This window comes from Chelonoidis abingdonii, chromosome 25, assembly GCF_003597395.2.
Source record: "Chelonoidis abingdonii isolate Lonesome George chromosome 25, CheloAbing_2.0, whole genome shotgun sequence".
Taxonomy (NCBI): domain Eukaryota; kingdom Metazoa; phylum Chordata; order Testudines; family Testudinidae; genus Chelonoidis; species Chelonoidis abingdonii.
In genome coordinates, this window is record NC_133793.1 from 9,472,192 (window position 1) to 9,613,531 (window position 141,340).

The window sequence follows — 141,340 nt, forward strand, 5'->3', positions numbered from 1 at the left end:
CACTTTCTGTGGTCTGGAATTTCTCCGTGTTGATAAAAAGCACCGGCTTGGTCACCTTGTGGTAGAAATCGTTCTTCAAAGGGAACATCCAGGCATCGAGAGCAACGGCGCAGCTGCAGCAGGACAGAAAACAACAGGTAACTCTGCTGCCACCTAAAGCCTTCTATTCCCATCTGGCTTGTTTCCAGAAATGCATCCCCAGCTCCCAAGCTGATGGTGAGTCCTTGCTGCAAGTTTTACTGCTTGTTTAAAAGCAGCATCTGTCTGATACTCACCTAAAATGGTCCTCTTTAGAAAGGGCAAGAATTGCGGTCGCTCCTCCGAAAGAGTGGCCCATTACAGCAACTTTAGTCAAATCCACACTCTCCTGCAAGGAGGAGGAAAACTGTAAAGAATCCAGTCCTCAAACCTCACTGCACAAAGGTCCTGCTGGGGAAGTAGTGACCTCAGGAAAAGCCAGCTTGCTACAGAGGCTCTGAGTTGCATTCACCAGGGGAGTAGATGTTAGAGGGAGTAAGGAAGTCTTAGGGGTGACCCATGAAGTTCCACATCTCTCTGAGGCAGGATGCATGAGGAAACTGAGGCACAGAGTGGGTAAGTGATTTCTCTAAGGTTACACAGTAAGTCAATGGCACTGCTAGTAACAGAACCCAGTTCTCAGCTCCCAGTCCCATGCTCAGTCCAGACCTACGCTTGAAATGCTGCAGTTGCAGACAATACCTATGCCAACAGGAGGGGCTGTCCCACCGGCGCAGGTAATCCACTTCCCCAAGGGGCAGTAGCTAGGCTGGTGGGAGGGAGACTTCGTATATCGACCTGAGCGACGAAGCTGCGTCGACCCAACTTTTTCATGTAGACCAGGCCTTAGAGTATGGCTACGCTTAAAACGCCACAGCAGCATGGGTGTAGAGACTCCACCTCCCTGAGAGAAGGTAGCTAGGTTGATGGAAGAATTCCACTCTCAACCCAGCATTGTCTACATTGGGGGTTAGCCTGGCAGAGCTACATCTCTCTGGGGTGTGGATTTTTCAAACCCTGGAGAGACGTAGCTATACCAATGTACATTTTCAGCACAGACAGGCTTATAGAATGGTACCCAATTCTGCAAGAAGGGGCACCACAGTGCAAGTCCCCAAGCAGCAGATGCAGTTAGTATTTACAAGGGGCTCCGTGCGAGTCCCTGGAATGGGAGGCTGAAGGGAAGAGAAGTACTTGATCCCTAAAGAATACATTATCTTGCCAATCCAGGAGCAGCACTATTTGGCCTTGGGGGGATCAGAGTCTCCTAAAATAGATATAAACAAACTATAAAGTGGGGGGAAGAAAGAAGATGCTGGTGAGAGGAAAGGAAGAAGAAAAAATGGGGAGGAGATGGAAGAGGTGCAATTAAAGGGGACAAAGAGAAAAGGGAGGATGGGTGAGAAGAACAAATAAGAGAGCAGAGCTGAGAGAGGAGATGAAAAGGAAATGAGGGGATGGACTGGTGGGACAGGACAAAAAGAAAAATGAATCAGGGGCTTAAAGGATTCTGGTTCTGCAAGTTCTGCCCCCCACGCCTCCAATTCCAGGAGGGCAATCTGCAAATTTCACAGAACCAGGCCTGTTCCTGTCAGTAACAACACCTGCAGGGCCAATGAAAGGAAGGTGTTGGGTGGAGGAGAGGCAGGTGCTATTGCCTTTATGAGATCAGGTTAAAATCACTGGCTAGCTCTGAAGGCCACCCTGCACGGGTTCCAGTGAATCCCTTCATAATCTGCATGGCACAAAAATGTCTCTCCGCTGCAACTGAAGAGTTGGCTGGAAATACCTTCAGTGCAGACAGATCAAATCCTTTGTGCAAGACATTGGTGACAGCTTTGCCGCTGCTGATGTCCTGCACCAGCCTGAGCCCTCGCACACACTCGTTTGCTCTTTGATGAACCTGTAACAAAAGTGTCCCTGGTTAATTCAACCCCTTTTTTCCTCCAGGCTGATCAAGCATCAACACAGGAATGATGATAATATAGCATAATAATGTGCTCTCCCAAAACGCCCTTTGTCTAGGCACATCACAGTGATTTGCAAAGATTAATAAGACTCATTACACCAAGTGAGGTCAGTAAGTATCATGCCCCCAGCATGCACACACGGAAAGTGACTTGCACCACTTTTACCTCTGTGTAACTCCACTGAGCTCAATAGGGTTACTCCTGATTTGTACTGCTTTAACTGAGCGTAAAATCAGGCCTTCAGAGACTTGCCCAAGGCCGCTCGGTGAGTTAGGGGCAGAAACAGAATCCAGGATACCTAAGTCCAGTTTCAGGCTTTAAACCACACTTCCTTTCTTGGATCACAGCAAATGTGCAGACAAAGAGGAAAATACAGACACTGCAAGAGGTTCCCAAGGGAAATCGCTATAAATGTATTGGAAAAGCTTCTTAAAATCCAGTTAATTTAATACCGTGAACTGCTGAAGATAAGCAAAATATTTCCACTGTATCAATAAGTAAGGAGAGTACTCAGAGGACAGATAATGTGTTTTGCTCAGTGGATCCACCATGGCCGAACCTACCAGCCAGAGGCCAATATAAAAGATGGAGACTCCCCAAAGAGGTCCAAACGCCTAATGAGAAACCCCATCCCCCCACCCCCGGCCTCCCCAGCAGCTGGGAAGATGATTGCAGGGATTCCTACTGAGGTGCTGTCCCTGGACCCTACTCAAGGACTCAATTTTTTGTAACAGCTGCAAAAGATATTCTTAAATAACCTCATGAGGTTTTAACACACTGGGTCACAGTGAAGATCTGGATCACATTCCCATAGATCCCAGTGTGCCACCAAAAATAGATGCATTGTGGAAAGTCTCTTCCCAAACCGCATTTGCTCCAATTCCTCAGACAGAGACAAACACCTACAAGATCTCTATCAACCATTCTTAAAACTACATACCCAACCTGCTGAAGTGAAAAAACAGATTGACAAGAGCCAGAAGAAGTACCCAGAAGTTACCTAACTATAGGACAGGCTCCAACAAGGAGAAATAACAGCAACACCACTAGCCCCCGCCAACCTTCAGCCCCCACCGACTAAAAACACTCTCCAGCGCCATCATCAAAGATTCTACAACCATATCCTGAAAGATGATCCTCACTCTCACACCAATCTTGGTGAGACACAGACCAAGTCCTTTGCTTACATGTTACAGACTGCCCCCCAATCTGAAGCAAATACTCACCAGCAACCACACACCACAGAACAAAAACACTAACCCAGGAACCTATCCTTGCAACAAAGCCTCGTCCACATATCTATTCAAGTGACACCATCATAGGACCTAATCACATCAGCCACGCCATCAGGGGCTCATTCACCTGCACACCTACCAATGTGATATATGTCATCATGTGCCAGCAATGCCCCGCTGCCATGTACATTGACCAAACCGGACAGTCTCTATGCAAAGGCTAAATGGACACAAATCTGACATCACTGTAAGAGCAACAAAACTGACCAGAGTCTTTGCCAATTTCACTCTGCCGCTGTTTGAGCTCCAGCAGCACTGGAGTGGTCTGTCTGCAGACTCAGGAAGAAAGCTCTGCTTTGGGGTCACATGTGGAAAGTGTTCTCCACTTGCAGAAGATCAAAGAATTTATTTAATGTGCACACTTAAAGGGCGATCATCAACTTTAAAACAAAATAAAACAAAAATCTGTCTAAGCTTAGATAAAAACTTGTTACAAGTAAAACAAAAGATTTTTATAACTGAGATGGAGAGGGGAAGCGGGGAGAGACCTACTGCAAGTTGTTTTTCCCCTAGTTTGTTTATTCTAGACATTGGACATCACAGCTCATAGTTTCCTGTGTATAGTCAGCCTGGTGCCCCTGTTTGTGTGGATTTTTCTAAAGTGACAAAGGACAGAAAAACATGATTTTAAACCCACAAAAACTGGCAGGGGTCTCAGGAACAGCACCAGAAACCACAATTAATCCAGTTTTTTAAAACCATGCTACATTTCAAGTTGCCACTGTCCTTTTAAACTCTGCAGAAATTGAGAGTTTGGGCCCCTTATTTACCACGGGACTTTCCTACTTGCCTGGGGTGAGCAGGCAACTGGATTTTTTATGCCCTGTCCAAAACAGCAATGAGAAAAACCTCATAAAAAGTTAGAACTCAGAGTGCTGATAAGCACCTGGAAGTTTGCAGGCTCATCTGAAGCTTAGCTCAGCCTCTCTAGGCTGCAGAACTGAGCTGGAAACAAGAACTGGTGCTCAAGAGTATTCAGGCAATTTTTTGTTTCCAGTGAGGCAGGAAATACAGCAAAACCAGCCAGGCTGCTTTCTGCCTTGCCCTGAACTCAGACACAAAGAGGTATGTAAAAGTGTGAAAGGCAAACAAGTTAACCGAACGGTTTGGCATCTACAAAACAGGTTCAACTTTAGGTTCAGTTCCAGAAATGGCGAAAGGTCTGGGCAAAGCAAGAAGAGTGAGGGTATCTAAAACCCTGGTGGAATCTCCATCGCTGGTGATATTTAAGAGTAGGTTAGATAAATGTCCGTCTGGGATGGTCTAGATAGTATATGGTCCTGCCATGAGGGCAGGGGACTGGACTCGATGACCTCTTGAAGTCCCTTCCAGTCCTAGAGTCTATGAATAGCCCTTCCCCCATACTGCCTTGTGCTGTGGCAGGCTCCTCCCAGCCTAGAGCAATGGTGTGGTTTGCTCTAGTGGTGGGTAAAAGGCCAGGCAACTTCCTCTCTGGTTCTCTTCCAAAGGGATGTGAACACAGAAAATGTTCAAAAACATAGTGCTCCTCCCTCAGCCGGAGACCGTCAGCAGACTTCACTGCCTCCATTGCTCTGACTTAGCATTTGCAAGCTTTTCTTTGCAACCGTGACTGCATTTCTTTTTTTAAATGAAAAGAGAGATTCTGGCATCATCATGTGACACTGGCAACTGAGGCCCTAGGCACATGCCCATTGCGCGTAGCCTTAAACTGGCGAGGAATTCAGGTGTGATGGATTTTGCCCCTCCCCAAATTGGTTCGGCCTCCTCCATCCTACACACAGCCTTTCCCTGCCTTCCAGTCATTACCTGTGGGTTTCGAAAATGAAATTCCTTCTGCCCTTCTTGGACCCTTCGAAACGGGATCCATTCCTCCGGCAGCGCAGCCTCCAGGGAATTGCACCCCCCAGCCTCTGCCTTGCAAAAGTAAGTTGCACAGGCAGAATGGTCTCTGCAGGAATAACAGGACAGTCAAGTTAAATCACTGAGCAGCAGCCACTCATCGGAAACACAAGGCATGCAAGGGAAAGGGGAATATTTAGCATTTGGTTCAGCTTCTGGATGCCCCCATTTCAAAGAGAAGATCAGAGACTGCACCTGAGTCCTCGGAGGATAATTCAGCAGATCACAAATCTGCTGAATTAATAATCAACCGGAAAAGAAAATCTACTAGGGGAGAGGGTGGGTGACCACCAGGAAACAGAGTGCATCATGCTGTTCCAAAGGGGCCGCCACCCACCTGTGCTCCAGCGCCATCACCAGAAAGCCACGGGAGGCCATTTCTGCACAGACAGCCGAGTAGACGGTTCTGAAAACACGAGGATGCAAAGGGAAAGCAGAATGAGGGCTCGATCCTCTGGCTCCCAGAGGTGCTGAGCACCCTCCATCCCCACTAGACTCAACAGAAATCCAAGGCACTCAGTACCTCCCGGACTTGCTCTGCTCCTACAAAGTTTTGCTGCAAGTCTCCCTGTTGAGAGAATGAGTCATAATCTGAGCCCAGGCATGGGAGCGAGGGACACCTCGGTTCTAATCCTGGCTCAGACACTGACGTCATCTCTGGGACTTGGCAAAGCCACAATCGCCCCGTTTTCAAAAGGTGCAGAGCACACACAGCTTCCATTGATCCCAGTGGGAGCTGCAGGTGCTCAGCACTTCTGATCATGGAGGCACAGAGAAGCGTGTGATTTGTTTTCCCCATCCATAAAGCAGGGAGCATACCACCTAGGGGTGTTGTGAGGAAGGGGTAACGTTTGTCAAGCGCTCTGAAGATGAAAAATGCCAAGTGTTGTTATTACAAATAAAGCCAGATGCAAAACCACTGTTTGTGCAGCGGCTGAATGCTCGGAAAAGCTGCTTAGCCAGATCTATTAAATTGTGAAACAGTCTCTTAAGGGAAGTGGTGGAAGCCCCATTGCTTGAATCATTTAAAACTAGATTGGACAAAGCACTAAGAAATACGCTGTAGAGAACCAGTTTCCATTGCCCAGCAAGACCTGTGAGATGATTGAATAGGATTTTGCTGCCCCTAGCATCCACGTTTATATATGCAGTAACTAGGGATGACTTTATACGTCTAGAGGAAGGTACTAAGCTATTGGCATGGTATTAAACACGGATTTACAGCAGACGTCAGTGGCTCTGACAGCCGGAGATCACAGGGTCTCAGCCTACAAGAGTGGAGTTTTTGCTGACAATACCTTTGCATATCCTCGTCCTTGGCTTTTATAAGGATTTGCTGGTGGGGAGGGAGGAGGGTTGTAATGGGACTGGGAGCCTTTCACTTTCACTAGGTCATCAATTTAAATCTGGAGAAATGGGCCAAAGGGGACTCTCATCTGCTGGCCGTCTAGTGTGAAACAAATTGGTGTGGGCCTCTGGCTAGCTCCCTGTGGGAGGTGTGTCCACGCCGCAAAAGCCATCATCACAACTGGCACCAACTGAATCCCACTATTGGGTGTCCCAGGACAGACACTGAAGATGGAATTGGCTGTAAAAACTAAGCTCTGCTCTTTGCCCTAGAAATGGTCCATCTAAAACAGAGGTAAGATACTTTGGCCCAGATTCTCCGCTAATGAAAATGGGCAGAGCTCCACTGCAAATGCTGATTTACACCAGCTGAGAATCTGGCCCATTGGCTGAGCAACATGGAGGCAGCTTGCTCTGCCCCTGCTCTGTGCACAGAACTCCAGTCTCCAGACCTGCAAGCCTAGCATCTTTCATCAGCATTCCAGTCACTTACTAAAACAATGACAAGAGACTTGCTGGGGATCGGATCTGGGCGAGTCTCCGCCTGGGAGCCTGACACTTTTTAGCCAATCCCTTGGCAGAAATGACTGAGACGTCCTAACCCCAGTCTGTTGGCTTGTGTGCATTTAAACCAGCCCCCTGCTGACACTGCAGCCCAGCCGAAAGTTCGATTAGCATTATAGGAGAGGCAGCCTCACACAGTGAATATGCCGGAGATCCCTCTCCTCTTTCACCCAGGACCGTGGGAAGTGAGGTCGAGACTCTTACCGAAAGGCTCCCAGGCCATGGGAGAATATGATCAGTGGGTACCTGCTGCCACATGGCTTAAAAGGCCCATTCCAGCTCACTGGAACTCTGTAGGACCCTGCGGGAAGAAGTGACAGATGTGAGTGGAGTGAGCCAAGTTGTCATAGGGCTACAGCTCTGACTCCTGCAGTCGCTCTCGTTTGTTCTGGGGTTCTTCAGAATCCTGACCCCCCCGTCCAGCCTCATGTAACCTTCTGTACCCAGGGAACAACAGGAGATTGACTGGGAGAGGAGTGAGCATCTTCCCAAGCCCTTGCAACTTTCTATACCTAGAGAACATTTCTAAGGCACCCTCCATCCCAAAGTGCGTTGTCACCCTGCTAAAATGCAGCTGCGTCTGAGGAACAGGACAGCAGCCAAGCAGTACATAGCCCAGAAGTGATGGGGGGAGGGCAATTTTGGATGGCACAGCAAATGTCCACACTAGGGGCTCTACTGTTCACATGGATCTTGCCTTTGGACGTCTCATCGGAAACTCTCTGCAGTCTGCATTTCACCTGCTGCAGAGACCTAGTGTCCCAGGGAGCCAGTTAGTTCAAGCCTGAGGCTGTGGACTCTAAGCCATCCTCTATGGTGTTATATTATCCAGTCCTCTCCCTTTCTTGCGACTAATCTGTAATCATGCTGCCTTATTAGCTTAGAACATAGAACAACCAGCTTCCTCTGACTCTGGAGCTAAGGTGGCAGCAGGGGGCCATTGTCCTATGACCCCACTAATAGCATGCTGTGATAACTGCCTCCATGCATGCTCCCAGGAGGCAGAGAGTCTGGGGCATCCCCCCAGGGGCTGAGATCTATCTGAAGCCATCAGTCCTCTCACCGAAAGTCACATTGAGCAGCGGGGTGCACCACTTCAGGTTGAGGTAGTCAGCCAGCCCATCGCAGTACTCAGGGCGTGGGATCCAGAGAGGTTGCTCTGCCCCCTCCTGGGGAAGGCAGGGGTAAAACAACCGGAAGAAAAGCCCCTAAAGAAAAGAAGGAAGGATTATGGCACACATATCACATGTGTGAAACACCTCATCCCACCTAGATCTGAACAGAGAATGTCACAGATTATAAAAGCACCGTGATCCTCTGCTCTGACCTCCAGCATCCACCCTTCATACCCTCAATACAGAGGTCAAACCAGGAGATCCTCATCTAGCATGTGGTTATCTCAGCACCCGGCTCTTTGGCTATATCTTGGCAACGCTGTCAGTGAATTAGGGGGTTTGATTCACACAGCTCCCCGACGGACGGATCCACTCCTCTCCTCACTCTGCCCATGCTACAGGCTGGAGCTGTGTGCACAGAGCCCCCACTGGGCGGAAGGCACATGGAAGGAACAGATGGCATGGAGAGGGGACATACAGGAGGAGTGTGGACACCAAATGGAGAAAGTGGATCGGAGTGGGTGAGTGGGAAGGAAAAAGAACAAATAATGGGAGGAGAAAAAGGGTATTCTTCCTCTCAGGAGTTAGTGCCCCATCCTATAGAACTAGGACCTAGAACACAGGCCTGCCCATTGACCGTCTGGCTCTAGGACCCCCCCAGACCAGACAACCCACCCTTCTCTGTGCGCCCTGATCATTTTCTGCCTACATTACTGCAGCCAAGGTACATATCCTTCTCCAGGACTGCTTCCATGTTGCACTTATGCATGGAACAACCTCCCCTGTTGGGTCATCAGGGAAACCCCCATGATTCAAATCCATCCTATTCCATGTTGTTATAGTGAGGCAGTCAAGGTTGAGAAGCTGACGGCTTGACAACTGATTTCTCTACATGCTCACAAATCCACGGGTATTTAATCGGGTTACATTGCCTGCCCTTCCTCAACTCCACTGGACATGTATTATCAGCAAAGGCAGGGGAGTTTTGTTATATATAAAAATCCTTAATGTTCAGCTGAATGTGACTCAAATTGTGCCCTCGATGGACTATGTCACCAGGCAATCTTCTCAATATTACCTTTGTTCTTCCTCCCCCGGTTGGTTAAACCAATTTGTGTACCGGATCTGAAAATTACACAATAAGCTGTCGAGGAAGAGACTATGTTGTAATGTAGCTATACAGGACTGATCACATGGGGGCCCTGACCCTTGACTGGTGCCTATGGGTGCTACTGTAATACAGGTAAACAATAATAATTCACTTCTGTGATACCAACAAGAAATAAGTTCATTATGGCAATTTAAATACATCTCAAACCAGCTCCGTCCCCAGGTTTCCCAGCACGTCCTGTCTACTCTGCATCTCAGGCCTTGTTGAACTGGGAAGGGGCCTTGATTCCAGCTGAGGTGCAAACCCCAAGCAGAGACTAGGAAAGCTCCGAAATGCAGCAGCTGAGCTCGTCCTCACCTTCCCCTATGTTCAAGCCGGGGTTAGCTGGTGCAAATCCTGGCTTCCCTTCTCTGTGCTTGGGCTTTGCACAGATGCTGCTACATCAGTGGCTGGCCAGCGACTGCTGGAACTGGGGCAAATTCTCAATGCACACAAGAATTCAGATGGAGGCAGGGACACTCTTTACTTCCACACCTTGTACAGCACCAAGCAGAGTCATGTTTAGTAAATAATAACTGGAGACAAGTGCAGTGTCAGCCTAACTAGTTTTAAGATGCAGCTTGGTCAGTTTACGAAGGGGAAGATATGACGAGATTGGCTTCTATAGCAGGAGACGAGACTCAGTGACCCAGGAGATCCCTTCCAGTCTTATATTCCTTTGTTCAAGTGTCCAGAGACAGAGTTCAGTTTAAGGAGAGACCAAGAATCCAGTCGAGTTAGCACGAAATGTGCAGCTGTAATCTTCTTGCTCACATGCCTCCCCCTCAGCCAGTCTTCAGAGTGACCATGAGTCACACAGCAGGCAATCTCAAGTACCCCACAGGCTGCATTTACAGGGCTTGCTGCAAGATCAGTTCCAGCAAAACAAATAATCAAATAGCTTGAAACACCATTGCCCTCCTACCTGCTGATCCTCTGTTTCACGCTGGCACAACTAATGAGAAGCGAAACCCCGAGCAGCTAGCAGTGCTCATTACTGTACCTTCCGGTTGGGGCCCACCATCACATCCGTGCAGCCCACTTGATGAGGCCCATTCCCATGGGGCAGCCTGAGGGACTGCGCTCCCCCCATGCCTTCCTGAGCTGGAGATAGGACCTAGAAAGGGAGAGAGGAGGTTGCAGGGCTAGAGCTGTGTCACCCAATGGCTGGTGAAACAGAGCCAGTTAATTTTACTTCCTTCATCTGTTTCCTGTTGAGCAAAATCCTCAACCAAAGCCTAACCTATTGGACTTTGAGAGCTGCATAACATTGGCTGGCGATCTTAGCCATCAGGCAGCAAGAGCAGAAGAGTGAATAAGATTTTATCAAGAACTCAGTGTGACCAGGCAGTGCAAGGAAGCTGGCCTTTTGACTCCCAGAATTATTATGGGCAGCAGAGGCAAAATGAACTAATTGTTCCAGCAGGGCACCAGGAGCCAGGACTCTGGGTTTCAGTCACTGACTCATGGTTTGACGGCAGCTAAATCATTTTTCTCCATGCTTCACTTCTGGAACATGCTTTGAGCTCCTCCAATGAAAGGAAATGCAAGTGCAAAGTATTATTTGATCCTAGCGCCACAGAGATTAGAGATGAAAAAGACTCCTATCCATCACTGTAGGGTCTAAAGAGCCAGGTTTTGAGAAGCTCCTAAAGTCCTCAAAAGTGTTTAGGAGCTTAACTCGTATTGATTTCCATGGGAGCTGGGCTCCTTTCAGGGTCTGAGCCATGGTGCCTAACTCCCACGCAGCACTGCATGACTGTTCCCTATAGTGTATTTTCTAGCACTCTGTCCAGTCTCCAAGCAAAGGGGCTTTCACCACTTTCCTTCAGAGTCTGCTGCACTGTCTTCACAGCTGCTTGTAACAATGGCTAACATTACAGCAGGATTTGACCTGCATCTAGGGCCAGGCAAAGCCCCGCTCTGCGCTGATCCCTCTTCTCTCAGCCGAGCACAGCTTGTGCATTCTGGTTCTCGGCAGGACAGCAGCTTTTTGTTGGGAGTATTAGCTCAGCTGCTTCTTGAAACCGAACTTAGAGAACACTTTACACCAACCAACGTCCTGCCCTGGCTGCTGTTTATTGTGGCAGTCACCTCTCGCATGCCTTCTAGAGATTAATCTCACACCATCTGGACATCTGTAAGATGCTTGGGACAATGGGGTTCTGGGATTCAGACTGCCGGAGCTGATCCAGGAGGCAAGGCATGACAAAGCGGGCTTGCTTTTTTCTTTTTCAATTGAGTGACGTTTTCAGATTCTGGGATAGGGGGACCAGACAGCAAATGTGAAAAATCAGGAATGGGGGTGAGTGGTAATAGGAGCCTATATAATAAAAAGACCCAAAAATCGGGACTGTCCTTATAAAGTCAGGACATCTAGTCACCCTATCTTGGGAGCTTTACAAGAACAATACCTGAGTGACAACACTTGATCTTATATAAAACCTTCTATGCTAGGATCTTAGGGGGCCGACACCAACCTACAAAGCAGGGAAATATTATCCCAAAAGGACAGGTGGGGAAACTGAGGCACCGAGCGGGACAGTGACTTGCCCAAGATCAGCCAGACAGCTGGAATCGGAACCCAGGCACGGCCACAGGCCACCCCTCAGCCCCGCTTCCTCTCTCTGCCCCACTCCCCCCAGTCTCGTGGGCCCTGCCCCACTGGCTCTCGCTGGCTGCCCCCCGTCACGCCCCCCCACCTGTGTCACCCTCCCGCCAGACCCCGGCCCCCAGCCCGGGGCCCTCTCTCCCCCCACAGCGCCCCCCGCGACAACCGGCCCCCACAGGCGGCGGGAAGGAGCTGGCGCTGCCCCCGCCCCTTACTGCGTCTGCCGCCCCCGGGAGCTCAGCGGAACCGGCAGGGGGCGCCTCCGGCCTGAGATGGTCGGTTCGGAGCGCGTGGGGGAGGAGGCCCCAGGGCCACCCAGGCCGGAACTACAGCGCCGGCACCTACCTGGGGTCCCGCCACCCCACGGAGAGAGAGGAGGCAGCGCCGCCCAGTGCATCCTGGGACACGTAGTGTCATTGCCACGCCCAGTGTGAGGGGTACCCAAGCTCAGCACTACAACTCCCAGAGCTCCCCACGGCCTGGACGGACTCCCACCGCCCCCAGAACTACAACTCCCAGAGATCCCCGCGGCTGGGACTGTGCTCCCACCTTCCCCAGCACTACAACTCCCAGAGTTCCTCGCGGCCTGGCCTCTCCCCTCCCCCCAGCACTACAACTCCCAGAACTCTCTACTCCAGGGAGCCTCTCTTTTTTAACTACCTCTCATATTATTTCTCTTGGAATCTCTCCAGGGGGCAGGGACAGTGAGTTAATGGGTTAGAGCAGAAGGCTGGGAAATAGGACTCCTGGGTATTGAAGGCGGGTTTGGAATCCCACAGCCCAGAAATATAGTTCTTAGCTCCAGGGGAGCTGCCTCACCCAACCCACAAGACTACAAACCCCAGCGTTCTCTACGGCACAGAGCCATCAGGACTGCGACTCCCAGAATTCATTGCTGCAGGCCATATTTATCTGCTGTCCTAAAACGATCAGAGTGGGTTGCATGGAGCCCTGTTCCCAATCAAGGCTACTACAGCCAGATGCATCTTGAGAAGTGAGATGTTTTACCTGCGAAAGCTTATGTCCAAATAAATCTGTTAGTCTTTAAGGTGCCACTGGTCTCCTTGTTGTTTTCGTGGCTACATACTAGCATAGCTACACCTGATACTTGACACCCAGATTTGCCAGCTGTTTATGTATTTCCCCCCTCTTCCTCGCCTCTTTTTACTACAACTCCCAGAGCTCTTTGGGTGCCAAAGTCTGGGCTAGTGAATAACGATACTAAGATGCCTGTCTGCTTTTCACCTGTGGATCTCTGCTGCCAGGGTTTCTAGGTGCCATGACACTAGCTGGAGGGAACAGGTCGTGTTCTCAAAGCACTTCCTAGCCAGACATGATATGAGCAAAGGCCTTTAGGCCAGGCAAAGGGTGTGCGAATTGGTTAGCTGAGCTTGAGTCCGTATTTTCACATGCTGTTACCAAATGGTCCTGTGCACTGAGACACTGAGGGTACAGGTGTGCAGACGTTTCCAAATATGGCCTGGTTAGGAGCATCTTTAAAAGATGTGGCCCACAATATGCTCTGTCAAGGAATTTCCCCCTAAACTCTAGTACTTGGGCCTTTTCCCCAGGCTTGGAACATGCTTTTCATGCATCAACTGCCCTTCCTCTCCCATCCTCGAAATCTCTTTTCAAGTCCCTTTCCATCACTGACTACCTGATCTCTCACTGTGTCTGCCTTAAGTAGACCATAAGCTCCTCAGTGCCTAGACTTTGCCTGTGTGTAAAGTTCACAGGACTTGAATGGTGCTACAGAAACGATCATAATCATAGTTCTAGCTGAGAGCTGAATAAAGGGATCAAAGCCAAGGTCAGAACTTTCAGCATCAGCCTATTGCATCGTTCATTCCGGAGCACAATTGCAAGAACAGTTACATTGCTTGTATATATAAGGGAGAACTCCCCCATCCACACCCCAACCTTCTCCTCTTCCTACTTTATGTTCCTAAATACAAATGATCTCTCTGGTCCCAAAATTGGGAAGCCACTGCTCTCTTTCTCAACTCTACCTGCTTTTGCTGCCTTCCTCCACAGCCTGGGCTCTTATCAAGTTACTATAGACTTGGCCAAACTGAGCTTGATCCTGTAATTCTACTTGGCAGGTGGATGAATCCCAGATCAGGCTCCTTGTCTGAAAGGGCTCTCCCCATAACTACAGACAGCATGTGGGATTGGAATGCCTGTATCCCCAGATTTATTGCATTGGTGTCTCTGAGGCTGAGAGTACAGCTGGAATTTCCTGGCCCCTTGGCTGGTTCTGGAGACCCAGTGACTGACAGGGAAGGTTTATATATGTTTACTCTGCTTAGCATTTTTGTCTTGACTGAGAAACTGTTCATTTGAGGGAACAGCAGAAAGAGGCTCAAGCCACAGCATCCATCTTCGGCTCCAGATTTTTGATTATCTTGGGCTTTTTGGGGGTGATGACCTAATCCCTTCATTTCCAGCTCTGATTTTTATGATCTGAGATAATATTTTGAGCCCACATCCCTCTTTTTGAACAGGCTGAGTGTGGCCAAACCCTGAGGGAGTGGAAGACACAAATAAAGGAAAATGCTCTTTGAAAACAAGCCCAGGTTTGCAGCTTCTAGCAGCGAGGAGCTGTGCAAAAGCCCAGCAAACTCATTCTGTGCATCTGGGATCCATTTTCTCTTTTGGCAGCCGCTGTTGGATTCATTTTTTTGTGTGTGTGCAGAAAATGCTTAGCTCCCTGTTAACTAGAGCCCGTAATAGAGTCATCATACGAAAGATGGGAAAACTAGTCAAGATAATTACATTTTGGACTTAATTAAAATCACGGCCACTGATGACAGCTTAGCCTGAACTGGAGAGCTGCTCTTCCCCGCTAATTAATACATTTCATTTTGCAGCTCGAATTGTGCCACAATAAACAGCATGAACACAGGCCAAGGCAGAGTTGTATAGTGCAGTGTGTAGGTTCGTTCTTGGTAGCGACCTTCATTGATTATCATTATTCTGATTATTTACTAGTAATGTTACTTATGGGCTCAGTCGGTGATTGTGCCCCATTATGTTAGATATCACCCCAAAGAGTATAGTACGGTCGCTTTGAAGAGGACATTTCGAACGTGTCACGTTTTAACCCTAAATGTTTGCGAATCTGGCCTTTTAAAAGGAAAAGGTACAGAAAACGCAACCACACACGACCGTTAATACAGTGATAGCACAGCATTATTATACATAGATTTTTAAGGCCAGAAAGGACCATTATGATCATCCTTTCTGATCTCTTGCATAACAAAGGCCATCAAACTTCACCTCATAAGTCCTGCACCAGGCCCGTATCTTGTAGCTGAGTTGAATCATGTTTTTTAGAAAGACGTCCAATCTTGATTTAAAGAATTACACTCGTAAAGCTCCCACCTTATCCTCTCTTAAATCCCTTCTTAAAACCTACTTGCGCTGCGCTATCTACAAATCACTCCCGTCTGGACTGGTTAGGCAAGCAGGGAGCTGCATCTTCTGCATTTCTGCAAAACTCTGTTTGTTTTATGGTTATCTTGGCCTCCGATCTCCCGCACCCTCACCCCGTTTGTCTGGTTCATCCATCTGTTGCATTCTAACTGAAATGTAGATTCGTGAGCTCTCTGGGGTCCCTGATTCTTGGCTGAGGTTCCTAATGCAAATCATTATCAACAACAATAGCAATGACCATAGTAACTGGTGCACAGAAAAGCTCATCAGGGAGTGGGAGAGTCTGAAAGAATGGGAAGGATGCAGATGCCAAGGTAGGAGGGGGATTGTTCAAGGTGGTACATGGGGGTGTGACTAGGAGTAATGGGATGAAACTGAGCAACCAGAAACTGAAGGGGAAATGTTCTGCTGTAAGAGGCTGAAATTAAGAGGAAGGAATTTAGGCTGATTACCTGGAAATATCTCCTGGCAATTGGAGGCCCTTGACTGCAGATTCATCTCCCATTGCATGGCTACATTTAAAACAGCTCTGGAGAGAACATACTTTGTGGGATCCCCTCCTAGGACCCCACACCCATCTACCGGGATCTTGCTGAGACCACCGCCCTATTTAGTAACATGGGAAGGGCAGGGAGTTGATGATCCCCTGCTGCCTGTTCACAGCCCTGCCTGGGTGTCACACCCCCACAATGAACCCATACCTTAGCACAATCCTGCTGAGGTACCAGGGGGGCTGAACCTACTCGGTCTTTTCCTTCTTTGGCTTTTATGGTGTCATTTCTACTTTGCCATTTGTGTAAACTCTGCCAGAGACAGCAAAGTGAGGATCAGATCAGTAGCTTGGTATTTGCCATGTGACTCGGGTATTGCATAAGCCCCTCTGGCCCTGCAGTGAATGGTGGTAGGGGTGGGAGCTTGTATTGCAGGGGATGATTTGATGAACCTGTACGGGGTCTGATAGCCAAAGCAAATGAAGAGAGAGACGTGCTAGACATAGAAAGAAGTGGAATTAGGACTATTATGGTAGTGGCTGATGAATGTAGCTACCATCTGACGGCTGGGTTGGAATTAACTGATTGGTCTGAGTCTACTTTCTGTGTGCCTCCCCCCCCCACCCCCAGCATGGGTCCAAGGGTGCCCTCAGTCCCCACAACTAGTCCTTTAAACACTCTCATTAGAAAGCAGTACCTGCCCCTGGCTGTGGGTTCAACAGGAGTTCAGGGTGTTCAGCACATCGCAGAATCGGGATCACAGAGATTAGAGATGGAGAAGGCCTGTTAGGTCCTTCTGGCCAATTCAGGATTGTTCACCACAGTCTGCTCTCCAGGGCTGTGTCCATTCTGGCTTTAAATGACTTAAGTGATGGGGCTCCCACCCCTTCCCTTGGGAGTTGGTGTCCCAGCTGCCTAACATTCATCTTAAATGTTCCCTTTCTTCATTTGAATCACTTACCCCTACTAATACCGCTCTGTGCCAGGCTCCATCACGCCTCTCTCTCCCTGGTGATGAATCCTTTCAGATGCATGTAGACGAGGGATTTCATATACCTGGATCCAGCCTGCCTGTCAGCAATTTGTCAGTCACAGTGTGTCTGTGACACTCTTATATTTGTATATCTGATTTTGTAAGCAAGTTGTTTTTAAGTGAGGTGAAACTTGGGGGTACAAAAGACAAAAATCAGACTCCTGAAGGAGTTGCAGTAGCCTGGAAAGGTTGAGAGCCACTGACAACCTAACCAGACATATGTAGCTTGCTGGCTTTAATCTTTCCTTGTTAATCCATTAAGCCTCCCCACCCCACTCAGATGTACACAAGAATTATTATAAACATAGGGGGAACCGAGGTGCAGAGGGAGGTTGAGTTCAGATTATACAGCCAGTTGGTGGCAGGACTGGGTGTTTCTTCTCCAAGTCCTCTCCTGCTCTAACTACTAGATCACACTCCCTCCCAGAAGAGAGTCCAGAACCCAGGACTGTTGGTCTTCAGTCCCTGTACTAAACTCTGGACCTGTCTCCCTGTGGAGGGAAGAGAATGCAGGATTCCTGTCTCCCACCCTGCCCCCTACTCTAGCCCTCCCGCTCACAGCCTTGGCAAGCGTCAGGAAGGGTTCCAGCTCCATACAGACGTGTCTGCTGTTTTTCCTGGAGCAGACAGGGTTCCAGAACGAATCGTTGCATGGGAACATGTACATAAAGGGCAGACTGAAATGAATGTTTACTAATGAGAGCTGCTTGGCTCTCGGGAGACCAGTTTATGAAAAATAAATCACAGTGCCCTTGCTCTGGAAAACAGGCTGTTAATTACAGGCAGCCTCCCTTTGGGATGTTCACACTAGGAGGTTGAGAATAAATTGCCACAGTGGTGAAAACAGTTACGGAGCCCCTCAGCGATTAACTGTTTAACCTCCACTTTGTCTAGGTTTTGTCTCTTCCTGGAAAAACCACGGGGGTCTTTGATCCTGGAGGTTGGCATTGGGGTCATGGGCAGCAGGCTACAGCATCAATAGTAAGTCGCTGTGCTTAGATACAGTGTTGCCTTTCATCTGAGAATCTTCTCAAAGCACGTGAGGAGCAGCATTGGTCCTGTTTTACAGGTAGGGAAACTGAGGCATGGGACGATTTGGCCCGGGTCAGACCGCACATCAGCCAGGAATAGAACCCAACAGCCGGATTCTCAGATCCCCTGTTTCTGCACTTGGGACATGGGCAGCGAGTTAAGGTGGCTTTAAGCCCCCTTTGCACTCCCTGGACCATGTCCTCAGCTGTGTGGTTGTAAGCACCACTTATTTCATTAGAGCAATGCTGATTTATATCTTCTGAGGATCTGGCCCCCTGTGCTCTGGGATCAAACAGGGGGCTGCTGGGCCCCTGCTGTAAGTTAGAGTAGCTTCAAGGCTGCTCTAACTTACGCTCTGCTTCACATGGTCCCTGGCTGTCGTGCAGTGTGCTCTGGACATGCCACCAGTCTGCCCCCTCTGCCGGGGGTGGGAGTAAGGCTGATGTTCTTGCAGTCCTACACCCTCTGTGTGGGGCTAGGAGGGTGCAACATGGCATAAAAGGGCCTCAGCTGAGACCCAGGCCCCCAGAATCCAGAGAGAGGGAACAGGGCTATTGTAGCCACATCAGACTGTGCTGACACCGGAGCCCGAGGGTAGTGATGCAGTGTGCATGGGGATGGGATTACTCTGGGTCTCCCAAGGGATGACAATGTGTTTCTCTAGCTGCTTAAGGGCCAGGTCACTGGTCTCTGGAGTAACCTATAAACACCGGACATGGGCTGTGGAGCCGGGTGGGTCCAGAATCCTAATCCCTCGGTGCCTGATAAATTGTGTAGTGGCCTAGGTGAACTGACTGGATGGGTCTCAGTCCAGTCCCCATCCTGACAAGTATTGTCTCATTGTTTCCTTGTGCTCTCCCGTCTCTCTGTCTGTAGCCACCTGCTGTCTCTCATCTTGTCCTTAGATTGTCGGCTCTTTGGGGCAGGGGCCATCTCTTTGTTCTGTGCCTGTACAACACCCAGCACCACAGATTCCTGGTCCAGGACAGCGGTTCTGAGGTGCTAACAGAATACAAATGGGAATAAATCGTTTCTCAAGGTTTTATATGGCTGCCCATCCCCATACAGTCTGAACATTCACCATGGGGCCTTCCCTGACAGTGCTCAGCCAATGTGCCTGAGGCCTGACCCCTGGGTAGCAGATCTAGGGGTGAAAGGGGAGTTGAGGTACCAAGGTTTATTCAGCTTCTCTGCTGAGGCTGCCAGGAGAAAGCGAGTAAAGACTAAGGGGGCGATGGGGTCACTTGACCCTGGCACCAGGCCTGAGATCCACCAGCTCACTGCAGGCCATCAGAGATGACAATAATCAGTCTTCTCCAGCCCAGGCTGGACTGCGATTGGCTTACAGGTGACAGATCTCCACAGCCCATTACCACCCATGTCCTGAGGCATCCAGTGCCTGCCCATAGGGCCTGCGAGTATGAAGCAGGCTCAGTCTCTGCTGCCTTAGAGGGCTCAGGAGCCAGTGCCTGCCAGTCTAGGAAGCCAGACCCTAAGGGCCTTATTCTGACTGAACCTGCTCCAGCACAGGTGGAGTTTCAGGCTAAGGCATGTTCAGGGTGGAGGGTGACTCTCCCATCTGATTCCTGCACCTCTGGTATGCAGCCAGCTGAAAGTCTGGGGAGGCGCCAGGGAAGGGCAGGGCACAGGAGTCACAAGGGGAGAAGCCAGCCCAAACCTGCAAAGCACACACAGCTCCTAGCATGATGTTTAGAGAAACCTGCCCAGAACACGCGACTGGCTTGTACGCGGCCAGAGAGTCCAGGCCTCCTTTACCATGGCAGTTCTAGAGTGGCACTCAGTGCCAGGTGCGAACACCTCCAGGCCTCTGGCCAGGGCGGAGCATGGGTGTCTGATGGGATGACAGCATCTGGCACTCCAACCTTTCCCTCTCGCTTTCCTTTCAATCTCCCCCCGACCCCCACCCCAGCTCAGCAACCTCCGACTGTGTCATTCTGCCTCCCAAAAGCCACCTCTGTTTCTGCGCCACGTGCAGCAGGTGCCTAGAGTCTCCCAGAATTCTTTGCAGCTGGGAAGCACAAAGGATTGTGAGGCTCAGGCAGAAATTGTGGGGAGGGAGCCAGAAACATACAGCCAGAGAAAGGCGGGTAGGGAGTGGCCTGGGAGGGTCTGGCACCCCACCATTGTTACTTACAAGGGACCCTGAGTCACTGAGCCCCTAAGCCTGTCCGTATCCCTCCTTTTTCCTGCTGGGGATGGGAAAGGATGGGACACCCCCAAAGCCCCATTTCTCACCATGTCAGAATGATTGCATCCCTGTGCTTCACACTCTGCTTAGTGACCTGGGAAGCATTGGCCTAGAGGCGTTGGCTTTCTATTCCCAGGGCTTTCTTGGTAGACACCCAGGGCTGACGAGGTGTGGAGGGGAGAAAGCCGGTACAAATTACTGGGGCCCGGCTTCCCTGGCCCTGTTTAGCCAGTCCGCCCTTGCTGCGGGGCCCGAAAAAAATTTTCACTGGGGCCCGAACCTGCTCTCAGCGGCCCTGTGGACACCCCTCAGCTCTGCCGTTCTCTTCCTCTTTAGCTCACGTGCAGGGGGAGGTGCAAGAGGCATTTGTGTGTGGGTTTGGGTTGGCATGATCGTGTGTGTGTTCAGGGCAGGGTGGGGTGCCTGGAGGACCACACACATTGTTATCTTTACCAGCTGCTGGGAACGGGATCTGAGCAGCACCAAACTTGTCAGTTTCGCCCAGCTCTTCCTCTGGGGCGGGTAATATTAAGGAGTGGTTGGTGTTGTGGGGGCCAGTTGATGGATAGCTGCAAGGGATAGGGCCTGATTGCGCCCCACCTCCTCCGGGTTTCTGCCTGTGTAATTATACTGACTTCAGGGGTTTTGCACGCAAGTGTAAGTGACGAGAGGCTGAAAGTCTTTGGGTTTCAATTTGTCAGGATGGTGCGTGAATACGTCTGTCCATGTGCGCACACACTTGTGCATTACGTGCACAGAACAAATGTTTAAATGGTCTAAATAAAACCAAACTTTCTAGCCATCCTAGAAGAATGTGTCTGTGCTTAGGGAGAAGATTTAATTAGGACACCTGTCAGCATACCCAGCTTCAAAGGGCTTCTCTCATCATTAATTCCTGAAGCCTCAAAACACCCTGTCCCCCTTCCCCCACAAGGAAGGAGAAAAGTTTTGTCTTCCCTTGTTTGGCAGATGGGGAAACCGAGGCAAGGTGAGAGGAAGTGATTTCGGGGCTGGGATTAGAACACACTCTGGGCACCCCAGGGCAGCCCCCCCATCCTTGGCCAGGATGGAAAAGCCTGTGTTTATGAATGCAAAGGCAGAGTCTTTCATACGACCTTCCTGCTCTGATAACAAGGCCAGAACGCAGAAGATGAAAGCTCAGCGTTGTGCACACAGGCGTGAGTGTTGGGAGTCACTTTGTAAACAGGCGGCGGCATTTATGCATTCAAGAATCCCTCCCACCCCCTGAATTCACCACTTGCCAGGGTGCCTCTCCAGGTCGCACCTTTGTTTATACATCTCCCGCATGGGGCTAAGAACAGGGTTCTGTCTGCTGGGCTTTGCCAGGCTGGGCCAAATTATTTTTGAAGACGGCTGCTTTTCGCCACAGTCTCTGATAGTTTCTGAAACAGGCTAAGCCTTCCAACAGAGCACAAGGCATCAGCTCTATACCCTTGTCAGTTGTCCCTGAGGAGGATCTGGGTGGCCCCAGCTATGGGGCAGGGGAGACTGAAGACGAGATCTGACCCAAAGCTGCAAGTACACCAGCCAGTTATGAATGAAGCCACACATGGCCTCAGTGAGGCAGGACAGTGCTATCATCCCTAGTTCCCAGACGGAGAAACCGAGGCACAGAGAGGGGAAGCAACTTGCCTAAGCTCAACCAGTGAACCAGAAGCAGATCTAAGAACAGAACCCAGGTGTCTGGATTCCCAGTTGAGAGCTCTAAACAATAGACAGCGATCCCTCTCCTCTGCGCGGGTGTTGCAAGGCAGGGGTGAGTGGGCCTGGCAGGCAAGGGTCCCCTGGCCGTAAGAACTAGGGAGGAGGTTGCAGTTACAATGCAGGGATAGAAGAAGGATAAATGAAGGAAACAGGCAGAATGTACAGAGCTTGGGGGTGGGGGTGGGAATAAAGAGCAGGAAGGGTGGGGATAGATGTGAAAGCTCTGGGGAGGGTCAGAGGGGAAGCAGAAAGCTGGGAGAGAGAGCAGGGGGATGGAAATCTCAGGGTGTGGAGACAATGAGGCATGGAGAGTTGAGGGGTGGGAGCAAAGAACTAGTGTGTGGAGCAGAGAGCTGGGGGTGCATGGCACGGTGTTGGGGTGCAGAGTGTTAGGGCTGGGGAAGGGAACGGCGGATTGGGGGAGAGGACAGCAGGTTGCTGAGGTGCCGGCCTTTGCAGTTTTGTAACATTCCCTGCTTTCTTCTCTTTCCCCAGCTGCTGATTTCCCCCTCCCCACAACCTTCCCTTTGCAGCGAGTATTTATGTGGCTGGTACACACCAAAGTAATGTGGTGTCGCTATAGATCATTCTCAGCACCATAAAGCTGGCAGGATGAAATGAGTTTAGTGCACAGGAGAGGAGAAATGATTGAAAATGTTGCAGATTTGTTCAAGGCCTCATCTCACTTTTGCTCAGAATGACTCCCCTCTCTAATCAACTAGTCCCAGGGCGGCTTCTCTTCTTGCTGCTCTTGATTAAATCGGCCTCTGCGGTTTTTTTACATATTTATTCCATGGCCTGGGGAGGGAATTTTGTGTTGCCTCTGGTTGGTTTCTAAGCACAAGGGCAATGGAATTGATCCTGTGTACGGGTACAGATAGAAGGGCGCTTGCTGGGTCAACCCGTGTACACTTTGGCTGGGGCAGCAGGTATTGAATCTTATCAGAGTTCAATCTGCAGCAAAATCTCCCATGAAGGAATCAATTGTGTGTGTGTGTGTGAGAGAGAGAGCGAGCCCCAGCTATGGACCAGCTCCCCATTGCGCTAGGTGCTGGACAAATACAGAACACGAAGATGCACCCCCCTTGTGTTCATGGCCCTTCTCCTTGTGCTGGGATTAATCCCCCCAGGCTTTACCAACACAGCCCTTGGGAGCTGGCTGGGAAATTATTATATTTTCCCCCTGCAATAGAAATAAATAAATAAATAAATAAAATCAATGAAAATTTTCCCCTTTTTTGTTGACTTTTTCCCCCCAGGTCTGCTTAAAAACAAAACAAGCCCCCAAACTGAAACATTTGGGGATTTCATTTTTTGGATGAAAACCTCGCTGAGGTCGCTGTTTGCTGAAACTCCATTTTTCATTGGAAAAAAAAAGAGTTGACCAAAAAATGTCAAGCAGCCCTAACTAATCTCCCTGAGTAAAGCTCTGGGATGGGGGAGCTGCCAGGATTGGCGCTGAAGGGAGTGAGGGGTTGGTGACTCACTTGGTGGCTCTCCTTGAAGTCAATGCTGAAACAATGTTCCCTGCCCAGCTCCTGGTCCCCGTGTCCGGCATTGAGTGTACTGGGGGGGACTTTCCTTGTGCTTATCTTGCGGCTTGCATTTCACCCCATAAGGGATCATTTGGCATTTACAAGAGCTTTCTTTAAAAGGATTAACTTCAACACATGCATTCTGGTCCCCTTACAGCATGTGATCTTTAGGTGCAATAATGAGATTTAAGAGCCAAGGCCCGATGCCAGTTTAAATTGGGCTACTAGCTGAGATTCATTGATTACAGAAGTCAGGCCAGCTTCTCATCTGATCTGCAGAGACACACAAGGGATAGTAAAATCTATGTGACTCTTTGACATCTATCTTCTTTCCCATGAGGCTTTTGGACATTAGCTGAAGGCCTGACCCATAGAGACACTCAGTGCTAATTGGGCTTCTGTCTGGGCCATGGAAACCCACCTTCAACTCAGCAGCTACATAGTTGGCCATGCTGAGTATGTAGCTGGAGGACATTTTGCCTTGCAGCTCCGGTGAGGAGACTCCTGGAAGCTGTTAGGTCCTGTTGCAGCGGGGCTGGAAACCTGCCAGCAAGGAGCTGAGGTGCTAAAGAAGGAAGAAGCTGCCCCTTCCTAAAGTGCAGGAGCTGAGAGGTTTCCTAGTTGTGGGTCTCCAGCTATAGACCCGCAGTTAGGAATGGATGAAAGCACGCAAACGGGAAATGAAAGCTGATTGTCAGGAAACATTTCCTGAGAAGTAACAAGATCTGCTAGAGTGTGGAATGGTCCCCCAAGTGGGAAACCTGCAGTTTCCCCCACTAAAAACTAGACAGGGCAAAGCTGGTCATTTTAAACCGGTTTCCAAAATATCACATTGATCTTACTTCTTCTATAGCTCAGCTGAGCTAACCGGTTGTCAGAAGGAGGAGAATCAGACCTCGGATATTGGTTTGATATCCTACACACATTGGAGCTTTGAAAAGCAGTTTAGCCTTTTTTGTTTTTAAGATGGCACTTAAAATATTGATAACAGTTTGATGACGGCATGGTGCCAACTGGCAAGGATACCAATGTAACTTCCCAACAAATCAGGTCAATTGCGTTGCCATGGTGAAGGCTGTGATCTCATAGAGAGCGGAATTATCAGATCATGAGCAGGACTAAGTGGGGCAGAGATTCCAGTCGGAGAAAGAGAGAAGAAGGGAGGGAGAAAGACCAGGTGATGGGCAACGCCTCAGATTCCCAATATCCCTGTCTGCTCATGTTCTAATGCAGGGGAAAGCAACCTATGGCATGAGTGCTGAAGGTGGCACGTGAGCTGATTTTCAGTGGCACTCACTGCCCGGGTCCTGGCCACCAGTCGGCGGGAGAGCGGGGGGCTCTGCATTTTAATTTATTTTTAAATGAAGCTTCTTAAACATTTTAAAAACCTTATTTTCTTTACATACAATATAGTTAAGTTATATATTATAGACTTAAATGAAAGAGACCTTCTAAGAACATTAAAATGTATGACTGGCACGCGAAACCTTAAATTAGAGTGAATGAATGAAGACTCGGCACAGCTCTACTGAAAGGTTGCCGACCTCTGTTCTAATGAAACCAAACCACCCCTCCCTTCTGTCTTCCATCTGAAACCCCATCTCTTTCCAGCAGATGTTAGAAACAAGCCTCCTTACAAATAAAACTGCCGCTGGGGATAGATAGATATTTGATCAGCATGGGGTTTGAAATCGATACATTAACACTAACCACACGTCACTTAAGTTTGTTAGGGGTGAAACAATGCTCAGGAGGACTTTGCTGCTTATCCAATATATATATATATATATTCCTTTCTAGAGCCCCCAGGCAAGGGGAACTAAAAGGGAGTTAACCCCAGTTCACCAGAGACCTGGTAATGTCCCCACATTTTGACACAATTAGCTGTATCTATCTAGGTATCTCTCTATAGGCTTGGGAGACAGAGGTGGGAGAATACTTTTGCGAAAGCTGGACCAAGCTTTGAGCGGAGCCCCCAGATATCCTCAGTTGGTGTAAATCAGCACAACTCCGTTGAAGTCAATACGTCAATTTACACCACCTGAGAATCTGGCCTTCCTTTTTCATGACTCCTTGTCTGCGAATGTGAAATGACTTTATATTCTTGCTATAATTAAACATTTTTCCTGCAGGGAAAGACCATGCTGACTGACTCCATCTCCTTCTGATGCCATTTCCCCCCACACCATCTTCTCTAATTAAATTCATTACAGTAATTAGTTGGGCTCCCGGCCTCCTTTTGCTTGAAGAGGCTATACAGAGTGCTACAGAAAGGAAGGAGAGTTTTGTGGCTAAGGCACTAACCTAGGACTCCAAAAAGGCGAGTTCAGTTCTTCAGGCTGCTTAGCCTGTGTAATCTTTGGCAAATCATTTATGTTCAGTGTTCAAGCCTAAGAAGCAGGGCCGGCTCCAGGGGTTTTGCCGCCCCAAGCAGCAAAAAAAAGTCGCGATCGCGATCTGCGGCAATTCAGCGGATGGTCCTTCGCTCCGAGCGGGAGTGAGGGACCCTCTGCCGAATTGCCGCCGAATACCTGAAAGTGCCACCCTGCTCCGGAGTTGCCGCCCCAAGCACCTGCTTGATAAGCTGTTGCCTGGAGCTGTCCCTGCTAAGAAGAGGCACTACGATGCAGCATTCGGCCTTTATTCCTTCCTCTACATATACAGGCTTCTACTTTCAGGAAGTGCTTGGTAAGAGAGGCCTCTGAGTTTCTAGACTTTACCCTATACATAAGCAAACTATCATCCTATATAATAGCCCGTCTTACAATTTAGGCCTTCTGTGAGACATGGCTAGAAAGTGTTAAACATCCTTCAAAATAAATAACCCTCAAAAGACATGTAGGGAGATAATGTTTGGGTTTTTGTGTATTTACATATGTATGAGTAGGATCCACAATCTAATCAACAGTCCCTGCCTTTGCTGTATTCTGATAATTCAGAGCTCAAAAGAACATCCTATCATTTAAATGAATTGTAAACATGGGATATCTCGGTATTCATCTCTCTTTGAAATGTACCGTGAATGGTGGAGGAACAAGCAAATAGCCTTATGTTAATTCGTATAGCTAAGTACCGGTGATGGACCTCCTCCACAGTAATCCTAATTACCTTGTGTTCCCGGAAGAAGTCCCAACTTGTCAAACAGGACATGAAATTGTATAAAAGATTCTTGGGTCTTGATTCTGTCATCTCAGATCTGCTTAGACTTCATCAAGAGAAGTTTGAGTAGCAAGACTGAGGTCCCAGTTATGCTGGTACGCCCTGAATGGGAGATTGGACTATGACCTATGAACTGAATTCTAAAGGAACTCTTCGCATCTACGAAGCTCACCATCTCTGCTGTGAATCTGAACCTCAATGACCCGAACTCACGTCTGTATGTATAATGATCTTTTAACCATACTCTCTTTTGTTTTTAATAAATTTTAATTTAGTTAATAAGAATTGGCTGTAGCACGGGTTTGGGTACAATCTGAAACATTCATTAACCTGGGAGGTAATGTGTCCAATCCTTTGGGATTGGTAGAACCTGTTATTTTATGTGACAAAGTAAGGCTACGTCTACACTGCCCACCGTATCGGCGGGTTACAATCGATTGCTCGGGGATCGATATATCGCGTCTCATCTAGATGTGATATATTGATCCCCAAGCACGCTTATATCAATTCCGGAACTCCACGAACCCCAACGGAGTTCCGGAATCGACGGGGGGAGCCGCGGACATCGATCACGCGCGGTGAGGACGGGTGAGTAATCCGATCTTAGATATTTGCGTATCTAAGATCGATTTTTCCCCGTAGTGTAGACCAGCCCTGAGATTTACAGAAATTTTCGTCATATTTGACGTGGGTACCTGGATGGAGGCCTGAGGCAGGATCACTTTAAGGGAACTGTGTTGTTTGGACTTCTGAGTAACCAGTAAGGTAATAAAGAAGCTGTTTTATGCTGGTTTGGTGAATCTAAGTATTGGAATATCCACCAGCTTTATGGGGATTGGCTGCCCTATTCTTTGCAGTTCACCCTAATTGAGTCACCACAGCTGGCTCCTCACTGGGAACTCGGTCACACCTTCACACACAAGTTGGACCGCTTTAACAATACTGGTCTATATAGTTACATAACCCTTCTGCAGGTGTTGTTAGCTGTACAAGGATCCAGGTTCAATTATCACTGAGGGGTTCTGAGACCTGGAATAACACTGGCTCAAACCCCCACTTAGAAACCTGGGAAAACGAAATTACCTTCCCTGACAATACTTCCCTGCTTGCAAGCACTGAGTCCAGGGGGTTCAAACAGAGAGAACTTGGGGGTGGGGGGAAAGGGACACAGAGTAACCTTGGGAAAGCCAGCAATTAACAAATCAACACTTGCTATTGGAGGGGGGGGGTCTGTCCTGCTCAAACACCCCAAGTCAGGTGCCTTGGCAATAGCCTTAACCTCAGGCTTCCTCTCACAGTTGCAAGGGAGTAAAGTGGCAAAACGATCCTTCCAGCAGTAGCCTCTGCCTTCCTCCAGACTGCTCCACTTACAGTTTGTCCTCCAGGCACGGTGGAATCCAAAATCCAGGCAGACCCATCTCCAGTCCCAAAGGGAAGCACTGCTTGGGCTGGCCACACCAGGGTTTGCTGTACCCTACCACCTACCCCAGCTGAAGTGATAGCAACTTTCATGCTAGATAGGGAAGCCAACACCAGAGTCCTCAACTGGGATATAGCTCTTTGAGATTTCCACCTAGGCCACCTCAGACTTATCCACTACACAATTCATTACACACACTGAAATACAGTCTTTGCTCCATTCCATGTATCTAGAGATAGACATCATACCACACAAAAAAAATCACTCCCTACAAAAAATAACCATTTTATTCCTTCCATCTTTTGTTAGCTTTAACCAGGCTCTGGTACCCAACCACACCTGACTGTGGTTTACATTAGAGTGACCCCTTCCTCATGCACTGTGGGTGCCATCCTCTTGCCCTTTTCCTCCTTGGCAGGGGTAACAACATTTAATTGCCCCCCCCCCCAAATTAAATCTTAATTGAAATTTGATCAAATTGTCACATAATAGAAATGCAAATGAGGCCTGGCCCATTCACTTGTTTCCCCTTGCTCGTCAACAGGTGATGGCAGTTCCTTCCATGACAGAGTTTCTGTCCCTCTGGAGTTCTCCAGAAGCTGTGGTCTGCTCAGCCTCCCATTCACTAAAGCAACCTGCTGCTCCAAAGATGCAGGCTCCTGACATTTGAGCCAGAAAGGAATCTCTTTCATACGTAACAGAGACATTGTTACTTAAAAGACAGATTTTGCTTTTTATTTTATTTATTTATTTGTTTATATTTTGGTGCAATGCACTCGCAGGAGAATAAAATTACCCAAGTACAAATTTGGCTTTGGATTCCTTTTAATATTTTATAGACATCAAACACAGCACTTCCAAAACACTGTTAATTAAAATCCTGATGGTGACATTTATAGCTAGTGCTTCAAAGGAAGCAATGATGTCAGATTCGTTGTATCTTTAAAACAGCTCAAATGTAGCAGGGGTATTAGGAGCAGCCCTGGCCTCTGGAGAGCAGAGGGGCTCCAGGATGTGGCTGTGATTAGCCAGGAGTTCAAGGGATGCACTTAATTACTTAGGGATTGATTTTCCAGGGATTTAGGAGCACAAGTCCCCCTGACTTTCAGTGGGATTTGTGCTTCTAAACCCCTTAAATGCTTCTGAAAATCCCACCCTTAATCTGCACAAAAGGCAGCAGATTGGACCTGCATTTATTTTTAATCCAGATGTTGGACTCCAAAGACTACTGATCCCAGCATGCAAAGCTTCAGATTAATCCAAGCGGCTGAAGCCAAGACGGAGCATTGCACGATGGGACCTGTAGTCTCTGGATGCTGCATCTCTGTATTAAAGATACAGTCTCAAGCTGCACTGTGGAAGTCTGTGGCCTACATTGTGGCCCCTAGAGGTGTAGACGTGGGCCAGATCCTATTCCCTTTGAATGGCAAAGACCAGATTCACTTCAAGGATCTAAGGTTTGGCCCTTGGGACACAGTTTCCAGATCTGGGCCACTAAGGTGGGTTACCTGGTTCCATATGTGGACAAACACATGGGGCCAGAGCTTGCCAGAGGAACTGACCCTGAGAACACCCAGCATCTCTCATGATCCCATAATCCCCAATGTCAAATGGGCCCCTGACTTACAGTCCTATGGGTGGAAGCTGGACTCACTGTACCTTAACACCAGCAGAGAGATCATACCTGCTGCCCTGTTCCGCATCACTCAACCCCCTGGACTATTGCCTTGCTTTCCAGTCCATTGTTTCCACCCCAGTCTTTCCTGTCCCACTTCTTTATTGCAGTGAGCCGTGATGCCCATTGTCCCAGCTGAGCCCAGATTTACTCTCATGCAAGTTGGTGTGTTGCAAGTCTGTGCCTGGTACTGCACTGGAGGTGCCATGGGGTCAGAGATCTGTGAATTCATTGGGGCAGGCAGGACTGACACACTCTTCCTATGTGTTGGTACAGATCCTAGCACAGCAGGCCTCATTCTCAGCTGGGGCCAGGTCTATTGTGATACAAACAACAGTAATAAAAATAATGAACGTTTTAGGCTAAACCAAGTGTTTGCTCAATAGTCCCTTCCTATTGTGTGGTTCATCTGTTCTCTCATACTTACCTAAAATGTGGGTTTAAACGCGATTGGACTAATAATAATCAGCATTCCTTTGTTACCTTCCCTTGGAGGATCTCAAAGCTTTTTGCAAACATTAATTAAGGCTCACAACTCCACTGTGAGGGACATATTATTCCCATTTGATAGATGGGGAAACTGAGTCACAGCGAGGTGAAGTAATTTGTTGAAGGTCACATGTATAGTCAGTGGCAGAGACAGGGAGAACTCCCAGGTTCTTTCCAGACCCTGGCTTAGACTGCTAGGCAACATGAAACATGCATTTCCAAACTGTTAGATTATTTCCCTTTAGTGCTTTTGTTAGGAGTTAAGGAAGTTGGTGGGTGATCAAAGCAGACTTTTCTTCGTACCATTACAAATAAGGGCTGCTTCACATGAACATCATTGTTCAGTGAATGCCAGGGTTTGACGTGTCATAGGCTCATTCTTGCACTGGAGGTGCCACACATTGAAATCAGCAGCAATTGTCCCACTGACTTCAAACGGAGCAGGAACAGCTTTTAGATGTACAACAGTCCTGCTCATTTTTTCTCCCCGACTCTGGAGACCTGCAGCTTCCCATGTGCTGAGCTCAGATCCAAAATACAGGGAGGGTTTGGTTTGGTTTTTTTAAAGGTGAACTTCAAAGGAGCAGTAAAGGGCATGAAGAAAAAAAATCATCTTTGCTCTGTGGTTTCTCTTTCAAGAGAATTTCATGCTCATGAAGGATGCTGGCTTCACAGTCCTGGAGACCACGGCCCTCATTTTATACCCCGGGTAGGTACAGCCTGGGCAGTGGCGGGGCAAGCTGCCCCCATGCCATGCTGCCAAGGTGCCTTCACCTGGTCCTGGAGTGACCCTACATCTCAGGGCAAGAGGGGAGTTGTTCTCCCTTGGCCGCTGCTGACGCCGCGAACAAGGGCAAGATGGGAAGGAGGGCAATTAATGCCAGTAGCAAAGTGAATCCTTCTCTCTTAGGAACCGGACTGAGACTTTCCACTTCATCTCACTCATGGCATGGAACAGCCTCAGCTGGTAGAGTGTATGGTCCCTGCTGGCACAGCCTGTGAAATCAAAAGTTTCAGTTGCCTACGACTGATACCCCAGCTCCCACAAGCTAGCCTGTGTGCCACTGAATCAGTGATGAAAGACCTCCCCATCCCCTGGTTATAACACAAGCCTTTTAACCCAGTTAGGTGGAGGCAGAAAGTCGCAGAGAGTGTGATCCTTGAATCATCTTGGTATCAACCTTTCTTCCTTACAAGGGAAAATCCCCACTGTGACAGGCCTGAACCTGGCAGCCATTCATAAGGGGACTTGCAAGGCAGGGAGGCTTGAGAAGAAAATGAGAATAAGGAGGATTAAGAAGGCAAATAGGAACAAAGAATGAGGATTAATGACATGGAAACAGACTGATGAGAGAGGCAGGAGCTGGGGATGGGAGCCAGGAGCTCACTCAGAGTGGGGGCAGCTAGGGAGTTGGATGGCAAAGATTTGATTGAATTAGCACCGGGGAAGGGGCATGGGACTATCGCTGGTTGAAAGGATAAGGAGGGACAGAGGACAGGAGAGGGAGGGAGTAGAGCCTGGGACCCAGCGAGGATGGCAGGGATCTGGAGCTAGAAACCAGGAGATGTAGTGACACTGGGATTGCAGAGATGCTCCACAATCTTTCGGAAGTACTGAGCTTTTGAAGAGTCGATGAGAGCTGCAGGGCACTGCTCAGCACCTTTGAAAACCAGGCCACTGTTGTTCAGTATATTGGTGTTTGGGATACCTGCGCAGTCCCTGCCCTCTCACTTTCCTGATAGGCCAGGGGCCAAATTCCGCCCCCTCCCCCGCAATAGAGAGGTAATCCCATTGGCTTCACAGACATGGCAGACAGCAGAATCTGGACCTGGGAAACTAACATCCAGGAAACTAGCCTACAGTCTGCAAAGACAATGGCAGATTGAATTCCAGAGCCTGTGAAGCTTTGCAAGGAGCTGGAAGGCTGGGAAGAGCGGGAGAAGGGAAGCAGTAAAAAGGACAGAAGGGCAGGGAGAGTGTGATCATCAGGGCCCAGGAAAGAGATGGGATGAAAGAGAATCCCCTCCCAGGATCTTGTTCCCTGATCTACTGACTGTGTATTGCCTAAGAAGTCCCAATTAAGACATGGAGATTTGATAGGCCCTTGTCCCAAGATCAGGCCCTGCTTTATTAGAATTACTGGTTAGTTGGGAACCGTGCTGTCCTGCACGGTTACCCCACTTACACTTAGGAAAAACCTTCTGAATCTGCAATTGTCTTATTCACACAATTAATAAAGTCCCAAACCCAGCAAGGCAGATAGAAATCACACAGCACGTGTGTCTGAGCATCCACATCCTTCCACCATCCAGTGCAAAAGGACCCGAAGTATCAGTCATCATCATCCTTAACATCATCACCACCAGTGGTCGTCATCCTGGCATCTCCCAAGGCACACAGGCCAGGACACAACTTTTATAACGTGTTACGCTGATGCCATTCTGCCGAAGGCACATTCAGCGGGGGGTCAGCTCTTTCCCCTAATTTGTCCTTCCATTCCCTAGTAGTGGTGGGGCACCCTTCTCCCTCAGGTTACTAGGCCTTTTCACTCAAGCTTTTCAGCACATACCTCAGTTAGTTACCACAGCACACTTGTGGTTAGGCATCTGCTCGTGTTCCTAATGGAAAATAGCCCAGGCTGGTATAAACTAGCATCTTGTGGTTACCTGTCAGCAGTTTAGTCATTACAGCATCCTATCTTGTGATATCTTATGAGCTAGGGTTAGTCCTGGTTAGCTGCTTATGCAAAGGGTTTTGAGCCTTATGCTTTGTTTAGCTAAGGTCTTGTAGGCTTATTCCATTACTGCCTTAACTTACACCCTTGTAAATACCCCTACCTGTAGGCTACACTCTTAAGGCACTTTACAAATATTAATTTTCACAACAGCCCTGTGAGGCAGAAGGCTACCATGGGTATTAAATATCAAGGCCACCCAGAGGATTCAGGGGGCCTGGGACAGGGCCAGGTCTTCGGCAGCAATTCAGTGTCTGGTCCCTCTCGGAGGGAAGGACCCACCGCTGAATTGCAGCCGAAGAATGAAGCGGCGGCAGTAGAGCTGTCGCCGGTCACGGCTTTTTTTTCCCCGCCCCGCCACTAGCAGTGCTTGTACTCACCAGGCGGCACCCTGAGGCTTCAGCAGCAGTTCAGCGGCGGGTCCTTCACTCGCTCCAAGTCTTCCACTGCACTGAAGGACCCGCCGCCGAAGACCTGGAGCGAGTGAAAGACCCGCTGCCGAAGTGCCGCCGAAAACCCGGAGCGGCTCGCGGGGCCCCTGCGGGGCCTGGGGCAAATTGCGCCACTTGCTCCCCGCCCCCCGGGCGGCCCTGTTAAATATATATTTAATGGAAACTGAGGTTAAGGTGGGTTAAAGGTTAAAGTGTCAGTGGCACAGCTGGGAAAATAGCCTGGGGTCCTGACGCTCCCTTGCTGATTCTAAGTACTAGAGTCTGCTCCTTCCCAGTTCAAATCAGCGAGGAACACCGGTGCTCCCACATGGCAAACAAGGTGCTGCTACCTTGACTTTAGGAAAAGCTGGCGAGACACCACTGAGGGTATCTCATCAAATTAATTTCCAGTCAGGAAGGCAGCTCCCCTGCCGGTTTAAACTAGAATAGTTCCCTCTGGCCCAGCAGGATTTTGTGGGAATCCAAATAACAACACTGAACCAAAGAAATATTATTATGAGTTGATCAACTGAGAATGTAGTGTGTTAAACATGGCCCTGGGACTGCATCTCCTCTTACTTACACCAGGGCAAATCTGGATCAACTCCATTGAGGTCAATGACTTCACCTTGGTCAGATAGGAGAATCAGATGCACTGAATTCAATGGAGTTCACTAGGCCCAGTGCTTTCAGGGCTCTTATATCTCTAAATAGTCATTTTCCAGAAAGTTTGAGAGCTGATTCTTTCTCTCTCCTGCTGTGCCCAGAGCTTTGTAATCAGCAGCAGGCTCCAAAATTGCTGGCACAGTGGCTGGCTGAGGGGAGCACAAAGAAATTGCTGATAAGGCTACAGGAGTGTCTGAGTGGTGGGGGTAAGAGAGGGGGGAGAGGGTTGGATTTCCTGGCATTCTCCCTCCCTGACAAAAGACATTTTATGGGGACACTTCCCTGCTTCTCCTACAACCAGATCTCTGCTCTGAATACTCAGAGGCCACGCAGGATATTTTCCATCTTCCTGTCCACAATGAACGGCTAAGATGCAGCAGGGTGTGTGAATTTTTCTTGCTCATCCTATTCTAAGAATAAATCACTGCCAGGACTCTTCGGTGGCAGGACGTGGGGAAAATCCCCCTTACAAGCAAATCACTATGAAGCCAGGTGGAGGTTATTTAGCTTTCTCTCTAAGTAAAGCCAGGTCTGATTCCACCCTGGCTGGGGGGGATGGTGCAGGTGGAGAATGAATCCCCTGGATTCCCCCTATATATGAATCACTGTAAGGACTATCCTGCAGGCTCCTGTTGAAGAAGGCAGCTGCACCCCCATGGGGACAGGCTGAGACAGGAGCAAAGAAGACGCTGCTGCCTTGTGATTCGCTGCACACGTAGGCTCGCAGAGCCCCTTCTTGCGGGCAGCCGCCTAACAGCCAATCGGAGAGCAAGCCCAGGACCTTTCCCTGCCCCTCCCCTCTCTTGAGCTCGGTTAGGAAGGAGTTAAGTAGAAGCCCCGCCCCCTGAGGGGCTGGGGGACGAATGAGAGCCGAGTGGGCGGGGCCGGGATGGAATGTTGTGAAAGAGGCGTTAGAACGCTGTGTAACAGCTGCTGCTTGGCAGCCAGAGGAGGAGGACAGAGAGCCAACACAAGGAGGGAAATAGATGACTAGACCCGGATTGGTGGCTAGAAATAAGCACAGAGGGATCAGAAAGAAATGGAAAATCAAAATAAATAGATAAAGCGAGATTGCAAGATAAGACACCCAGAGAGGAAGAGACCAAAATAGACAGAAGTACCGAGAGACGCAAGGCGATCAAGCCAGATACATACCCAGAAAGAGATCAGGCTAAGTAGTCAGCAAGAGAAACATAGAGGGTTGGGGAGAAACGAGATAAATGTGGGTTAATAGAGAGTGACAGAAGAGGAGGTGAGTGGAGAGCAAGAAGAAATGAATCCTGGATTAGAGAGGAGGGACATGGAAACAGAGAAAGGTGACTGTGTACAGTAACTAGGACATATCTATATAAATATGTACATGCCATACATGCACACAGAGGTAGAGGGGGCTAATTACATAAGGGAAGACGAGAGAGCATAATTCTTCATACACCCAGAGAAGTGGGATATAACCCCCCCCATACACATACAGAAATAACTCTCCGCTCAGCGAGAAAGGGCAAACCAAAGGGGATAAAGAGAAAGAGAGAGCTTAATAACAGGCAGAAAGAGCAGAGAGCTTACTCCTAAAAGACCTCCAAAGACTCTCTAATGAGGCTGAGGATGGCAGTATAACTCTGATCAATGAGTGACCAAGAGGTGGTTTGATCATTTGCGGCAAGGGCAGGGGGGCACACTTTCAGCACTGCCATCTCTTTAACTGGAAATGCTCCTCAAACCCAGCAAGAAGCTAGAAGTCAAAGCTCTACAGACAGAACAATCGAAGGACAGGAGACTGGAACCCCGGCTGCTCTATTGAAGCTCTTCAATGGCAGTGGAAGCGGTGATCTCTATCTATGGACCATTGAAGGTAAAGAGGAGACTAAAGCTGGCAGAAGTGGAAAGGAAAAGCTTTCTAAGTGAGAGCATTAGAATGAGCCACTCGGATTGACATTTATCTGCTGCCTGCAGGAAAGTGTAAACTTTTGATACATAGAGAAGTCTGAAGGGGCTGGGGGAAAAAATCCTACATCTGAACTAAGACACGGAAGCGTGTGGGAGCTGATTAAAATGACACAGAATATTAACCCAAGAGAAAGGTATGGTGTAACTTTTCTCTCCAGGGGTTTAAGAGCCAGGCCAAGCAGTGGTAGAATAATGGTTGTTGCTTAACCCAATTACATGCTGAAATAAATATTGCGTTGTAGAAGACAGAATCAGACAGTTTGGAAATCTTGTATGGCATCAAGAAATTGAAGGGTACAGAAACGAATGTTTTTCTATTTAATGTTTTGCTATTAAATCTCCATGGGAGAATAGATTTTATATAAGAAAAGCAAGAAGAGTCCAATTGGACGTGTGCGGTGCTGGAAATGCTGGAAGAGCCTACAGGGTTAATACCGTGCTCCGAAGTCCCGAAACAGACAGGATACAAAACACATGCTCCTAATTGCTCCCACTCCAGTTCGGAAGCTGGCATTGGCTAGTGGACTTTGGATTGCAATCCTCCATTCTGAGCCCACCGGAATGATCTTCCTTTCTGAATCTACCTGCTGACTAAGTTCACCTCCTCTTGGTTCAAATGAGGAGTCAGGGTTCCAGATGAACATATGCAGACCAGGAAGAAATACATTTTCATAACTTTCTTTGCCTCTTGGCTTCTGCTTTTCTTCTTTGGAGGAGACCAAATAAGACGACTGGCCTTCCTCTCCAGAAAGAAAGCCACAGTGCTGAAGAACTGGCCCCGCTGGACGGATAGGTCCCTCCTCAAGAGCTTTGCAGATCCCGAAGAACTTCAGAGCGATGGAGGCCACCACAAACAATCCGCCAAAGCCAGAAGGGAGTCAAGAATTAACATCTATAAGCACAGCAGGTGCCGCATGGAAACTTGCTTTGATTTTTCCAGGTGTGAGAAACATGGTTTCAAGGTCTTTGTCTACCCCATGGAGAGAGAGGACCCAGTGTCAGAAAGTTACCTCAAAATAATCACATCCATTGAGGAGTCCCGATACTACACTTCCAACCCAGAAGAAGCCTGCCTCTTTATCCTAAATATTGATACTTTGGATAGGGATCATCTCTCCATCCAGTATGTCCACAACATCAATGATAAAATCCAAGGTTTCTCTCTATGGAATGATGGGCGAAACCATCTGATATTTAATCTTTACTCAGGCACCTGGCCGAATTACACTGAAGATCTGGGCTTTGACATTGGACAGGCCATCTTGGCCAAGGCAAGTTTTTATGTTGAGAACTTCAGGCCTGGCTTTGATATCTCCATTCCCTTGTTTTCGAAGGAGCATCCTCAGAAGGGAGGGAAGAGGGGCTGGCTGTACCAGAACTCTGTGCCTCCTAAGAAAAAGTACATGTTGGCTTTTAAAGGGAAAAGGTACCTGACTGGCATTGGCTCTGACACCAGGAATGCATTACACCATATCCATAATGGCAAGGAGATCATCTCCCTGACCACCTGCAAACATGGCAAAGACTGGGAGAAACACAAGGACACGCGCTGTGACAAGGATAACTCGGACTATGAAAAGTAAGTCATGACTGATGTTGAGATGTACTGCAATCCAGTGATTTATGGGGGAAATCCCTAGGGGATGGAGGAAACTCCACATGAGTTGAGGCTGTGGACCAAGTTAAATAGTGCAATGAAATGTCGTTAGCCAATAAAAATGCAAAGATATAGAGGAAGAGGGGAGGAAAAGATGTCTCTCCTGGCTGAGAATCAGATCCTTCGCTGATGTGAATGGCCATTGCTTTGTTGGTTATGATGACTTACACCAGCTGAAGATCTGGCCTCGAACATTCAGAGTCACATAACAGATGGGTAATTTCTCTAGTCATCTTCCCCTGTCCCATCCCTCTGTATAAATCACTGCTTAATTTCTGTGATGGGAAGTGAAAGGCAGGGCTGGCCTGTTCTGTATTAAAGTTCAAATAATCTAGTGAGAGCTGCTCTTATCTGCGATCAGCCGGCTGCCCCTCTAATACTAGATTTGCTTTTTTCCAGAATTCTGGCAGAGAGGAATGATACTTTCTCCCCTCCCCCTCCCTCCCCCACCCAGCATAAATATTTTTATTGGAGCAGAACCAAAACGAACCCCCCCAGAGCTGAACACCCCCTAACGTGGAGGTGCTTGGAATCTGGATCCAGGCTTTCGGCCCTTGGCCCATAGCAGCGCCTTGGCAGGTGGGGAGGTTGTTTTGTTGGAATATTGATTCTAGGCAGAACTTCTTGGTTTAGTAATGACGGGAATTACTGCAGTAGTTGTTAGAGTCTTTACCCGCTAAGATCCCATCTACACGCAAGCTGGAGGTGTTATTACCAGCTCAGGTAGACGTGTGTGCACTAGCTTTAACTGACCTAGTGGCTAAATACAGGAGCATACTCATGGGGGTGAAGGCAGCGGGCTGGCTAGCTGCTGCCCCAAGGGCAGTCTTGCATGGGATGCTAGGGACTTACTCAGGCGGCTGGTCTGTTCTGCCACCTACACTGCCGTAGTGACTACGCTTCTGTTGTGAGCCCACTAGCTAGTGCGCATCTGGCTACCCTAGCTGGAAATTCACCTTCCGCTTGAGTGTAGCTGGAGTACCCATGGGTGCGTCTACACTGCCAACCCCCCCCCCCCGCACACCCTCTAGCAGCGCTGAGTCTGACCTGATGACAGTCCTGACCTTTGGAGCTTTTTCTTTACTATAGGCAAAAATACCCTCCGCCCCCGCAACCCTGTCCCGATTTTTCACACTTGCCATCTGGTCGCTCTAAGTAAGTCTCAGAGCCCGGGTCCAGCGATGGCACTAAAAAGAGCAGCGTAGAAGTTTTCTCTCAGGCTGGAGCCTGGGCTCTGAAACCCAGCAAGGGAAGTGGGTCTCAGAGCCTGCCCCTAGCCCAGACGGGAACATCTACACCACAGATGCCATGACTCGAGTTCGAGTCTGTAGCTCTGGGCTCTGAGACTCGTTGCCAGGTTTCTGGGGTGTTGGGTTTTTTTTTTTTTGCAGTGTAGACATAGCCATAGAGTCTGATCCTAAGAGGTGCTGAACAGCTACGGGTCCCATTGACTTTACTCTACGTTGAGAGTGCTTAGCATCTCTGGACTTACTAGTTCAAGTGGGATTTTCCAGCAGGGCTGCGTTGTGGCGTCAGGCTCAGCTCAGTGCTAGCGTGCATTCTTGTGACTGCAAATAATCACTGACTGAAGGATTCCAGCAGCAGGAACATTCAGGTGAGGTGAGATTGGCTCCAGGACATAAGCCATCCCCTGACTAATGGTGGTTAGGCAGACTCCCCCCGTGGGCAGATAATTCTATAATTGTTCACTTCGGAGTTTCTTGGCCCCACAGTGGTGCTGGACCCTGCTGGAGACAGGATTTCGAATGAGATGAACTCCTGGTCTGCTCCTGTCTGGCAATTCCTGCATTTTCCTCTGAGCTGTTATTGATGATGGTTGTCAGCAATGAGTCACTTCCCTGATGGTCAATGTCTTATCACCCAGTGTGAGCGCATTCTGATCCAAGGTTTCGGTTCAAGACCATTGCCATCCGTTAGCAAGATGAGACCCAGCAGAGGAAATTGCTAGACATAGTGGAATAATGAGAAGAAGATAATGACTGTTTCTTTTATACCCTGTCACGAGGAATCCCAGTGGCCGTTGTTCAGTTAGAAGTCCTGATGCCTCTAGGCTTAAATATAAAGGGATGAAATTCTGCCCAGTAGATTCAAGTGGGCATTTTATACTCCCCAGGCAGCCAGGGACGTAGGAAACAGACTCTGGCACTGGCTGCACACTGCAGCAGTGCAGATCAAAGTGTGTGATGGATCCCACACTGCCCCAGCTGTGGGTCGCTTCAGATCAGCTCCAGGGGTTTGAGAGGACATGTCTGTCCCAGGGGCGGGACCCGGCTTTGCAATCTGAACATACAGGGCTCACCTCATGCACTGAGCTGGATCTCTGGGTCCCAACAAACATCTGCCCTGACCACGTTCCCTGCACTGCTCTTCCCGGTCTGTGTTCTCACCATGCACCGTCCGTCAGGGTGTCCCCACATCATGTTACTCACAGCGGCTCTTGGTAGCACCACTGCAGTGGTCCCCTTGCCACAATCTCTCTCTCTCTAGCTTCTCCACGTCCTTTTGCTTTGCCTCAATCTCTGTTTCTCTAAACCCTCACCCTGCTCTCCATGATGTCTCCTTGCTGGGGCACCTTAGATGGCTTCCTCTGGAGTATCTCAGTGCCACTTCGAGCAGCACCTAATGGAGGTCCCAGGGCTCTGCACAGAGTCCTAATGGATGGGCCCCCTCTGTACTTTCATTTCCTTCCCTCTCCCCTTCTTAGCCCTGAAATCCTGCCCAGCACCTGCCACACAATCTAACCGAATGCCAAACTCTGACACTTGAAGCCACCTCGGTTGAAGTTGCGTTGGTCGGCCCCTGCTCTCATTGAAGCCAATGGCAAACCTTGCATGGATTTCAGTGGGGAGCAGGATGAAGCCCTATATGAACAGCACACCAGAAACGCAACTTCCTCTGAGGCAGGGGGCAGCACCCAGTGTGCCATGCAGTGCTGGTGGGAGGGAAAACGCTGGTAAAAGACCCCCCCGCGTCCTCTCTCAGAAATAGCCTGGGGACCTTTGACCGCCAGCCAGGAGGAGCTCAGTTCTCAAGGCTCGTCTGAAAGACCCTCACACAGTCAGGTGCATGGGACTCGGTATAGCTACCTCCCAAGGCGGGAGGGCTGAGACAGCCTTGGTAGGGTTTGAAGCTGTGCATCCAGGGAGTATTGCCATTCCAAACTGCATGCGTTGCCTATTGAGCTCGTCCCTCCAGCCAGGGTGGGGTGTCATTATGGACCATAACAGTGTCACTAGACTGGTGTTCGGTTTGCACATCTCTGGGATGGCTCCGCCCGTCAGCAGCAATTATATCCTGCAGTGCAGCACGGGGAAGAGTTTGGGGGGGGGTCCCATTCATTCTCCTCTCTCTTCCCCAAGGGGAGGGGACAGTTGGTGCTTGTCAGATCATAGGAGTCTTGGGAGTGGCAGCTCCCAGGGGGCCACACTTTGGCTGCAAAACCCCGGGGAAGATATATATGTTGGTATTTTTTAAAGGTCTCTTCATTAACCAAAGATCATTTGTTCCTCGAGTCAACTCTAGCTAAGGTTTAATACGGCTGCTGGCCCTTTCAAACACTGAGGATCTCGCATTGAAGTAGTGACTGGGTTCAGAACAATGATTCTGGGGGTTGGCTGCCCTGGGCACAGGATACAGCGCCTTCCTTTGCCTCTAGATCACTGGTTGGTTGTGACAAAGCCCATAACCGTCCGACAGCTGGTGCACTTCCTGGCGGTTGTACTCACATGACTCCCATCACTGTCATGTCCGAGCAGCTCCTGATCTGTCGTGTTTATCTTCATACAACCCTGTGAGGCAGGGCATGGCTGTTATCCCCATTGTACAGATGGGAAACTGAGGCAGAGAGAAAGGAAGTGACTTGCCCAAGGTCACCCAGGGAGTCTGTGCCAGAGCTGGGAATTACACCCAGGCCTTGTGAGTCCCAGGCTGGCACCTTAATCGCTGCCAAGCTCTCCCTAGTGGCCAAGTCTCCACATCAGAGCCCCCTTTGTCGGCAGTCTCAGAACATGCCAAGGCTGGAACAGGTCTTAAGGCACTGAGCTACCTCCCAGGCTGAAAGCTGGGTCTTGTCCAGACCAGGGTGAAGGCAGCGAGCCTGGGCAGCTGTCACCTGCTACTGCTGTAGCTGTTTTGCGGATAGGTAGATGGCAGTGCTCACTGGGATCATGAGGCCTGGCACCAAAATGGGCAGAGAGGGTGGCTCTCTCCGGAGCCCACCAAGGCTTTCTGTCCTTGCCCTTCTCTGCTCAGCGACAGAAGCCCTGTGGCAGCCCCATAATAGATTCAGAATATCTCCGTCTCGCAGGGAGATCAGATCAACAGGAAAGGCCTCTCAGGACAGCAGCATTAGAGCCATCGTCGATCGCTAGCATTAGGAGGTAGCGGGAGGTTAATATGTGGGCTGCGTGTGTCATCAGGTGGAGATTATCAGGGGCTGCAGAGAGACTCTGCAGTCAGGGAAATGAAAAAAGATCATCAGAATTCCAAAGGCCCCTAGCAGTTTCGCCTGCAGAGGCTGAACCATTAACTCTGTGAAAGCCTCTCCGTAGCCCTCCCCAGTGGCTTTGCTGCTGGTGGCGTTTCTCTGTGCAGCTCGAAGGGCCGAGGCAACCGATCTGTGAACCGGAAAGCAAGCAGTAGCCCAGCCTCCCGGGTCTCGTGTGGACTGTGAATCCAGCGGGATGAGATGGTGGATGGGTCAGAACGGCAGAGACGTGCTCTGTCAGATCCTGCCTGCCAAGTGGATGGCTAGAGGTGTTACGTCAGGTACCTGGAGCAGTGCAGCCTGGTGAGGCTACGAGGTCCTGCGGCTTGGCGTGGCTGCACAGGACCAATGGCAGAGGGAAAGAGGGAAGCAGCCCTCGCTGAGAAACAAGACCCTGGAGCACAGGGCAGCCCTGATCGGGGTTCTTGCATGGAAGAGACTAGAAGGGAAAGGGGCCCAGAAAAGGAGAACCTGCTACAATGGAGTAAAGCATGACCAGGACCCTGAGAGAGTCGCTGTGAAGGGGTGCCCATGGGAAAGGGGGTGCTGTGACTGGACACAGGGCTGGGTCTCCCCATTCCTGCCTCTGCCACAATCTCACTGCGAGAGCTTGGGCAAGTCAGTTACCATCTCTCTGCCTCATTTTTCCCCTCTGTAAAATGGGAGCAATAACACTCCCTGAGGGCATGCGCTGGGGCCTCACAGCAGCACAGCGCGGGCCAGGATTTGGCCCGGGGTCCAGAAATGACTGGCTAAGCCTCCCACTCAGAAGGGAATGGGAGCAGCCTGGACGCACTGCCAGGCCCTGTTAAGAATCAGAAGGAAGGAATAGTTCTTCCCCCTCTGAACACAGGAAACCTCAGTGCAGTCACTGGAATTGCACCAGTGCATGTAAGATCAGAATCAGGGCCACGGTGTTTGTGCCAGGGGAGCTTAGGGAGAACCAGGCCAGGTCACCCCCAGTGTGCGTTTTCTGAGCTCTCTTCCAGGGGCCTGGGGTCGGGATGCCTGTGAGGATACCTGTGGTCTTGGACAGGCACATCCTAGAGTGGCTAGCCTCTCCTGCTGCTTGGATAGGTCACCTTGAGCTGGGAATCAGACCCGCAGCTCCAAGTGAGGACGTTCCCTAAGATCACAGCAGGTTTGGGTACTCACCCTCTCGGAATGTGTGTCTGTGTCCTCCACCTCTGGCGAACGTCTCTTTCTGCAACTATTTCAGGCTCCCTTGTACTCCCAGGGATTCATTAAAGGGGCAAAGTGAGGCTTTATTTCTTGCGCACATGACAGAGGCATTGTCAGCCTGGAGAGCTCTGCCTCGTGCATAATTAAAACACCCCTTGCCCTGGAGTGCTAAACGTGCCTCTCGCTCAGTAATTGCTATCCCGACAATTAAAATAAATGGCGTATTAGTTTAACTACCCGGCCACCTGCTGGATTTCACCTCCTGTCAGATGCCAGGCGGTCTTCATGTCTCATCCATCACAAAGGGAACAGTTCCCCGGGAATTAAAATGCCAGCCCAGCAGGAAGTGTCCTCGGTACAACAGGGAGAGCGTGTGTGTGGGTAGCAGCTAATGTGCGTTGGTTTGGGGAGATGCTTCTGAGAGCAGGAGACCGAGCGTTTGTGCAGAGACTGCAGGAAGCTGGGACGCAGGCCAGAAGAGTAATATGGCATTGACGTGAATGTCCCATTGAAGGAAGGGAGTTGTTTCTGGTTCCTTCCTGAGAACAGTAAGCTAGGACTCCTGGGTGCTGTTCCTAACACACTGGGCAAGTCACGCAGACCCTCATTTACAGACTGGGTGACCAGAATCCCAAAGATATTTAGGTGCCAACTCCCATTGATTTCAGTGGGCTTTAGGCACCTAAATACCTGTGAGGATCTGGGCCTGGGTAGATAAGGTTAATCCATATTTAGGCACCTGGAGAAGGCATCTGGTTTCCCCAAGCACAGAGCCCCAACAGCCCCAGCTGTTTTCATGGGGAGCTGTTGGGCGCTCAGTCCTTTGGAAAAAAACAAAACAAAACAGGCCGCTTATTTATGCAACTAAATGTGGACTTAGGAAGTTGGCTTTCGGCTTTTTAAAAATCGTGACCCAGGACTCCTGGGTTCTGTTTACGATGACCACCAATCTGAGGCAGTTCCTTTAGGCCAAGCTTGTCAAACTAGGCTACCTAAATGCATAGCATGGCTGAAAGTCAGGCCTCCATAAGCACCTGCCTATAAAACGTGGGTCGTATTTCCCTGTTTCACAGAGGCTTAATTCATTAGTCTGAGCAGGGCATGTTGAGATCCTCAGATGAAAGGCATCACAGAGGTGCTAGGGTTAGTACAGAAAGAGAAAAATCACCGTTTGGACAGGACCAAGGTCAGATCTTCACCAGAAGGAGCTTTGGAAAGTGAAATGCCTTCCCCTCCCCATACTCAAGTAAAGGCTAGGGTTTGCAAGCACAAGAAGATTTACATTGAACTGAGGATGGAATTAGACTCATGATACATGGAGAGCGATCATCTGACTGGCAGACTGACTTATGGGGTGGAGTGAAAGGGTTCACTCCATAGCTGGGATCAAGGTGGCAAAGGACTCTGAGAATGGTTAGCAGGTAGACAATTTTGATACATTTCCTATTTCCCTAACCAACAATAACCCTTGCTGTGCTGCACACTTTTAAGAACTGGCAAGGTTAAGAATTGACATTTGTACTGCAACCTTCCTCCCTGAGTTCTCCCCAGCAGTGGGCCAGATTCCGATCTCAGCCATACCAGTGTCAATCCAGAAGAAATCATAGGATCATGGTAGTTAGAGGGGACCACAAGGGTCACCTAATGATACAATGTAAGGAAAAGGGGCGATTTTGACTAAGGAAACTGAGGCAACCCCCTGCTCTTAAGAAAAGTGCTCTGGGATCTTTAAAGTCCACGTAGCGCAAACGGGAGCTTGGTTTTTAAAGGTTTCATCCGAAAGATCTGCACCCAGTAAGCTGCCTGGAACCAAATGCAGATCTACCCTGGAAGGATGAAGGGCCGAGCGTGAGGAATGTCTAAGAGTTTACATTCTTTACCAGGGTTATCCACCAGCCATCCTAGGACTGTGCTGAGTTCTGGGCTCGATCCTGCACTCCTTATGGGGCTGGACTTCTATTCATTTCAACTGCTGCAGCAGGCCCTATGTGAACTGCAAGTGCCCATGTGATCATGCCCGGGCACTTGCAATGCAAAGCAAGTGAAATCTTCACATTGATATGGAGGGCCAGATTTTTCAAAGGCGGCACAAGGGGAACAGCTGGAAATGCTCTCGGTGCCTGTGCCACACGGGGGATTGCCCACAGATTTGCCAGCCCACTGGGTGAGGGCTCATTGTGGCAGCACCGTTCTGGACCTTGTGATGTGAAAATCGAGAGCCGAATCCTGAGCATCCTCCACCAACTTCTGTTAGGAGCTGTGGGGGCGCAGCACTTTTTAGGAACAGCTCCGTGCTTTGCGGGATCAAGCCCAATTTAACCCAAATCAGATCCTTTCAAAAAACAAACACCTGGGAAAAACAACCTACATAAAGAAAGACAAACATCTTGCAGCCTCCTGAACTAAACACGCAACATGGGAGAAGGCCCTGGGAGAAATGATTGACTGAGCTTTATTTCAATCACAGCTGTATCTAGGTAATGCTACCCTAGCGTTTAGTATCCTCATTGAAAGCCAGTGACGACACAGACGTGTTCACAAGTTGCTGCTGTCTCGGCAGGATGATGTTGGACCTGCAGGCTTAAGTATTTCTGTTAACAATAATTATTTGCATTTATGCAGCGCTTTAATCCCAAAGGCTCTCATGGCACTTTGCCAACTCTCTGGGCAATGCCTGGCAAAATCATTGCGGCAGCCAATTACCCCAGGCAGAAGAGGGGAATGAAAACATTCCAGGCCTGATTTCTTTTACACCAAAGCCCCTTTACGCCACTCTGCCGGTGTAAAGGAGCCTTGAAGTGGACCTCAGTGTAACTTAACACCCATTGGAAAGGAGCATCAGGTTCCCCTAACACGTTGTATTTCTCCAGCACCTTCCTCCTGAGGATCTCAGAGCACTTCATGAAAATTACTTCACTCATCTCTTTAAAAAAAAAAAAAAGTCTTTGCCCTCTAGCTGGTGGAGGTAAGTGTTGGTTTTTACGAACAGGTTAAACACCTGTCAGGGATGATCTAGATGTACTTGATCCTGCCTCAAGGCGGGTGAATGGATCTCCATGACCTTTGGAGGTCTCTTCCAGTGCTACATTTCTGTGATCAATGAATTAATGCCCACCTGGACTATGAGGCTTACAGCCATTTTACAGGTGATTAACTGAGGCACAGAAAGGTCAAGAGCTACGCTGGTCACAGTGGCCTCATCTGGCAGCCTCAGTTCTGGGTGTCCAACTTAACACCCTTTGGGCCTGATTTTCAAAGCTCCCGGGCCCCCGCAGCTCACATGGACTCCAGTAGGTCCAGGATGGGAGGAGGGTTCAGTGATTCTTAAAATCAGGTCCCAGGTGCCTGAGGTTGGGTACTGCAAATACATGGCCATTTCAAAAGAGATTGTGGCAGCACCTCTGTTGACCCATTGCTTTGAAAATGTAGGGCTCAGTCAACCACAACCACAGACTTTAGTTGGAGGAGTCCAAGGTAAAACAGAGTACGTCTGTGCTGCATGCGTCCCGCGTGTTCTTACACGTGGTTTGGCCCAACCTCCCCAACCACCATCCACACACACGCTTATGTGGCCTTTGAACCCACGTTTGCTTGCCCAGGGCAGGCAATAAACCCCAAAGCAGGCATACAGTCCCAATTCCCAGTCCCCTTTTCTTGGACTAGCTGCAAGACCATCCTTGCTTCCCAGTAGTCGGTTCTGTTGCACTCACCTCATTAAGAATATCCTTGCCTATGCGGTGACGGGTGGGAACAGGCAAGTCGGTGCCAGTGGAATTTTGCGGTGCTGTTAATAAATGTGCTTAATGAAAACATCCTCATCCTGATACCACCCCTCCCCCCCAGCACATTACACATAAAAGTGCCTGACAATGCATTTTTCATACCAAGGTATCTTTGCATGAGCAGCTGAGACGAGGCCAGAGCCATTACGAAGGGAAGATGAGCGATTGTCTTGTCTGAGCTGGGAATGCAGTGACGCTGTACTCTGAAAAGAGACACTGTCTGTAGCACAGAGCCGTATGTCATTAAACACCCACAGATCATCGCTGTCAAGAAGAAAAATGGGCCTTTCTGAGTGCTGGAAAGCACCAGGCTGCCCCTTTTGCTGACGTAATGTCAGGACACACCTTGTGAGCCCTGGTTTCAGTAAGCCTAAAAAAAAAACCGCTTTGGAGTTCTACTCTTCAAAGTGAAACATCGATCCTGAGCCTGGCTTGCGAGGAAGAATGGTGAGAGAGTCATGACTGAGCAGGTTGCATGCTGACATGGGAGCCAGGAAGTCCTGAATCCTAACCGGGGCTCTGACATGCTTCTCTGTGACCCTGGGCAAATCACTTGATGGCTCCCTCACTCAGTTTCCCCACATGTAAAATGTATTGTAGATAGTAACCCTAGAATCCTGGCGGTCAGCAATCAGCTTGTCCAGGGTCCCTCTCCATCCCCCAGGGGTGGTTGTACAATGTACTATTTAGTTGTAGGGCTGGAGGTGCAGGGAAGCCAAGAGCCGGTCCTCAAAAGCCCTGTTCCTCACTGCCCCTCATCAGCTTGGTGCCCCATAAACTCTAAAACTACTGCTCACATGATGGCCTGGACATATGAGCATGATTATTGCTGGCTGTATCTGGGGGTAATTGGGTGATATCGGGACGGGGGGTGGTCTGGGACCACTGAGTGCTGGGGGGTTGCTATTTGGTAGTTAAGTACCCAGTGAAGATAAAACGCATCTCATTACTGCTACCCTGTCCTAGACACAAAGCTTGATAATGCTTCCCTGGCAGCTGGCCCCTTGGAAAAGAGAAATATACCAGATTTACGTACCTTCTGCCCAGCCACCTGCAGAAACCAGGATATTAGTAACAGTCGCCATATGGCGTTTAATGAAAATATCACTTCCATTAGATCTAGGCAGGACACGCGCTGGCCCGGCTGCGCTGCACGAGGAGGCAGGAGCTGGTAATCTCCAGCTAGGGGAAGAAAATGCTGATTAAAAGCAAGAGCCAGGGCTGGTGACCCAGTGATAGCTCATCCTAAGGTGAGAGCTTGAGTCCCGATCCAGGGCTCGTGAGGTCTGAACTAGTAGAGCCGGAGGGTACTTTGAACTCAGCACACTCTGAGGGAGAGGAGGCTGGGTCTGGTGACACTCATAGCAGTCTATATCCAGTGTAGGGGCATGGTGGGCTCTGCAGAGACTTCCACCAGGATAGTGGCCACGTGACGTGATAGCCACAGAAACCGTCGTGTCTCTTGTGGATGCCCCATAGCTGCCTGGAAATCTTCTTTTGGGCTCCCTCCCTCTGCAGGCAGGGCTAGAGTACGGTTGGTCTCTTGGCATTGGCAGACAGTTGACATTTCGGCCTGTTGTTTTCAGCCGAGTCATAGAGCGCACAGGTGCGTCCTGCAGCTCCCTGTGGCCCATCCATGAACTCTCAGCCCTCAAGCCTGATCTCACTGAAATCAGCAGCCAAACTCCCACTGATGTCAGGGGACCAGGCTGAAACCCTCCCACAAGAATGGATCCATCCATGGCAGATTTGGTTCGATTTTCTCATGGTATCAGCACCAATATTTCTGCAAACGAATCTTAACTCACCCAGGCACCACTGGGTCCTTAACCTATTTTAGTTCATTGCCCCAGACCATCGACGTAGAATAGCTTCATTAACCTGGTGCTTCAGAGCGGATGACCTAGAATCTGTGACTCATGGCCTTTAATGAGAAGAAAATATAATGTGGTCAGAAAAACGAGGCAAAGGGGAGATATGGGAGAACCCCCCCACCAGTTTCCAGTTATTGAGCTTTTTAGAATGTACTGTCCACAGACTCTCAGTGGGAGATGTGTTATTCCTTTTGTAGTTTGTACATGAAAATGCAGTCGAATCGGGTAATAAGGTTAATTTGGGCAACTGCTAGTCTGATTGTTAGGGCCAACAGATTGTCACCTCCAGAGCTGTAAAATAGTGATCTTTCCACATCAGCCACACATAGCCATGCAAAAGCGCCATCCTGCCCAGACCAGATGAGCTCTACAGGGCATTTTAATGTCACGGCAGGTCAGTCGGGTTATAATTGGTTCTGATTGTCAGCTCCCCGGGGCACTAAGGTCTTTTATCTGCAGCTGACTGGCACCCAGACAGGTGTGAAATTCATTCCCACCTCTGCAAGCATCGCAGAAATTACTCTCAGCCTGGCTCTTACAACTCACTGATTGGTCCGAGGGAGGGGCAAACACCCTGGCTGCCGCCGCAGGAAATGGCTATGGGAATGTACATTTGGGCAAGTGGTCTCAGCTGCATTTCTATTACAGCAAGACAGTGAAATTGGTGTAAAAGCCCAGTGGAGACCAGGCACTGTATTTTATTTTAATGTAGCCAGTCAAGGTAAAGCCTCAATGGGAGGTATATAGGGTTGACCTCAACTGGCTACATCAACTAGCGACAAGATCTCAGACTTTCCACTCGTGTCAGCGTCTCTTTTGATCCTGAGGGTTTTATCCAAAACCCACAGGGCCAGATTTTGAATCATGCTAAGGGCCCTTTAAACCTCTCCGACAGCATCAAGGAGTCATCAAGTGTGATTTGCACCCACTCAAAGGCATCCTTAGGCTCCCAGAGATGCACAAAGGAGGCTCAGGCCTTTAATGAGCCATTTGAATTAGGGTGACCAGACAGCAAGTGTGAAAAATCAGGATTGGTGTGTGTATGGGGGGAGTAATAGGCGCCTATATAAGAAAAAGCCCCAGATATCAGGACTGTCCCTATAAAACTGGAACATCTGGTCCTGCTAATTTGAATGAAGTTACGTATGGGGGATAATCAGCCATGGATGGGCAGCTTTAAGGTTGCAGTGGGCCACAAAATCCACAGAACCCTTTGCTGGTCAAGGAAGGAGCAGCCTTTGCTGTCCTGGGGCAGCTTGCCTGACGGCTACTGCTGCTGCGAGAACACTTGCCAGAGCAGCGAGTCCTGCACTGACCCACCGTGCCACGTCACATCTACCTGCCCGCCCATAATCCCCGGAAAGGCAGATGAGTCCGTGCCCCCTGCCATGGTCCCCTGCCACCAGTGACCCCCTCCGCCATTCGGTAACTCCCGGGCACGTGCCATCCCCGAGTGAGACTGGGAAGCTGCCCCTGCCACACCCCCAGGCAGCAGGAAGAGCCACCTCTCACCTCTTCTTTCTGCTGGCAGCCTCCTCCCCTCTGCCTCGTCTGGTCAGCGGGCCAAATAAAATGCTCTGGTGGGCTGGATGCTGCCCACCTCAGCTGCCCACCCCTGATCTAGGGTGACTGTGTGACTTAGGAACCCAAGTTCCATTTTCACAAGTGATCTGGGCCCTTAGGGCTGGATTTTTAAAGGTACAGAGACACTTAAAGGTGGGATTTTTGTGGAATTTTCAGATGCCCCTCATTGAAATCAATGGAATTTAGGTGCCTAGGTACTTCTGAAAATCCCTATATTATTTTTTGAAAATCTGGCCATTAGTTAAGTCAGTAGAAGAATCCTTCCGCCCACCTAGCTGTGTCTACACCAGGGGGTCAGGACAACCAGCTGTGGCGCTCAGGGTGCAAAATCTTTCCCAGCCCTGAGCGATAGGGTGACCAGATGTCCCGATTTTATAGGGACAGTAACAATATTTGGGGCGTTGTGTTATATAGGTGCCTATTACTCCCCATCCCCTGTCCCGATTTTTCATACTTGCTCTCTGGTCACCCTACTGAGCGATATAGTGACGTTGATGTAATTTTTAAGAGTAGATCGGGCCTTCGGTTCCTCTTACCCCTCGTCTGAACACCTCCCAGCATGACGGTAAACCTTGGGCCTGGGATTGTGTGGTGCTGGGGTTGGGGAGCTCTTCCTTGAGCAGGTTGCAGACCTGTGGTTTGCTGAGAATTGTTTTAGGTTTTATGTCTTAGAAATGTACGTGTGGTCCTCGTTACAGATACTTACCCCGCCATAATAAAATTGACAGGGTTTGTCCATCATCTGCAAAGAAAGCATTTATCCGGTTCTTCTTTCGTATGGCTTGGGTAGGTAGCAACAGCTACACATTTATATCTAAGTTTGATAGGCAGCACATTGCCGCAGCAGTGAGCTGGTGAACATCCTGCATGCTCTCGGCAAAAGAACGAAGGGGACACTCAGCTATTATGTGCTCCATCGTTTGTGCCTGGTGACCACCGTCGCATAAAGGGTTTTTGCCTCATTTTCCATTTAAAGAGATTTGTCCACAGCTCCCATGAGACGTCCTGACATGATTCAATCTGCACAAATCAAAACCTGGTGGTTCCTCAGCAGGATCAATGACGAGCGGTTTGTTTTGAGTGGTCAAAATGCTCCATGTGACTCTTTAGCGAGCCTCAGCGTCGAAGTTGGGCAAAAGGGTCTTGAAACAGTTCCATAAAGGGTTGTGGGATTTTAATCTCATCTTTGGCGGGTTCTGCAGGTCATCATGCAGCGGGGCCCTCGCGTTTGCAGTGACCTAGTTGAGAAAGCGAGATGTCTAAGCTGCTCTTCTAATCTGTGGAGGCTGGATGTGCGATAGGATTGGGAGCTAGTTGACTGGAGTCGATTTGAACATCGCTGACACTATGCACATGGCATTCTTGAGTTGAGTGCTCACACGTTTAGCATGACTGCTGTGAGATCACACTGGCACACAATACTCAGCTGCAGGACATACCAAGGCAATTGTTGTGGTTTGTAAGGTCCATGGACTGGAGCCCAATGATGTTCCGGCCAATTTTCTGATAAGCGCGACACGAGACCTGACCTTATTGCGGTTGTTCTCAAGGTGCTGTCGAGAGGTCAAACTCCGGGCCAGTGTAATGCCGATACTTTGGACTAGCCTCGTGCATATCAAGTTTGGTATTAGCCATTTTATTGTTCAGATGGAAAGCGGTTACCATGGGGTTTTTTGGATTAGGCCCAAGTTTCCAGCATTGGAAATAATCAGCCATTGTGCTGGAGTGACCAGATGTCCCGATTTTATAGGGACAATCCCAATTTTGGGGTCTTTTTCTTATATAGGCTCCTAGTATCCTCCCACTCCCATCCCAATTTTCCACATTTGCTGTCTGGTCACTCTGCATGGTTGTGCTAAGATCTCAGGTGCAGCTGATGGTATGGAGGCATCCGATCAGGGCATCCCTCTTGACTCAGCAAAACACAACATTTACATTTGTTTCCATAGCACAATGGTAAATAGCACTACCTCGATATAATGCGACCTGATATAACACAAATTTGGCTATAATGCAGTAAAGCAGTGCTCCGGGGAGGTGGGGCTGTGCTCTCTGGCAGATCAAAGCAAGTTCGATATAATGAAGTTTCACATATAACGCAGTAAGATTTTTTGGCTCCCAAGCAAGGCCAGCTTGAGGAAGTATGGGGCCCAATTCAAACAGTTTTGAAGGGGCCCTGACAGAGATGAGAAAAAAAAACAAAAAACCCACACACATGTAAAAAAACACGGGTGGTGCTCCGAGTCTTCTGCGACACTTCAGCGGCGGGTCCTTCACTCACTCCAGGTCTTTGGCAGCACTGAAGGACCCACCGCCGAAGTGCTGCCGAAGACCCAGGGCGCCGCCAGGTGAGTAAAAATTAAAAAGGCGCCTCTAGCCAGGGAAAGGATTCTCACTGGGCGCGGGGCCCAATTTGGGGGAATTGGTTGAATTGGCCTAAAGCCGGCCCTGCTCCCGAGGACAGCGTTATATTGAGGTAGAGGTGTAACGCCATTTCCCTGGTGTTCATTTCCCTTCCCTTTCCCAGACTTTGAGTTTTGGGTGCTCATTTCTGAGACTGGTCACATGCTGGAAAGGTGCCAGATTGATGGCCCGAGGAACCGCACTAAAGCTTATGTGTAAGAGACCACAACAAGACAGAATAGGCAGCAGCTGGGCAAACCTTCCATGCTGGGGGCATGCTCTTGGGGAGGCAGCCGTCCAAATCCTTGGCTTGTCAGGTGACTGGGGGACACCTTTAGGGTGCACAGGACCAACACCCACAGTCTAATCAGTTTCTCTGCCCACCCCTGTGGACTTGTGGCTCCGCACCCACCACCACCAGCCACTCTTCCTGCCTCCACTGCTGGTTTGTAAGGCCATGGCGACTGCAGCTAGGGAAGCCAAGAGGCAGCACCAAAGTGCAGCAGGGAATGGGGACAAGCTGATGGGAGCTGCTGACCTATTACTGTGGCTCTTTGGCAATGTACATTGGTAAATTCTGGCTCCTTCTTAGGTAGGGTGACCAGATGTCCCAATTTTATAGGGACAATCCCGATATTTGGGGCTTTGTCTTAGGCAGATGCCTATTGCCCCCCACCCCCATCCTGATTTTTCACACTTGCTGTCTGGTTACCTTATTCTCAGGCTCAGGTTGACCACCCCTGACCTAGCTTCTGCTTTAGCTCACGTGCTCATCTGACCTCTGTTATTACCATGGTGCCTGGGCACCTCACTCTCTTTCATGTATTTCTCCTTGCAACACCCCTGTGAGCTAGGGCAGAGTATGACAGGGACAATATAACAGAGCAAAGTGACTTGCCCAAGGTCACGCAGCAAAACTGTGGCAAAGAGACTTGAACCCAAGCTGCCCAAGTCCTAAGCAAGCAGCCCAACCAACACGCCTAGCACTCGCCTCTGCCACTGACTTGGGTGGATGGTTAGAATGGAAGCGTTCCAGGGCACAGGCCAGGCCATCCTAGATCTCTGTACAGTGCCTGGCACATTTTGGGTGCTTCTGGACTAGTAAGTGATGAGGACCCTCGCTGGGCCTCATTTTCCCCATCTGAAAAGCGAGGATAATGGTACCTGACCTCCCACCTTCGTAAAGTGCTCTCAACTCTTGGGCTGCACGGCACTTCTTCAATCTGTAGTTCTGTTGTTCTTATTAGCTATCCTAGCACATTTCATGGCAACCACGGATCCCTCAATGGTCTTAAAGGCACGAGGAGATCTGGTCCTTTGCTCAGCTGTGGCACTGATGTAATCATGGACAAGCCACTAACCCGTGCTCTGCCTCAGTTTCCCCATCAGTAAGATGAGAAGAATATTGACTTACCTCAAAGCAGGGTGGGGCCTGGAGCCGGGGCCTGAAGTTAGCTGCATGTTTCTGGAAGGGGGAATGTTTTCACTTCTTAATCTGGCCGAGTAAACCACAGGCTGCAGTCTCTTGGGTCCCAGTCTTCTGGGGCTCTGTGAGTGCAGAGAAAGAATCCGGGCTCCTTTCAGGCCGTTTTCGGTTAAAATTCAGCAGCGGCCGGTGGCAGAACATTTGGTTTGGACGCCAAGTCTTACAGAAATCACTCTGGCTCTGGCATGTTTCTAGCAACAGCTGTTTCATGCCCAGTGCCTTTCCCTCATTGAGCTGAACTGTCACCTTGGTTGGGGTCATTCCTTTTCAGCTGAGAAGCGATCTCTTCTGGGTGGGTGGATAGTGCCTAGAAATAGCACGGAACGTGCAAATGGTAAGGATGCACCCAAGCCAGAACGCCATCTCTAAACACCCCCAAATCTTTGAGGAGGCTGAGAGCGAAAGCAGAACGTCACCATTATAGGAGGGCCTAAAAACCCTAACCGAGCTCGGTGACCCATTGTGGCAGGTGCTGTGCAGAGACAGTCCTGACCTGGAGAGCTTACAGTCTTACTAGGTGGGAGGAGACGGGGAGATGAAGTGAGATCCCCCTGGTCATGCAGTATGCTAGTAGCAGAGCTAGGAACAGATCGCAGGTCTGCTGACTCCCAGTCTGGGGTGCTAGTCAGTAATCCTCAGTCCCTCCCATCTGGCTTTCTTTTAGTGAAATCAAGGACACCCCACCCATCTCCCAGAATTCGATGATTCTGGCTCAGAACTCTACAACTCAGGCCTAGTCCTCTTGCTCCCTGAGGGTGGGGAGGGCTGTACCAGGCCCTCACTTGCTTAGGACCGGACCCGTTGCTGGTTCAGTGATTCAAACAGTCTCCTACCCTAGAGGCCTGGAGTATTTTCCCTTTCACCCTGCAAGCGAACCAAGAGTAGATAAGTGCCTGCTCTGTTGCTAGCAGGGGTAAGATGGGCCTAGCACAGCAACAAGCTGCCTGGCCTTAACTTTCCAACTGCATGAAACACATGCATGTTACTGCATGCATCATGGAACCTGAAGGAGGCAGAGGAAGGGCTTGCAAGCAGCTCAGGCTCCCGAGTTGCCTGCACCAACAGGTTCTGTGCCCTGATAAAGAGCGTCTTGTAGCATCTTTGTTCTGCTGCAGAAAGAACGCTGGTAAAAACCAATGCTTATTGGAAAAGCTCGATCCAATGAGTGAAACCCACTGTTGTCAACCCCACCCCTGGCCCCTTATCCCAGACCTGCTGTTTTGCTTCTGAATGACACGAGCGGATGAACAGAGATCAGAGAGTTTATGTCCCTTGGGTTGTACGAAAACAGGGAAGCACTGATTGCTCGTAAGCCACAGAACGTCAATAGCAAAGTGTTTCCATAAGGAATCTTTGGCCTTCTCAGCCCTGCCGGCGTCGGCTGCCACTTCCTCATTTCCCTGGCTGATAAAGCTGACCTCTGACAGCCCTGGAAAATGCCCCCTTTCCCGCTCACTCTCTGGGTACAAATACCCCTTTTTCTCTGGCCCTGTGGGAGCATGAGATCTCCCCTTCTCTCTTCATTCCATGGTATAAATACCCTCATTCCCATCCTGCTGGGAAACAGCCAACTCCTGAGTCGCCACTTTCCTACCTGGCGCTCCCAAGTGAAACTTAAACCCCTCGTCCCTGCTGCTTTACTGGAGCCGGGGCCTGAAGTTAGCTGCATGTTTCTGGAAGGGGGAATGTTTTCACTTCTTAATCTGGCCGAGTAAACCACAGGCTGCAGTCTCTTGGGTCCCAGTCTTCTGGGGCTCTGTGAGTGCAGAGAAAGAATCCGGGCTCCTTTCAGGCCGTTTTCGGTTAAAATTCAGCAGCGGCCGGTGGCAGAACATTTGGTTTGGACGCCAAGTCTTACAGAAATCACTCTGGCTCTGGCATGTTTCTAGCAACAGCTGTTTCATGCCCAGTGCCTTTCCCTCATTGAGCTGAACTGTCACCTTGGTTGGGGTCATTCCTTTTCAGCTGAGAAACACTTTGCAATCGCTGCAATTGCAAGCTTGAGTTCTCCTCCGCTGAGGGTTTTAAATTCACCTAAGGAAAGGGTATGGCCGAATGCAGTGGTTTTCAACCAGTGGTCTGCAGACTATGTCTAAGATTTCCAAAGGGGTCTGCCCTGCCATTCCAAATGTTTTAGGCGTCTGCAAATGAAAAAAGGTTGAAAACCACCGGTCTGAATGCTAGCGCAGTGGCCTAAGGGACAGGCCAGCTGTGCTCTAATCCTGGTTCTGCTACACACTTGCTCTATGCCCATCGTGCCATTGTCAGTTGTATCCATTTAGACTGCAAACTTGTCAGGGGAGGGCGTGTCTCTTACGGTGTATTTATTCTGCACATGGCACGGTGAGGCCCTGGCTTTGATGGAGGCACCACTGTCAGGCGAATAATTAGGCTGGAAGGATTTTCTCTGAAAAACTTTGAACGAAGGGGAAACTTTTTTTCACTTCATTCAAATTTTTAATTCCACAGGGTTCTTCGGATTTTCAGTGAAATGAACATTGCCAGCTTGTTTTAGGAGCTGAAAGATGAACAGGATCCAGGGTCAGCTCTTTGATTGGTTTTATTTTCCAGCTAATTAGGATTTTCCCCCAGAGGCGCCAACAGTGGAGTTGAGAGACAGAGAAGCAGCCCTGCCTGAACAGACTGCAGTTGTCATTTAAGTTTCAGTCATTTTGGGGCGGGGGGAAGAGTTTCACTTTTGTAGCGTTGTAAACAAGTGCCGTGATAGGCACCTACCCAGAACCTTCCACCTGAAGCAGCGGGTAGTAGGATTCCTGGGTCCAGGTGGCAGGGCAGCCTGCAGGGTCCGAGAAGGAATGGCAGTGTCCATCCAGGGGCCCATTCCCCAGTGTATGGGCATCTGACAAACGGGGGTGATTTATCTTGGGGTCATATTACTCCCGCTTCACAGGTGGGAACTGACGCAGTGACTTGCCCCTCATGGGGGAGTCTGGGGCTGAACTGGGATTGGAATCCAGGCCTTATAAGCCCCACCTGAGAGCCTTAACCCCAAGCTCATCCTTCCTTCTACATAACCTTCACTCCCAGCTCGCTGGTTCAAATCCCATCCCCCTCTGCAGCAACCAAAAGTCATTGCCCTCGGATAGCTGTTTAGTGGCCTGTGGGAATGGAACATGATGCAAGTTCCATATAAACAAACATCATCCCAAAGCCCCCACCGGTGGCTGCGTTGTTGGCAGTCCAAGAATTGGGGCCAACGGGCAGAGAGTGCCATGAAAAGTGAACTCCCTGCTCGGCCCCACAGTTGAGCCGAGGCACGTCGGCTGGGTACAGAGCGCCCGCTGCCACTCTGAGGAGAAGCAGATCTCCAGGGCCGTTAACGCCAGCAGCTTTCCCCAGCCTGGCATTAGCATCTCTTTTTAAATAGCCAGTGCCTGGCCTCAGCTCCGCTTTGGTAAGTGACTGTAGTGGGGTCACTCTGATTTACACAGGGATCATGGCCATCAGCATCCTGCCAAGGGGGAGCTGGTGTAACACTGACGCCAAGGGACAGATTCTGTGCTGAGCTGCGGTGCAGCTGCCGCAGAATCATTGGGCAGGGGCTGGAGCGAGAATACATGAAACTCAACTTCTGCTGCTGTCTTGAAAGGGGCATCAACGAGATGCCAAACCCTCTGTGAAGGGGATATGGCTTTCTCTGCCTCTCAGGTAGCTGGCCTTACGTGCTCCCCTAGGGTGAGGCTATACCGTGATAAAACCCCACAGCACTGAGTCTTAGAGCTTGGAGCAGCTGACTCAGCCCTGCAGTCCAAGCCCCATGAGCCTAAACACAGCAGTGAAGACCTCTGTGGGCTTGCGCTGAGCCTGGGCTCTGAGACTCTCCCCCCTTGTGGGCTCCAGCCCGATCCCCAAACAGCTGCAATTTTCCAGTGCTATGAGCCAGAGTCAGCTGAACCCAGGCCTGCCACAGCTCTACAGCCATGCAGACGTACCCCCAGATTCCTCGTGACTTGGTTGACCAGTCAGTGGAGCATTTGGCCCAAGCTAGTGAAAACAGGGTCTCAAAAATCATGCCTGCTGTTTTCAGGGAATTGGGCAGAAACATCACTGGACATAGATGATCATAATGGTCCCTTCTGACCTTAAAGTCTATGAGTCTATGAGTCTATATCAGCATTTACTGGAACTTGCCTTGTGCTCTCCTCCGAGCCCAGGAATGAACTTGTCACCCACACTGGGGTGTAAGGGCAGCACACTGGTGAGAGAGCGGCTTCCCTGACATTTCTTCTAACACAGAAGATCAGAATTGGGTAGCTGGATGGATTCTGCTCCTAGTTGCACTGGGATCATTTCAGTGGAGCAGCTCCAGAATTACACTGGTGCAACCGGCCCAAGAAGTAATGGAGCCAATCTGCTAGATAAATCCCAGCATTCAATGAGGGAAAATAGCTGAAAGCACGAGAGATGCATCCAGGGGTTTGAGAGACTTGTCTCACTCCCCAGGCTGTGGTTGTCGCTCGCTCTGGCTTGGGAACTGCAGCAGAACAGAGGGGGGCAATCAGCTGAGAAAGCACCAACCACGGCCTTTGCTAATGAAATTTCATGGGAATGTGATTTTTGTTGAGATCTTATTTTAAGTTACCCCCCCATCTCTGCAGGTAGCTCAAGTAAGAACAGGGATGTTAATGAGATGAACTGAACCAATGGGGTTTTCAGCATCTATCTGAGGAGTCTGGCTCAATTCCCTGGAGGTGGTTTTTGTTCATAAACTTTATGCTGTCAATACATCAACTCCCAGCTGGGGCTAATTTACCAAATCCAGCCAGCTGCCTGCAGAACATGCTTGGGACCCGCTGACAACAGCCATCAGCGGGGAAGGTTTAGGCGGATGCAGCTTTAAATGAGTGAAATGGATTGGGCTGTCAGAGGGAAGCGTCCCTCTGCTGGGATGGAGCAGGGAGGCATTCTGGGGCTGTGAAAGCCTGCCTGGCCGGACGGTTCCAAGCTGAACGGGGTGTGCAGAGAATGCTCACAGCCCTATTGCAACCCCAGGAAAAAGTGCACAACAGCCAGGCTGCCAGATTCCCATGGGGGCTTTGACCCTCAAGTTATGGGGTGTCTGGAGAGGCGCTCAGGCCTGTTATACAGCTGGGGGGGATTTTCAGATGCACCAGTGTGGCTTTCAGGGGGACTTGTGCACCTAAGTCACTTCAGTGACTTTGAAAAGCTCAGCTCACTGCCCTGTATCACCCCTGCTGGGCCATATGGTCCTGCCAGTGCTCCCTGCCTCAACTTCCTTCCCCAAGGTGGGTTTTTGGGGCTCTTGACACACAACTCAGAGCTGGAGCTGGGGCTTATCCCTCCAGCCAAGTCACAAACACACCGAACTTGCTCCAGGGGAGCAAAGAGCTAATGAACGAGAAAGGTCCTTCTGGGTCTTCGGCCCTGGGACCAGCCCTTTCAGGGCCATCTTAGAGTCTTTCCTCTGCTCTGGTATAGAGCACTCATCCCCCAAGCCTGGTTTCCCTGGCGTACTGGTGTTCTCAGACCATGGCCCGCGTACCGCCTGGCGGCATCCAGCTTCCTACAGACCCTAGCTTGGACATCACCCATAAGGGCTTGCAACACAAGGTATGTCTATACTGGAGGTGCCGACTCTGCGGGTGCTCGGGGGCTCAAGCACCCCCTGAAAAAAACCACCCATCAGCCACAGCCCTTCTGTGAGGCCGCCAATCAGCTGTTCTGCGGCTGGTGGGAGGTGCTTGAGGGAGGGCAGAGAAGCCGCGCACAGGCCAGGGGCAGGGAGAGGCGGAGTAAGGGCAGGGCCTTGGGGGAAGAGACGGAGTGGGGGTGGGAGCTCATGGCGGAACGAGGTTGAACACAAATAGAAGTCAGTGCCTCTGGTCTGTACTGCAATCACGGGGTGTAATTACAGCTTGAGCGGACGTTCCGAAGCTAGCTTTAACATAGCCAGTTAGAGACCTGGCGTGGTGAAGCCATGGCCGAGTGCGCTTCGGTGCCGGTGGGACAAACCCGCCCAGAGCCCCGGCTGATTGCTCGCAGGGTAGCCCAGGGTGAAGCAGATGCTGCTGCGGCTTCATGGTCTGGTACCCGGGCTGGCTAGATTGAAGCTAGTTCGGGTCCATCTATTCACCCTGCCATTGCAGCCTGCGATTGCTGCACAGACAGACCCAGCGTTGGGAGGTGGCTCCACACTCCTTCAGCGATCAGAGGTGTTGGATCCATCCAGGGCTCTGTGCGTCACTGAGACAGGAGCCCTGACAGGACCTGGTGACATTCCCTTGGCTGCAATCCAAAAGGCAGCCCAGGGCCATATGGATTTAAAGACAAGCAAACTGTTTACCGGGGTTGGAAAACCTCCATGGGCGAGGCTCCAGCCAAACCCGCAAGCCAGGCCAAGAGAAGCAGACTGCTGGGCTTGCCAGCGCTGGGACTGTTCAACGCGAGCGGCATGAGAACACCGGGGGTGGGGCAGTAGGAGCTGGAGGCCCTCCAGCCTGGAGCCCTTTCTCCGCTGGGGTGAAGGCAGCGAGGGCATTCTCTGCCGCTGCACCAGATCGCCAAGTTGCTGCAAAGTCAGGGCAATGTCTTTGTTCCTGTCCAAGGCTCCCAGGGCTGTCCAGGGTGGCCCCAGCGGGATTTGGGGAGGGATGGGGAATCTCTCTGCCCTGCTTCTTGTGAGCATAGCAGAGATAATGCGAGTTTCTGGACAGCGTGCTCGGACAGGGTTGTCCCAGCACTGTTCAGTGAATGCAGACAGCAGTGCTGTTTGCTAGCTCAGGGAGCTGAAACCTGTGCTTGCCCAGCCGGGCTGGAGCCTCCACCCTTCAGATCAATAGCATGGGGAGTGCAGAGGGCTCAAAATAGCCCTGCCTGCACTCGAGCCCGGCCAGCAACGTGAGAATCTGGGGTCAGCTACAGAGCGGGCAGGGCCTGAGTAGGATGAATGGGTTCCTAGGAAGGAGACAGGGAAAGTTGGTGGAGATTTCCAGGGACACGGGAGATTGAAGGTGATGGGGGTCACCGGTGCAAGTGTAACAGGAGCGGTGGAACAAGCCACCTCTGTATGTGATGTGCTCAGCTCCTGCAGTGAGACCTGGGATAACATAGAAAAAGGTCTGATTTTGTGTGTGTGTGTGTGTGTGTGTGTGTGTGCGTGAGCGAGCGTTGACTTGTTTATTCTTGCTTGGGAGGGACAAGGATACATGATTTTGAGGCCAGCGTACTGTCATCACTCCCTATTGCACAGGCCACTGTGACATCATCAGGTGTCATATCACCATGAAATGCTTCAATCAGTAGCATGACATCACTGTCATCCAATTCTCAGGGTGAAGAATAACATCAGCACACAATGCTTGGGTGGGTGCAACGTCATTGGTGGGCAATGCTAAGGCAGGCATGATGTCACAGTGGAATTCTTGATGGGTGTGACATCATTGTTATTCAGTGCTATGGTGGGTGTGATGTCATCCTTGTGGAATGCTCAGATGGGTGCGACATCATTGCTATGTGTGATGTCATCCCTATGGAATGCTCAGCCGGGTGTGACATCATTCTCTGCAGTGCTGGTGTGGGTGTGATGTCATCACCGTGGAATGCTCAGTCGAGTGTGACATCATTCTCTGCAGTGCTGGTGTGGGTGTGATGTCATCACCGTGGAATGCTCAGTCGAGTGTGACATCATTCTCTGCAGTGCTGGTGTGGGTGTGATGTCATCACCGTGGAATGCTCAGTTGAGTGTGACATCATTCTCTGCAGTGCTGGTGTGGGTGTGATGCCATCACTATGGAATGCTCGGATGGGTGCGATGGCTTTGCCGATCCCCTGAGCAGGAGCCCAGCCCGTTTCTGGCTAGGCTAGAGCAGGTCCCATAGAACCCTTCCAGTCCAACACACCCCTGGATGTTACATGCAAGAGGTCTCTTCCCCTCTTCCTGAGTACCAGGAGCTGAGCTCGGCCCAGCCGGGGAAATAGTGGCTGCTTGTTCTTTCTGCCCCTTCCCTCCTTGGTGGTGGAGCTTAGAGAAGAAACAGAAGGTGGGTCTGTCCAAAAGGAACATAAATATTGGATTTTCCTGTGCGGTTGCAGGGACCCAGCCATGAATGTGCCTCTCACAGGCCAGCTGCACAGAAACCTCTTTCATAGTACAGTGCCGCGCTTTGGAGAACGAAACCGTGAAGGGGAAACAGTCACCCTCAACCCGGGGCACTTCAGGCACATTAGGGAAGGGGGAGTCACCTGGAGGAGGCACTGGTGTTCGGCGTCCAAGAAATTAGCTGAGGGGAGGGGGTGGATCATGCTGGGGAAGTGCTTTAGCGGACAAGAGGCTGGCGTCAATGCCTGGGACTCGTGCATGAGGATCCAAGAGAAACAGCAACCGGGGGGAAGGCTTGGGAGACGGAAGCAGCAGACTGGAAATACCTAGACGCCTTGGATCACCCACAATCAGCTCCCAGAAGGGCTGGCTTGGCCCCTCCGCCTTCAAAGGCACATAAACACGAGCTTGCTCGAGGGGGGAGGAGGGTCTTTTACGTGAGATGGGAATCTGAGCAGAGGCCTGCTGCATTCATCAAAAGCAAGGAGGGTTTTGCCTTTGGCTTGGTAGGAACAGGAATCCCGCAGTTCTGCCTCCACCTTCACGTGGACATTAAATATCGTGGGACAATAATTTAAAGGGATTTTTTAACCCCAGTATCCGCAGCCAGAATCTCTCCTCCCCTCCCGCCTGCTACCGTGCCAGATCTCACAAGGGGCAGCTTCTGCTTGGGGTTAGGCCCGGTACAAATCACCCAGAAGGTAACGCCGCTGAAGTCAGGCGGTTCCTCCCGATTCACACTGGGATAAGTGAGCAGAGTCCGGCTTGGCCGATTGACGGTGGTGGGCAGTGACTGTAAGGAACGGGGAGCAGAGGAATGGGGGAGCACTGGAGGGTGAGTGTGCAGGGATGGGGGTATTTAACCTAGGGATTGGGGTGGGAGGAGGGAGCCCCTGTGGTAGTTTTGTTCCAGGCAAAATGGGCCAGCCTGATTCTGGCCTCCTTCCCCCTGCCCTCTCCAGAAACGCTCTCACTCCAAAGCTGTCTGCCCCAGACACTCTGCCACCCTCCCCAGAATCAACTCATCTTCCACGCCGCGCCTTAGATCTCCCTGCCCAGTCAGGCAGCCCCACCTACCCCAGCAGGCAGCTGACAGGCCCCCATTTCTCCCCACGCCACGCTGCACCTCCCACTGACCCAGGGCCCCTGTCCTGGGTCCCAATCCTGGCTCCGAGTCTGAGTGCTCGGGGTGGGGAACAGAGTCAGGAGCACATGCTCAGCTTGCAGAAAACTCAGCTCGAACGCTTGCTCATTCTTGATCTAGGCGTCTCCATACGTGGGGCGAGGGGGAGAAACCACCTTGCATTCTGGGGCTGTACTGTCAGGAATGCTCCCAGGGCCTACCCAGCAGAAAGCTGCACTGTGCTCCCATGCATGGGGCTCTGGGAGGGGAATGCATGGCTCTGTGAACAGGACTGTGCTGAGATCTCTGCCCGGTTGCGTCTGCTTAACAATGTGTCCCGCCTGGCTCGGTCTGCGAGGGTTAAGCACACCCAGTGGCGTGAGGCTGTGAGGCGTATAACGGGCCTCATTCTGATCTCGCTGCTTTACACTGCTGCTTTCCAGAGTCACTCCCATCCCATGAGGTTCCCCTCTGAGTGGAAGGGCTGTCCTGTGGACTGGCACTTGAGAGATCTGGAGTCAATGCCCTGGCTTTGCTACAGACTCCTGCTGTCATGTTGGGCTGGTTGTTGAGTCTTCCTGGGCCTCAGTTTCCCCCCTGGAACATGGGCTGATCAGCAAGGCGGGTCTGAAACAAGACATTCTGTTTTGCAACAACATATGAGGTTTTGACCTTTGTTTTCGTTCTGCAGCAGAGGGAAAACGAGGCAAAATGAATGAGAACAAGTGAGCACCACCCCAGAATAGCCACTCGCCTGGAGGTTAGCACAGTCCCTGGGATGCAGAAGGTCGAGGTACAAGTAATCTGGGTTTCCCACATACCAGGCGACTGCCCTGCCCAAGTAGCTATTCTGGGGTGGTGCTCTTGCTCCTCCCTCCCCAATTCCATCCTGGACCTGAGAAATGAAAAAACATTTCATCGTAAACTTCCCATCTGGCTTTACTTATAACCGTTCCTTGCTCTTGTCTGTTTCCTCTGAGTTCTTTGGGGCAGGGACTCTGGCTGCCTACGTGCATGCAGCATCAGGCCCTATAGGGCCCTGATTTCAGCCAAGGCCTCTCGGCGCTGTGATCATTGTATTATTAAAAGCGAAGGGTGTGACCGAGCAGTTTGGCCCACAGCGAGCTCGCATCCCGTCTGCCTTTCGGGGGCGTCGCTGCAGTGCTCCAGCCAGAAAACAAGGATTGGGATTCCCAGCATCCCTTAGGTAAGAAAATGCCCTCCAGGAAGCAGCAGCAAAGGGCAGGAGCCAGCAGGGGAGCCATCCTGGCCCCTTCCATCCCCTTCCCTTCAGACTGTGGAAAAGTCAAACACGCTCCCTTTCCATTGCACCGCCAGGGACCATTGTGGGGGCAACTCCCGAGCGGTCACTGCAGCAGGTTCATGGAGGAGGCAGTCTAGACTTCTGTCCCCTGCAGTCATGCCTGCTTCTGACCCCCAGCTGGCTAGGAAGGGGTGTCTGGAGCCACTTGCAGCATAGACTCCCCATGTCCTTGTCCCACAGGTGCCATATTGCAGCTGGCACAGTGGGGCAAAGAGGGACCTTGGGTCCCCACTCTCTGTGCATGTAGGCAGGGCCAGTTACAGTCTGAACTTTTATCAGTAGCAGCCAACGGGACACGCTGTCCCTGGCGCCTCCTTGCCCTCATGGACCAGGACCGCACTTTGCAAGGAGCTGGACATCACGCTGAGGATCATACTCTCCAGTAGCTCAGAGATCAGGGCCCTGCCCATTACAGGGTGCTGCTGGGAGACAAATATTCAATCTCTGATAAATGATCCCCTCCTGCTTGACAAACGTCTGTTATCATTTCCTCACGTATCACGCCTCGTGACTCAGCTTGTTGGCGTACACCCAAACAGCCCCCTCCTCTTGGCTGAGCAGCTTCCCGGGCTCCAGTGTCACATGGAAGGAGAAAGGCTCACATTGCTCTGAGGTCTGAAATATCACAGTCCAGATCTGAAGACTCTTTGTGGGAACAGAGCTGGGAAGGAGAGAAACTCTGGCCAGGACAGCGATGAGCGAGTTAGGAAAGATGAGCAGAGCTGGTTTAAATAGGATGGGACTTGGAAGTTTCCTTAGGGGTTGGAAGTTGCTGAGCGTCTCCTGAGAGGGACCAAGTGGCCTCAACCCTACTGGCCTGTACTAGATAGTCACCTTGCAGGATCGGGCCCTAGGCGTGGTTTTATTTAAAAAAAAAATCACAAGAGATAGAGGGTGAGATGAACTGCACCTACTCCATGCCACCATCGTGACACATAGAAGACAGCATTTGGCTGGGGATTCTCCTGGCATAGGGGGCAGGAACTCCCTAGTGGGCAAAGACCCAGCCTAGTTAGCTCCAATACCATGCAGGCATTCTGTTGGCAGAGGGGCCCCTGAGGACTGTTGCCAGATGGTGCAAATTGGAGCAGCCCTCAGGCTGCTGTAACCTATGGCGGCTCACAGGGCCCAGCGGAGAATCAGGGAGTTGATTACAAGTATCAGGGGATAGCTCTGTTAGTCTGTATCCACAAAAACAGCGAGGAGTCCGGTGACACCTTAAAGACTAACATTTATTTGGGCATAAGCTTTTGTGGGTTTTTTGCATCTGAAGAAGTGAGGTTTTTTACCCACGAAAGCTTATGCCCAAATAAGTCTGTTATTCTTTCAGGTGCCACCAGACTCGGAGATGATTACAGTAATCAGCTATACCACCCGCTGCACTGAGTGGAAACAGCACAGCAGAAAATCTGGTCCAGTATTTTGGGCTCCAAGAGTAATTCAACGGGGTTTAAGAAATACGAATACAGTCACTTGTGCTCTCCGTGACACCAGAGATTATGGAAATTGAGAAAATTTGTACTAATCGGATTGACTTTGCCCAATCGATTCCGATTCTTTACTCTTTGCATTTTACTCAGCTTGGACTGTGAAAACAGCCTGGTCAGTTTCACTCCCGTTTAAGTCAATTGCACTTCCAGTAGCACAAGGCTGCGGCTGGCTGAGTTGCCAACACAGCAGAGGAATGTTTAGCTCAGACAAAATACTGTTTTCATTGGCATTTCAAAATCAAACTTCATGAAAAATATTTGCATTAATATTAGGCTTTACAAACCGAAACTCTGGGCTCCAATAGGCCAGGCCATTGTTTGTGTAACTGTGACAACCGTACATGGCCGCTGAGAGCGGGTTCGGGCCCTGGTGAAAATTTTTTTTTCAGGCCCCCCAGCAAAGGCGGACTGGCTAAACAGGGCTGATGAATCTGGGCCCTGGGCCCCCTTCCGGACCACCAGGGCCCGGTAATTTGTACCGGCTTCCACCCCCCTCTTGTCAGCTCTGCCGTACAACCAAGACTAGTTAGGTTTTAATCAGCAGCATCTAATGGATACACAAATGGGTGGCTGCCGCCGGCCTGGCTTTCTGCATGCGTTTGCTCATTGCTGGAGACAACATGATCCGAGTCATACACTCCAGTGTAAAAACTCGCCGCAACCCCACCCCCACAGAAACCACCCTGGCATTTGGCACTAATTGCCCCCCTCTGGTTGGCAGGCTCGGGGGGGATGCTGAGGACTGATCTGATCCCCAGAGGGTGGTCTGTTTCCAGCTCAGAGCCGAGGCATGCCGGTAGCAGGGGGAGAAATGCAGCATGAGGGGGAAGCTGGCCTGATGCAGCTCATATTGGGCTTGTTCTGTGGAAACATAAAGTATTTCAGTCTCCAGGGCTGACCTTCGTCTGACTTTCAGTTCACCACACAAAATCAAATGACAACAAACCGGTTCTTAAAATGCGGCCCAAGTGGCGCTGAGGTCTGATGAGAGTTCTGGACTCTCTTCCCTGCTGGGGATTCTCCTGGCAGGGAGGGGTGGGCATTCCCTAGAGTGCATATAGCCAGCATAAAGTAGCTTCGATGCCATCCTTTCTGCAGCCCTTGCTGGGGGGTGGGGGGCACTCCATTGGCAGGTGGTCCTTTGAGGGCTGGGTTCCCAAAGCTTTCCAGACTGTGACCCTGTGTTACAGCTCAATGAAGTTTCAGGACCTCTCTCTTAAATCTAGCTAAAAGGAAGGGAGGGTGGACAGCCCCCAGGTGGAGAACCCATGCTGTAGGCTGCAGGGCTGGGGCGGTGGAGGGCACTTTTTGGCTGGGCCAAACAAGAGTGACAGTGACCCTGTGCCCCAGGTGGCAATGCCACTCATTCAGATGTAGAGGGGATGGGTGTAGGGACTCATGGGCCAGGGGCAGGGCAGGCTGCCGGGGAAAATGTGTGCTCCCTGCCACTTTAAGTGGGGCTCTGCAGTCCCTGTCTAAAGCAACATACGCTGAAAGAGCTGAGATGGGCACAGCCCTGTCAGGGCTGATTCCCCACTTTGGCACGTGGAGTGCAGAAGGTGGGGCCTGCAAGGATTCTAAAAATTAATACTGACCACTGCAGGCTGGTATTAAATTCCCAAGGTTACAGCTTTTCTCTGACCTTGGATGAGTAGATGCTGCCACCACCCAAGTGAAAAAGACTCGTTTTAGGACCCAGGAAGGCACACTTGGGAATTCCTTCCTGTAGGGTACCCTCAAGCCCCTTCACTGCCCTCACCCCCCAACTGGGGAAGAGCTGAGAAAGAAAACAAAGGAAATCAGCTGTTACCACCCGCTAATTAAAAAGCATGTGCACAAACCTCTTAAGATGCAAACATTCAAATCCTGTTCTTAAAAAAGGTAAATTTTATCAAAAACCATAAGAAAGAAATCCATTTGAAAACTCAGGCTATTGCTAGATTTTAAAAGAACAATTCCCAAAATTAAGCACCTAAAATAGTTTTCTTGGGGGTTCAGCTTAAAGGTTACAAGCAAACAAAAGTATCTGAGGTTAGCACAGAGGAGTCCACTGGCCATAAGAAATAAACAGAAATAAACCTAAAAGCGTCTTCCTAAACATTTCCTGATCTACTTACATAGCCGGGTTTTCAAATAAGCAGTTTCTAGGTATGATTCTGATGGCTTCATACCTGGCCCAAGCTTCTCACAGTTCCCCTCTTCCTTGGAAAACAACAACAGACACAGAGGGGAAGTTTCCCCTCAATTTTAAAAAGTTGTAGCCTTCCCATTGGCTCTTTCGGTCAGGTGCCCACTCCTTTCTTTTACCTATGGACTTTTTTAACCCTTTACAGGTAAATCAAGTAGAGAACAGCTACTAACAGAGCTGGCTGAATGTTCATTTGTCACAGCCCCCAACACCATCGTGTCTGAGCACTTCACAAGCACTGATGCATTTAACCTCGCAACACCCCATGTCAGTTTCATTAGCCCCATTTCACAGATGGGAAACAGGTACAGAGTCACTCGCGAGTCAGTGGTAGAGCCCACACTAAATCAAACTCCTCTGAGTTTCACGCCGATGCTTTTTCCACACGACCATCTCCTCTCCAACATGCTGAGGTCATACGTCTGGAGAATCACAGGCCGCCTTGTCGGAGGATCTAAACACACCGAGACCCAGGAACACCTGGGTTCTAATCCCAGCTCAGACACTGACATCTCTCTTTGGCCTTGGACAAGTCACTTAGTTCTACCTCTGGTTCAGCTTCTCCTTTGTCAACTGGGGAACGATGATAGTGGCTTTGTGCATGGGTACATGGAGGGGGCAATTCTGAGGGTTAGCTCAAGCCTGACAAACGCTAAGGCATATTAAGCTTTCTGAGACAGCCCCCTGTGGGGATAAGAATGGAATTTAGGTTGTAAGCTTTGAGGCCAGGTCTGTTTGTCCAGCACCTTGCACACTGGGATCCTGGCTCATCACTGGAGCACCCAGGAGCTGTGGTAATACAATCATGATAATGTAATGCTTTGCCTTGGCTTTGGGTTCTGAGTATTTATTTACAGCATTTGTGCTGTCACCACACTGAGCTCATCAGCTCCGGCCAGTGAACCAGCTGCATGTGATGTTGGGTGGCACGTCTCTAGAAGAGATCTTTGTGGCCCCAAAGCTTCTCTGCTACATGACAGCCAGCTGAGAGATGGCACGTTATTGACTGCTCCCTCTTCAACAGTGTCCAAAAGTCCAATTTTCATCCTAAGTAAATTTAATCATCTAATTAGTGCCCCCTTCATATTGCTATGGCAGTGGTCAATGCGTGGTGCCGTTACATGTAGTCTTACAAGTTTATTTTTTTTGGCAGGCAAGGAAGTGTTTAATCTTGGAAGAAACTGCTGTGTTGTGTTTTGTGATGATGTTTCTTTCTGGGAGAGCTGTAGCAAGCAGCAGAGAGGGTGCTTCCCACCTTAGGGCTGGTCTACATTGTGGGGGCGGGGGAAATCGATCTAAGATATGCAACTTCAGCTATGTGAATAGTGTATCTGAAGTCAAAGTATCTTAGTTCGACTTACCTGGTCATCCTCACAGCGGCAAGTCGACCACCACAGCTCCCCCATCGAATCTACTTACCCCTCCTGCTGAGGTGGAGTACGGTCATCGATTTGGGGATCGATTTATCACGTCAAGACGAGACACGATAAATTGATCCCTGACAGATTGATTACTGCCTGCCCATCTGGCAGATAGTGTAGACATGGCCTTAGTCTCTCCAACTGGAGTAAGTTCTGGAGGCTGAGATGCTCCCTGGCTACAGGGCTTTGGTATTTGGGCTCAGAGTCTTGACAGAAAGAATGCTTGCATGCTATTTGTGACCACCTCTGTTCTAGGACTGATGTATATGAATCCTCGAGGTCTTGCCACTGAAATACAACAACAGTGCTGAGGACACTTAAGTTGACAAGGGGGGTGGGGGAGCTTTGTGCCACATGGAAGGAAAAGAGAGCTCTAAAACTAGAGGTTTCTAACCGGAACTGCATTTTGTTGCTAGGTTTGACTATCAGGAATTGCTCCACAACTCCACCTTCTGTATCATCCCTCGCGGCAGGCGGCTGGGCTCCTTCCGCTTCCTGGAAGCGCTGCAGGTACCACTGAGGGCAAGACAGAGAGAAATGTCTGTAGTCAGTCCGTGAATTTCCCTCTTCACCCCAATCCCAGGGCACAGGAGCCTCTGAGAATGAAGAGAGAGAAGCAGAGCAAGAGCCTGCACCTTCCCCCTTCTCCACACACTTATCTCAATTTCTCCGATCCTGTTCCTCAGAGATCTGTCCCCCTTCCCCATCCTCCTTCCTCTTCGCTCCTTCTACCCTCTTCTCTTCTCCCACTTCCATCCTCTTCCCTGCCACCCTCCAGTCCCTCCCTCCCCCTGCCGCTAGCCCTTCCTCTCCATTCCCTTGGTAGAGAGGCAGCCATCAGGAGGGTCCCTGAGGAAATCATGCCTTCCTCAGGCTGGCCATGAGAAGGGTTAATGCTCCCAGGTCTTGGATGAAAGTGGGCTTTAAAAGGGGGCTCTTTAGAAAGTACTTGGGCTTCCAATACCACTAGCCAGCTGCTGTGGGCCTCCCTCGGGCCTGCTGTTTCCCCCACCCCTGTCAGACCCAGCAGCCGGGCTGTTGATCCGTGAGCTGGTGGCTACAAGACTCAATGGCCTGGGTCTCACGAGTGCCATTGTCTGCTGTTTCTCATCGCTCTAGGCCGCTTGCATCCCGGTGCTGCTCAGTAACGGCTGGGAGCTGCCGTTCTCCGAAGTGATCGACTGGAGTAAATCGGCCATTGTCGGGGACGAGAGGCTCCTCCTGCAGGTAACACAGAGCCATGCTGCCTATGAGATGGCACAGCGCAGCGGGGCACCATGCAGTGCCATCGCGTGAAGTGCCTTTCGCTCACAGCGCTGGACATCAGATCACCCTGTTCTGGCAGGCCTGGCTCTGGGATGGATGGGTGGCTCATTCGTTAGCTGGCTGCTGTGACAGAGCCAGCCGGGGTAGCCAGCAATCAGAAATTGGCCAACCGGTCGTTCCCTCTCCCAACCCTTGTGGCAGATGTGTCCTGCCTCACCCTCCCACAGCTAGCTTAGAGCCCGGCTGCTCCCACTGAAGTCAGGGTGAGCTTTGCTAGTGACTTTGGAGGAGCGGGCAGGCAGGATTGGAAGGATCATTAACTCCCCGCAGGAACGGCTTAAGGGAGAGTACTAGAGAGGCGTTAATAGAAGGCCTGAGGGGACACCAGAGAAACTCGCTCATTGCTGCAAAGTGCATTGACTGCAGGTCATTGAAAATGGTTCCTGGCCTGTGCCCTTGTCAGTGCAAAATGATGGATTTGTCTAAGCCCAGCAGCGGCTCCAGGCACCAGCGCTCCAAGTGCGTGCCTGGGGCAGCAAGCCACGGGGGGCATTCTGCCGGTTCCTGCGAGGGTGGCAGTCAGGCAGCCTTCAGCAGCGTGCCTGCGGGAGGTCCGCCGGTAACACGGATTCGGTGGCAATTCGGCAGCGGGTACCCCGAAGCCATGGGACCGGCGGACCTCCTGCAGACGAGCTGCTGAATCCGCGGGACTGGGGACCTTCCACAGGTGTGCTGCCGAAGGCAGCCTGCCTGCCGTGCTTGGGGCGGCAAAAAAGCTAGAGCCGCCCCTGGTAGGCCCTATATAAACAAGCCTGCTGTGCGCCTCTGCAAGGAACATTAAAGGCTAGATTGTACCTTTAGACTCAGCCCTGAGCAAGGGCTGGCATTTAAGCATTTAAGCTGCCATCGCCCCTCCCCTCCCCCGAGTAGCAGTGTGAGGAACAAACCCCTTCCCCCTTGCTCTGAGTGTGTAATAATTTGCTACTGGCCTATAGCCACAGCAAGTTCCAGTGAGCTCCAGGACAGCTCAGTTGAGCTGTGCTGGCTGGCACATTGAGGGGGGAAGCCAAAGGTCCCCTTGCCCACTCCCCCACACCTGCTCCCCTGGGGTGGGTGGGGTGAGCCAGTGCGATGCTCCCAAACCCAAGGTCCAAAGAGCCATGACAGGGCTGGCAGATGAAGGCCTGACTCCCCCTTAGTGCCCTGCAGGGGTGTCACGTTAACTGTTGAATATTGACCCCTTAAATGGGCAGTGGAACTTCACGTTCCTCTAATTGTTCCAGGCTAGGCTGGACATTTCCAAACACACCTTTCTGGGGTGAGTGTGAAGTCACCTTCCCAGCTGCTAATCTGGGCTGGTGGAGACCAGTGGTATTGCAGGCAGGCTCCAGGTTCCAGTGCGTTGGACGGGACCAGGGCTGCCCGATACACAGCAAGCTGCTTTTTGCTGACTGTGGGCGTCCCAGGCAGAAAGCCACATTGGGAAGACATCAAGAGGCAGTCGGGGTTATGGGGTAAGAGGTACCACACCTCTTCCCTGGGCTGGATTTCACTCCAGAATGTGCCGGTGTCACAATGGGCAGACAGTCCTAGTCACAATCTAACCCAGAATACCTCTGTCTCATTTTAGGAAAGATGGCCCAGTGGTTAAGGCACTAGTTTGAAACTTAGGTTCAATGCCCTGCTCTGCCACAGACATCTTGGGTGGCCTTGGGACAGTCACTTTGTCTCTCTGTGCTGCAGTTCCCCATCTGTACAATGGGGACCCTAGCACTGCCCTGCCTCACCTGCCCCAGGAATGGGGGCTCGATACATAACAGAGAAAGGCAGACAATCCCCATACTAGGTAGGGAAAACTGCACCCCTTTTAGAGAGGGGGAAACCGAGGCATGGGGTAGTTATGTGACATCGCCAAGGCAACAGAGAAAGTCAGTGGCAGAGCTAAAAGTAGACCTGAAGACCCCCAAGGCCACTCACAAAACACTCACAAAAGAACCCTTGTAGGGGTCTGCTTGATATGAGGGCAAGGGTCCTTTTAAGGATTTGCACATCGGGCTAAGAAAAGTGGCTGGATTGAGGCCTGTTTTTGCTTAAAATGTTTTTAACCCTGCAGTGCTCTGGCTAGGGTTAGGGCCCGGCTCCCCAGGGCCACAATTGGAGGGAGACACTGCCTGGGTGCATAAACCTTACTAACCCCGTCCCCTCTCTCTGTCTCCCCCTTTCCGTGGTTTCTGTCCTGCTCAGATTCCTTCCACGGTTCGCTGTATCCACAGTGACAAGATCCTGGCGTTCCAGCAGCAAACCCAGTTCCTGTGGGAAGCATATTTCTCCTCCGTGGAGAAAATAGTGCAAACTACCCTTGAGGTGAGCCACAAACTTCTGGTATCTCTCCCACAGCAGCTCCCTTGGTGACCTTTCCACATAGTTCGGGTTTTTTTTAAACAGGCTGCCTCGCAGCAGCAACAAGAGCTGGGTGGTGGAAAATCCCACCCTGTCTCCATCCCGTAGCAGGGGAAAGCTGATCAAGAGAGAGGGACTAGCACTGGCTCACGGCAGGAGTGAGTAGACTGATGGGAAATATATAGCTACTGCTGTGCCAGCCACTAGGGGGCACTGTAGGGGGTGGGGCAGGAGTGCTGGTTGAAGGGGGACTGCCTAGCTACTCCAGTCCCCGCATCTCCCAGCAGGCTGCTGTGGGATAGGGTGCTAGCTATGCAAGAGGAGTGTATGCCAGGTGTCTCCGTCAGCCTCACTGGGCAATATTTTTATGGACTTTTCTGGTCCGTGTGTTAGCAGCTGGGATTGGAGAGGAAGATGAGTTTGTTCAGCTAAGTGGAAGGGGACAATAACAGCTGTTGCCCACGGACCTGTTGCCTTCTGGCTTCAGGGCAATTCAAATCCCTGCTGTCACCACTCTGGGCACTCGACCTCACATTTTCCTGAGTAGGTCAATGGAAAGAAAAGACTTTAACTGGAAGCGATAAGCAGGATGCCTTGACCACAGGAAGCCAGCTGCCACGCAGCATCTGCCAGGGCTTCCCAACTCTGCTCCGTGTTTGGCTTCTAACGCAGTTTCTCTCTGAAGTGGAACATGGGCTATTAGACCTTTTCCTGAAGAGCATTTGTGTTTCATATGCCGCTCTCTTCCTTTAAGGCATCACTGGACGGTAGGGGATAAGCCAGTAAAGAAACAGGTTCTCTAGCTAATTCTCTACCAAGCTACCTCTCTGCCTTTACTCTGTTCTCCGCCCCTGGAGACCACAGATTCAGACCCACTCGGCTCCGTTATGACCAACATTTACCATCTGATGGCTCTTCAGTGGCACATGTGAAGTGAGCATGGGGGGCTCTCAGCACAGCTCTCAGTGGACAGGTTTCCACACCATCCCCCAAACTGATGACCTCAGCAAGGGCAGGAACTCGAGCAGACCCGGGGCCAAAGTCATCCTCACTGTAACTCCACTGCAATCCATGATGTTGCACCAGGGATGAATGTGGAACCCTGGTGCTCACTTATCTATCACAACAAGCCCCTGACACTCTGGCAGGGCAGGGCGGGGGAAGCTTGCCCTGTGGTGGGCTGAGACCACTGGCCAACATCATCTGATTGTTTCCTTGAACTGTGCTGAGCTCCCTCGTCTCCGTCTTTCTCCACCTTTTGTCTCTGGTCTTATTGTGAGCTCTTTGGGGCAGGGGATATTCTTCTGTTCCGTTTGTACAGCACCTAGCACAGCAGGGTCCTGGGGCTCCCGGGTGCTACCACAGCACAATACATAAATATCATAATCATAATAACTAACAGAAGCCTTCAGGTCCCAGGGCCACCCATGATGCCCCTCTGCCGAGTGCTAACTTCACACACCGCAAAGCTGTGAGTTTTTCGAATGGCATTTCCCCTTTGGGAGCAAGACCCGGACTCATCGATATCGTTTACACAAAGCCTCCCATTGGAAAGGAGAGCTGCGGGATCGTGTCACGATCCAGAGCTCACCCGCCACTGATAAATAGAAAAGAGTTCGCTATCTATCCGTCAGTGTCGTTTCTGGAACAGCCTGGCAGCATGGGCCGCAGGGAGGCCGCTTCTCCCAGTTATTCTGGTTGGGTCGGAAGAAGGAAGTGCCAGGAAGTCTGGTCTGTGCCGTTTCCAGCCTTGTTGTCGCAGCTCAGCAAGGCTGAGATAGTTCAAAGCAGCATGGTTGGCCGCTCATCCAAACCAAATGCCTCGAACTTCTGAGGTTTGCTCAGCATTATAAATAGGGAGCGAGCTCCCAGGCCAGATTTTGTACCTGTGGGGAGGTGCCAGCATGAGCAAAGGGCTCAGCATCTGGCTTCAAAGTGCCCTGAACTCCTGGGGGCCTGGTTCAGCTCAGGATAGCTGGCCACTTCTAGAGCGGGGGCTTGGTTTCAGCCCAGCTGCTAGGTATGTGTTTGGGCCTGGATTCTGCTTCCAGTCACTGGTGTAAATCAGGAGGAACACCACTGAAGTCAGTGCAGTTACCCTGGGGGAAAGCTGGTGCGGCAAGGGAATCAGGGAGTTATACATTGGCTGCCGTACAGTAGAAGCAGGAGCCCCCCAACTTTCAGGGCTGAGGGATGGTTTTGGATGGAAGCCAAGCAAGATTCAGTGACAAAGAGATGCAAAACATGGTGGATTTGAATCGGTTTCATGCGGATTTGAACCTCAGAGTAAAAACTCAGGGGTATGAGCCCTCCCTCTCCAAATCAGCCGCACCCCCCCAACTCTGCACAACTGCCAGGTCCTGCTGTGCCATCCGGGGCTCAGCAGAGCGCACTGCACTCTGTGTTTGGGTGAGGTGTTGGGTTGTCCCAGCTACGGGGTTTGCAAGTGCATGTTGTCTGCTCTGCGGAGCACTGCTGGATTGATGAGCTGCTTGCTGCTAGGGTGATGAAAGCCATCTCCATCTCCCCCCAGATAATAAAGGATCGGCTGTTTCATCGAGAATCCCGCCCCAAGTTCTTGTGGAACACCCTGCCGGGGGGGCTGCTGGCTCTGCCGGAGTATTCCACCCACCTTGGCGACTTCCCTTTCTACCACCTGCAGCACGGTAGGAACCGCTCCCCCTGCCCATGCCCTGGTGCGTCCCTCGGGAACCCTGGACTGATCCGCTCTCTCCCTTTGCAGGGTCCAGCCCCTCCGGCAAGTTCACAGCTTTCATCCGGGCTGTCTCCCCCGTGGTCTCCCTCTCCCAGCCCATCCTCAAGCTCATCCAGGCCGTCTCCAGATCCCAGCACTGCGCCCAGGTCAGGGGCAAAGGTTAACTCCCCCCCCCAGCTCTCAGTTCTAGCGCTGCAGAAGAGAAGGCGAAGGCCTAAGCTACTGGCTTGTTCTTCCTGATAGAACTAGATACAGGCCTGAACCAGATACCTCTGGGCTTTGGGAACATTTGGGTTGGATCCGAACCCGTCTCCCATAGGAATAACTGGGAAGGCTCCCGCTGACTCCAGCAGGCATTGGGTCTGGGGCCACGGCGGGTTAGACCCACCTCTGACAATGGCAGATGGAGACCCGGAAAGGCCCTGGCAGGTCAGCAGAGCTGCTGAGCCCTCGAAAACCTCCACCAGAAAGTCAGCCCACAGCTGCTCCATTCACACCGACGGAGCAATGCTAATCTACACCCGCTGAGGATCTGGCCCCCACTGATTTCAATGGAGCGATGCTGAATCATCCCATGAGGGGATCTGACCCACTCACGCCTAGGGCGTGACACTGATTTATGCCAGCTAGGGGCTCTGTGCCCATTGACTCCAATGGAATGACACTAGATGTGGAGCTGGCCCCGTGAGATTTGCAGACGCTCAGCACCTCTGAAAATCAGGCCCCGAGGGTTTATTTGGGGCAAAGGGATGGGAGAGGGGAGAGTTTTATGTACCTTAATTAACCAGCTTCTTTAACTAGACCTTGTCCCACACCCGCAGCCCCAGGCAGGAGCTTCCAGCCTTGGCATGATGATTTTTAATTTTGAGCTGGGAGAGCGCTTCCAGGCCCCAATTAGAAGCTATTTACATAGCAAGTAGAAGTTAAAAGCAGCCCCAGGTGAGCGGTTGGGCCCTTAGCGCCGCCCAGGTTTGTTTGATTAAAGCGAGGGGGGTGGCTCGGTGCCAGGCTCGAACTTTCCAGCTGAGTGGGAGGACGGGAAGGCTGTGGGTTTGGGGCACACCCTCCCGCTCCCTCTGCCCTGCCAGATGCACAGAGCCACCCAGATGAGCTGACCGAGGCACCCTGGCGTTTGGTTTTAGATCCTAGTCCTGTGGAGCTGCGAGAAGCCTCCCCCGCCGAGGGGGCGATGGCCCCAGACAGCAGTGCCTTTGACAGTCATTCACGGCCGGCGGAAAGTAAGCGGTCGCCGGGTCGGTTTGTTTGCGGGTCTCCGTTCGCGGGAGGGACAGGGCGGGTTGTGAATGGGCTGTGCACCCCCAGTGCACGGTGGGGCTGCCGCTCTGGGGCAGCCCGGCCCTCCCAAGGGCCAGGGGAAAGCGTGGCCAAAGAACCGCAGCATGGATTTGCGCATCAGGGAGCAGCTCAGTGGTGGCCCAGCCAGGACTCAGTGGCAGGAGCCCCCTGCTCTGCACTAGCCTGCGCTGGTTCTGCCTGCGCTCTCCATGGGATGGGGAAGGGGCGGAGGGGCTCTGGTCCCCTCCCTGACTCTGCTGTTCCCTCTCGCTTAAGGTAAGTGACCGTTTCTTCCCGTACTCGGCCATCGGGACAGATGCGGTGCTGAGCCTGGATGAACACACAAGCCTGTCAACCAGCGAGGTGAGGGGATGGGCGAGGGGGCTGGTGGGATGCAGCGAACTAGATAAAGATGCCTCAAGGGAGAGCAGAGTCTCAAGGGGCTTCACAAGCTGTCCATGGATTAGCCACTGGGCCAATGGGGCCAATCCCTAGGGGATCCGGACAATTTGGGGGCCTGTGCCCTGCTCCACTCTGCCCTGCCCCACTTCATCAGCCCACTCGGTGCTCTGACCCCGCTCTCCGCAGGAGCACAGGACAGGGGTGGGGGGACTGCAGGCGGAATGTGGGGGAGGGGCCCCCTACTTGTCCTGGCCCAGGGCCCCCCAAAACTATAATCCACCTCTGGACACAGAGCACCATGGAATGTGCAGCCACCTCTCGGGTGGAACGTGGCAGCTGTTTAACAGGGCACAGCAACTCTAACAGATCATGTGATGTGCTGAGTGCCCTCAACTCCCAGGGCCTCTCACCCTCACAGGATCAGGCCCGAGTTGAGGGCAGGAGGGGCAAATAAACTGTGATGGGAATTTAGATAGACCTTGTAATAATAATCAAGCTAGAATTTGGCAAGGACATTGGGGTTAATACCCACCTCTTACAAAAAGTGCCCCAGCCTCTGAGCAGCCAGAAGTTCTGCTTTACATCATATCTAGAAGATCGCATCTCCCCAGCACAGTGCCCCATGCTGGGTCATTGGCACTTCCCACACTAGGGCACCAGATCTCCCAGGCTAAACAGGGCTGGGCTGGGCGAGTACTTGAATAAGAGACCTCCAGGAAAAAGCCAGATGGCAGCATGCCACCTACTGAATCGCCCACGCCTCTCGCTGAGACATCTGGCTGTGCCCGGCAGGCCCTCCGCCCAAGTATGCGCCCGGCCCAAGGGCGTTTACTGCATGCGAGCCGGCAGGATCACATGGCAGCCTGGCCTGCAGGCCGAGGATTGAGGCATTGTGTTTCTGCTCTTAGCTGGTTGGGATGTGGCTTGGGGCAGAGAAGCCATGTTCTTACAGGGAGTGGGGAGGTGCAGGGTGCTTGGCGCGAGGCTCGGAGCAGTACAGAGGGCATTTTGAAGACGTGTCTGGTCTTCGCAGAGAGTAGCAATGATGGTAAAGACCTGGTGGGTCAAATCCAGACAACCTCTGTCTCAGCCAGGGTAGCTCCGCTCTCCACAGCATTCTCCTCCGAACGATGGAGGCATTTGACTCTGGATCTGCTGCTTATCAGCCCTGCCCTGGTGGGGAACTCTCTCTATCTGCCTCCCCAGGTCGACTTTGCCTTTGTGGTGTGGAGAAGTTTCCCTGACCGCATTGTTGGGTTCCCCATGCGGAGTCACTTCTGGGATTCCAGCCAGAGCCAGTGGGGCTACACCTCCAAGTGGACCAACGAGTTCTCCATGGTTCTCACCGCCGCTGCATTCTATCACAGGTAAAGCACCTTCTCCAGAACTTCCAGCCTAAGGGGCCCAAGCAAAGTGAACGCTGGAGGGCTCTGTTCTTCCACCTAAAAGCTCCACTGGAAGCTGAACTAGCTCGAAGCCACCCAGTGGTAGGAACAGTTGATAGCCCAGACATGGAGGCTTCAGTCATAACAGGTCTGAAGTTAGACAGCACCTTTCAGCCGAGGATCTCAAAGCACTTACCCTGGACTGGGATGGTGGCTGCCATTTGCTACGTGTCTGTGCAGTGTCCAGGACAACAGGGCTCAGCCTCGCTGTGTGCTGGAAGGATCCTGCAGTGTGATACTGGAGGAATCGAGCCCCATGCCCCGGGAAGGAGCTCACTAGGGCTAACCTCCTTTTGAAGAGCAGAAGAGTGAAGCTCAGGGAGACCTAGGCCAAGCTTTTGAAAAAGAGGAGGCTAAAGGTAGCTCCCTAAATCCATACACAGGGACCTAAAGAAGTGGCTGGGGTGCAAGGAATGCTGAGCACCCAGCGCCGTGCAGCCAGGAGCACTATGGCCGGCACCCGTTTTAGAAAGTCGCGGCCTGAGCATCGAGGGCGGGAGGAGAACGCAGGGCTCCTGCCTTCGGCTCACAAAGAGCAGCCTTCATTTGTGCCACGGATGGAGCTGCCGAGCCAGGTGGGCGGTGCATTAGCCTGAGCATCTGTGGCTGGGGAACGCCCCGGCTGCAGCAGGCCCCTGGAATAGAGGAGAGGCGAGGGACACGGAGCGAGGACAGGGCAGGTCTCCTCCCCCGCCCATGCTGCCACGTGGAAGAGGCCGTTGTGAGTTGCATTGTGGCTGTAGGAAGCCTTTGGCCCATGGGACATGATTGGGCCACCTCCAGCGCCCTGGGGAATGGGATGGTCCCTCAGTGGCTCATGCTTTTTGAGTCCCCCCCCCCCCGCCACAGATATTATCACAGTCTCTGCCTTGCTGCCCCCACCCGCTCAGGTATTATCACAGTCTCTTCACCAATTACCTGCCTGCCAGCCTGAGGAGCCTGATCGATCAGCTCTCCAACTGTGAAGACATCCTGATGAACTTCCTCGTGTCTGCTGTCACCAAGCTACCTCCCATCAAAGTGACCCAGAAGAAGCAGCATCAGGAAGCTGCCCCCCAGCAGGTAGGGAGCTGAGAGTGGCACTTTGGGGCTCACCGAGACAGGAGCATACCAGGCACATGGGGTGGGGGGGAAGCATAGACTCTTCAAAGTTAGGGTCCTCTTGGGCCCCCTTGGACAGCGCGAATGAGTCTTGCTGCCTGGGTCCCGGTGCCCTGCCCTATTCAGTCCTTAATGACTTAAGCAACAGAGCTGCCCTGTCCCTGAGGGAAGCCGTCCCGCACCCTAGTAGATCTCACCACTAGGCAATGTTTCCCCATAGCCTAAAACATCCAGGCCTTACATATTAAACTCTTGCTGCTCAGACCTATGTGCCCAGCGGCCACCCTAATATTTCCTTTACATCCTCAGGGCTTACCCCATCCCAGCACCCGCAGAGAGCTCTATCTGCTTCCCACGGTGCCTCCTAGCCAACTCCCTTCACAGCCCTCCTCCTGGGCAGCATAGCTCCGGCCCCCGGGCTGCAGCCGCATGCAGAGCACAGGGCTGGCGGCAGGCAGGTTGTGTGTCTCCCAGCTCTGCTCAGACTGCTGTGCCGTGTAGGGCAGAGGGAGGGGGAAGGAACCAGCGACGGGCAGTCCCCAGATGGGTGGGAGGCGCAGATTGTAACTGTTAGGTGCAGAATGTTCTCCCTAAAGCAGCAGCAGCTTGTCTCCCCCTGATTTAAAGGGCCAGCTCCAGGAAAGGCATTCTGGGAAAGGCTCTTATCAGAGGGTGAGCCCACAGGCCACTGCTTCTGCTTTCCTCAGCTGAGAGGATAATAGTAGCTGTTGCAAAACGGCTCCCACACGGCGTTCATTTCTCGAGGTGGGATCTCTCAGAGGAGTGCCTGGTTCTCTGGCTTGTTCAAGGCCAACCTATGATATAGGTGGAGAAGGGAGAGCTGTGGAAACCCCCACCTCTCAGCTCTCCCTCTGATCTATCAGTCCCGTAGCTTCTGTACCCCCACTTCTCCTGTGCTCCCTCTGTCTGTAGTTTTGTTGGCTTCTCCTCTCCCTCCTTGGGGGCTTACAAAGGAGCTGTTAGGTCAAATGCCTCTAATTTAGGGTCTGCTCCTGATCCTGCTGAAATCAATGGTAAAACCACCACAGTATTCTTGGGAGCAGGAGAAGTCCCTAAGTCTGTGCAATAGCCCTGAGCGCTCTCTTCTCCCCTTGCGTGCCGTAGATATCCAAGAGCGTGGCCATCTCCAGCGGGAACCTGCACTTCTCTCAGCGCCAGGACTGCCTCAACCGGTTCGCAGCCTGGTTTGGATACATGCCGCTGGTGCACTCGCAGCTCCGCCTGGACCCCGTGCTGTTCAAGGACCAGGTGTCCGTGCTGCGCAAGAAGTACCGGCACTTAGAGAAATCCTAGCGCCGGGGAGAGCACAGCGGAGCCCTTGAGAAGCAGAGCTGGAGAGGAGCCAGTCCCCCTGCAGGACATTTTATTCCCATGCTCCTAGGATACCGGACTGAGCTGGAATTCCAGTGCTACAGACTTTAACGTTACTGATCTAGCCTCGGTTACAGCCACGCGAACTGGAATCCCAGTGGGGCCTGGGAAAACAGTCCTTGCTTAGACCTCCCTAATGCTGGGCTCTGAGCGGGGTACACTCACGTTAACAGTAGCTGGCGAGATACTGGACGGAATTTCCGTCTTTATTGGGTTTTACCAGTACAAATAAAGGTTTGCAGGAATGATGGGCTCTTCCATTTCTTGACCTGCCTTCGGAGTCTCAGCCTGTCTACCTTAAGAAAAAGGGGGTGGTATGATGGGATAGCCTAATTTTGGCAATTCATTGATCTTTGACTATTAGCGGTAAATATGCCCAATGGCCTGTGATGGGATGTTAGATGGGGTGGGATCTGTGTTACTACAGAGAATTCTTTCCTGGGTGCTGGCTGATGAGTCATGCCCACATGCTCAGGGTTTAGCTGATCGCCATATTTGGGGTTGGGAAGGGATTTTCCTACAGGGAAGACTGGCAGACGCCCTGGGGGTTTTTTGCCTTCCTCTGCAGCGTGGGGCACGGGTCTCTTTCTGGAAGATTCTCTGCACCTTGAGGTCTTTAAACCACAATTTAAGGACTTCAGTAACTCAGACATAGGTTAGGGGTTTGCTACAGGAGTGGGTGGGTGAGATTCTGTGGCCTGCATTGTGCAGGAGGTCAGACTAGATGACTATAATGGTCCCTTCTGACCTTAAGTGGATGAGGTTGGTTTTGAATGTATATTCCATTGATTGCCCTGGTCGCAGCCACAATCCCTGCTTCAACCCACTAGAAATGCAGGAGCAGAAATAGGTTCTTGTGGAAGTGAGGGAACACAATCCAGGGATCGTCCCTCCTTCTGCTGCCACTAGGGGTCAGCACCTGTCTGTGATACACTGGGGAGTTACTGTAATGTTTGCTCCCCTGGTAGGAGTTTGATCTTCTGTGAATCCAAAACTAACTGAATCTGGAAAAGGCACCAAGGATCTGTTTTATACCCATGCATTGAACAGCTCAGACTGAAACCCAGTCATCCTCCCATCAGCGGATAGAACTGTTTATTGTCCTCAGATAAAAATAACTGCTGGTCAAGTCTGCTGTGCCTCGGAACAACTATTGTGCCAGGTTCTGAATGTGGCACCAAAGGGCCCAGGGAAATGTCTAGAAAATTCCTGTGTCTCCAACTAGCCTTGTCTACCTGTTCTTGCCAACCCACGAGGTCAAAAATCATGAGTCAGGCTCCCAAAATTATAAGACAGGCTTAAAAATCACGAGATGTAAGAAGTATAAATGATGCATTTTTTTTCTTTGCCTTGGGATGATGGAACATTTCAGGGGTCACATTTTTCCAGCTTTTTCACTGCAACAGGAGAGCTAAAAACTTACTTTTTTATTCCAAGTGAAAGCCAAGAGTCTCACATAATCACCTGACTCCAGGAGCTGGGGCTTTAAGACCAACAGCAACTGTCATGTGATTTCTGATTACAATTGCCAGGGTTGGCAAGAATGGCTGCCAGGCATGTTCTACTCAACACAGCATCACTAGTGCAAGGCTTGTGGGGTTAACTCAGCCTGCACAGGAATCGTGTGCACTCGAGGGACTTTGTTGTTCTTCCTGATGGAAACCTAGCTCAGGCTCTTCGCAGGGCAAAGCAATTACCTCCAAGCCTGTATCATTTCTGTGTGTTCCCTTAAAACTTCTCCTAGCATCAAGGGCGACCAGACAGCAAGTGTGAAAAATCAGGACAGGGTGTGTCGGTGAGGGATAATAGGAGCCTATATACGGGAAAAAAACAAAAATCAGGACTGTCCCTATAAAACTGGGACATCTGGTCACTCTAATAGCATCGGTCTGTATTAAGCAAAGGATGGAAGTACTGCAGCCAGTACACGGGGAACCAGGACAACTGGGTTCTACTGATGGAGCAGAGAATGGAGCGGCAGAACACATGGGTTCTCACCTTAACTCGGATTCACTTTGGCCCAGCTTCTCACAGTATTCAGTTACCTTTGAGGCTTTGGCCTCGGTGATTAAAAGGGCTCACTCCTTATGGGTGCCCAGCTTGAGACACCTCGGGCTGGATTCTCACCTTGTGTCGAGCACCCCAAATCCTGTTGAATTGAAGTAGGGCCTGAGCTGCAGCGCCCGCTGCTCTCGAGTTACAAGTTTGGTGCTTGGCAAATGGACACACAGTTAGCAGACGCTTTTGAGAACATAGGTCAGAGCTGCCCTGTGCCTCAGTTTCCCATTGGTAAAACAGCCACTCTTCCCCAGCTATACCTCCTTACCTCAGAGCGGAGTTGTGGGGCCTAATGTTCGTAAAGCACTTTGAAATCCTTGGCTCAAAGGAGCAAGTATAACCCACACACCTTCTGGGTGGGGTGTTCTGGCCCATCTAGTGGCACCGAGATGGTTAGAGCCTTAATGAGCAGCCAGTTGGCTTTCAGCTCATGCACTAAGCCCCAGAGGTCCCCGGTTTGATCCCGCCCACAAGCGGGGTCTGTCAGTGTTACACAAACAAAGGATTAGCTCTGTTTGCTTTGTGTAGCGACACAGGACTCACCCCTGCGGCAGGTGCCGGTGTCCTGGGAATTAGCTCATTTTCCAGCCTTGAAGCACCCTCTGCAGGCAGCATCCCACTGTCACTGAGCTCCAATGTCCCTCCCTGAACTCTGGTGCCCCACTATCTGGAGTGCTGCCCCTGGCAGTAACCCCTCACTCTTAGGGTCTCCCCCCCCCAGGGAACCCCTGTCCCCACCTTGCCTCAGTCTGGGCTACTGCCACTCACCAACTAGCCCCAGCTCCCTGGGGCAGACTGCAGTATAAGCCACTCATCACAGGAAAGGCGGTTTTGGACCCGCTGCCTTTCCCTGCAACCCAGTACCTCTATGGGGCCTTGAACAAGGACCTGCAGCTCCCCAGCCCTGCCTCCCACTGGGCACCCCAAGCAAGCTAGCTACTTCCCTCTCTGAAAACAGAGAGAGACTATCTGCTCCCCAGTCCACTGCCCTCTTATATAGGACCAGCTGTGGCCTGATTGGGTCATGGCCCAGCTGTGGCTACTCCCCAATCAGCCCAGGTTTTCCCCTACCGCAGCCCTCTCTCAGGGCTGTTTTAAGCCCATCAGGGCAGGAGTGGGGTTACTGCCCCACTGCACTTTGGCATATAAAGAACCCATGCGGGAATGCGCACTCAGCAAGACAGGGCACTGCTGTGCAGAAATTCATGCTGTTAAAGAACCACAGCAGCTGTTGCCAGAATTCTTGTGGCACTGCCACAGGGAAACTCGCAGCGGAGTCATGTCGTTTGGTTTCTGAGCTGAATGAAGGCAGCATTATTAGCGATGAGACCGAGCACCTGAGCGAACTGCTGAGCAGAACCTGCAAATGGCAGAGAAAGCAAGAAGGCCAAACGGAAGGCATTAGCTCCTAATTAAACAGCCATAAACATGGCTTTGGACTAGCCTCAAACAAGAAGATAAATGACACACAGCAGCTGCTTTTGATGCACTCTGTCGAGTAGGCAGTTAGGTTGCTGCCAGGGTCTCCAGAAGTGATTTGGTTTAAGGTTCTCATGTTTATGGGCTCAGAGAAATGATGCTTAGAAATAAAGCTGGAGAAAGGCTGGAAGGAGACAGTGAAGTCATGAATAAATCCCGGCGGTGGATTTCTCACTGGAATTTCAGCTGTGCTGAGCTGAAGGAAAGAGCTGATCATGCTGAGAAAGCTACCAGGCTCCCACCACTTATTTCTGATCATTCAGCCTTTAATTGCTTCCCCATGATACAAATATCTCACCCTTCTCCTTCTCCTGTGTCAGGTTCCACAAACAGGAATTGCCTCACCTACCACTGAAATGCCTCTGGGGTGGAATGCAGCAGTAATTGTCTCTCTCTGACACATACACACACACACACACACACACACGCACACTCTCTCTCTCTCTCACACACACACACACTCTCTCTCTTTCTCTCTCTCTTTCGCAGAGGGAAGTGAAGAATACCCGTTCCAGCTGAAATTGTTGGCAAACTTTCAGGGAGGCAGATGCCCAAATTTGAATTTAGCCAGGGTCCGGGAGTTAACATCCTGGGACTCTCGTAGAAGGGGGTCCAGCACTGTGTACATAGCTATGAATGGTCAGGGTGGCTGGCTACCTAGAAAGACAGTCTTGCCTAGTGGATATACACAGCTCTAGGAGCAATGATCTCTAGGTTCTTGTCCCAGAACAGCTGCTGGAGGATCTTGGGAAGTCATGTTACCTTGCTGTGCCTCAGTTTCTCCAGCTGTAAAGGAGGGATAGTATTAACTCACCCATAACTGGTGTGTGATGATTCCTTAGTTAATATCTAGCAATTTGCTGTATAAGTGCACTTGTTTTTCAGTCTCCCAGCCAAGTCCTAACTAAGCCCAATCTTCTTAGCTAGGGAAGGTTGCGCAAAATCCACATCTGACGTTGACCCATTTGACTCACCCACATATTAAAACCCTCTGGGTGAGGTCAGCCTGAGTGTAAGATATGAATGGAGATTTCTCCAGCCAGAGGACCAGATCCTCAGCAGGTGTAAATGGATGGAGCACCAATGGACTGCAGCGCTGCTAAGCTGATTTACACCAGCTGGGCCCTATGCCGATTTCCTGCAGCTGAGGATCGGGCCCTACAAGTTGAAAGCGGTTTCATTAAGGCCAGGGCTTTCCTTGCCTTCGCTGCTTTGAAAAATGACAGCTCCACCAATCGCCCGAGAGAGCCGTAAAAACACTCCGAGGAGTCTATAAACAATGGGAAGCCAAGCTCGTCAGGAGCCATTATTTCATAAACTGAGCGGCTCATACCCTCTGTGTCGTAAATATCCCTTCACCGCGGCTGCATAAATAACCCCAAGCCAGCCGCACAGTAAGTAATCTTGGGACAATTATTCGTTCAAGGGAGCAGGCCTCGTTGCCCATAAAACATGCCTCTAGGAAGGACTGAGCACCCATAACTCCAAAGATGTTGATGCCCCGCTCACACTAAAACAATCTGTCGCTTGGACATTGAGGAACTGACCTATTGATCTTGCTGCAAGCGCCTGCTGCTCGTGAGTGACCAGAGGCATCCAACCCACTGCACTGTTCATGCCCTTCCTCCCACTGGCTGCTGCTGGCATGCACATGGCACTGCTCTGAGGAAGCTCGCAGCAGAGTCACGGCCAGTTTTGAGCCTTAGAAAAGCAGCGTAGTACAGGTCTGCTGCCTCTTACGCTGGGGCTACGTTCCGCAGTCAGCGTGTAAAGCGAAAATCGCGTATAGCCAAAATTACATTGAGTGTAATGGCAGAAGGAATCGCCCGCACTACAGAAACAGTATTAAAATGGTTATTTTTCTGGGTTTTTTTTTGTTTTTGCCGACTGCGTAAAGCTGAAATCGCATGTGTTAAATGCGTGTAAGATGCGACAGACCTGTAGAGATGAGGTGCTGAAAGCATCTATCATCCCAAAATCAGTCCTCCGGCTCCTCCTTTCTGCTCTGCAATCTTCATTAACAAGTGTGCGCTGTTAAAAACCGGCTGGGAAGGGAGGGGTGGGAGAGGGAGTTGGCATAAGCGGCAGCGAAGGCCGGATGGGGCCTGATGCATGAGGTTTGAACCGGTACAGTTGGCAGTGCTAAAACTGCCCCCTCACGTGCGTGGAGACCCAGACACACCAGCTTGGCTGCAGCTCGGCACGTGAGTTGCTGGGCTCAGTACGGGGCTAGCTGGGTGGAATTCTACGGCCGGCAGTACACAGGAGGCCAGATGAGATGACCTAATGCTGCTTTCTGGCCTTCAAATCCATGCCACTGTGCCATGCAGCCCGTTACCACCAGGCTGCTCACCCCGGCAGTCTGGGTAAGAGACATGGAGCTGGGCCATGGAGGAGCCCTTGGTGTGTCTAGCACCCCCTGCAGGGTCCACAGGGGTAATGCAGCACCCACTACTCCGAGCAATAAAAACCCCACGGCATGGAATCCAACTGACTTGGACCGTGGGGCTAGAAACTACAGTGTAACCATTCGGGCTGGGGCTGGACTCAAACTCACAGGGGGTTTCAGAGCCTGGGGTTCCAGCCCAAGCCCAAATGCGATCATGTTTTTTGTTCTCTTTCATTAAGAATGGGAATTTATTTTTCTGTCTGTCAGTATCCAGCGTTTGAACAATAATCACTTCCCATCCGTCCATCCGGTTTCACTCCCTTAACATTCGGATAGCGATGCCATTGCTTATCCAGGCAGAGAATCTTGCATGAAACACGGAAGGCTGCCAATCCCCCATAAGGCCCCCAGTGCCTCTCTCAGGGAGCGTGTGCAAAAAATGGGAAAGGGTGCAGAGGCTCGGGAATCAAGGGGGTCATCCTCAGTCCGGGGGAATGGGGCTGCTCAAAATCCCAGCAAGGTCAGAAAGCCAACAGCTGCCTGCAGCAGCATCACATGAGCTCGGCTCTCGTGGAGCAGGGGGTTGGCTGCATGCACAACTGTCAGCTAGGGCTGGACTGCTTTTGCTCTCAGCAATGGATTGCAGGCATCTGCCCCTCTTTGCATTGCTTTCAAGAAGGGCTTTTCACTGCTGGTTGTTTTGAAGTGGAAGTTTGCAGGGGAAAGAAAATGGAGAGCGACGATTGGCTTTGGGGGAAGCCACAATGCAACTGGGGCCTGGGTTTATTCTGGTGGAGGTCATTAGCTATGCCTTAAGGTAGGTCTACGCTGCAATCAAAGGGCTGCTGACTTGGACTCACAGGGTTTGGGCTGCCGGGCTAAAAAGTGCAGTTAAAATTAAGTAAAATTTGTTTTCAGTGGAGTGCAAACCAATTGACTAAAATAGAGCAGGTTATGGCCATAACAGTGGCCGCTACAGAAAGTGAGCGGATTTTATTTCTCTCTACTAAAGAGCGTACAAAGTATACACGGGCGTTTCTGATATCTGTGTTAAGGCTCCAAAACTGATAATTTGAGGTTTGGGATTGGGATTATCTTGCTGTATTATTGCCTGATTGTTCTAAACTTACATATACATTTAAAATATGGCTTTAAGTGGTATTTGTAGATATATTTTTTCTTTCTTTATATAGGAATTGGATACAATGCTCCTGCCAGCTAATTTCTAAGTTGTTAGCTGCAAAAACCTAGAGTTCCCGGGTGCCTAAGTAGCCCCTGGAATCCTAGTTAAAGCTGCACCACCCCCAAAATGTGAAATGGCCCCCTTGGATCAGACTAGACGTTCCCGCTGCTCCTATGGCAAACCAAGCAGACGAGAGCACTCTGAAGAGTGGACATGCCTCTCACACGGAGCATGAAGCCAGAGGGACAGAGTCGTTTGAGCTGCTTTATTTTCAGAATATTAAAAGTGATGCTCCCTGTTTGGGATGGGATGAAAGTGAAATAAAAAGAAAAGAAAAAGAAAATGTTACGGTCTCTCTAAGACAGTGCAGGAGAGAACACGGTCATATCACCTCATCCCAATGCCCTAGGGACTGGCACCCTGCTGCCTCCAAACAGGCACTTGACCACGGCACATCCTTATTCTGGGCAGCAGCAAAGGTGCTCTGAGGTAGCAGCGTTCCCAGGACGGTTGGTCCACAGTTGGTCATCAATCCCCCTCTCCCCCCCCCCCCAGTGTAGAGAGATGGTCAGTCAGAGGGGCTCTGGCACTCCCGGCAGTCTCTCATGTCCTCTGAGTAGTTCTCAATCTGGATGGTGGTGGTGTGGAAGTTGAACGCCCCTTGCAGCTGGGAACTAGCCTCCTTCAAGATTGTCTGTGCATCGGCATTTTCATCTGGAACGAACACAAGCATGGAGGCTGGAGAGGTCACATCATGGGGTAAAGACTTGGCCTTTGAGCCTACCAGGGTGCACTAGATGGGTCTGCCTAGACCAATCAGTTAGTTTGCAGGGCCTTAAACTGTATAATTTGGGGGGCAGAGAATCACATTCTCTTATCTAAGCGAGACTACGCAAAACCCAGCCAAACCACAAAGGTCTCTTGGGGTGGAAACTTGTGCAAAGCCACTAAAAACAAAATAAAGGCTCCAATTTTGTCCTAAAGGATCATCAGCTTCAGGGTGAATCTAAGCAGAGCTCAGAGCTGGACGCAAAACCAGGTGAAGCCAGTGAAGCATCGCAGAATCTCCCAGGATCCTCCACTGCCAACAGCTTTTCTGCTAAGAGCGCTTTCCCCAGGGTACGATCCAATGCCACTGAAGCAATGGGAGCACTTCTATCAAGTCCTAAATGTGTGCGGCCTTATTGTAAACAGGTTGGTCTCAGGATATTAGGCAGACAAATGGGTGAAGAAACATCTTTCATTGGACCAACTCCTGTTAGCTCGAAAGCTTGTGTCTTTCACTGACACAGTCCTGAAGAAGAGCTCGAAGGCTGGTGTCTTCCACCAGCAGGAGTTGGTCCAATAAAAGATATTCCCTTGCCCACCTTGTCTCTCTAACGGGCAGGCAGGGCAGATACTTACTGATAGCTATATGGACTGACAGCACCGGGTGTGACACAGTCAAGGCCCAGATGTGGAGGCTGTGAAGAGCTTTCACACCATTGATGGACAGCAAGATCTCCTTCACGCTGTTAAAGTCCACCCCTTTTGGGGTACCTTCAAGACAGCAAGAGGCACACAGGGTCAGAGCCCCACATCAGCAGGAAAGGGAGGTGCCCTGTAACCCACGGGAGAACATACCACAGCGATGAGACCGGGTTAACCAATCGTTCACTTAACTACCCTGTTCTGTAGAGTTCCTCACCTTCCATCAGCACAAGGACAACATCCCGGAGGATGGTCAGCGTCGTTCCAAGGACCAGGATTGAGAACAGGAAGGTACAGATGGGGTCTACGTATTTATACTCTGGCTGGTGGGAGGAGGAAAGCTGTTACTTGATGTATTTAATTTAAAGCTCACAAATGCCTCCTACTCAAACAGGCCATGTAATCTCATTACAAAATGCTCAGTGGTTTCCTTCCTGAGCTACTGAGCTTCATTCCAAATGAAAATTCCATTTTTCCTCTTGCAGTTGCATCGTGTGTGGTGACCGCTGAGCAGATCACAAGCTCAGCAGAGGTGCAGCCCGGTCACTGCTTGGATGGGAAGCCACCAGGGAACAGCCAGGTGCCAATAATTCAAAATGTTGCATGGTTTCCTCTGAGTAACAGCTAGTCTGCACCAGAAAGGGTTTGCCAGCGTAGCTCTACTGGCAAACCGTCCTTGTGTAGAAGCAGTTTATAGTGTCAAAAAAAAGTGTTTGTCTCAGGATCTCTTATCCCCCTTTTTGCCAGTATAACTGTACACGTGAAACTCTGAGCAGTATAATAATGTTGCAAATAAAATCACATCCCTAAGCGACATTATTATGCTGGCAAAAATGGTTCAGTATAGACCTGGCCTGAGTTGTTGACCCAATGCCCCAACATAGCGTCACCGGACCTCATGCCTCCTTTCTGATGAGAAGAGAAGCAGAGATCGTGGCCATGTGTGGACAATCCTATAGCACAGAACTGGGGCATCAGCTTTACTGTCTCAGCTAAGTTCCAACTTGGACAGTACATCCCTGCGTTCCCCTGAAGTTTCAATTTCACGCAGAATCCCTCACTTCCTATCCTACATGGTTGTGCAATGCTGCTAGGCAGCTGCTGCATGCCATTCCAGAGGTGGCTGTATTTCTGTGGTGGGGGAAGTAAGTGAAATGCAATTTAAAAAAGTTCATATATAATCTGTGTTTTGCCGCTAAGTTCCTCTGTGTCCTTGGGCAAGGCATTCAGGGGAACGAAGGCAGAGAGGTTAAGTGACTTTCTCAAGGACAGAGAGGGAATTACTAGCAGAGCAAAGATAAGAATGCAAAAATTCCTGGCTCCCAGTCCTGTGCTCAGGCCACACCTTCCTGCCAAAGGAGTACCTCTTCCTTCCTCCGCCTGGGACAGCACGCATCATGCTCCAACTCCCATGCCACACCAGATGAAAGACACCTCGTACATCACGCAGTGGGGAGTTTCCAGCCTTCTGCACCCAAGATACTCTTGGCAACAGAGCCCGTACCTTGAAATAGATGATGTATGCAGCTACCAGGATGCCAATGCTCTGCAGTAGGTCCCCGACCACATGGATAAAGGCGGCCTGGACGCTGGTGTTCTGCTGCTTGCTGTGCCTGTGGTGGCTATGGCCATGGTGGCTGTGCCCATGACCCGACTGGTGAAGAGTGACTCCCATTCTGTGGGGAAAGACGGAGCAGCGAGGTCATCAAGCGAGGCACCTCAATCCACAGCCTCCTCCCACGCCTTCCGCACCAATCGAGACAAGCCCTGCCTGCAGAGGGACAAAGCCACCTTCCGTCCATCTCCCCGTGCAGGGTGCAGCGCTCGGTTCCACCCTGCTCTCGCTACTGGCTTCCGACCCAGACTGCGACAATGGTGCTAACCATGGATGCTCTGGCCTGCATCACTCTGGCTCAGTAACAGACAGCCTGGAGCCCTGACATAGAGGGAGGCTCAGATCCTCAATCCTATGCTCCACCGCATGGGTCAACAGAACCCCTGTCTGGTAGTTCCCAGCAGAGGCAGAGGAGACAGCTGAGAACCCTGCAGCCTCCTTGGTGGCCCAGATTTTAGACACTAGCTCCGGGGTGGGGGTGGGTGAAGAGGAGCACAGAGCCCTGCATAGCCACTTCCAAACTCACTTTCAAAATCCCTTCTGGCATTCTACCAACCAAGGGCCTGCCCCTGCTCCCAGTGGAGATCAACAGTCAGACTCCCACGGGCTTCCCGTGGGAGCAGGATTGGGCCTTGGGAGACCGCTAATCCCAGGATTAATGGCCTGTTTGGACTAGCGGGCTTTTCAGACTGGCCAGAAGAAACATTCCAGTGTGAGGGATTAACCTTTGCAATGTGACCAAGCAATGAATGAACCTTCCAGCACGTGCCCCCTTGCCCCGGAGCATTCTCAGAGGAGCCGAGGGCCAGTAACCCGGCCGGACGTACATGATATTCACCGCCACAGCGCAGGCAGAGGTGATGAGCATGGCGCCCCCTTCGATCTCGTAGTTGTTCGAGAGCAGACGCTCCACTGCCAGATAAACCAAGACTCCGGTCACCACCCAGATCGACAGCACCGAAAGCAGGGCCCCCAGGATCTCTGCAGAGAAAGCCCAGCCCGCACAGGCTTAGAGAGCAAGAAACACACAGCAAATCCTTCTCCAGACACCCAGCACACACCACACTGGGGGATGGCAGCCACAGAGCTTCATGCAGGGACTTCTTGGCTTCACAGCCGCCTCCCCAGGGCTGCACAGGATCCCAGATTCCCCCAGTACCAGGGACAGAGAGCGGGGTCTGTGGCAAGCCGCTTCCGTTGGCCTTATGCAGCTCCTGCACCAGGGGAAACTGCAACTCCTTTATAGTCCGTATATACCACCGGAGCAGCATATGGGGGCTGGCACTGGGAGTACGTGTGCAGAATTGACCCCTGTTTACAGGGGGAATATACTGGCATAGCTCTAGCAGAATAATGATTCTTCCACTCTAGCTATGCTGGTCAATTTCCCCAGATGGACTAGTTCTAAATGTGTTTAACAATTCTAAGTCACACACTCATCGTTAGTTGCTTCTGATCTAACACTTCCCCTCCAGCCCCTTGGCTTGTCAGTCATACCATCTTACCCTCCCCTAGTGCCCATTACTGAAATATAGCTGACGTGTCCTCTCTGACTTCAGCTCTCTGGGCAGTATACCCTCGCAGCATCGTTAAAGCTACACAACCCTGTCTAGTGTGGCTGCAGTATAGAGGTGTGTACCCCTGTATCATTTATACCTGTAAGCGAGGGGGCATGAGCTATGCCAGAACAAGGTCTGCTCTGCACAGATTTTGTACCAGTTTATTTCACTCAGAAGTGCCATTTTTACTCTGGTACAGCTGCAGGTGTGGATGCAGTTATATCTTCCCCTATGGAAATAAGCTATTTATTAGATCAGCACCTTTATATGGGTAAAACTGCACCCATACTAAGCGGGTACCACTTTAACTATCCCAGGATGGTTCAAGCAATACAACTTTTGAGTTTAGCCGCGGCCTAATGGACCTTTACCCCAACAGGGCTACATACGTGCGAGGGGTGGTACAGATTTAACTCTTTCCATGAAACGGTGCCTCCCCAACTGAAATCATGATAGCAGCACGACACCTACGCACAGGCCAGGCCTCAGTCTGCAAGGCTCACGGTCCAGCACCTTTCACAGCACTAACTCAATGTTAGGAAAAAATGTATGATGTCAAGAGGACGACAGCAGAGAAACACCATGGAGATGGCCGGGAATGGAGAGGGATGAAGGGGACTGGGTGTCTCACCATGCCAGAGGGAGAGAGAGACAAAGGGAGGCTGGGAAAGAGAATGCGAACAACTGCAGCACTAAAGGGAATTTAGAGAACAAAAGCAGCTGGAGGTTTCCCTGCCCTTGGGCAGATAGTGCGGGGGGTGGGGGTGGGGAAGAAATCTACCCAGCACATGGGCTTTCAGCTGTTGCATTTCGCAGGAGGCTCTCCTTGGCGGTTTCAGCAAAGCCCTTCTCCTGGTTAGAAGTGCAGCTAAGCGATGAACAAACTCTACCTTGGGCGGGTCGTCCTCATATGGACGGTAATAGGGGTGGCCCTTAAAGTAAGGAGGGAATTACTGTGTCCAAATACCAGATCAGAACAAGGGAAGGGGAACATCCCATTCCAGCAGGAGTGCCACAGGGCTGGTTACAACCGGACCCAATGTGATGGCGAAGGACTTGCTGCCAGAAGGACCCAGTGGCTCAGCATGGGTGTCTGCTGGGGTAGGGTCTCATAGGGGTCACTAATGATTGTAGAGCCAGAGGTGCCAACGATCCTGGAATAGTGGATGCACAGGGGCAGCAAAAAGGGACAATCGCAAGGCTCCCCTGCTCGGGGGAGTTAGCAAACAGCTTGCACTTCGAGCTACTGCAATAGAGCTGCAGATGATTTCTGTGCATTCAGGTGTGTGCTCCACAGGGTTGGGTCTCTGTTGGATTAGCCTGCGTTGGCTGGATGGGACTTGTGTGGGATCCTGACATCTTCCCCATCCCCCACTGCTCTGCAAACGTCCCTCCCTCCCAGCTCCATTCAGGAGCCTTTGCAAACCCCACACCAAGGAAGCTCCCTTCCTTTCAGATAAACTCAGCAGCAGAAAGGAGCATTGTTAGATGTCACCACACCCACTGTTGTTCTTCCATGGAGCACCTGGGCTTCATACCCAGCCCTGGAGGGGAATCCACTTGGCAAGTTACCTGCTCGGTGCCAGCCAAAGTTCATGGTTTTGGTAGCCGGCCGCGAGGCCATCCACAGGGAAAAGAGACTGATCATCATGCTGGCGAAGTCCGTCAGCAGGTGGGCTGCATCTGTCATGATGGCCAGGCTGTGGGCCAGGTATCCCCCTGAAGTCACGGAAGAGAAAGAATGAATCCTCAGCACCGACGCTGCCCCTATGCCCTTCACAGACCAGTGCTGAGGAAACCCTGAAGAAAGATCAGAGTCCATGTGATGGTGGGCTCCTGAGACCAGAGGGGCTTCTGGTTATCACCAGAGCCTGCTGCAAAATACTCAGCTGGGTTTTCGTTGCGTCTGTCCCAGCAGAACCCCTGATAGCTGGAGCCTGCCCTAGTGCCAGGAGGGGGGCTATGAGCCGATGTGACTGTCTGTATCCCTTCCTCCCCTATGGCCCCACGCTAAAGGTGACTTTGAGACCGCCTACGTACTTCAGTCTAGCGAAGGGTAGCCTCGGCTATCATGCTGTTCACCCAGCCACTTTAACACAGGCCCCAATTCTTCCCCATAGCAGTTTTTGCCGCCGATTTCAACGGGCTTAAGATCAGGGCCCTAAGGTTTGATCCCACCAAGTGCCCACCTTGCAGGACCAAGCCCTTACCCAGATGCACAATTATATTTTTGGGATTTGCTCTTTGAACAATGAAATGCAACCACTTCTAGGGCAGACTGCGGCAGCCGTTTAATAGCCACACATAACAGTTTAGGGAGGAGGTGGAGAAGAATCTCTTGTCCAATTTAGCTGTTCCAGCATCTTGGCTCAAGGAAGCCATACGACATAGACTATTTTGGCATCTTACCTATGACTTCTCCGGTCATGAAGACCAGGCAGATCACGGATGCGATGTAGAGTTTCCTTCGAGCCCGCTGCTTTTCAGAATCATAGTGGCTGCCAGCAGCCCGGCTGGAATGACAATGCTGATTCCCCGGGAGGCCCAGCTCGATGGAGGACATGTCTGGAATGTACTTGAGCATGGAATTGTGAAAGTTCCTCTCTGAGACGCTCAGACAGGACCTGAATGGCAGAGTCACCGTTACTGACCATCCTTGGGAGCTGCTGGCTGAGACACTCGGGGAGAGGGGGAAGGAGATTTCCAAATGAAATTAAAATGATGCCCCTTTGTGCCCAAGGCCCTTCCCTTCCAGCCCCCCAAAGGAAACGTGCCCCAGGGTTTTCAAGAGAAGCTAAGGATTTCTGGGTGCCCACCTTGAGATGCCCAATTCTCAGACAGTGCTGGAGCACTGTCTCTGAAAGCCAGACCCCTTGGTGGCATCTCCTGTTGGGCACTCCAAAATCACCAGTCACGCTTGAAAGCCCTGGCCCAAGCGTACCTAGTCTCCCCTGCTTGAAAATACCCCTCCATCCAGGGAGGAATAGACACTCTAAAGCATGAGACCCCCACCCCTTCCTTCTTCCACCCATCACTCACTCCCTGCCTGGCAAGCCCTCCTCTTCCCCCTTAACACCCTAAAGGAACCACAGTTATTCCAGCTGTAGCCCCCACTTCCAAGTCCCCCCCAATAAGGGGCAGCACATGGAGACAGTGGATTGGTCTGGTCCCTCAGACCAGATTATTGGGGGGCCCTTCTGTGTCAGAGACACCCTCTCCCCCCAGAAAGGCAGAGAGACTCCAGAGCAAGGGAAGCTGTTGAGCCAGAAGCAGGTGCCCTGGAACCCAGATCCTCAAAGCTTGGTAGGTGCTTAACACCCATTGGCATCGATGGAAGCTGGGCACCTAAATATCTTTGGAGATCTGGGCCTGGCGGCCTGGAATGGGTAAGAGGAGGCTGCAGCAAGGCTGGGCTCTCTCCCTGGGGTCCCACAGTGCAAGGGGGAGTCAGGCCAGCCCAGGAGCTGCAGAGCTGGGCTGGAGGAAGCACTGAGATCCCTTGCAAGAGATCGGGGAGCTGGGGGGACGGTGTAGGGGGAGGGTGCCATGGGGGAAGGAAGGGAGTTGGGGTTTGTTACTGGGTCTGGGAGGAGGCTCAGAAGCGGAGTGTGTGTGGGGGAGAATACAATTGCCCCCTGGAGGGGGTAACTGAAGGGGGAGAAATCGCCCCTCACCTGTCTCTGGGCTCCTCCAGCAGGTGCCGCTTCTCCTCCCCTTCCGCCATCCCCACCTGTCGGGGCGCGCTCGGCTCCGGGTCCCCTCCGAGGGTCCCCCTGCTCCAGCCACCCCCCGCGCCGGGCTCGCAGCCGCCTCTTTATCTGGCCCCGGCCGCGGCCCGTGTGAAGCGCCGGGGACCCGTGTGCAAAAGGGCCGGCGGGGGCGGCGAGCTCCGGCCAGGCCGGCTGCAAACTTTGCAGAGCTGCCTCCCTCCCCGGGGGCCGGGCACCCTGGCAGCCCGCCCGGCGGGGAGCCCAGAGAGCCCCCCGCTGGCCACTCCCGTGCGCTCCGCGGGGCGCATTGCACCTGGAGAGACCGCGCGCCTCCCCCCGCCGGGCCCAGCCCTGCCTGGGGGAGAGGGTCTGGCTGTGCACCCCCTGGGCATGCTCCAGCCCCGAGTCTCCCAGCCCAGCCTCCCCCTTCTCGGAGAGAGGGCTCGGGACTGAGGAGGCAGGAGTCCTGCTGCCCCTATCCCCCCATGGCCCAGTTACCGCCTCCCATCCGCCCCCCGCTGGAGCCTGGCTCACTCCACCTAGCAACTGAGAACGAAGCTTGCTGGTCCCCCAGCTCCATCCTGTCCTGACACCTGGGCGCCCAGGCAGCAAGACTTCCGCAGGGCAAACCTCCTGCCAGCCACATAGGCCTCCAGGAGCTTAGCAAATTCCGAGCCATGTGGGAAATATCTGAAATCCCCCAGCGGTTCCTTCTGCATCCTCCTTCCCCACACCTTCGCCCCCAGTGCCCCAGGGAAGAAGGAATGGGAAACCTTGGCTGAATTAGACCTTGGAGCAGTTTAATGGTTAGCTGCTTTTAAATTGGTTTAGTTAAACCAGTGCAAATCCCTGTGTGAACCCTCTTAAACTGGTTTTGAACCTGGTTCCTTTAATTGAAGTGATTTAAATGAAGGTGGGTTGAATTTAATTTAAATCTTGTTTAAACTGAGGTGGTTGGAGTTTAACCTTGGCTTGAATGCAAGCGGGTTTAAATCCATTCAATAGCGTCCACATGGGTTTCACTAAACCAGTTTAAGAGCATATCTTTAGTTAAACTGGTGACAGAGACAACCTTAACAGAAACAGTGGTAGGGCTTTTGGGATATTCATGTAGCCGTCCAATGTAGCTTGTGTTTGAAATGCACTGTTTTTTGGCCATGATCCTGCAAAAAAAGTATGCTCGTGAGTAACATCTGTTGAGTTCAGTAGGACCAACTCACCTGCATAAAATGAGTTGTGTCCAGGAGCGGCGCCAGGGTTTTTGGCGCCCTAGGCGGGTGGTCCTTCCACGGTTCTGGTCTTCGAGGCACTTCAGCGGTGGGTCCCGGAGTGAGTGAAGGACCCGCTGCAGAATTGCCACTGAAGACCCAGAGCGCGGAAGGACCCCCCGCCGCCAAATTGCTGCCGAGAGCGGCAAAATGCTGCCCTCCCAAATCCAGGAGCCCTAGGCGACCGCCTAGGTTGCCTAAATGGAAGTGCTGGTCCTGCTTATGTCTATAAGCTTTGTAGGATAGGGCCCTGGATTGTAAACTCTGGAGCACAGATCCCCTTTCCTCTATCAACTGTGCAGATGCTGCTCGATAAATAAGTGATCTTCTCTAAGGTAACTTGGGGATACACAAAGAACCAATGTGCTGTTTGTAACCTCCCTCTATGTCAAGCTCTTTGGCTCTGTTTACAGTAGAAACATGGTCTGAGAATTCTTCACACAACACACAGTCAACCTGTGGAACTCCTTGCCAGAGGATGTTGTGAAGGCCAAGACTATAACAGGGTTCAAAAAAGAACTAGATAAGTTCATGGAGAATAGATCCATCCAGAGCTGTTCCATCCACAGGGCAGACTGGGACTGACCCCGTGCTTTGGGGGGCTCTGTGCTTCAGGAGGATGCAGATGGGGGACAGATAGGGTGGCCCAGAAGACTAGCAGGGAGCCTGGAGCTGGCAGCAGGGGTCAGGCCTGCCTCCCGGACTCACCCCTCGGCTTCAGGCTCAGTCTCTGCAGCAGCCCCAGCCCTCTCCGCTCTATCCAGCTCCCGGAGACGCCTGCCGTTGCAGGATCCTACCGATCCCCAAGACCCTGCCCCTGCCCTTCCACCTTGGACAGACCCTTCCTATTTCCGGCTGGACCCTCCACCAGCACAGGGGCCCCCTTGCCCCAGCACAGGTGAGTGCCAGCCAGTAGTCCGCATTGTCCCTTGCCCGTCGCCCAACACTGTCCCCCCACCCAGTGTCCCACACCTCCACTTTCGACTGCCCTTTCTCCCTTCTTCCAGCACTGGGTGGGGTCCTCCAATGTCACCTCCAGGCCAAGGCCAGCCCTTATCACCCTTCTGCCTCAAAGTCCTCCTTGCCTACAGCTCTCCAGTCTTGGGGTCCCCTTCCCCACAATACCAGGACCCGGGGTCCCACAACTCTGCTCTCTCCACCACCCACCAGGCCTGGAGTCCTCCATCCATCTGCTTTTCAGCCTCCTCTCCCCCTCCCTGCCCCCAGAGAAAACAGATCTTAGAGCCCCTCCTCCATGCTGGAGGGTCCTGGGGTCCCCCAGCACCAGGGCACATATAAGCCCTCCAAGAGCCACCCAATTCCTGAGACATGGGCTGTCAGTGTTGCGAATTTGTAATTACATTTAAAAATAATCCACTGAAGGTAGCAAGACCATACGCACTCAGGAAGTGAGTTTGCTGCAAGGAGGTTCAGGAAGGTGGATTTCAGAATGTAAGCGGCGTGACTCTGAGCATGATCGGTGAGGGGGTTTGTTTTTAATCATATGAACTTCATTATAATTATAAAAAAGAACTACAATAGAACATAACATTATTACACAGCTGGGCGCTATCAATATTTAACCTGTGGCCAGCAGCTGCCCTTGATGTTCACTGTAACCAGATTTCACCTGTATAAAAAATGTTAAGAGAGGCCCCATACAGGCTTATTTGCCCCGGGGCCCAGCATCTCCCTAAGGATGGCCCTGGATCCATCAATAGCTTTTAGCCAGGATGGGCAGGGATGCAAAACCAACACCATGTACTAATGGTAGCAACACTGGGAGTCAATGCACAGATGGGTCACTAACAGCTGCTGGTCTTTTTAAGATCATGTCATTTTGACCAGCAGTTCTCAACCAGGGGTCTGGGGCCCCCTGGGGGGCTGCGAGCAGGTTTCAGGGGATCCACCAAAATAAACCAGAGAACAGAGCCAGCGTTAGATTCATTGGGGCCCAGGGCAGAAAGTCGAATCCCACCCCGGGGACCATAAGGTTTGGGATGAAGGAGTCCTGCTGGCCACCGTGGGCCTGTGGGATCGGGCCCAGACACAGGCATTCCTTCCCCCGGTCCCCGGAAGAGACGGTGCTTTGCCCTGGGAAGGGCGGTGGGGGCTTGACTGAACATAAGAACAGCCATATTGAGTCAGACCAAAGGTCCATCTAGCCCAGTATCCTGTCTACCGACAGTGGCCAACGCCAGGTGCCCCAGAGGGAATGAACAGAACAGAGAACTATCAAGTGTTGCCCATTCCCAGCTTCTGGCAAACAGAGTCTAGGGACACCACCCCTGCCCAGCCTGACTAATAGCCATTGATGAACCTACCCTCCATGAACTTATCTAGTTCTTTTTTGAACTCTGTAATAGTCTTGGCCTTCACAACATCCTCTGGCAACGAGTTCCACAAGTTGACTGTGCATTATGTGAAGAAATACTTCTTTTGTTTGTTTTAAACCTCCTGCCTATTAATTTCATTTGGTGTCCCCCAGTTCTTGTGTTATGAGAAGTAGTAAATAACACTTTCTTATTCACTAACTCCACACCAGTCATGATTTTATAGACCTCTATCATATCCCACCTTAGTCATATCTTTTCTTAGCTGAAAAGTCCCAGTCTTATTAATCTCTCCTCATGCGGAAGCCGTTCCATCCCCCTAATCATTTTTGTTGCCCTTTTCTGAACCTTTTCCAATTCCAATATATCTTTTTTGAGATGGGGCGATCACCTTTGCATGCAGTATTCAAGATGTGGGCTATCATGGATTTATAAAGAGGCAATATGATATTTTCGGGGGTGTGTGTGCATGCACCAGTCATTAGATCTGCTGTGTGTGAGGGGTATGTGTGTGTGTATGCATGCATGCATCAGTCATTAGATCCAGGGTGTGTATGATATTGGATTGTGTGTGTGTATATGTGTGTGTGTATCAGTCATTAGATCCAGGGTGTGTGTGTGACATTGGATCGTATGTGTGTGTGTGTATGTGAGTGCGTATGTGTGTGCACATGCATCAGTAATTAGATCCAGGGGTGTGTGTGATATTGGATCGGAGGGGGGGCTTTCGTGTCACATTGAACACATTGTACTTGTGCCTGCCTAAGTGTGAGCACGTGTGCACAAGCAGACCCATGACACATCCCAGCTGGCTCAGCAGGCCGGGCCATTGCCGCGTGCCCTGAACTCGGGGAGCAGTGCCTCTGGCAGGGCAGCACAGCAGGAGAAGGAGGGGGAGCACTGTGAAAATATTTTCCATGGCTTTGCCTGAAGTCATTCTGGGATTTCTGAAAAAAACGTGCTGTATACTTTCAGAGCTGCATCACAAGTGGCCGGGATTATGACTAGCCCACTTTCCTTCATTGACTCAGCTTGCGCCAAAGATCATTATTTAGCCAGGGGTCAAAACATGCTAAGAACTTTCCACTAGTACAAATCACAGATAAGACCGGATCTACTTTATTGTGACAAAGTGCAACATCATCCCTAATAAAGCTCTTGTGAGTTAGGACTATGCATTGCAATGCAGAACTTTCTCTTCAGCTGCCTCTCTCTAGTCCCCCCAAACCCTTTTCTTGTTACTAAAGTTACTTCTGTCTGCCAAGGTCTGGCACTCCCCACCGTGTATCCCCTACAGGTTGCAGAGAAACTCTTTAATTCCCAGAGTCAACATCTTCAGTGCACAATGAACTGGTAAGTAAAGGAGATTTCTTTTCAAAATACACAAAAATTCAAAGTCCCGTTACAATTATATACAAAATAATAGAACAATATAAAATGTACGAAATATTCTAGTTTGCATCCATGTATAAAAGTGAGCTTTTGTGTGCTTCGGTCAAGTTTTCATCCTGAGTTAGCAATACTGTTGTATGGCCGGATGGTGCCCGACCTTTTTTTCTTCAGCTGGGACCCCGGCCCACTCCTCCCGTCGCTCCCACAAAGTCAGAGCGTTTACCCCCCACCCCATTGCCCCCAATCACTCATCCCCTCTGCACTTGGGGAGTTTCTTCTGGCTTGGGAATTGCTTCTGCTCTGTTATTGAGATGCTGAAAGAGAGGTAGGAGAAGAATTTCAGTGACGCTGATGGAAGAAGGAGATTGGGAGATGTGGACCAAGAGGAAATTCCTTCCTCTGCACTGAGAAAGCACAAGGCCCATGTCCCACTTAAGCCTTTTGGGGCTTCCACCCCTTCCCTTAGGGAGAGTCTTCCATTGTGCAATAGATCTCACTGTCAGGAAATGCCTTCAGCTGCAGCCCATTGCTCCTAGTGCCAGCCCCTAACTCTGTTCTCCTTTTGCTCCTGGATACCTGGCCAATATTTGTGGACAGCACCACGTGCATCCTGAAGGTGAGCCATGGTGACTTTGGAAACCGGGTCTGCTGGCTCCAAAATACCACTCCAGTCTTGACCCTCAGAGAGAGAAGGTGCACACATGAGCTTTAGAGTCATATTGTCTGCTCTTCACCTTATGTCCTGTTTACCTTGGGCCTGTGCAGCTTCTTGGTGGGAGGGGAAGTGGGGCATACATTAATCACACAAGGAAAGCAGGAGAGGGTCATCAGTCTGAGTGAGGGTGGAGGAGCTTTCTCTGTGCAGAGCTAGGATGTATCAGTTTGAGCCAGCAAGATTTTCAATCTTTCAAAGAAACATACTCTACAAATTCCTCCTTAAGAGAGGTGAGTGCTCAGCTGAAGCCTGATCCATAGCCCATTGAAGTCAATGGAAGTCTAGTCCGATTGATGTCAACCAGTGTTGGATCAGGGCCTTGTGCTGTGGACATATTTTCTGTCTCTCTCTGGTGAGAGCCACACCAGAGCGCAAAGAGTTAACACCTTATATGCTTTTCAATTCCCCTGGTCAAGGTGGGAGCAGTACTGGGGAGCTGACAAAGAGGCCACAGGTATTTTAATTATGTTTATGAGGTTTGGGATAATAATCACACATGCCAGGCAGCTAACCTAACTCGTGTGGCCTTGGCTACACTCACACTTTACAGCGCTGCAAGTTTCGCGCTCAGGGGTGTGAAAAAACACCCCCCTGAGCGCTGCAAGATACAGCGCTGTAAAGCGTCAGTGTAATCAGGGTGGCAGCGCTGGCACGCTACACCCGTAAAGGATGTGGTTTACATGCAGTGCTGGGAGAGCTCTCTCCCAGCGCTGCTGCTCTGACCACATTCACACTTCAAAGCGCTGCCGCGGCAGCACTTTGAAATTCGAAGTGTAGCCATACTGTCAGAAAGGTTGTTAGTATAGCCTGGGTTCCTGTACTCCTCATCCCTCATCACTAGGGATCATAGAACTGGAAGGGACCTTGAGACGTCATCTAGTCCAGTCCCCTGTACTTGTGGCAGGACTAAGTATCTAGACTGTCCCTGACAGGTGTTTGTCCAACCTGCTCTTCAAAATCCCCCATGGTGGAGATTCCACAACCTCTCTGGGCAATTTATTCTAGTGCTTAAGCACCCTGATGGGAAGCTTTTCCTAATGTTCAACCTAAACTGCCCTTGCTGAAATTTAAGCCCATTGTTTCTTGTCCTATCCTCAGAGGTTAAGAAGAACAATTTTTCTTTCTCCTTGTAACAACCTTCTACATAGTTGAAAACTGTGATCCTGTTCCCTCTCAGTCTTCTCTTTTCCAGACTAAGCAAACCCAGTTTTTTCAATCTCCCCTCACAGGTCATGTTTTCTAGAGCTTTAATCATTTTTGTTGCTCTTCTCTGGACTTTCTCCAATTTGTCCACATCCTTCCTGAAATGTGGCATCCAGAACTCGACACCATAGTCCAGTCGAGGCCTAATCGGAGCAGAGTAGAGCGGAAGAATGACTTCTCGTGTCTTGCTTCCTTAGTCACAGTACAGAGGAACCCCATTTATCCGAGCTAATTGGGACTGGGCCAAACTGGATAATCAGAAATGGGGATAATCCAGAGACCTTTGGCCCCGGGTGGTGGGGCTCGGGCTGTCAGCCGCAGATCGGTTAATACGGAGAGCCAGATAATGGAGGCTCAGATAAACAGGGTTCTACTGTATGTTTTTATTTTTTCACAAAATGTAAAAACTAAAGATCCTCTGTAAAAACGCACATTCTGTGTTTCTCCGTGGCAACTGGGATTTCTAGCATCCTTGCGCATCACAGACCTGCTGCGTTTTTAACTTACCATCCACTTTCCTTTCTTGAGACAACTCCTCTTCTGTTTCTTCTTCTTCCTCATTTAGCTCTTCCTCTTCCTCATCTCCAAGCAAAAGTAACGTGATTTAGAAAGCTGGAGCCCCACCCCCAGAACTGTATTTTCAACACAGGGGACCACTTATAAAAGGCACCATCCAACCACAGCAAAATATTGTCTGTGCACTTAGGAACTAGGAGAGAAAGGTGTAAGCCTTGGGCTGAGTATGCACGCGAGGGAGTGGGCAGCACGCCAGGGTACTATTCCCAGCTTTCCCAGTAACTTATTGGCTAGCCATGGGTGGATCACTTTGCCGATCTAGGTCTCAGTTTCCCTATCTGGTAAATGGGTATGATGCCAAGACGGAGCATTCCCGGTTGCTATAAACCATGGGCCCATTGACTCTGGTAATATATTGACTTCAACAGGTGTTGTTGGATTAAATCCCAAATGAATAACAGACCTCAAATCTCACCAGCTAACTAACTGGAATGAGCTGAAAGTGTTAATGCTGTAACTGACAGCAGTCTCCTCTATCAAAGAGGGGAAGTGATGTCTAGTGGGTAAATCACAGCGCTGGGAGACAAAAAATCTGGTTTCTTATCCCTGACCCTGACTTGCTGTGCGGCCTGGGCAAGCCACTTCCCCGCTCCATGCCTCAGTTTCCCTGTGGGTTGTGAAGCTTAACTCGCTAGTGCTTGTAAAAGTGCTTTCAGATGCTCGAATGGAAGAGGCCAAAGCAGGGCACAATATTCTTATACCTGTTCCAAAGTCGATGGCTCTCAAGACTTCCGCTATGTCCTCCAGGTCTAGGGTGAAGTGATCCATATTTTCAAAGCCTTGCTCGATCTTCCCCAGACGGCCGCCTTTTGAGGCTTCCACGATCCTGGGGGTGATAGACATAGGGTTCGTTTCCTTACCTGTTGTTCCTCCAGAGGAGAGAATTACCTGCTGGAGTGACTGCATGTTCTAGCTGGAAAAGGTTATCCAGGGAGATAGACCCAGGAGAGCCCTCTCTGAAATTCTCTGTCTCACGCAAGGTGATTGAGAGATGTTCCCACCATCCCTTTGACCTCTGCCACAGGGCATTGTATTAATGTCTTCCGAATCCCTGGCGAGTCCCAGCAGACTGCTCTAGACACCCTCTTTCAGATGATCCCCGGGGCACCCCCCAGCAATCATGGAGCCTGCATGCTGAGGGAGGGTAAATGGACTGCAGAGGAGATGGAAAGGCAGAAAGCTTTGGCCTTTGGAAGCAGGTGTAGTTCAACAGGATACACACCCTGTCTCCAGGTCACACTTTATCCCTTTCTGGGCTTTTGGCTTTATTCGTAACTCAAGCAACAGCATCAAGCCCAAGCCCCTGCTTTCTCCTGAAGCTTAGCTGGTCCTACGTTTCCCTACAGCATCTTTCTATCCAGACTGTGTCTTCCCTAGGGCTTGTCTTTACTTGCACCTGTTTCACTTAAGGTGTGATTTTAAACCAACCTGGGTAAACTGGTGCAGCCATCTGTGTGGACACTCTGATTCTGGATTAAACTTGGTGTATTTTGGTGGAGCAAAATCAATTAGAAATCAGTTTAAGCTAAAGTGAAATTAGCGTCCCCACAGCCTTTCACACCAGCTTAACTAGCTCAGCTTAAAAAAGCAATTTAAGTGAAACCAGCGCAACTTTCTCTCATACGGCTGAGCCTTCCCGGAGATATTCTTTTATATCCCAGTGGGAGCTCACGTGATCCACCCACCGGTGTGACTCTGGAGTAATTGTGCTGCCCCCTCTTGTGGACTTCAAGCGCCTGAGTCAGACAGGCTCACTAGTGGAGCTCCATAGGTAGGGCCCTACCAAATTCACGGTCCAGTTTGGTCAATTTCACAGTTATAGGATTTTACAAATCATAAATTTCATGATTTCAGCTATTTAAATCTGAAATTTCATGGTGTTGTGATTGTAAGCGTCCTGACCCCAAAAGGAGTTGTGGGATGTGTGTGTGTGTGTCGGCGGGGAGAACGGGGGACACAAGGTTATTGTAGTAAGGTTGCGGTACTGCCACCTTTACTTCTGCTCTGTTGTTGGCAGCAGTGCTGCCTTCAGAGCCGGGCAGCTGGAGAATGGCGGCTGTTGGCCGGGATCCCAGCTCTGAAGGCACAGCTGCCCCCAGCAGCAGCACAGAAGTAATGGCAAACTGTGGTATTGTCACCCTTACTGCTGCCTTCAGAGTTGGGCCCTCCGTCAGCAGCCGCCGCTCTCCGGCCACCCAGCTCTGAAGGCAGCACAGAAGTAAGGGTGGAAATACTGCAACCCCCCTAAAATAACCTTGTGACCCCCCCTGCAACCCCCTTTTGGGTCCGGACCCCCAGTTTGAGAAACGCTGGTCTCCCCATGAAATCTGTATAGCAGAGGGTAAAAGTGCCCAAAGGGCCAGATTTCACGAGGGGAGACCAGATTTCAGGGACCGGGATGCGTTTTTCATGGCGGTGAATTTAGTAGGGCCCTATCAATCGCCCGAGAACCTGCCATTCTATTCCAGTCTCTTGCAGGTCAGAGGGTATCATAACAGAGAAACTTTACAGCAGCTCAGGATTTGCTTTCTCCTGGATTCTTTTTAAAGGACCCAGGTATTTAAACAGGAAACTGGAACCGGGCTGCTATTGGGAAGGGGTGCGGGTGCTAACCCTGTTATTTTCTGGGAACAATCCTTGGGTGGATTTTGACGTTGTTGTAGAGTCTCAGACTGCGGCCCTGAAGCAGCAATTTAAAAATGCAACCCCGGGGACTTACGTTTTAATGAGCTGCTTGGCATTCTGTGAAGAGAAAGAAGGAGAGGGAAAGAACAAGGTGAGAAGCCAGTTACCAAGAAGGTGGTAAAAGCAGCGCGTATGAAGCTGGCACCAGGTGCCGCGTCGCCAGTGCTAAGCAGGGTTTGTCATACCAAGTGGGGGTGGGGCTGTGATTTGGGGCCTTTGACTAGCAAGCCGCTGCCCCCTCGGCCAGAGTTAGATCACCCTTTCCCAGCCGCTCTTGGGAACTCTAGGTTATTCTCTCTCACTGGGTTGAAAGCCCACTGGTCTCCCTAGAAACCCAGGCCACCCAGGGACACGCAGAGGCCGGGTCCTTCCTGAGGATAAAGGGATGATGCGGAGGGTCCAGGCTGGTGGAGGGCAGAGCTGATTTGGGCTGAGATGGGAGGAGACTGGGAGGCTGAATCTGGCTTGTGGGGTTCGGGAGGGTGGAGCAAACCACACTGCTAGATCCAGGCTCCATCCCTCCCTTGGCCAGAGAGGACCCACTCACTGTAAGAAAAATGGCCCCTCCTGTCTCCTCCAGGGACTGAAACGCTGTCTCCATCAGCTTGGTGGACTCCTCCAGCTGCTCTTTGTACTGCTGGATCAGAGCCTGCACCAAGCTGGTCTTTTCTTCCTCCTCCTTTGTGACCTTCTGCAGCAGCTCGCTCTTCTTCTCCTCCAGGATTGCAATGAGGGCGTTAATCTTCTCGCACAGATCCTGCTTCACCAGCCGGCTGTTGTCCTGCCAACGGATGAAGGGCATGAGCATCTCGAAGCAGAGGGGACAGGTATGTTCCCAGATCTCCCCCAGAGGCAGCACAGCCGCACTGAACGATCCCAGCTGCAGGCATCCAGGGACTGCAAATGCACAGAGCTCAGATCTTGGGGAACCCCCAGCGAAACTCGGACCTAGCCCTTGTCTCTGGGCACAGCAGTTTCCAGAGACTTCCTGCAACATGGCAATCCCTTAGATTCTCTTGCCGATAGTACAAATCTAGTGGCACTAGCAACAAGGGAAATGGAAACCAGTGGTGGAGGCCATGTTTCTGGTGATGAGAGCAAGGCACTGGAAGCCAAGACTCTGGGGTTCTACCCTCCATTCTGGCACTGACCCAAGACTATAAGTTCTTTGGGGGAGAGAACATCGTTTGTTCTGTGATCGCTTAGCACCACGTGGTCCTGGCACTCCTTGGTGCTACCATAACACAAGAAATAACAACTGGCTAATCCTGGGCAAGTCACTTTAAATGGGGCGTGACTCAGTTTCCCTGTCTGAAAAACGAGGCTAATAATGCCCCTTGCACAGGGAGGTGGGAGGCTCGGTTAACAAAGGTTTGTAAATGGCTTTGTGAACATCATGTGGAAGACAGAATGCAAAATATTCCTGTTAACGTCAGCAGATACCCTCCCCCTGGAGCTTGGTAGTATTATGGTAACCAGTTCCAAACATCAGATAATGACCGCAGTGTGACCGTCCCCTATTTTACCAACCGGACCCTTTAGAATAATGCTTTGCACATCCATCATGCTGAGAATCTCAGAGAATCATTCAATTAAACTACAGTTTTGTTAACTCAAATTTTGCAAAATGCTGTGTGATCTAAGGGCCGGTGCCAGGGGCAGGTGATGCCCACAGCGAGCATGGAGTGATGATGTGCATGATTGGATGGGGTGGCATGCATCTCACGGCTGTGTGAAGACCACAAAGCATGGAGGAGGACTGATGGCCAATGGCTCGCGTGTGTTGGTTACTGTTCATTGAGGCGTCATGGTTTGCACCATGGGAGAATGTATGTGCCTCTGACCTCCCCATCCTAAGAGCTAGGTGCTGGCCATTCTCCTTGTCGTACAACAATTTGGAGTGTCCACTGAAACCTGGGTAAGAATTGAATCCTGCTGCATTATTATCTTACTGGGGAAAGAGATACAGGTGGGTTAAGTGACTTGCCCAGTGTCGCCCAATGAGTCTGTGGCAGGGCTGAGAATGAAGCCCAGGAGTATCAACTCTCAAAACTTTGCTCTAATCATTAGATCCTGCATCCCTCCCAGAGCTGGAAAGAGAACCCAGGAGTCCTGCCTTCTAGTTGATGGCTCTAACCACTAGCTCCTCCTGTCCCCTCCTCTTTTAGGTAAAAGCCGTTCCATTGAATTAAACAGGATTCTCAGTCATGTGGACTAAGGGGCAAGCTGCTCCCGACACCTGCATTATCTGTTCAAGGACATTGCTTGGGGTTGGATTTCATCTCTGCCACTCAGATTTTGAAGGTCTCCATCATTTTTCCCATTCCTCACCTCGGTGGTTTTGCATGAGTCCTCCAGCTGGCTGATGATCGTCTGGACTCTGTCGTTCCCAGCCACCAGCATGGAGATGCAGTTGCTCAGCTCCATCTGTGAGAGGGGAACAGAAATAGATTTAACCCTTACCCTTCCGGGCACACTTGGAGGCCTGTAAGCTGTCTGGAGAGGGGGGGTTGGTGGGCCCCTACACTGAAGGCCAATCCCTTTTCAGGAAGCGGGAGAGGCCTTGGCACCGTCTGCAGGTTGGGGCTAGAGAGGAGGAACACACTCTCAACGCTGGGGATAAGTGTGCAGCAAGAAGAACCTCAAAACTATCTCCATGTGGTGGGAGTAGAGCCAGATGGGCAGCCTGGACCATGGTGGGCACCTCTGGTCCTGGTGGGTGGGTGAGGTAATGGCACGAGATGCCGAAGGATCAAGGAACGTTAACAGTGGAGCTGGGAGGGAATCCTAAACGGCAGGAAAGGACGGTCCATGGAAGTGCATGTGGGGAGGAGAAAGAGGAAGGTTTGGCTCTGGGAGTTTATGACACAATGGCCCATCCTAACCCGTCCAAATGGCCTGGATTCCAGTGAAAAATGGACATCTGTCTGCTTAGGGCTCCTGGGCTTCTACCCCATTCAACAGGGAGGAGGGTGCCCCAGTGGGGGAGATCTTGCCACCCATGGATCCCATCCAAGATACCCAAAGGAAGGCCTCAGCTCTTATGGGTCTGCTCACAGCTGTAGTCACTGGTCTCTCGGGGCCTGGCGCTGGGCCTGGCTCCCCGGCTCTCAAGTGACTCTAAATATAGACAGATGACTGCTTTATGACGGCAGCCCCCTCTGCCTATTAATACCCCAGTGCTCAGCCTCGGAAGCTATTCCTGAAAGGCCCAGCTCAGCACATCACAGGTGCCTAGCAGGAGGAGCCCATCCCGCCAGAGATCTCATCTACATTCCAAGCGATCGGCTGTGAACCCCAGCTAAGGTCAAGGAGCCGCAGCCTCTGGCCCTGCTATGGAGCGTCCAACTGAGGCCAGGCCAGGGTTTAGTACTGGTCGATGGGCTCCTTTCCCCAGCTGCAGTGACCATGCCTGTACCTTTTGCCCCTGGAAGACGTTCTGAAGTGGTGCAACTTCGCAGTCTTTGTGAGCGCCGAAGACTTTGCACATGGAGCAAGTGGGCACCTCGCAGGTCAAGCAGTAGATGTTGATCTTCTCGTCTTCGTGCTCCTTGCACATGGGGTGGTTTCCTTTCTTCATGGGCCTGCTGAAGACAGCAAGAAACCGGACAGAGTTTAACAGCTTGGAGCGGCATTTAATCACATTTGAGCTGTGGCAGATTCAGATTGAAACACCCACCGCGTGATGATAGGAACCAGAGACCAGGCTGTGGTCTATACAGCTGAAGAACAACCAGCACTGGCCTTCTGAGTTATAGTGCCAGATCCTGATTTAAGTTTCACCAGCGCAAACCCAGACTAGCTCCAGGGCAGTCACTGGGTTCAGTGGAGTTAATCTGGATTTACAGCAGTGTAATGGAGACCAGAACCTGGACTTCACTTTGTACAGTGGAGTTTGGATCAACTCCCAACCCGTCTCTAACGTTACCCTTGTCAGTGATGTAATGTTTAGAGCCAGTGCTGGTATGTGCCAGGATCTCTGACCAGCTTGCTCTGTCCAGGCAGAGCTCTGTATCTGATCACAGCACGCGAACCTTCCAGGGCCGTCACTCCACAGCATGGAGAGCATTTCTGGTCCAGGCGTCCCGGGAGAGATTTTACTAATCGGGGTCAATCCCCAGCTTCTCTGCGGAGATCTTTTTAAACAGAGGACTCTCACCGGCTGCCACTTTCCAGCAAAGCATCACTCCATCACCCCACCACACACCAGCGTGGCAACTGGGACCACAGACAGGCCCGTCGAGGGAAATTTGGGAACCCACCCCCTTCCATGTTACATTCTTTACACAGACATTACAGACAGGTTTGGGGGCCCTCTAAGCTTGGGGACCTAGTTCAAGTGTCCCCCCCCTTCCCCCTCCCACTAGCCGTGACCACTGAAACTTCTGGGTCCATCAGGGTTACTGAGTCACTAATGGCTAGATCCAGGATTCAAGGATGATGTGGGACACCCTAATTATAGACACATGATGCACAGGCTCACTCTGTCCTCTTTAAGGCAAAACCTCTGGGGCTGCTGGCTCCTAACTTCCTTCTGCAGAAACCTACAGTCTATTTAAACACAGATGGTTGGCCAGGAACTTTCACCTACTTCCCCCCTTTTCAGGCAAGGCGACTGCAGCCCAGAGATCTTTAACGGGGAAATTACATAAAGTTGCTCGGACCAACTTTCAGTGAGGGGAACTCAGAACGGTCCAAAACCACAAGCCAGACAGGCTGCCAAAAGTCCTGGGATTGGCTTAAAATCATTAGACTAGTGTGTGTGTGTGTGGGGGGGGGGGGTGTGTCAAACTTCACAGCACGGCGACCCCCTTTTGACAACAAAAATTACGGCACAACCCCAGGAGGGGGGACTGAAGTCTGAGCCCACCCGAGCCCTGCTGCCCCAAGCTGAGCCCACCCGAGCCCTGCTGCCCCAAGTTGCCAAAGCCCTACCCCCACTGTTCTGGGTGGGGGCCCTGTAGCCTGAGCCCCACCACCCAGGCCTGAAGTCCTCGAGCTTCTGCCCCGGGCAGCGGGACTCAGGCTTTGACCCTGGGTGGTGGAGCTCAGGCTTCAGCTTCAGCCCCAGGTCCCAGCAAGTCTAACGCCAGCCTGGCGACCATATTAAAATGGGGTCACAACCCACTTTGGGGTCCCGACCCACAGTTTGAGAACTGCTGCACTGGTGCTTTTGTTGGCTGCCTGGGTTTTGAGCATTTAGGGGGTCACATTTTCAAACTTTTCTCTGCAACCAGGAAGGCTAGAAACTTGCTTTTTAAAAATAAATTGAAAGCTGAGAGTGTCCTATAATTTCCGGGTTCCAGGAGCTGGGCCTCTAAGAAAAATACTGGATAATGCGAGACTTGTGATACAATCATGAGATGTAGCAACTCTGCAACTTGGACAAGTCACTTTGCATCTCTGGTGCCTGTTTCCCCTGTCTCCATGTGTAGCTCCTGGCTGGCCTAGTGGGAACTCACAGCCTTGGTTGCTGCAAAGCCAGCATTCATATCACACTCCCCATCAGTACCCAGCCCAGGGCGGGGAAAGCGAATGATCCAACCAGCGAACCAAATTTGGTGATGAATCCTGGTCACATGCCACCTGAGGCATGTTGTGCACATGGTAAGAAGTGCTAGGATAATAATAAGCGTTGTGGGGGGATATGGTAGAGGTCTATAAACTCATGACTGTTGTGGAAAAACTGAACAGAGAAGTGCCATTTACCCTTTTCCACAATACAAAAACCAGAGGTCACCTGATGAAATTAATAGGCAGCAGGTGTCATACAGACAAGAGAAGTGGTTTTTCTATGCCATACACAGTTAACCCATGGAACTCATTGCTAGGGGATGTTATGATGGCCAAGAGTATAACTAGGTTAACAAAAAAAAAGGACTGGATAAGTTCATGGAGGATAGCACCATCAGCGGCTGTTAGCCAAGATGATCAGAGATGTGACCCACTACTCGAGTGACCCTAAACCTCGGACAACCGAAAGGCAGGGGTGGAAGATGGGTAGATCATTCCAGAAATGCCCTGGTCTCCCTGAAGCTGTGGTCCTGGCCACTTTCAGAGTCAGGGCCCTGGGCTAGAGGGTCTGGCCCAGTATAGCAGTTCTTGTGTTCTTAAATGACAACAACAAATAGAGCCGATCACGATGGTGTTGTAGCGGACGCTGTTCCACCTCATCACCTAGCCTATTACCATGGCCCTACTTTTATCCTCATTTGTCCAATTACTATCGGTGTCACCATGCTCATATCCAAGCCAATCTCAATTCTTTTCTCAAGTAGGAGCTTGAGGCAAGGGGCCAGATAGACCCTCAGCTGGTGTAGATCAGCCCTGCTTCATTGACTGCAATGGAATGATGCCAATTTGCAGTAGCCAAGGATCTGGCCCAGTATATCACATGCTTCGCTACCCCTGGCTGTGTTACAACTCCTGCGTTTGCTCCCTCCTCTCTGCAATGTGATTTTAAAAGGAGCAGTCAGGCTGATCTGGGCATGATCTGTTCTTTATCCAGAGAGTTAGCTCCATTACTTCACTATTGGAACTAGATTTAGCAGACATCCCCCAAACCCTTTTAAAAAAAAACCTGCTACCATATTTGCCCCCCATATAGCACCTGTCTCTGTCTCCATGACTTCCAAATAATATTGCCAGTGATTCAGTGAATTCATCTGTTAATCCCTTAAAGGCCTTGGAATCCATATCTGCACCTGCTTACTTATAAATACTCTCTTTTTCCTATTCCCCTGCCTGCATGTGTTATCAGCACCTACATACTGAGTCATCACTTCCTGGCCATTCATGCCTTCTCTCGCTTTATATTTCTGGTTTAGATCAAGTTTTAAAAATGTAGAGCAGGTCCCTGGAATCATTGCTGATTTCACACCCTTCCTTGTTTATGAATGGATCTATTTTCTCTCTCCTGTAAATCCTGATCGTATTCCCTTTAACCAGCTATAAACCTGCTGTCATTTTTTCTCCTACGAACTGCTAGTGACTTTACATTCCTGGTTGGTCTCCTCCCCACTTCTCCAACTAGCACAGAACCTTTCCTTCCCTTTAGACCACTAAGCAAGCCCTGCTGAAGCCCCGGTGGCAATTTCTGATTCTTTTTATTATTCCTTTTCAGGGGAAGGCTGCATGTGGTCAGGGGTGCACAATGGAACCTGATCTCTGACTGGTCCCTCTAGGTGCTAAAGTAACACAATAGGAATCTAGCTTTCTTCTACAATCCCACGGCTTGGTTGTCTTCTGCTGCAGCTTAAGGCTGGTAAGCTTTCAATGTAGCTAATATCTGGTGTTTTTCTTAAAGCTTCGGCTGCCAGAATCAAGAGATAGCATGAGAATCTTGGCTTTTATAACACTCCCCTGCCCCGCCACTAGGTTTCTAGGGCTTGTGATTGTGGAGAAGAGCTGAGTACATTCCAACAGCTCTGAACCCAGCAGGCAAATAACAAAGACCAACCATCTATTTCTGGGGTTCTCAAACTGGGGGTCGGGACCCCTCAGGGGGTCATGAGGGTTATTACATGGGGGGGGGGTCGCTCGCTGTCAGCCTCCACCCCAAACCCCGCTTTGCCTCCAGCATTTATAATGGTGTTAAATATTTTAAAAGTGTTTTTAATTTATAAGGGGGTTGCACTCAGAGGCTTGCTATGTGAAAGAGGTCACCAGCATAGGTGCCGACTTTGTGGGTGCCCTGGGGCTGCAGCACCCATGGGGAAAAATTGGTGGGTGCAGCTCCCTGCCCCACCCCAGCTCACCTCTGCCTCTGCTCTGCTTCCAGCTCCTCCCCTGAAGGCGCCGCCAGGTCCTGCTTCTCCCCCCTCCCTCCCAGCGCTTGCGCCGCGAAACAGCTGTTTCACGCAGCAAGCCTGGGAAGGAGGAGGGAGGAGAGGGAACACGGCATGCTTGGGGGAGGAGGCGGGGCTAGGGCAGGGATTTGGGGAGGGGTCCAATAGGGGCAGGGAGGGGCAGAGTTAGGTTGGGGATTTGGCGCAGGGGTGGAGTTGGGACGGGACTAGGGGCACGAGCACCCATCAGCGCAGAAAAAAGTTGGCACCTGTGGTCACCAGTACCAAAGTTTGAGACCCACTGATCTATTTCCTCTCCTGCCCCTCAAATCATGAATGTTTCAAGGCTTGACACATGATTTTTGACTGGGGTTGGCAGTACTGAGTTACTCCTGATTACACTGCAGTGAAAGCAGAATTATCCCCAGGAATTGTCCTGCTTCTTCCAAATCCACCCTGCTCATCATTTTTCTGAAATCCCCAGAATTTGCTCTCTTGAAATCCAACTGTGTTGCACTGCCATTCTCTCCAACTCCGCTCCTTTGCAGGGGGAGATCCCAGGAACTCAGTAGGACCAAGCTTAGTTATTGCCACAAGCTCTCACTCAGCTGGTTCATTTGCTTAAGGCAACTGACTGGCTGCTAGAGAAAGGAGAGTTTCTTGCACAGGGTGGGTCAATAGTGAAGGTTGGGATCCATGGATCAAATATTGGTGGTGTCAAACAACTCTCCGGTCAACCTGTGACATTTGATTTGCTGTGGTTTGGATGAACATGGACTGGAGGAAATGATCTGGATTAGTGCAGGCTGGAAGTGTGAGCTCTGTTTCAATGTGGCCATGAGGGCGCTCTGCCTGGGAGAGCTGGATGAGTGCAAGGAAGAACATGAATTGAAAATCCTTCATCTCTGAGAAGTTTTCCCCCTTAGCTCTTACTGGAAAGAACCTGTGAAGGATCCTTCCACCCCAGCTACTGAGAAACACTAGGGCTGGACAATGCAGAAAGACGGGACCCTGGCTTACCTGGAGTACTCCTGCTTGTAGATGTCAATGATGTTCTCCACCAGGAGGTTCCGCTGCAGGCCGTAGACTCCGTGCCGGTCCAGGATCACTTCGTGACGGCAGGAGGGGCAACGAAAGCGCCCCCCGGAGAGGGTGGTTCCCCGGCTCTGCCAGTATGGGTTAGCAGCCTGTGAGTATCACCAGCACAAGGTCAAAGGTCAATGTCTCCCCAGACGCACAGACACTCGCAACAGCCTTAAAACCCACCATTGCGTAGTTGGAGACAGTGACATGGACTCATTTAAACACCACCCCTACCACCCCTGTCCCCATAGCATTTCCCCCGGGACAAAACATGCATCTCTGAAGTGCCCATCACCAGAGGATCTCATATCCCATAATGCTTTGCATTCATATAAGCCCCTTCCATCAGAGACTCTAAACATTTTATGATCAATGAATTAAGGCTGACAAAAACCCAGTGAAGGCAGCAAATACCATCTGCATTTACAGCTGGGGCACCGGAAGCAAAGCCAGATTAATGAGATTTGCCCAAGGTCACCCAGTAAGTGCAGGGCAGATCTGAGAATAGAACCCAGGAATCCTGGACCTCTGCTTTAGACACACCCCTACCCCTGCCCTTTAGAAAGGGCTCTTAAGAGCAATGTTAGTATGTTTCCCTATTGCACAGGGGGATGTTGTGAGGTTTAATTCATTAATGTTTTTAAAATGCTTTGAGATCCTCAGATCAAAATTTGCTCCATGGGGTGTAAAAAGGTTTATTCATGGACCAGATCTCAGGGTCCTGACCCATTTCTCCACTGCTCTGCATCTTCTGGGGTCGCTTATACCTGCAGAGAAAAACCCATCCCATCAGAATTTCCCTTTTGCATTAGCAGGAGCAGGCTTCATTGACCACTCACAGGCAAGAACAAGCACATCAGGTGCACGGCAGTGGAGAAGCCACCGTTTTTATTGCGGAGGCAAAATTCCCACTGAAAGGTTTGAACTGAATGAGACCTCGACATTCTGCCCATTGTCCTTACAAGTAAATAGAGGTCTCCACGTGGGGGAAGTGCCCTGTCATGAACCAACCGTTAATTATAAACCAGCTGGGACAGCCGCTAGCTCCCTGCACAGCATCCCCCATTCCCGGAGTTGTACAGGGCTTTGGGAAGCCTGCAGCCCTCGAGTCCATTCCAGCAAGCCGGGTCTGATTTCACCCTTCCTGCCTGGTTTTCTCCTGCTTTCTCTTTACTGCTGGGAACATTTGACACTAAACGCCACAGCTCAGCAAGATGGGGGCCAAGGAGTCAGTTTTATCAGCTGGGTCCTCCCTTGTCTAAGCAGAGACTCTCACAGCGGCGGAGAAGGGTCCATTCTGGAACCGTTTGCCAAGCGAGGCTCAGATGCCATTGTCCCAGTCCAACTCCCATTGAAGTCAAGGGGATTCTGGCCCAACACACACAGTGAGAAGCCTCACCCACTTCTGATGGACAAGCACAGCCTAGAAGAGCTCAATCTACTGCACTTTGAGCCAGAATTTCTGGTTTACCTAGAATCAGGTCTATCCCCACCCAGCGTCGGTGTCCGCAGTTCTCGGACCACCCCCAGCCAGGGACCACCCATGGATGACTGGCCATTCCAGCCACTTCCCAGCCTCCTCCCTCACTCAGTTCTCCCGCAAGCACACTCTGGCTTTAGAAGTTTGATCCCCTGCGAACACGCTGTAGGTTTCACACACAGCTGTCCAAGAATTCCCACCTTTGGCCAGGCTGCAGGAAGCAGCCCGGCGTGGTGCCACAGGTTCCGTTTGCAAGGCACTGACCTGGAAGATGTCGCTGGCACATTTCCGACATAGGTTGTGCTGACAGGGAAGGATCACCACTGGCTTGGTGAACATTTCCAGGCAGATGGGGCAGATCAGCTGCTTCTCCAGGTTCTCCATGGGGTTTGAGTCTCGGATAATGCTGGACTGGTAATCCATTGTGCTGGCCGACCTCTCCAACTTATATCCCACTGCCGGCTCCTCCTGGCTCGCTGGCAGCCCCTCAATAAACTGTCCTGGCTCTCTTCTGGCTTCTTCAACGGGACCACGTTCTGAGCTCAGCTTCTTGCTCCTTTCCTAAAGGGTCCTGCCTTTGTCTCCTATCACTTTCTATTTATAATTTATCTCAGGGTCACATGTGCTTGAGAAGAGGTTGAGTTCCCAGCTGCAATGCCTGTCACATGTGAGAATGAGCAATCGCCCCTCCAGAGACCGGACAGGGCTGAGGACAATCTGTTCGGGGCTGGCTGCAGCTACATTTCCAGGGATTTTGCGGTGTCTTTCTGAACAAAGAAACTGGAGCCGTAGCTGTAAACAGAGTCATCGCCCTCCTGAGCTCCAGCCAGTCCTCAGCCTTCTGTATCACAAAGGGTTAACTGTGAAAACCCTGTTTGCTCCATAACCCTCCCCATTCTCAAGGACGGCTTGATCCCTGCTCAGCATCAGAGATTTCCACACAACCCCCTCCCAACTCCCCCAGTCTCTGATTGCTATTCCTCTGAGCTTCACAGCCAGGGCTGGCTTTAGGAAGTGCGGGGCCCAATTCGGCGGGGCCCTGGCAGGGATGACTTACCCAGCAGCGCTCTGGGTCTTTGCTCCAGGTCTTCCACGGCACTGAAGGACCCGCCGCCGAAGATCCGGTAGGGAACCACCCTGTGAGTACATCCCCCACCTCCCCACATCCGACCCCTACCCGTGTCCTGCCCCCGACTTCCCCCCACAGCCACCCAGCCCTGCTCAGCTCCAGTGGGCCTCGCATCTTCTCTGCTCCTCGGGCAACTTCATGCACTCCATGAGTGCAGGGGACTCGACTAAATGATCTCACGAGGTCCCTTCCAGTCCTACAATTCTAAATTCTGTTAAGCCTCTTAATGCCAATTAAACATGTCATAGCTTTATAGACCCTCTGCAATCTTGCTATCATTAATGCAACACACCACCACCAAAGATCACTACCCAGGGTGTATTTCAATTGTGCAGCACACCAGGAACCCTTATTAATATCAATTTTACAGCTCCTCCAAGCCGCTTCCCTCCTCTCATACTCTCCCTGGCTTTTGTCACCACGTTGATCAGCTCCCACCCCGAAGATCATGCTCACGTTGTCCTTAGTCATGTTCTCTCTATATATACATAACAGACTGCAAACTCTTCAGACCCAGGGTCTTCCCTTAGACATATCTGTGTGTTTTTAGTGTGCCAATCACTCTATTGTCCTGGCATCTGCAAAGTGCCTGGCTAGCACCACATAGTCCACTTCCCCTGGGTAAATAGCAACAAATCTGCATGTATTTATCAGTGACTCCCAGAACACTTTAACAAAGCCAACTGGGCTGTTGTGCATATCCCCAACTTGTTAGCAGAAGGGCTTGGGCATGGCAGGTGACTCACTGGAAAGACGATAAGGAGAATCCAGGGACGAGAGTGGTCCCACCGTGCGTTTCCACACAGCTCTGGAGTGAAAAACATCCTATTTACCTTTCAGTGAAAACATGGCAGGTCAGATGGCTGGTGCAAGCAAAACGTCCCCAGGGCAGAGTCACGGGTAGGAGAACCACGGGAAAAACAAACTATATATTTAAATGGGACCGGGGGCACATGGGCCAGGAATAGTCATCTGCAGGTTGAAAATCTCCTCCTCTCCCCCGTGTTGGATCGATTCTCTGATGTGCCTGTAACCCCAGCTACCTGGTGCACTTCCCCAAGACGCTCCGGTCATGCCGGAATCGGACGCGGCCCACCAGCCTTGTGCAACGGCAGGTGAAACTAAGCTCTTGCTCTGCTCCAGGACAGCACAGCATCCACTGGCACTTTAACTGCTGGCTCCCATGCGTCTGGCTAGAGTCACATTGGTTAAAACAGCTCCCAGTCTGCACTAGGGCGCTGACCACTGGCAGGGCGGCACTGCTGACCGTAATGGCAAGAAAGGCCTTGGCAGCACGAGCCTAACAGGCATTGCCGAAAACTGGGACATTCTTTAGCTGCAGCTAAGCGGCACAGTTGCCAACCTTCACACAATAAATAAGCCCCCCGACTTTCACAATAAGCCCCAAATCAAGCTAATCCCATTTCAAAACAAGGTCAAAACAAGCCAATCCCTACGAACCCCCGACACTCTATATGTCTAGATCCCACCCGGCATGCAGTCTGGGACTGTGGTGGGCCCGCTGTGCACCCCTGACTCTTCCCCCCGCTTACCCCTGATTGCCCCCCCTTGCACCTGCTCGCCGAGAGCCAATCAAAAAAAGAAGCAACAAGCTACAAGCCAAAAACAACTCCCAAGCCAGTGAAGCCAAAAACAAGCCCAATTTCTGCATTTTTTCCGCGGGTTTGGCATGTCCTCTGAGGGGCTCTTGAAAGAGATGCCTGGAGGGTGGTGGGGAGAGACAAACCAATCTGGCCATTACACTTGATAGAAGCGAAGGCCCAACACATGGGCACACATGGCACACGACTTCGGGGAAGTAAGAGGCCACCCTTAGGGAAAACAATTAAAAAATGAGCATGGAGCAGACTTAAGAGGAAAGATTAAAAGTGCTGAGTATGGTTAACTTGGCTCAGTATCAGCTGAGGGAGGGACTAGGTTGCCAACCCTCTGGAATTGGCCAGGAGTCTCCCAGAATCAGCATCCATCTCCCGGTGACTATTGAAAGCCATCCAGGAGATTTTAACAGGATATTTACATCATGTTGGGGGACAAAAAATCTCTCAGAATAGTTTCATTCAGAGCTGACAACCCCAGGGGGGACATGACGGGGGGATGCTCCCTCCGAGGAGCGAGAGGAATTATTCTGTGTGGTGTAGGGAGGCAGAGCTCAATCCAAATGGCTGAAATTAACAAGAGGAAAGTTTGGGCTGAATTTCAGGAAACAATTCCTGCCAGGGGGCTGGGCTGCGGAATTGTCTCCCCGAGGGAGGTGATGGAAGACCCCTTGCTTAGAACTACCTTGGCCAAAGCAGTGGGAGATATACTGCAGGAAGCAGGCCTGTGGCCAGGGCAACCACACCGGTTCTATGATCCAGCCTTCAATTCAATATAAAACCCTCCACAAGTAGGCAGTGCTGGCAAATGCAGAGGAACTAAAGGGCACTATGTCACAGCTGACCATGGGCACCCCACAACAAGGTTATGTTTTTAGTCTCGAGGGAGTTCGCCATGCCCCCCCCCCCCCCCCGCATTGTGTGCAGCCATTTCCACGCACCGGGGCAAAGGGAGCAGAAGATGCTCCCAGATCAGAATGGTGAGGCTCGAACATCCACTTGGAACAGGTGTAAGTGACTGCAGGGCAATGGAGGATCAGGGCTAGGTTGTCTAGCGGTCACAGCCAGGCAGCTGGGAGTCAGAGCACCTGGGATCTATTCCCCATTTTGCCACTCACTCAGCACGTGGGCTCTCGTGAGTTACTGTCTGTGCCTCAATTTATCTACCTTAGATACTTACCTATCAGAGGGGGTGCTGGGAGGGGTACATGTTTATAAAGTACTCGCAGATCCTCTAATACAACACTGTAGAAGCATAAAGCATTGTTCTGTATCAGTTACTCCTGAGGGCTTTCTGCACCAAAAACATTTAAAATTCTGCGCACAATATTTTAAAATTCTGCAAACCAATGTGGAGGCTCCAGCCTGGCAGTGAGGAGGGCAGGCTCCTGGCTGCACAGAGGTGGGAGATCACAGTACAGCTCCCCCCACCCCCTGGGACACGGACTCAGCGGTGAGGCTGCACCCAACCCTACACAGCACAAGGATCCGGCCTGCCCCAAACAAACCCCAGGGCCCTGCCCCTCTGTGTAGGCAGGCAGGCTCGGTAAGGCAGGATCCAAGTGTGGAGGGGCTTAGTGTGAGGGGATGCCGGTGTGGGTTGAGAGGATTCTGTGGGGGGTAATCTGGATGCAGGTGTCTCAGTGGGGAATTCAGTTGTGGGAGGGTATCTGGATGCACAAGGGCTTGTTGGGGGTTCTGGGTGCCACAGTAATGGGACTCTGCAGGGGACTCCAGGTGAAGATGGTTGGGGCTCAGTGGGGGAGTTGACTGGGTGGGGGGGATAGAGCATGGCAGAGGGGTCTGGGTGTGGGGGGCTCAGGGGAGGGTCCAGCTGCTGGGCAAGTGACGCTCAGTGGACTGGGGATCCAGGTGCACCTGGCTGAGGCTCAGTGGGGTGGGGATCTGGGTGCGACTGGCTCATTGGTGTGGTTCAGATGCAGGGGGAGTGGGCTTATTGGGGGGGTTGTGAGTGGGCGTGAGGATCAGCAGGAGGGTCTGGGTATGAGGGGGTCTGGATGCATGGGGGTTGGGCGGATGGGGGGCAGCTCCCATTCCTGTACAGGGATCCCTCCCTCTGCAGCTGAGGAGTTATGGGTGCGTGCAGGAAGTGGAGGGGGGAGTTTGCAGAGCTTCCTGATGCTGGGAGAGAAATCTGGGGGTGGGTCTGACCCGACCCCAGATGCCATGCAGGAGAACTGGAAGTCCCGTCCTCCCCAGCCCAGCTGTGACTAGCAGCTGAGCCTGGTGCACGGTAGGAGCCACCAGCTGGGTCTTCCCCAGTCCTGCCTCCTGCCCCACAGTGATTCACCTCTCTGCTGGCTGCCCTGGGCACCCAAAACACACTGCTGGGGAGGGTCGCATGACCCCTCTTGTAGCTTCCCTTTGTTTCACTGTCAAAAAGTCATTTTTCTGGGGGAAAGCAAATAAATTTGCTGGGGACATAAATTCTGCACATGTGCAGTGGCGCAGGATTCCCCCAGGAGTAATCAGTACCCAGCCAGCCGCACACATGACAGACTCTAGTCCTGCCACTTAATGCGCTACTGGGAGGCGCTCTGATCCCACAATGATGGGCCCGGAAAAAGAACCCGAACAGAATCGAATCACTATGAGCTAGAAGGTTCCACTATATTCTTAGCTTCTCTTCTGGCTAGCCTCCCTGCCCACCCTTTCAGAAATAGACGGTGAGTCCGCTGTAACGGCACACAGCTTCGGGCTGTCTGCTCAAAAGTCCCTTTACATTTCTTCTATCTGCTGTGAAAGGCAGGGAGACAGTGAGAGATCACACTCCTCAGCTGACTAATCAGTTGATGCAGGTTGGGGGGAGGGACAAGGTGGGTTCTTTCTGGGACCAAAACAACAGCTGACTCAGTGGGGTGGTGCTCCCCTCACCCACAATCTCTGGACACTGGACATCAGGCTGAACTTGGAGATCGTCTTGTTGCAGCCTGTCCAGGAATCCTACCAGCCAGTGAGCAGCATTTCCCTGACTCAGCGACAAACCATCCAAAATCTGGGAAGTGTCCAGAGCTGAACAGAGCTGATGACAGCGGCAGAGGGGTGCTGGGAGCGGTACAGGAGAAAGGGCAGGAGGGATGATTAGTGCATGAGTCCTGAGTCAGAAGTAGGCAGGGTTCGTGTGGCTTCCCTGGGACACCTGGAACTTCTCAGCTACCGCTGGGTAGCAGGACATGGCCATTCAGAACTTCATGGCAGCAGCAGAGATAAAACTCAGACCAACTTCCTCCAAAGGCCCAGGCCTTTTCTGCTGTAAGGTAATGGAGATGCTCCATCAGCTGGACCTGATGATGTTTAGTGACATAGGATGAGCCTCATTTAACACATGGGGAAACTGAAGCACAGCGACTTGCCCAAAGTCACAGAGGAAATCCGTGGCAGGGCCAGGAACAGAAGCCCAACTCCCAGTCCTGTGCTTTCACTGCAAGACTATCCTTCCCCTACCCTTAGAGAGGAACTAAAACCCAAGGTGCTTGTGCCTCCCTTTCCCCTCCCCGCCCATTTCTTTGTGATGGATAAATTAGAGCTGAAAGGTTTTTATTTTTAGCCTTATAAATAATCTGGTTTTGCCAGAGGACCTCATCGAGGTCTCAGAGCAATCTCACCTTCGTTGCAGGGGGGTTGAATCTTTAACACAGGCTTCCTTTCTCCAAAATGTTCTTTGGGCATTGAAATTACATTGATGTAAATAAACCATACGAAAAACAAAGCGCTTACACACTGGCTAAAAATTCAGCTTTCCCTCTTTTGACTTTTTGATGTCATTGTTTCACAAGTTTGCTAGTTTCCATCGTGCATTCTAGAGAAGACAAGCCCTGAATTTCTAACATGAAAGGCAAGCAAATAAAACAAGCCGCACACTTAAAAACAAAACACCAAACAAGAGAGGCCTTTCAGTATATGATGACCCTAAACACAATTATCCTCTTTTTGCAGGTCATCCTTAAATTCACCAGATGCTGCAACAGGACATTGCTAGCAGGAAATGTTGAGTGGACACTGCTGACATGCTGAATCACGTGACTTTTTATATAAAAGAGGTGGGAGTGGCTGCCCAGAGAGAGGACCTAGAGTGTGGGCTGAGCAGCCCTGTGGGAGGAATCTGAAGTGCAGCCCAGCTTGGGGCAGAAGTTTGAGTTGAATGTTGTGTATTAGTGTTAATGTCTTCATTTAAAATAAGGCAAACTCCATGAAGTAAGTGAGTCCAGTTCCTACCGGACACAGACAGGTGGAGGGCATGCTGGGAAAGGCAACTGCTCACAAGGCTAACGTACTTTCTCTGTCCCTGCTTTATCTCACTGTCCCTATGGCCCCATTCTCTCCAAGTCACACTTGCGTGTCCTTGGATTCCCTTCCTGTCCTGACTTTACTCATTTGCTCACATTATCACCCTTGGGGGAAATTTTCAGAAATGCCAAAGTGATTTAGGAGCATGAGTTCCATTGGCTTTAAAAGGGGGAGGGAGGGACTTGTGGTCCTTTCTCTCTGACATGCTTGTTCTGTGCTCCTTTGCAAGTGTGTGCCTTCGTGCTTAAAGCAGGGCTCTGGGGGAGGCAGGATTCCTGGCTTCCATTTCCAGCACTGCACGACGCTCACCAAGTCACGGCACCACTTTGGCTGGGCCTTTGCCAGGGAATTTCCTACCAGTGCATTTCCACTAGTGCGTATGTGGTGGAAGCTGTTAGCCACCAGATTGCGTCTAGATAACATGGTGCCCACAATGTTTCTAGTGCCTTGTGTTTAAACTGGATTCACCCCGTCACCACAAGTGGTAGCATGAACACAGACATGGCCGTGTGTCTCAGCTGCCTAAAATGGGGATGATTATTCCCAGCCTCTGGGGTGGTGGGAGGCTTCAGGCATTAATCTGGGAGGTGGTGTGGCTCAGTGGCTAGAGCAGTGGACTAGACTCAGGAGAACATGGGTTCTATTACCTGACTCTGCTGCTGGCCTGTTATGTGAGGGGGGGGGGAAGTCACAGCACTGCTCTGTGCCTCAGTTTCCCAATCTGTAAAATGCGGATAATGACACTTACGTCCTTTGTACAGCACTTTGAGCTCTACTGATGAAAAGCCCTGCGTAAGATCTTGGTATTATTAGTGTCTGTAAAGTGCTTTAAAGGCCTCCAGAGGGGTTGAAATGCTAAATTTGTTTCCATCACTCCCTTCTGCACCATACGTTATCTTCCCACACCTGCCACGTGCACTTGCATTCTCTAGCCACACCCATTGCACCCACAGCTGGCCAGGCCAGCAGTCTGCACGTGCCTTCCCTGTATGTGTTGGAATTGCTGCCTTGTATTTACCAGGAGGAAAAATTCACCTGATGGACAGAGCTGCAGCACCAAGATCAATAGGAATCTTTCCTGAGACAGTGGCAACAAAATGCCAATGGGAAGAGGGTGGAGAAGAGCCCCCAGAGGAACCAGGAAAAGGAAAGCAGGCTGTGGTGAGAAGTTGCTTTATTCAGACACTGCTACTGAGAGGACAAGCACTCACGGGTCCCAGAGCCCAGGCTGCAGCCCGAACAAGTACACTGCAGTTTTTAGCCCCGAAATCAGCTGATCCAGGCCAGTCCCAGCCGTGCCAGGAGTCTTTTCTTGCAGTGTCGATGCCCCCATAGCAACAGCCAGTCCCTGCCCCAAAGAGCTAAATAGACAAGACAGAGGAAAGGTGAGGAGGGGACAAGGTAGGGCAAATTACTTACTCAAGGTCACGCAGCAGGTCAGTGATGAACCCGCAGAGAGAATGCAAGTCTCCTGCATCCCTGGACAGGGGACAACCCTGCTTCTGACATGGACCGTACTTCCCCAGCTCACAGGGGGGAGGGGATTGCGAGGGTTGACTCATTACTGGGTGTGAAGTGCTAACGGGCTTTGAGATCCACAAGATAGAAGGCGAGAGAGAGTTGGTTTTTTTTTGTAAAACCAGAGTGGCCGGCATCAAACACTGCATTAACCTTTGACTGAGGTCACAACATAACCATGGGGGTGAGCAAGCTGCTGCATGCCCTCCACCTTCAGAGATCCCTAATTAAAATGTAGCTGTGTCAGTGACACTTTGGGGTTTTGCTCAGATCAAACCCCAGAGGGTTATTTGTTTTTTAAAGCACAGATTCCACTGGCTTCCAGTCTCCAGGGCAGAAGTGTTAATAAAAGAAGCTCCACCCAGTAACTGCTCCATGGGGCAGAGAGATCACATAGAAGCAGAGTGCTAATTTTGGCCCAGCTGCTCCGCTCCCTGCAAACTCATCAGCAGAAAGCCTGGAATGGAGCAGCCTTTACTAGGCTAGAAAAGAAGAAATCAAAAATAGAACAGTGGGAATTAAAAGGCCAGCGTCTGCTGCCTTCCCTACCTAGGGACAGAGGCAGAGCCTCAGCACTAAATACACATATAGACAGATAATGCATATATATTTGTGTGCAGACAGTACATTTCCCAGGCTCCGGCACCAGGGATCTCTTCACTCAGCCTGAGTCAGTGGCCCAATGTACAATTCCCAAAGCAATCTGTAAACTGTATCCACAGAAGCATTCTGCTTACTGCCAAAATGCAGCCACCTCTGGGGTGGAGGGCCACAGCCAGACACCGCACATTACATTTTTCAAGGATGCAGGGATAAAACCCTCAGCTGCTATGCAAAGGGTCTTTGAAGTCCGTGACGAGTGGCTAGGACCCTAGTTTTTGTAGGGTCTCGACCCACACACGATAACCAGCAGGGAACTCCATTTTCCTCCCATGGGAGGATAAAGGGCTGTATTGACCGCTGTGAAACAGTCAGCAGGAATCTCTGTCTGGGGGAGGAAGAGGTACCCGTATTGAACACCTGCTCTCAGGGCTTTCATGCTTGTGTAGCTTTCTGTGGGTGAGGACTGTGGAAAGGTTTCTTGACCCAAATTAATGAATGTAATAATGAGCCCCATCTCTAAACTCATTGACCTCGGGTGCTGAGGAGGAGGATAGCAGACAGGTCCCTGTTTGCTCTCTGGATGCAGCCACCTGCCAGGAGAACACAAAGTGTCCCGGGGCAGACAGCAGGTGGCCCTTGTGAGGATCCCATCCCAATTGTCCATGTCCCAGTGGGAGAGATTGCCAGCTGTCTGACATGTCCTCTAGGTCAGGAGAAGGAAACTCCCTTTCCTCTCTACAGCCGAGCGACTCCCGGCACAGGACACCTGCCACCCTGGGCACTGAACTGTAGTGCCCAGCTCTGCTTGGCACTGGGAGTCTCAGCAGGCTCCTAATGCATCGCCCTGCTGGGTTAGATGGGGAGACACGGAGTCCCAAGGGAGAAACCTTTCCCTTTCCATTAGAGAGAGACAGCTGCTATTTCCCAACTCTCTCCGGCACCGAGCTCTGAAATCGCCCCCTGCCCCATCACAATCCTACCCAAAGTGCTCTACAAAAGGTGAGTTCTAGAAATGGGGAAACAGAGGCTCACAGAGTGGATGCAACTTGCCCAAGATCACCCAGCAGATCAGTGGCAGAGCCAGAAATAGGACCCAGGTCTCCTGACTTGCAGTTCTGTGTCCTATTCACCACCCCATGCAGCCTCTCTATTATTTAGCAGCAGGCAGGGGTGAGACATGTCCCTTATTAATCCCATTCACAGGCATGAAAATCACCCACCACCTCCTGGAACTTTCCAGGATTCCAGCTATCTTTCCAGAGCCCATGGGATATGGCCCCAGGTGGCCCCGCTACCCATGGGTTGTTTCCTAGGCTTCTGGCAGGGGCTGGAACATGTTCAGGAGAACAAGGACAGAGCTGGGTTTAGTTCAGGCCATTTCTGAGGTGGCCGAAAACCTGGCCCACATGATCAGGGTGTCGCTTCCAGATTCATCTAGGAACTCAAGTGACAAGCAGGTTATTATTCCAAATTCCGGCACCATCCACACAGAGACCTGTAAACACTGACAGGGGAGTGGGAGGGGGGGAGCAAGGGGAGGCCAGGTTAATTATAGCACCTTGACTCATGAGGTTATGATGACAACTGGCCTCGTGTTTATCATGCAGACGACTCCCAGAGCGGGCATTCCAGCCTCATGTAAGAGTGTCCTCAAGGGGGGGCAGACAGTTGGCAATTTGTTACTGACAGTTACTGACCTCCTTTAATGCTGCCTGTACTGAGAACATAAGAACAGCCAGACTGGGTCAGACCAAAGGTCCATCTAGCCCAGTATCCTGTCTGCCGACAGTGGCCAATGCCAGGTGCCCCAGAGGGAGTGAACCTAACAGGTAATGATCAAGTGATCTCTCTCCTGCCATCCATCCCCACCTTCTGACAAACAGAGGCTAGGGACACCATTCCTTACCCATCCTGGCTAATAGCCATTCATGGACTTAACCTCCATGAATTTATCCAGTTCTCTTTTAAACACTGTTATAGTCCTAGCCTTCACAACCTCCTCAGGCAAGGAGTTCCACAAGTTGCTGAGACTATGCTAGCAACAGTTAAAGGGCCCATCTTACACTAGTTGGGACCAAGGTTAATGCCATGTTTGGAGGTGTCCACATGCAGCAAGGTGTTTGGCCACAGCTCAGGAATGGGGCCATCCTAAGTTCTACCATGGGTCCTCTGCTGCGTAGCTGGAAAATGGGGAAATTGAGGCACGGTGTGGAGTGAGGTGACTTTTCATGGTCACACAGAAACTCAATGGAAATCTGGGGAGAGACCCAAAGTTTCTTGACTCCCAAGGACTCAGAGTCCCAGTCCTGGGGCTCTCCCCAATGCAGGCAGAGAGTCCTCTCTCCCCAGGGGCCCGGTGGGGTGGCAGCAAGCTCCTCCTGGGGCTGGAGGGGGAGCCTTCCAGTCCTGCCTGCACAGCCAGTGGGTCTGGGACAGGTTCAGCAACAGCCAGTAAGTGGGAGGGGAGGAGGAAGCCACATGCCCCAAGTTCCCTCATCACTGCCCTCCACTCCCCATTTCCCACCCATCTCCACTCACTGCCATGTACCTACACATCCAGGCCCACCTGGGGCCATGCCCATGTGCACTCCTGTACTAATCAAGTGTGCGGCCCTTGATGGCCTTTTCTATGGCTGCAGAGATGCACAGCTTAGAGGGAACGCTGGCCAGAGGTGCCAGCTGCTAAGAGATGCAGCAGCATCCCCGGGGATCAGTGCAGGATTACGCCCTCCAATACATCTCCTAATGGCAACAACAACAAACAGAAACCTATTGAGGCACCATAGCCCCGCAGTAACTGTGAACTCCTTAGGGCAGGTACCATCTGTTTGTTCCATTTAGGCAGGATCTTTTTGTTGTGTGTTTGTACAACCCCAGCACGGAAAAGTCCTGGCTAGGGCTGGGATCCCTACGGGCTACAAGAACACAAGTCATGAAGCATTGTGCTACCTACTTCATAGGCAGATAAAGGACAGAGTGAAGAAATGACTCCCTCAAGATCATTCAGCAAGTCAGTGGCAGAGCCAGGAATCCAGCCTCCCACTCCTTGCTTTAAGCACAGGATCATATTGCCTGGTGCAGTCTGTTTGTTTGAACTCAGAAACAGTTTGCACTTTTACATTGTTTAGAGCTTCCAGGAACAAGAATCGGTGGAGCAACTGCAGCCTGCTGGAACTCTTGTGATCTTTTGGGGATAAGAAGGCACTGATGGTGTCATCCTATCTCCTGCAGCAGCCCTGGGGAAGAGAGCCAGGAGAGAATCCATTCTGTTTTTTATCCTTTTATTTTCTGCACAGTGTTAAGTAACAGGAACATGTGCTGTGGACAGGGGAAAGCACAGCTGTTGTTTAGCACAGTGACAGCGCTCTATCGGGCTCACATGTCAGGCCGGTGAATGAGTTGGCCCCCTTTTCCTCTAAAAACACAACTTGCAACACAGTCACAGTCCTGGCTTGGGCTTCGGGCTCATGGCTGGCCCCTAGATGATAGTTGCTTGGAAGCAAATGTTCCTGCAAAGGCTTAGCTCATCTACAACTAGCATATAGCGATTTAGTTTAAGGAATCAATTGAAGCAAAATCGGAATTAGCCACTTGTAATCCGCTGTAAGAGTGTCCACAAAGGAGTTCCCAGTGGGTTAGCTAAATTGATTTAAAAAGCCAGTTTTAGGCATGGCCAGGCCATTTGTCAATCATTGCAGTGAAAAAGGTACAACCTGTGTGTTTAGCCAGGACTTCAGAGGAGTTAACAGCACTCAATTCCCCCCTGAAACAACACACAGGTGGGAGGATAACACTTTACCTGATTGTACCACTGTGACGATGCGGTTCTAGAGTGCCAATTTCAGGACAAATCGCTTAAACAGGGCAGTTACAGCCCAAGGCTGGGGTTTTTCCACCTCTAAGGCAAACCAAACCAGCCAGACAAAGAGGACTTTGGTTTCACCCCACTGGCTAACCACAAGTCACAAGCAATTCCCTTAGACACTCCAGTTTCCCAGTATCACCACCAGTGCCACTCGTCCTGGGGATGACTGGTTATGAAAACCAACACCCCAGTAAAAGAAAAAAGGTTCTCTCAATCCCAAAGAGCCAAGACCCAGACCCAGGTCAATATACAAATCAGATCTTACCTACAAATCACGCTGTTGCCAATCCTTTAGAATCTAAAATCTAAAGGTTTATTTGTAAAAGGAAAAAAAGATAGAGATGAGAGCTAGAATTGGTTAAATGGAATCAATTCCATACAGTAATGGCAAAGTTCTTAGTTCAGGCTTGTACCAGTGAGGGAGTAAAGTGCAGGTTCAAATCAAATCTCTGGAGTACATCCCCTGCTGGGATGGGTCATTCAGTCCTTTGTGCAGAGCTTCAGTTTGTAGCAAAGTCCCTCCAGAGGTAAGAAGGAGGATTGAAGAGCAGATGGAGATGAGGCATCAGCCTTTTATAGGCTTTTCCCAGGTGTAAGAACACTTCTTTGTTCTTACTGTGGAAAATTACAGCAAAATGGAGTCTAGAGTCACATGGGCAAGCTCCTGCATACTTTGCTGAGTTACAAGGCGGATCTGCCTTCTCTCAATGGGTGAATTGTATAGCTGATGGTCCTTAATGGGCCATCAAGCAGGCTAGGCAGAGCTAATACCAACTTGTCTGGGGAGGGATAGCTCAGTGGTTGAGCATTGGCCTGCTAAACCCAGGGCTGTGAATTCAATCCTTGAGGGGGCCACTTAGGTAGGGATCTGGGGCAAAATCAGTACTTGGTCTGTTAGTGAAGGTGGGGGGCTGGACTCAATGACCAAGTCCCTTCCAGTTCTAGGAGATAGGATATCTCCTTTAATTTAATGTCTCCCAGAAGCACAGCATAAGTTTGAAATACAGACCATATAGAACCAATACTTATAACTTCAACTACAAAATGATACATACATATAGACACCATAATTATAACCAGCAACCCATAATCTGGTCTTAGACACCTTATATGACCCCCTTTTACATAAGATTTGGTGCCACTACAGGACCTTGGTTGCAACCATGTTCTATATGGTCCCAGATTATATCAATAACGTCACAACCACCATCCCTCTTAACATCTCAAAACACTGGGAAAGTGAGGCAGAGAGGTGTTAAGGGACAACATGACCACTGACCCCTCGGTCTTCCCAATCCTTCTTCCAGTGCATAGGCACGTCTACAGGGCTCTCTCAGCATCTCTTTTTGCCTTCAGCTCTGCTAACGAGTCCTTCCAGGCCCTCTGCTGGCAAGGAGTTTTCTCAGCAGGAGTTAGATTTGCTCCTTGGGCAAAAGAAGAAACAACATGACGTCACCATGGGGCTCACGAGACAGTGAGGATCTGAAGACACGTCCATGCAATAACCCTACAAACTTTTCTAGGATGCATTTCATCAGGCCCATAATAATACTCAAGGAGCTGACTGAGGAGATATCTGAGCCATTAGCAATTATCTCTGAAAAGTCATGGAAGATAGGAGAGATTCCAGACGACTGGGAAAGGGCAAATACGGTGCCAATCTATAAAAAAGGAAATAAGGACAATCCAGGGAATTACAGACCAGTCGGCTTAACTTCTGTACCCAGAAAGATTATGGAGCAAATAATTAAGCAACCAATTTGTAAACATTTAGAAGATAATAAAGTGATACATAACAGTCAGCATGGATTTGTCAAGAACAAATCATGTCAAACCAACCTAATAGCTTTCTCTGACAGGGTAACAAGCCTTGTGCATGGTGGGAAGCGGTAGATGTGGTAGATCTTGACTTTAGTAAGGGTTTTGATACTGTCTTACATGACCTTCTCATAAACAAACTAGGGAAATGTAACCTAGATGGAGCTACTGTAAGGTGGGTGCAGGACTGGTTGGAAAACCGTTCCCAGAGCGTAATCATCAGTGGTTCACCGTCATGCTGGAAGGGCATAACGAGTGGGGTCCTGCAGGAATCCGTTCTGGGGACGGGTCTGTTCAATATAGACTCATAGGTCAGAAGGGACCAATATGATCATCTAGTCTGACCTCCTGCACAATGCAGGCCACAGAATCCTACCCATCCACTTCTATAACAACCCCTAACCTATGTCTAGTTATTGAAGTCTTCAAATTGTGGTTTGAAGACCTCAAGCTGCAGAGATTCCACCAGCAAGTGACCCATGCCTCACGCTGCAGAGGAAGGCGAAAAACCTCTAGGGCCTCTGCCAATCTTCCCTGGAGGAAAATTCCCTCCCAACCCCAAATATGGCGATCAGCTAAACCCTGAGCACGTGGGCAAGACTCACCAGCCAGCACTAAGGAAAGAATTCTCTGCAGTAACTCAGATCCCACCTCACCTAACATCCCATCACAGACCATTGAGCAGACTTATCTGCTGATAATCTAAGATCAATTGCCCAAATTAAACTATCCTATCATATCATCTCTTCCATAAACTTATCAAGCTTAGTCTTAAAGCCAGATATGTCTTTTGCCCCCCCTACTCCCCTTGGAAGGCTGTTCCAGAACTTCACTCCTCTAATGGTTAGAAACCTTCATCTAATTTCAAGTCTAAACTTCCTAATGTCCAGTTTATAATGGCATACAGAGTACACTTATAAAGTTTGCGGAAGATACCAAGCTGGGAGGGGTTGCAAGTGCTTTGGAGGATAGGATTAAAATTCAAAATGACCTGAACAAACTGGAGAAATGGTCTGAAGTAAATAGGATGAAATTCAATACGGACAAATGCAAAGTGCTCCACTTAGGAAGGAACAATCAGTTGCACACATAAAAAATGGGAAATGACTGCCTAGGAAGGAGCACTGCAGAAAGGGATCTGGGGGCCATAGTGGACCATAAGCTAAATATGAGTCAACGGTTTAACACTGTTGCAAAAAAACAAAACAAAACAAAAAAACCCAACCCCCCCCCCCCCAATAATTCTGGAATGTATTAGCAGGAATGCTGTAAGGAAGACACGAGAATTCTTCTGCTCTACTGTGATTAGGCCTCAGCTGGAGTATTGTGTCCAGTTCTGCGCACCACAAGATGTGGACAAATTGCAGAAAGTCTAGAGAAGAGCAACAATATTGATTAAAGATCCAGAAAAACATGATTTAGGAGGGAAGACTGAAAAAAATGGGTTTGTTTAGTCTGGAAAAGAGAAGACTGACTGGGGACATCATAACAGTTTTCAAGTAAATAAAAGGTTTTTACAAGGAGGAGGGAGAAAAACTGTTCTTCTTAACCTCTGAGGATAGGACAAGAAACAATGGGCTTAAATTGCAGCAAGGGAGGTTTAGACTGGACATTAGGAAAAACCTCCTAACTGTCAGAGTGGTGAAGCACTGGAATAAATTGTCTAGGGAGGTTGTGGAATCTCCATCACTGGAGATTTTTCAGAGCAAGTTAGACAAACACCCGTCAGGGATGGTCCAGATAACACTCAGTCCTGCCATGAGTGCAGGGAGCTGGACTAAATGACCTCTCAAGGTCCCTTCCAGCCCTATAATGCTTATCATCACGGAGTCAGTAGCATGCCTCCTGTTCGTAAGCTCGACACCTAGTTGTAAGCATTGGCAGGATCAGACCTTGAGGGTTTTTCCTCCTTCCACATTAGAAAGATTTTTGGACACCTTTTTTGGTACTTGCTGTAGTAAGTGTGGGGCCATCTGAGCATCTCGCAGTCTTTTCAGATACTTATTCTCACAGCTCCCCTGCGTGGTAAGGAAGTTTTGGTAACCCCATGGTACAGGTGGGGAATTGAGGCACAAAGGCTCAGGGACTTGCCAAAAGGTTGAGCCCCAGTATTTCAGGGAAAACCCAAACGAACCCTTCACTGCCAGAGTCAATACAAGCTCTCATCTGGCTTCTTGATCAGTGATCTAATGGCAGTGCATGAGCTGGATACGGGAGTTCGGGCATTGAGCTGCCCAGGAGGGCTGAGGCTGGGAGAACTGTGAAGACAACACATCCATTCCCTGGGAGCAGTGACCCTCTTGAATCTCATCTAGGTAGGGTTTCTGGAGCCGCATTGATGACGCCGCGCAAGAAGATTGTTTGTGTGGCTTTCCTCGGCATAACATGCATAACAGGGGAACCTTGGGGGCAGGATGGTGGACCTGCCACAAACAATATGGTGCTGACTGAGGTGTATTGATTTACTGCAGAACCAGGCAAAGCCTCTGAAAGGCAACAGTGGGGGAGAAACCAGACAGAACTGAAATCACGGTAACTGAATTCCAGCTCAGCTGCTTTCAGGCTCTGGCCCTTTGCCAGGCATCTAAGGGATGGCTGAGTGACCTGAGTAGCAGGTTTGATGTATCTAGATTTCCTGCAGCTTCAGGACAGCTTCCTTCTGCTGCAGGTAAATAGAGTCTCCTGCACTTTAAGTGTATATGAGCTTTCTGAGGAGCTCTTAAATGAGGTTCTGTGTGGGTATTAAGGCAGTCTCAAGACTCTTTTTGGAAGAGTGGGGGCTTCCACCCAGTATCCCTGGCCAGGATCTCTATACCCACACCACTGTCCAGATAGCCACTGCTCCTCTCTCTAAATATGGTGGTATTTCAAGAGCAACCTAGGCCCAGACCCTCAAAGGTAAATCACAATGGAAGTTAGGCATTTAAGTACCTTTGGGAATGTGGACTCTAATCCCTGTCAGCACAGGGATTGCTGGAGAGCTTCTCAGATGAAAGACACAATCTCCTGCAATGAGAGATTACTTTCAGGTACCTCCCTTATCACACAGCACATCTCCTGGCTTCCTCATGGAGTCTGAGAGTTCAGCCTACCTCAGACAATTTATGAGCTGGAGTTGTTAAAAGGCAGAGCCAAGCAGCAGGTCCTCAGCACCCTCTTCTCATTCCATGGTGCTTGCCTGAGAAAGTTTTCCCCTGTCCACTCATTAGCTGTTCTCTGTCAACTCCACACTGAGAGTATTTACACCCAGTAGTTAATGTTCACCTTTTGGCCTGAAGAAAGCAGGAGTCAGCCTACCCTTCATTGCCTTTTAGCTGATATTTATAATTACTAGGTCTCCTGATTCTATGCTGGTTGCCTGGCAGATATGAAAGAGCTAAGGAAAAAACTCAGTATATGGGAAGAATAGTATCAGTAAGAACTTGACTCCAGACTGGGAAGGGTTAATGTAATGTAAGTGGAGAAGAAATGGACACACCTCTCTTACTTTCCATAGCCCAACAAAATTCTATTCCTCAGCATTTCCTTGTGGCTATTTAATCACAGCACCTACCTGCTGTAACCAAACTGGAGGTTAATAGTTACAATTAGGCTCAAATCAGATTTAACAACCAGCTCTCTGAAGTGACTAATCAGGCAGAGCTGAATCTTAATCTGTGTATCATGCTGGTAGCCAAACTCATTAGTGCTAGATCAGATAGTTTAGGCCTGAGTAGATTAATTTAATGCCAACTGGCTGCCTCTGAAATTAAATGATTCTGAATTGACTAGTCTAGTGCAAAATTGATTAACTATGTATGAAATTGATTAAGGAGGTTGGCTAGACGAGTCAGGTTTGTAATGCATTAATAGGCTTCAGCATGGCTGCAGGCCTGTAAGCGTCTAGTCCTGCCTCTAATTGGCTCCAGGTAGTTAAGTGAGATGCACTAATCGGCACTAGATAGATCCCTGCACGTCTCACACTGATTAATGGGTAGAGTTAATTAATCCAGTCTGAAATTAACTAATAAACCTTCCATCAGCCAGGGAAATCTAAAGTGAACTATATGATTTTAACTAGGTCCAACATTAATCAGGTCTGGTTAGATGATTTAGTCTTGGAGTTGCAACAGAACTGCTTTATCCAGGGAATTGAAAGTTGGGGAGCAGTGTTTTAGAATCAATATATTAGTTTAGGAAGAGAGAAATATTTTTTTTCCAGAAATAACCTGCCCCAATAAATGCTGGAATAGCAGAGGGATCCAAGGGAATTATATTAATCTCAGAGCACCTACGTGTCTAAAGTAGGAGCAGAGATCATATGTCTTTTCCCTCATGCTCCCAACTGTGGTAAACGTCTGTCCCAAATCTGGACCTTAGCATACAAAATCTGGGTGCTTACTGTGAACCTCCCCAAGCTTATACCCAGCTTGGATCTTATTTCGCTGCCACCAGATAGTATTGAGGCTACTATCAGCCTGGGTTCCCCAAATTCCTTGGGGGGACCCCCTCTCTGGCCTCCCCAACTTTCCCTGGGAGGACCCCCAAGACCCAGACCCCTGGGTCTCCCTATCTCAAACGGGAAAACAAGTTCCTCCCCCTTGTCTCCTCGTTATCTGCTCCCCCGCTTCCCTCCCTGGGTGAGCCTGGGCGATGCAGTACTTAACTCCTTGAAGGCAAAACAAAGAGGGTAATCACCCTCCCCCTGAGGCGATGCCTTCAAACCTAGTAAAGCTAACATAAAGAGATTTTCCACCCCTCCTTCCTGTAGCCTCACCAGAGAAAAACCAAAAACCTCAACCAGGTTTTAAAAAGAACTTTATATAAAGAGAAAGAAAATACAGAAAAATATCATCACTGCATTAAGATGTCAATACAGGCTCTTGGCTTATAAGAAAATAGGAATAAACAGTCTGATTTAAAAGATAGCCCAGTTAAACCAGTCCAGCAAATCAACACCCATGTAAATACAAATCAAAGCACATCACAGCCGATTACTTTGGTTCCTTTGTACTCACACTTGATAGTAGAATATTTGAAAGAAGATGGAGTTAGAAGAAAAGCTTGTTTACTCACAGCCGAGGAAAACAAAAAGACCCCGAGTTTCCAGTTCCCTCCCAGACTTTAAAAAAAATCCAGGTCTCTGATTGGTCCTCTGGTCAGGTGTTTGGTTCCCCCTTTGTTCACCCTTTACAGGTAAAAGAAAATTAACCCTTACCTATCTACTTATGACACCAACCCTTTTATAACTTTTCATACAAGCAAGTAATTTTGCATTGCATTTTAAATGTGGCTATAACTGTGAAGAACAGCACTCCTGGTGGGCACTGTGGGGTAGTGCAACCTCAGTGAGTACTGATTCAGAACTTCAGCATGGTTAAGAACAGTGGAAACCCAGCTGAAGAAAGGGGAGCAGGAAGGAAGTGAGCATCCCAAAACCTAAGTGCATTATTAAAGTCTCTAAATAAGTCCCTAAATTTGTGAGACTGACCCTCATTATCAGATTTTTTACTACAAAATTAGCAATGAACTACAATGTACATCATACACAGAAAACTCCAAGTGCAGACCTGTCTGTATCCACCTGTTCTCTTTGTCTTAAACTTAGTTCCTGGCCCAAAGATCTTATAATCTGTGTTTCAACAGCAGCTTGCCCAGTTGGGCCTGGTCCATGAATAGAGTTCCTAGGTATTACCACATGGTAAATCATCATTTTCAAATTACATGCAGAGATGACCCCAGACTTAAACCTTGGATCCAAACCTCAAACTGAGAGGGGACTGGAGTTCATAGAACTAGGGCCGGTGCAACCATTTAGATGGACTAGGTGGTTGCCTAGGGCGCCTAGATTTGGAGGCGCCAAAAAGCGCCCTCAAATTTTTTTTTAAATGGTTGAGCAGCCCTGCTGCTAGGACAGAGAGGGAGTCTGAGCTGCCGGCGGGAGCCGGCAGCCCAGGGTCTCCCCTGGGTCAGGGCACCGCCGCAGCAGCCGGCAGCCCAAGGGGTCCCCTGGCCCAGGGAAACCCCGGGCTGCTGGCTGCTGTGGAGGCGCTCTGACCCTTGGTCAGGGCACCGCCGCGGCAGCTGGCAGCCCAGGGTGTCCCCTGGGTCAGGGTGCCGCCGGAGGGGGCAGCAGGCAGCTCCCGTGGAGCTGCTGCAGTGGTGCCTGCGGGCGGTCCGCTGGTCCGCGGCTCGGATGGAGCTGCCGCAGTCGTGCCTGCGGACGGTCGGCTACTCGTGCGGCTCCGGTGGACCTCCCACAGGCACCACTGCGGCAGCTCCACCGGAGCCACGGGATCCAGCGCGCGAGGCAGAAAAAATTGCCGTCCACCTAGGGCGCTCAAAACCCTAGCACTGGTCTTGCATAGAACTGCTCTTGATAACCAGCTAAATCCAAAAGCTCAGAGTCTGATCTGGATTTCAATCCTGTACTTTTAACATTCTTTGGAAGGGTGGGGGTCAGCCCACCATACAGATATAAAATGCAGATCTACAGCTGGAATTTACAGATTCATAGATTTTAAGGCCATAAAAGGCAACTATGATCACCTAGTTGGACCTCCTGCATCACACAGGCCAGAGAATTCACCCAGAAATTCCTGAATTGATCTAAACATTCTGGCCTTGAACTGGTTCAGAGGAGTTATATAAGCCTGGATCCATACTACAGTAACTCCTCACTTTAAGTCCTCCCGGTTAACGTCATTACACTGCTGATCAATTAGGGAACATGCTCATTTAAAGTTGTGCAATGCTCCAGTCTTACATTGTGTGGCTGCCTGCTTTCTCCATAGCTGGCAGCCTCCTTATGCCCCCCTCCTCGGTGCCTCCCACCCTCTGGCAGGCCCCACGGATCAGCACCTTCCCCCTCCCCACCCATCAGCAGCAATCAGCTGGCTTGCGGCATTTCGGGGTAGGAGGGAGGAGCGAGGACTCACCACGCAGGCTCCTCCTCCCCCCCTGCCTCCTGAACGCAGCAAGCCAGCTGATTGCCCCAGGCAGAAGGGACGGGGAGGAGTGAGAATGCAGGGTGGGAAGTAAAGGGGAAGGAGGTGGGGGGAGAAGAGGCAGGTCAAGCATGGGGTTTGGGGAAGGGGGGGAATGGGCAGGCTGAGGGTTGAGCCCTCCCCCCCAGCCCCTGGTGTTTGCAGAGTAAGGGAAGCTGCTGCTGCTGTGCAATGTGTTTCTCTTAGCCTACAGCACCTTCAGCCTCCTTGCCTGCCTCATCTCCAGTGCCAGTGGGCTGTGCCCATGTGGAGTAAGGCAGGGGCACCTCCCAACTGTGGTACTGTACAGTATGTACAGTATGTTTGTAAACACACAGCACGTGCACACTACTCCCCCCGCCCAGCGTAGTATTAAATTGCTTGGTTAAAAATTGTTTATGACGTATATAATGCCTTTTGTCTGGCAAAAAAAATTTCCCTGGAACCTACCCCCCCCTTTACATTAAATCTTATGGGGAAATTGGATTCGCTTAACATCATTTCACTTAAAGTCGCATTTTTCAGGATCAGAACTACAACGTTGAGTGAGGAGTTACTGTATTTGCGTTAATGGACAAAATCCTCTTGAAGCTTCTAAAAAGGTTTAAACTGCCCATTGTCAAACAAATTCTCTAATTTGATTATACAGCTCTCCCCGTTCAGTCAAGACAGAGTAAACATTTCCCCTCCACTTTGCCATCTCTTGAAACCAAAAGCATCGCGCCACAGCATGATGCTGTTCTTTGTGAATGGAGTCTCATTTCATTCAACAATCTTGAAAATCAACTGCAAGACATATTTGTCAAAGGCTGTATGGAAGATTGGTGGCCTACAGGGACTGGCAAAGGGATATGGAACCTTTAATCTCTGCTGTGGGTTTAAATCCAGCCTCGCTCAGACGTGACCAAGAGTTCTTACTCATGGAGTAACAGTGTAGGTCTCTTTGCAGTACCCAAGTCCACTTTGTCATGTACTGCTTGTACACAGTAGGTTGCAGGGCTGCTCCTAGCAGATAAGGCTTCTGTATTAGATATAGACTGACTGCAAGCTTGCTTCTCAGAGAACACCAGGTGTGTTCACTGAAATCCCTTCATGCTCTGCCAGGTGTGGCTAAGGTTAGCCTGGATAAGATATTTTACACACAGCACCACCTAGTGGGAAAACAGTATAACACATTTTAGCATTTGATTACACACATCACCACTATCAGTACAAGCTAGCACCCTTGGAGACCAAAGTATGGACAGGAAGTGAATCCCCTCTCGGACTTGCTGTAAGGGGGAGGCATGTCTGCAGATCAGCATGGCTACTGTGGCTGTTCTGTGGAATTGATCCAGAACCTTTCTAGGCCCTAAAATTCACACTGAATTTCAAGTTATATGTTTAAAAATGGGCTGACGGGGGCTGGAACGACTTCCATCAGCTGGGCATTTGGAAGAGGCATCTCCCCTGATAGTCTGAAGATCTCTACTGAACTAGGG

At 50.7% G+C, this 141,340-nt stretch overlaps 4 protein-coding genes across 7 annotated transcripts in view; 1 reads left to right on the plus strand and 3 right to left on the minus strand.

Moving 5' to 3' along the window:
* Positions 1-12,345, minus strand: part of PAFAH2 (platelet activating factor acetylhydrolase 2) — a 15,457-nt gene extending 3,112 nt beyond the window's left edge. Inside the window, exons 1-9 of one of the 4 annotated variants that reach the window (XM_032802854.2) lie at positions 12,297-12,345; positions 10,344-10,457; positions 8,139-8,283; positions 7,280-7,376; positions 5,502-5,570; positions 5,072-5,213; positions 1,808-1,921; positions 276-367; positions 1-113 (exon numbers count right to left, since the gene is read on the minus strand). The exon at positions 1-113 is cut by the window's left edge and continues 58 nt beyond it. In XM_032802854.2, coding sequence (XP_032658745.2) covers positions 1-113; positions 276-367; positions 1,808-1,921; positions 5,072-5,213; positions 5,502-5,570; positions 7,280-7,376; positions 8,139-8,283; positions 10,344-10,433 — 862 coding nt within the window. In that variant the 5' untranslated portion in view covers positions 10,434-10,457; positions 12,297-12,345. Of the gene's footprint in view, positions 114-275; positions 368-1,807; positions 1,922-5,071; positions 5,214-5,501; positions 5,571-7,279; positions 7,377-8,138; positions 8,284-10,343; positions 10,458-10,771; positions 11,642-12,166; positions 12,236-12,296 lie in introns of those variants that run through there. The other 3 variants (XM_032802859.2, XM_032802860.2, XM_032802858.2) reach the window with 3 other exon arrangements.
* Positions 12,346-34,927: 22,582 nt separating this feature from the next.
* Positions 34,928-82,289, plus strand: EXTL1 (exostosin like glycosyltransferase 1). The gene is made up of 11 exons (XM_032802949.1): positions 34,928-37,512; positions 70,451-70,544; positions 71,154-71,261; positions 73,545-73,664; positions 76,234-76,366; positions 76,444-76,562; positions 77,559-77,654; positions 77,989-78,075; positions 79,321-79,481; positions 80,450-80,621; positions 81,786-82,289. The coding sequence occupies exons 1-11, from the start codon at positions 36,578-36,580 to the stop codon at positions 81,972-81,974; spliced, it is 2,214 nt and encodes a 737-aa protein (XP_032658840.1). The 5' UTR covers positions 34,928-36,577; the 3' UTR covers positions 81,975-82,289.
* Positions 82,290-89,411: 7,122 nt separating this feature from the next.
* On the minus strand, positions 89,412-97,529 carry SLC30A2 (solute carrier family 30 member 2). Its single transcript, XM_032802891.2, has 8 exons — positions 97,480-97,529; positions 96,215-96,429; positions 95,378-95,524; positions 93,074-93,227; positions 92,136-92,307; positions 90,849-90,954; positions 90,566-90,700; positions 89,412-89,875 (listed from the first exon to the last, which is right to left on the minus strand). The coding sequence occupies exons 1-8, from the start codon at positions 97,527-97,529 to the stop codon at positions 89,730-89,732; spliced, it is 1,125 nt and encodes a 374-aa protein (XP_032658782.1). The 3' UTR covers positions 89,412-89,729.
* Positions 97,530-102,217: 4,688 nt separating this feature from the next.
* Positions 102,218-118,652, minus strand: TRIM63 (tripartite motif containing 63). Its single transcript, XM_032802947.2, has 9 exons — positions 118,302-118,652; positions 116,495-116,661; positions 111,106-111,274; positions 110,019-110,114; positions 108,235-108,468; positions 107,722-107,744; positions 105,704-105,828; positions 104,934-105,008; positions 102,218-102,822 (listed from the first exon to the last, which is right to left on the minus strand). Exons 1-9 carry the CDS (start codon positions 118,458-118,460, stop codon positions 102,812-102,814), a joined length of 1,059 nt encoding a protein of 352 aa, XP_032658838.1. The 5' UTR covers positions 118,461-118,652; the 3' UTR covers positions 102,218-102,811.
* Positions 118,653-141,340: the final 22,688 nt, after the last annotated feature.

Excerpts from the sequence above, each read along its gene's own strand:
- EXTL1 (XM_032802949.1), top strand. The coding sequence starts at position 36,578 with ATGCAGACCAGGAAGAAATACATTTTCATAACTTTCTTTGCCTCTTGG. Across the intron at positions 76,367-76,443 it reads TTTCTACCACCTGCAGCACG|GGTCCAGCCCCTCCGGCAAG; the intron begins GTAGGAACCGCT and ends CTCCCTTTGCAG. Across the intron at positions 77,655-77,988 it reads TCATTCACGGCCGGCGGAAA|GTAAGTGACCGTTTCTTCCC; the intron begins GTAAGCGGTCGC and ends CTCTCGCTTAAG.
- SLC30A2 (XM_032802891.2), bottom strand. The coding sequence starts at position 97,529 with ATGGCGGAAGGGGAGGAGAAGCGGCACCTGCTGGAGGAGCCCAGAGAC. Across the intron at positions 90,701-90,848 it reads TGTCCTTGTGCTGATGGAAG|GTACCCCAAAAGGGGTGGAC; the intron begins GTGAGGAACTCT and ends GCTGTCTTGAAG. Across the intron at positions 89,876-90,565 it reads GTCAGTCCATATAGCTATCA|ATGAAAATGCCGATGCACAG; the intron begins GTAAGTATCTGC and ends TGTTCGTTCCAG.
- TRIM63 (XM_032802947.2), bottom strand. The coding sequence starts at position 118,460 with ATGGATTACCAGTCCAGCATTATCCGAGACTCAAACCCCATGGAGAAC. Across the intron at positions 108,469-110,018 it reads ACTCATGCAAAACCACCGAG|GACAACAGCCGGCTGGTGAA; the intron begins GTGAGGAATGGG and ends ATCCGTTGGCAG. Across the intron at positions 105,829-107,721 it reads GCCAAGCAGCTCATTAAAAC|GATCGTGGAAGCCTCAAAAG; the intron begins GTAAGTCCCCGG and ends TATCACCCCCAG.